Source organism: Cryptomeria japonica, chromosome 1 (genome assembly GCF_030272615.1).
Source record: "Cryptomeria japonica chromosome 1, Sugi_1.0, whole genome shotgun sequence".
Taxonomy (NCBI): domain Eukaryota; kingdom Viridiplantae; phylum Streptophyta; class Pinopsida; order Cupressales; family Cupressaceae; genus Cryptomeria; species Cryptomeria japonica.
The window spans coordinates 97,302,081-97,446,259 of record NC_081405.1 but is presented as its reverse complement, the minus strand read 5'-3'; the positions used below and the strand labels follow the sequence as shown (position 1 = coordinate 97,446,259).

Here is a 144,179-nt window from a genome sequence, read left to right as displayed (position 1 = left end):
TCATAAGTACCTTCTACCTTGCCAGACTTCAAAGCTTCATCAAATTCAGACTTTTCTTTCTTGCTTGCTCTAGCTCTACCGGATGGCTCAGCTTTTGTCCTAGGCTTCTTGGTCGGCTGGGCTCCACTGGATTGAGGCTTCCTTGCTACCCTAGAACTAGTAGTTGTCTTCTTCACCTCTTTCACTACTTCATTAGATTCTATTTATATATCCTTGGCAATGGCTGCAACATATTCCCTTTGTGGCTTCTCCTTCTTCCTCTTCTCAACTCCACTGGTTGACTTCGCTTGAGGCTTGGGTGGAGGGATAGGCTTTTGAACACCAAAGGTAGGTGCAAACTGGGTTTGCCTTGGCTTAGTTGGTTTTGGAGGAGTGGGGACAATTTTTGTCTTATACTTTACCAAGTCCTCCTCCTTCAGTATATTATGCTCCCTAGCCCTTTGAACAACTTCTTTGGCTATACCCATTTGTTCTGCAAGCTATTCAACCTCTTTTTTGACCTTCCTCTTCCTTGTAGGCTTAGTGAATTTCTTATGTAGGTCTAGATCCTTCTCCTTGTAGGTACCGAACCTCTCTTCCTTCTCATCTACCAATTTACTTAACAGATGTTGAGCATATGCATCAATTGTGTTTCCATCCACCTCATACCCCAGGGGCATGATCCAAATAGTTCTTGGTTCAATTGCCTCCAAGTGGCATTGATCTTTGTCTACTATGAACCAGATGGTATTTTCATACTTTTCAACAAAATCCTTTGAAATCCTTTCTCTGCTTTGCATCATTGTCTGAAATGATTTGAAGTAACACCACAAAGCAGATTTCTGAGCTACTGTATCACCTAATCCCTGCAAACCTTCCTTAATTTGGACTGTCACTGGTTTATCTTAAGCCTATTGTACTTTTCCTATACCAAGGATATCATTCAAAAAGTAAAGTGTTAAACAAACAATCAGACAACTAAACTTGAAAACATGTTTCTTATCTTGCTTGATCTTCTTTAAGTTGCCCATTAGCTCACTAAGAAGCACTCCACATAGATCATATCTCTTATCTTCCTTGAGCATCTGATAGGCTGCAAATATTGCAGTACCAGATATAGAATTATGTTTGCTAGACTGATACACCTTATATCCCATTACCATTGAGGAAAATCTCACATCATGTTCAATGATATCACTTATTGTCATCAACCGACTATCATGCTAGGACCCAGTAACCGCTATCACTATTGTGTTGTTGACATTTCTTAGATTGGGGATTTCACCGGTTTCACTCAAACAGGTTACCTCTTGAATGGATTTCTCTATGATCTTGTGAGGTCTATCTAGCCATATAAACTCATCGTGGATTTGACTCAAGACATACCTAACCCATTCAGGTTCATCGAACACCAGAAAATGAACAAACTGGATAAAACCCTTGTCTTGCAATGATCTAAATTTAGGCTTCAGATTCCTCATTCCATCTATCATATGCTTTGTGTACAGTGATATCATGTCTTAATTCCCAAGCTCTTCAATATAAAAATAAATATATGCCCTAATATCTTCATTGTGCAACACACCATACGACACAGAAGAAAATGCACCTTTTGGATCATCTTCGATGGATTTGAACAAATGTTTCTTAAACACTGGCCTTGCCCTTTTAGTAATTTCAACTACCAATGAAGTTTCTACACCAGATGATGATGCCATTTCAAAATTAGAGTTATAAATAGATATCTCGAACATGAATAAATACCTTTTCAAGTTCAACTGGATGCTAGGAATCATTGTCAGATCACTTCAAGCTATGTTTCGCTACTTAATCTCGGTCACCTTGCTCTCCTGCTCTTTCTCTTTGTTTGCAATGTGAAGAATGAATAATAGAAATGCCTTTTATCCTTAGAAAACCTAACTTTAAGTTGTAATAAATGCACAACCCTAAAGGCTTTTCCGGATACCTTGCATATTCAAGAATTCATCACTAGATACGCAGATAGACATGAAATCTTCTAGATATAAACTGCACAACTGATCTCCGAAAGGGGGTTTTAAGGATCTACATGAAAATCTTCCCCCTAAGGCCAAAATGCCTTAGTTACTAGATGAGGTTCCAACATCGAAATCGGGTGTGGAGCCATTATGAACATTTGAATCTTCCTTATTAACCCACATCTTCTTATGTTGCTTTGTGACTTATTCAACCTTCACTTTGTCTTTCTCATATGATCTGTTCTTGTCTACCAAAGCATTCTTGCTCACATTTTTGCTTCTGCAATATTTTGCAATGTGATCGGATTTCTTGCATGCATAGCAAACAACATTTCCTTGCATAGGCCTGAAGTTCATCTGATTTTGTCTCATCTTGCATTGGTTAGAAATGTGTCCAAACATTCCACAAGCATATCATCTCTTATTTTGGAAATTATTCATTACTGCTCTGCACATGTTTGACTTATGACCAAAGTTATTGCATTTAAAACATTGACCGGTAAAGGTAGGACCATTATTCATCACCCTATTTCTGCATTCTTTTTCCATATGATCAAATTTATTGCAAATAAAACAATTACCATTGAATTTATAAGCATTAGGTTGTCTTATCGGAGGTCTCATCTAACAGGGCTGAGGTAGCTTCAAGAATTTTTATTTGTACTCATTAGCAGTGGAAATTTCATCTCTCAGAATTATGATTTGCCTTTCAAGTTCTTGCATCATTCTTGGATTGCACCAATTCAAGTTTCAATTGATCATTCTCATAGTTCAATCTGCAACATTCATCATATCTATCCTTCAATGGCTGAGTCAAATTTTCCTCATTCTTCTTCCTGTCTTCAATCTCCTTTGTCAGCTTCATCACAATGGGTTGCATCTCATTCTTCAGGACTATATTCTCTCTAGAAAGCTTCTCACATTCATCTGTCTTGTCTTGTAGGGCTTGATTGTCAATGCTTTGTTCTCTTTCTCCTTGAGTTTATCCATCAGTTCCTTTCTCTTCTCTCTTTATGTGTTCACTTGTTCTTTCAGAGATTCAATGAAATTTTCAGTTGCTTTCAGACTTCTCCTCGGGCTACTCTTCTCTTTCATAGCTACATCAAGATCTTCAAGTGCCATAGTGAGTTGCTTTTGCAAACTGGAGTCCATTGATTCAATCTTCTGGATCTTCCTCAAGTTGTTAGGCTTCTTCCGAGGAACTAAGCTCTGATACCAATTGTTGGAATCAATGAACACTGGGAGGGGGAGGTGAATCGGTGTTCTACAATTCACAAAGTTATTAAACTGATTCTTTAACCATCAGATGGATATGAATGAAAGTAAAGTGCAAAAACATAAACCAATCAGCCACAAAACCATAACACCAAGATTTTTAAGTGGAAACCCCAGAAAGGGAAAAACCACTGTGGGATTTGAACCCACAATATTATTATACTTTGATCAGGAGTATGATAATATTAAAAAAAGGGGAATGCACTTGCATTCAGGCTCACTGCCCAAAGCTCACTACTCAAATACATAAAAGGGCTACAACTTGGAGGAAGGCTCATTTCCTTACAAATGATTACAATTGATTATAATGATGAATGAAGTGAAGAATAACATCTACTATTGCCAAATAGCAGTTATGGTTAAGCTCAAATTGACTTCTGTAATTGTTTTGTCTCTCTGCTATATTTTCCTGCTCTGTCATATACTGGAGCACCAAAACGTTCAATCACATTCACCAAACTTCACACATTCACTCATACAGACTTATCACACTCATCTCATCTCTCAAATTTCTCAACCAAATCGATCTTATATATCCGCACTGCCAAAATAAATCAATTCCTATGTCGGCTTCCAAAACCGCATAACACTCAACATGAAACATGTAACCAATAAGTCGGCTCAATCCATCCACAAATACATATGCGGACCCAAACAAAAAGATAATAAGATTCCCACAAGTTGGCCCAATCTCCTCAGACTTGAAACCAATCACCAAAATCAACCCAAAGATTCTGGACCACACGTTACACCAAAATAACTCTATCCTTCTTGAATTACCACATACCCGACCTTCAATCTCACTCATAAATCAACACCGGATATCATAATTAAAGAATAATTTGCCTTGAAACTCAAATCATCTACCTCTAATACCACAACTAAAATTATGCAACCCAAATCAAGATATGCACACTGTACTCATACTCTCTCGGTTATTGTATTCCACCTTCCAGACTTATGTCTCATGAACAATGCAAGTTCCGGTAAATCAAATTTATGTACACCGGATATGATTTCTAAATTGAGTTTCCATCAATGACGACTCCTAAGCATTTCCCACACATCAATCTTCACCGGATCAGTGTCTCTTGTTGTTGCACCAATAAGTTCACCCACAACATCATAGGATACACCTACAACCTCTAAAAAGACCAAACCCTCTTCCTCAAAATAGAAATTGTCTATGAAGAAAAGTAAGGAATCTATTTCTTCCTCTTCTTCAAAATAGAAAAAGCCAAAGGTTGACGTGTTAAGGGAGGAGTGCATGACCACAAGATATAAAGTGGATAAAACATGACAGACATCCCAAAAAAGGGCAGGAAAGGAGTCAATGAAGGAATGTGAGACTTCTAAGCCAAAGAGACAGTTCAAAAAATAGAGAAAAAAGGATAAAGGGGTTGAGGAGAAAAAGGATTTAAGGAGATGCTCTACCTGCTTTCATAAAAAGAATCTTTTGATAGAGCAAGAAGCCCCAATAGCAACTATCAATGTAGAAGACACTAACTCTAAGAGAGAATATATGTTTTTTAGAAGAAATAAAAATGAGGAAGTGGGGAAATTTGAAATAGAGACTGGAAGGGGAGAAGAATACTAGAAACTTGATCTAGATGATTCTAACCAAGAAAGGGAAGATGAGGATCCTTTTGATCCAAGGACAATTAGTTCTGAGGATCAAAGGATTATATTCCTTGTAGAAAAACATAGTGATGATGGTGAGAATGAGGAAGGACCCAACATTTCTATTGGTCCCAAGTATTGCATTGAAGGGAAAGAGAAAGTAGAGTTGCAATCATCTCTTGATAAAATACAATAATTGCATGTGTATAAGGAGAGAGAAATTAAATTGAAGGACAAGGTGCATGAACTAGAAACATAATTAACATTGTAGAAAAAAGATAGAGTATTGGTCAACATGACCATCATAAAGCTTCAAATGAAGGGATACACCCTTGTGAATGTCAAGGATACCCCTACACCAACAACCGCAATCACACTTGGTTATGCACCTTGGAAACAATAGATAAAGTTTACATGGCATAAGACACAAAGGGCAAGAGAGAAATAATTGATTTAGGAAGAGCATGAGGTAGAGCTGGTGAAGAAAAATGATCAAGTCAAGAAATTGATTGTTAAATTAACATCTAGATGGCTAATTTCGCCAACTAATTGTGAATTTATCACCCTCTTGCCCGAGTATATGCCTTATAATTGCAAGAAAAAATTATTTATTTTCAAATTATTTAGTTATTGAACGATTTTCCCATCGATATAATGTCACCAAGGTCATTCCTAAGGACTTATTCCCAAGTTGATACACACATGCAAGATCAATTATGTGAGTTTTATCTCCATAACTTGGTTGTACCCTATGATGCAACATGGAATCCTTTATATTGTGTAGGAGACCTGTAGCTTAAAGCACTTATATCATATCTCAGGAATGAGTAAGAGCGAGGAGAATTGAATCAATAATATCAAGAGAGGGAGAAAACACATCCATTGAAAATTAGGTTTGACTGTGAGGCACCAAATGATATTACAGATTAATGGTCCAAGATGATTGATAGGCCAAAGGTTTTTGCATAAAACTATGACCTCGGGAGATAAGATTACTAGAGATTCACAACTTTCATGAAAGAAATAGTAAAGGACAAGGCATTGGTACATATGCAACAGAGGTGGATGGAGTTACCTCAAGAACTTAAGCAAAGGGAACCACATTCCCTACATCATTTTATTGCTCTAGAGTTAAAAGCCAAAAGATATATAAGAGAAATAGAGTATAGAGGGATTGCATAGATACCCTACATCTAGTACCACGTTGGACAAGGCATCAAATGATAAATGTAGAGAAAGAAAGGGAGCACTAGGAAAGGATTGATAATAATAGAGGCTTCTACTCCCATCAAATTACATGAGTAACCCAGATTGTAGATTATAGGGTAGATGTTTTAGGACTTAATATTTGAGATTGGTTTGCTTGAGGAAAAGCAAAGGGTAAAGTTGGGGGGTGTGATAAGGTCTATTAATTTCATAGGTTTCTTGGTTGTAATGTTCTAAGTTCACTTGTTTTTGCTAGTCAACAAACTTTTGTTAGACTTGTTATATGGTTAATTGCCTTTAAAGATCGTATTATTGCTAACTATAACACATATGTATATGGTATATTGACATGAATATTTTATGCATTTTGATGAATGTTACATTGCTAAATGTCATGAATGGTATTTCATATGGATTATTTATATTGTTGCACTAACATGACATAGGAAATATGAAGTTAGTTGTAATCAATATGTTGTTGGCACCCCCTGTTTTATTTGCAATCAAAGACGATGGAGTAATGCCAACACACGCGAAGAAGTAATATGAGAGAAAGATTCATGATCAAGGAAGAGTCCTTATAGACTATGTTTCTTTAGAAGACATTGGAGAGTTATCGCATCATGGAAACTATGGGAGTTATGCTTCAGTACTCATCAGTTAATGGAAAGGTCACATCTCTATTCTTGTGTTATTGTTTAATAAAGGAGCTTGTTCTAGGATGGACTCTAATGAGTCTATCTAATGTCCTAGGTTTTATAGAATGATGTCTTCATTTTATACCACTTTCAGGCTATGATTAAGACTTCTTTATACTTTATATATTTAGAAGGATTACAATTAATGTTAATTATAATATGTATACATATGGCACAATGGTATACATATACTATGTGTTTGATAAATGCTCGGGACTAAATAATTGTGAATAATGTTTTTTTGTGAGTTATTACTCTCTAGTACTAACATGGCACAAGAGCACGAACTTGAATGAGGAAAGGAAGAATTATGTTGCAACAGTCATCCTTGGTCCAAGGAAGGGAATTCAATACTCATGCACGTGGACAAGCAGGAGTAGAATAGAGCCAGGAAGAAGAGTCTTTGCAGACTCTGCCTTCCATCCCATTACATGTGTTGTTTGAATCAATCTATATTTATGTGCCATCACTTCCAGAGTGATGGGAATAATTCATTTATGATATGTTGTAACCGTTTAATAAAGGAGTTCCTTTTGTAGCAAACTCTCGTAGTCAGTTTTGTTCCTTCTATTGAATAAGTCAGCTATATGAGCGATAGGTAGTTAGAAGTTAATGAATGATAGTTAATCTTTAACTTCCTCCTTAACTTTCTTAAATAGAGATTTGTTGTCTTATGTAAACAGTTGGTTGATGAGTAAGAAGAATAATTATTAAATTGGTTTCTAGTTTATTTTGTACTTAGTCATTACCAAATACCATGAGAATGAATAAAGTATCTTGATCTAAATTTTATACAACTAATTTGGTTTTATTCTACATTCATGATATGATGAGGAATTGTTGAATGTTTCAAAAGTAGTATTGTAATCTTGCAGGGGAACCACATTACTCAAGTAGGCCACTTGAGGTAACATGGAACTCTCCCTTTTATTTTCCAGTTGTTTGTTTACATGCATAATAAGAATAAACCACATTCATTCATAGTTTTTATTTTAAGTTTGATAATGATGAAGTTAATTTAGTTTGTTAACTTGGTTGCAACCATCTTTATCTACATAGTTGTTTAGTTTAAGTAGGATTTTTGCACTCGTAGCCACTACTGTGTTGCAATATAAGCATTTGTAGCCACTATTGGTCAGTTAGTTCTTATTGCCTCAATTTTATTTTCATTTGGTAATATATTTCCTTTATGCAACGATCAAAACTAGAACCCTTTACTTTCACATACAATGTGAGTGTCATCTTTGAGATACATCCCTAGTCGATAATTTAATGAGCCTTCATTTAAGTCAGCTGGTTACCCCTTCAACACCTCATTCAAGTTCAGTACATGATAAATTTTTTCAACTAATTGAACATAATGGAGACCGGTTAGACACGTGTAGTATGGATTTATTATTTTTAACTTGTTTTCTTAGAATAAGTCGCCTTAGTCTCAAAGAGATGTGACAAGTAGTTAAGAGTTGGTTGAAGCGAGTTAATGTTGTGCTTCCTCTCAACACTTTAAATTGAGATGTGTTATTATGGATAGGTGGTTAGAAATATTACTGTTAGAATGTAGCATCGTAAACTATACACCCTTGCTAGGGTGGTACAATTTCACGCTTGGTTTAGCACTCGCCTTAGTGTGTTTTGCATCCTGCATTTCTAATCTCCTTTAAGAATTTAATTAATTAATTTAATCTAATATAAATTCATATTTCATCACTACACACATTATAAAGTTGGGCCCTTTACCCTAAGTGTGCCCCTTTTCATTTTATTCCTTCAATAAATCATTTAATCATAAACCCTAATTATGTCCTATTTTGACCTTTAAGGCCCAATTTCACATATCAAGACATCTCGAAATCAGTTGTAACTTTTGGATTCGCTCTAATACCATCATATCTAACAATCCTGAAAATTTGGTGAAAAGTTGGTTAGACTGGGTGCACTTTGCACTTGGTCCCCAACATTTTTCCCAAAATTTTGGGAGCATAATTCTATGATATTATAATGCTTAACCCCAAGAAATTGGAGAGAAATTAAAATCCTAGGTCATCTTAAAGATGAATTTAAGATCTAGGGTTTCATACATAAGAGCTCTCTTTCTTCATTTGAAGGGGAATGGAAGATCTAGAGAAGTTTGGAGCGAAGTGATCACAAGGAGCCTTCTATGTAGCGAAAGAGAATATCTTTTGAAGTCTTCAACAATATTAAACAAAACTTATCAAGCATTAATCAAGCATTTTTCATCAATTGGGGGCTTTTGAAGATGTAGGAAAGCAATAGGAGATCATTGACTGAAGATTGGCTTGTACCTCTCCCTTGGGGTTGGCTATGGTTTCATGTTGTTTTCATGTCTTTGTATGAGCTTCATTATATTAATGTTATTTATATTCATGCTTTAGATCACTCTGCATCATTGATTTAGGGCATTTACTTTGTCAATTACAAGCATTTAGGGTTTACTCTTTAGGGTTGCTCTAGATTATTTGTATTCATCTTAGGATCTTGCAAACACACAAGAGTCTTGCACACACTATTTTACTATACAAATCGGCTATTTGTTGAGGTTTAATTCAACAAAATAGGGGTTTGACTAAGGCAAAACCCTACATAGCCACCCAAAACCCTATTTTCAGCTACAGGTACAAATTTGGGATTCGAGTGTCGTTGTAAATTTCAAGACCAACAAAGTACATAGACTCAGTTCCAGAGACCAGATCTTAGCAGAAACCCCTAGGATAGGGGCGTGGCGCCTTGGTCCTCCCATATTTTGGCAAGTTTTGGCAAAAGAGTAGTTTGCAGTCTTCAAATCCTAGTCTGTCAATCACAGCCTCTGGTCTGCAGAATTTGGACAGGGGAGTATCGCTCCTGTCCTAGACATTTTGGCTCAAATTCGGCACAGGTGCACCTCTGAATTTTTCTCTTAATCTATATTTTTCAGCAGTATATCAGTTATTCTCAGTTCTTCATTTCCAAATATGGGTTGCTTGTGTATACTTGTATTCTAGGTTAAATCATTCAAATCTACACTTTGCAATTCTCCTATCTCTCATTTACAACAAGGGAATAGAAACCCTAAGAGGTAATCCTTGACTCTCTCTTCCTCACAAGAAGTAGCTGAAGTGCATTACCTTCCTCAGCTCTTTTGTATTCCACGAGAGTGAGATTAGGGTTTGTTTGCTTAGTCTCACTTTTTCCCCTACACATCTTTGGTGAACCTGACGTGAATCCAATCTCATTTTCATTACATTGCATTGTTAGATCTAGACTTAGCATCTTTCGTTTGCTTTATAATCATAAAATCCCAAAAAAAGTGAAAAAAAGGAGATTTCCCTTTATGTTCTTGCATTATGTGTTTAAATTTCATTCAATTTCCATTTCAAAAATGTCAGATCTTTATTTTCAAGATGTTCATCCTTTTGATGATGTATGCAATTATGTTGATTATGAGTTTAGTGAAGATGAATTAGATGAAGCTCTAGATGATTTTTTGAACCCTAAGCCTTCTAAACCCTCATTTTGTCAAAAACTCATCAACCTTGTTACTATGCCATTTCATGGTGATGAGAAAGATAAGTTGATTGATTTATCTCATGAGTAAATTCTTATCAACTCCTCCACTAAATCTCACAACATGGTTGCCTACAACATTTCCCTTTACGAGGATATGTCTCCTTTTGAATCAAAAGATAAACCTTTCAATCGATATGACCATGCCTTATTGGATGATGCCCTTGATGACTTTATGTCTCTCTCCAAATATTCAAACAAAAACAATACATATAAAAGATTAATCAACATGACAAATGTGAATGAACATATCAAGCCTCTTTTTGTAGTCCAAGGTGCTTATCCTTCTTCAACTTCCCAACCAACCCCTTTTAACTGTTTAAGGTGGATATAGTCATGATTCCTTTAGTACTCCTAACAAACCTGTCATTACTACACAAGGAATAAATCCCACTAAGAGTCCTTATAGTTATGCTAAACAACTAACAAAGGAGATTCATCATGCAGTTGCCCACACTTATAACACAAGAAATAATAGGCAACCTAACCCTCCTTTGGTTATCCCTACTTCTCTTCCTGATCCTCAACCTATTCTTCCTCAAGCACCTCGCATTTCACAAACTCTTGGTAAGGAATGTGATCTTATTGAACAACTCAAAGCTACTCCTGCCAAGATATCCCTTTGGTATTTGATTCAAACTTCTTCAACCCATCATGGAATGTTACAAGATGCCTTGAAAACTTTGAATGTCCCACCTGCAGTGACATTCAATAATATGGCTTCCTTGATTGATTATATCACATCTCCTAAGGCTCAAATTGTGTTTACCCAAGATGAGTTACCCACTAGTGAGATCCAACATCAATATGATCCTTTAATGATTGTAGTTATCATAAATGATAGTGCAATAAGATGAACACTAGTGGACAATGGTTTTGGCCTATGTTTGTAGCATTAACTTGTTGCATAAAATCAATGTTGATACATCTCTCATTAAGCTTGATTCTCTCACTATCTGAGGCTTCGATAATGTTGCTAAATCTTCATTAGGTATCATCACCTTATCTGTTAAGGTAGGTCCTGTTACTTTGCCCACACCTATTCATGTCATGCTTGGAAATTTGACATATAATTTTTTATTAGGGAGACCTTGGATTCATAGCATGAAAGTTGTCCCCTCTACATTACATAAGAAAGTTAAATTCATTTACAACAATAAGACATATACCTTGCTAGGTGATACTAATCTTTGGGCTTGTCTACAAACATCAACATCCAAACCCTCTTCAACTGGTTCTTCCCCAACTATCTTAGATGATTATTCCAAAACTTCTACTCCTACTAGTGTGTCTATTTCCTCGAGTCTATCTTCCACCTCTAGTTCATCTCCCAATGATTCCTCAAATGAACCTAAGGTTCTTGAAGAAAAGCCTTCTCAACCTGATTCTACCACTGAAGATGTCTTCTCTCCTAAAAAGATTCTTGCAGAAGATGATTGGGGATCCCTTGACTTTAATCCTACCTTCATAGGAGAATATAAAATTCAACCTAAAGAACCCAAGGTTGAAAAGAAGAAAGAAGAAGAAGAACCTAAAAAGAAATCCACTTTACCCTAGCCATTGAGTAATGACTCTATGGTGACTTCTCATACTTCGTCTCCCTTGGTTTCTGACTTAGAGGATTTTGATCCTTTACTTTATGAAAACCCTCCTTCTCTTTCAGAAATGGCTAACCTTTATGGTCCTGGTTTTCACATCCTAGCTAAGTTTGGATATAATGGTAATGGATATGGTGCCCAAGAACAAGGGATAAAAGTTCCCTTGGAAAATAACTTTCGTGATACAACATTCAAGCTTGGCTATGATCCTTTTGAGCATACTAAAGCTTCTATGAGACCATATGTTAGTGTTAATGTCATCTCTACTTCCCTCTCAATAAAGTATCCAAAATATATTGACTATGATTCTTCTAGTGTCTTTGCTTTGGATGTTTTTTCCACTGACGGCCTTCCTCATTATCACCATAATCGCGGTTTTCCCTATTGTTTAAATAGAGAAGCTTACTTTGGGAAAGAAAGAAATAACGATGAGATAGTTAAAGAATCTCCTCAGTTGAAAGATGCTCCTCAACAAAGTAATATCCTCATAAGTGACACTATTGATATCAGGATGGATCCTTGTATTGAAGACAAAGTCATTAAGATAGGAAAATGTATTGATGAAGAGGAACAAAAATAATATTCTGAATTGTTACATGAATTCCTTTAAATCTTTGCTTGGATATATTCTAACATGCCCGACATTGATCCTAAGATTGTCACTCATAACATTGTCTTAGTTCCTGATGCTAAACCTGTGAAGCAAAAGATTTGAAAGATGAAACATAAAGCAGCATTGCTCGTTAAGGCTGAGATTGAAAAGTTATTGGATGCTAGATTCATCCGTCCTATCAATTATTCCCCATGGATTTCAAACATTGTGGTCATGGCTAAATTTGATAACAAGATTAGGATGTGTATGGATTTTCAAGATCTTAATAAAGCTTCTTTGAAGGATGATTTCCCTCTCCCAAATATCGATATGATAGTAGATTTTGTAGTAGACCATGCTTTATTATCCTTCATGGATGGTTTCTTAGGATATAATCAAATCTTCATTAATCCTCAAGATCAATTCAAAATTGCTTTCACCACCCCTTGGGGCACGTTTTGTTGGGTTATGATGCCTTTTGGATTGAAAAATGCAAATGCTACCTATCAACATGCTATGACCCTTATCTTCCATGATTACATGCATAAAATCTTAGAAAATTACATTGAAGACATCTTAGCTAAATCCATTTTTCGTATAGATCATGTTAAGATCCTTCGTCAAGTCTTTGAAAGAATTTGCAAGTATAACATGCGCTTGAATCCCCGAAAGTGTGTCTTGAGTGTTGATAGTGGAAAACTGTTAGGATTCATAGTTTCGCATCATGGAATTGAGGTGGATATGAAGAAGATAGATGCCATTGTTAACATTTCACCTCCTAAAAATATTTCCCAACTAAAAAGTTTACAAGGAAGCATTCAAGATATTCGTAGGTTTATTTCTCAACTTGTGGATCGTACCTTTCCTTTTACTTGGTTACTTAAAAATAATATCATCTTTCAATGGAATGAGGATTGTCGTCAAGCATTTGCAGATTTAAAAACAAATTTGGCCAATCCTCCTATTCTTCAACCTGTTGACCCTTCCAAACCCTTTCTACTATACACAGCTTCTTCCCTTCATGCTCTTCAAGCCTTATTGACACAATGTGATAAGAATGGTAGAGAATGTTCGGTTTGTTATATAAGTCGCACTCTACTTGATTAAGAAGTCTGATACTCTGGAATAGAAAGACAATGCCTTGCTTTAGTTTTTACAACCCAAAAATTAAGGCATTACCTTTTGAATGTTGAAGTTCATGTTATCATTAAATTTGACCCTCTAAAGCATCTTTTCTCCAAAACTGATCTTTCAGGATGCTTAGCCAAGTGGGTTATGATGTTGACTGAGTTTGACCTTAAGTTTGTCTCGCAGAAGGTAATAAAAGGTCAAGCGTTGACTGACCACTTGGTTGAGGCTCCTTCATCCTTCTCCCTACCTAACCCAGAGTCTTTTCTAAATGAATGCATTCTCTCTACTGAGGTTGATAAGATTTGGGAATTATATTAATGCATTGTCTTAATCTCTCCTAAAAAGAAACCTATCCCTTTGTCGTATCGTCTCAATTTCTTGTGTACCAATAATATTGCTAAATACAAGGCTCTTATAGTTGGAATTAAAGCAGTCCTAGTATTAAATATAAAACATCTACATATCTATGAAGATTCTCAATTAATCATAAGGCAAGTGACAGGAATTTATCAAGCTCAACAAGATAAATAATCACAATATAGAGATTTAGCTATATCTTTGTTGCAAAAGTTTGATTCTTATACCATGGAGCCTATTCCTCGAAAGGATAATCGACATGTTCATGCAATGGCATGTGTATCCTCTCTTGTGTCTTTAGGGGACCCCTTGGTAGATCTCAAATTCACTATTCACAACCTCACTGCCCTGGCTATTACCGACAATCCTAGTGATGCGACATATTGTTGAATTGTAGATTTTGATGAGTGGTCCTTGCATTTCACAATATATTTGAGTGATGATACTCACATTTCACAAGATATTTGAGTGGTGGTACTCTACAAACAATAATACCAGGGCTAGGATTCGCAAGTTGGCTGCTAGATACATTATCCTTTCTAATGTTTGTTTATGGTGAAAATGGATAACAACAATGTTGAAAGACTAAATAGATTCAACCACAAAACCCTAGGGTAACAACAACAAAGATCCACCATAACATATGAAGATTACCTAAGATAATGCAAATCAAATGAAATCACAAAGATTATACCATCACATGTCCAATAGGGTTTGGATCTCCATTCTTCCTATCTCCATTGATCTTGTTTGATATATTTGCTCTCAGATTTTGTGCACAAGAGCTCAACAAAGAACGGAAATGTGGTTGCAAGTAGGATCGCATATGAAAGTTCAAAAGCGCAATGTAGTCGAGTTGTAAGCGGGATGCATAGTTTGATTATGAAGGAAGCATCTCCTTATATAGAAGACACTATAAGAAATGGAAGGATAAGATTGAGAGGTGTAAAAGATAAATGGTCGACTATGATTAAAGGGTAGGTAAAGAAAATAAGAAAATAATAAGAGGGTAGGTAGTGTATGAATTAAGAGATGAATGACATGTGTCATAGATAGAAAAGGTTAATGAATTAATTAAATAAATAAATATTCATTTAATTAATAGAGGAAGTGGGATCAATTAAATAAATAAGATATTTATTTAATTTAGGAAAAGGATAATTTAAATAAATAAATGTATTTATTCAAATAAGAAATAAGGCTAGAAGAGGATAAATGAATTAATTAAATAAATAAAGATTTATTTAATTAATAGAAGAATCAGGTTAAAATAATTAAATAAATAAAGATATTTATTTAATTAGACTAGACAATTTTAGGTGTCTACATTCTGCCCCTCTTTGAGACAATGCACCTTGTTGCGTTGTTTCAAAGAAGATAATATGAACTGATACAAAGTTGCCCCAAGATGGGAATGATATGCCCCCTTGAGAGATTGGATGAAAATGTCTGAAAAGATCGCAAACAATCTCTCGATAAGAAAGAAAGGCTAGAATGGACTGACTAGATAGGATAAAGTGACAGAGTCACGGGATAAAGAAGACTGACTCAGGAAACGAGGGCTAGGGCTAGGGCAGTTTATAAGATAGACCACAAGGGCAAAACATCCTCATTGTCATCCACACATCCAAGAGATCAGAGTGCAGAGAGAGAATAGAGCAGCAACAGTTAGCAGGGATGGCATTGGTGCATAGATTCAATCGCGTTTGCCGATATCAGAGGCTAGCAGATGCAGGAGAGCTGGTAAGTACCACAAAACCTCCTTGTACTTTGTCACATTAATTGTTGTCATTAATGCATGTTAGGTAGTGCAATAAATGTGCTTTTAGGTAATGTCAAAAAATGTCAAAAACGTGTAGGCATGTCTGCGTTGGTTCCAGGCGCGTCTAGGTTAGCTAGGCGTGTCTGTGTTTGTGTCAGGCGCATCTATGCTGGGAAAAGCGTTTGTGCTAGATGCGAGCGCATCTACGTTGTGTAGGCACATTTGTGAAATGTGGACACGTCTGTGCAGGACAGGCGCATCTATGCAGACCATAGGCATGTCTGTGTATTTTAGGCGCGTCTGTGCAGAGCAGGCGCATTTGTGCAGTCTGTAAGTGCATTTATGTCATGAAGGCACGTTTATGTCTTCAAGGTCAAATCAACAATTATGTGATGAACATACGCTTTCGATTAGATAAGTTGCTGAGAGGATACACTCAAGCAGGTCCTCAAGGGAAGACTAGGATAGCAGATAGGGCTAGGATTGACAATTATGTGATAGAACATACATTGCCAATTATGAAACTATTCAAGAGGATACACTCAAGAAGAGGCCCTAGGATAGGATAGATCGAGGCACTTTGTGATGAATAGTGAGTACCAAGACATAGTACTTTGTGATGAACAGGGAGTACCAATAGGAGCAGCACTTCGTGATGAACAGGGAGTGCAAATATGAGCAGCACTTTGTGATGAATAGGGAGTGCAAAACACGTAGTACTTTGTGATGAACAGGGAGTACCACTAGGATCCATAGCAACACTTTGTGATGAACAGGGAATACCACTAGAATAGAAGCAACACTTTGTGATGAACAGTGAGTGTCACTAGGATAATAAGCAACATTTTGTGATGAACAGTGAATGCCACTTTGACTGACACAGTTGATTTGCTTGACTGCAAGAGTACCTACCTATGCTAGAGTCACGGGAGAGATTCCCATCGACTCAGAGGTTATGACCAAAGCTGATATTTGAGGACAGAGCCGACCAGAGCTGATATTTAAGGACAGAGTCACGATTGAGGTTATGGGTCTGCAATTTATTCTGTATGTGCCTAAGTTTCGAGCGAGCATGGGGTTGCAGACTACGCTTACTAAGAGATGGCACTCAGAGACTTGTACATTTCATTTGTCGATGGGTGAGATGACAGTCACCTTGGAGGATGTATACAAGATACTGAGGATACCGATTGATGGGGAGTTAGTTCCTTACGATCAAGATAGAGATAGGGATGCCCTGAGACGAGTGTTTCAGGATCCATGATTGGAGATGAGGGCTGGACATGTGGCATGGGACTGAATTGGCACTACCATCAGTACTGGCAGGAGTGATCAGTGGGTTCCTGTGTATCACTCTTGTACTATTTTGTATGATGATGTAGACACCTTCGGGTGATTGTAGCCATATGATTTTGACATCATTATATCACGACACTCATATATATATATATATATATATGAGATGATTCATCTTTGCGACAGCTATATGCATGTGTACCTATGTGATGAGATGTTTTTTATGTGATGCTTATGATATGGATGCAAATATGTACATGATGAAATGCAATATTTTTGTTCTTTTATGTTTTTAATGTGTTATGCCAATGGAAATGTGAATGTATGAAATTTATATGAATATGATAATGCAAATGATGAAATGCATGAGTAAAATGTAGAATGTGCTGACATGTGTTATGTCCAGGATGTGATGCAATTGTGATATCTATATGTATGTATGAAATGCTTAATATGTGGTAATGCAGGTGCAATTATATGAAATGCAAATGTTTTTGGTGTGTCATTATACTCAGTCATGTGATAGCAAGCTACACGGACTCAGGAAGGACGGTGGAAGTCAATCAAGAAAGGGGGATGGAAGACAGAAGATATGAAAGTGAAAGAGCTTCTTGTGCGTTATCATCATTGAGCTTTATTGTGGCAAGTAGGTTATGACAATCGAGGCATATGTTCGACCCAGAAAGTCATTTTACCCATTTGCATGGAGATAAGACAGTCACAAACAAGGAATGCCCCAGTTCACACTAGACTCTTAGTGTCCTCATATCCTTGGAAAAGTCATAGCATTACTAGGAGACAATCCATAGACAACAAAAGAAAAATAGGTGATGATACCCCATCCTCGCCTTTCTAGTCAAAGACATCCTGGAGATAAAATCTCTAGTCAGAGACATCTTGGAAAAGCTAAAAGACATGTCACCAAAAGATAAAATCAAAATAACACCAAGACTCGACACCAACATTCATTGTAGTCCTCAAGTTTAGTGTCTCTTGTCACTTGTATGAGTCTTATTTGATTGTGGTCACAATGTTTACTTTCACAAAAAGGATAGATAGCATTGAACCATAATGTTGTTTGAGTCTGTTGAAAGATTTGATTTGTTGAAGCCCATTGTTGCTACTGTGTCTTATCTGAAACTGACTGAATCCATGAAACTGATACTTTATTGCAGAGAAGACGAAACTTTATTGCGGATCTATGATGCAAATGTTGCTTTATTGTGGATTGTGCGCGGATAGATTGAAGAAAACTGGAAGAAACTGTACTCCTCGGAACATGTTATGCTCTCAGTTTCACACCCATCACTAGACGTAAGATTTTCCTTAGCCACAGATAGGAGCTGATTTATTATGGATGGAAAGGGGCGAAAAGGAATGTTTATTATGAATGGCTAACCAATCTTGGGTAGATCAATAACAAGCCATGATGGGAATGGGTAAGTTTATTATGAATGGATAGGTTGTGAGTGTGTGCAAAGTGAAGGATGAAATGGAATCCTAAAGGAGGGAGGAGCAATGTCTCTACACATGGCTCCGGTGACCCAGTTTTCACCATGGTACTTGCCCAGGGCGCCACCAAAGTGGTTTTCACCGTTGGACGAAAAATGTTTTTCTTTACTTTTTTTATTTTTCAATTTTTTTGTGTCACAAGGCGCTTGTTTGCCAAGTTTTCACCAAGTAACGAATTTGTATTTTTATGATTTTTTTGTATTTTTGTATTTTTTTGTATTTTTGAATCAGGATATTCTGAAGAGCTATGTGTTGAACTTGCGAAGGTGCATGCTATTGATAGGATCCTCCAAAGGTTCGCCCTCTAGGGTTGAGAGCTGATATGCACCGGATCCATAGGATGTTGTAATGATGTAAGGACCAAGCCAATTTGGTTCAAACTTGCCCTTCTTCTCTCTGTCTTGCTGATTTTTAGGATTTTCTCTGAGAACTAAGTCACCCACCTCAAATGTGCGAGGCTTTACCTTGTGATTGTAGCTACATTGTTCCTTGACTGAATGATGTGTTTCTCCCTTGATTGTCTTCCTTGATAAAGGAACTGAGATAGAATTACTAGTGTGTGGACTACATAGGCCTGTATGTGTGTCACCTAAAGAAGTTTGGGCATCTCTGATAACAAAGTCCTTCAAGGAAGTTCCATTAAAGGTCCATGATATATCGCCAAAAGGGAATAGATGTATGGAACAAGTGGATGAGTGATGAAGGCTTATGATTGTGAAAAGAAGTGAAAGTAGGATAGCATGATGAAGACTTAGGATCAACAAGTATGCTTTTTGACTTGAAATTTTAGAACTTTTGCCCCCAGTTATTTTGATATTAGGGGAGATCATCTCTTGTTCTTTTTCTTTCATAGGATTTTTATCCTTGACTTTGATTTTTGCAGAGTCCAATAGCTTTTGATTTTGATTTGGATTAAAGGACTTTTCTTTAGTTTTGACTTTTAGATTTTTCTTTTCAAAGCTTGATTTTTCATCCCCAATGAGTAAGGGCTTTTGTAATTCTTGTTGATCCAAGTCTAGGAGTGGAGTGGAAATGGAATGAGTGGATGATATGGTAAAGCTATGTGAGTTGTCAAGAGGGTTGGCGATATATTCAACAGATTCTTTGTTGGAACCACTCTTAGGGCTAATTATATCAAGAGATGCTTGCACCACTAGAGGAGATTTGCATTCAAACTTAGTAGCCACAACACTAGGTGGTTCACACCCAGTTCCTTGCAAATTATTTATAGATTGTTCCTGTTGATTGAATACCTTAGGAGATAGTGGGAGTTGATCAACATGAAAGATATACTCACCACATCCCATATCTTTAATCTTGAATTTTTCTTTGAGCTCTGCTTGCTTTGATGTAGAAGGTTTCAAGGATTCTGGATCCACATATGCTGATGAAGAAATAGCTTCTTGATTGACTGGGATTGTTATTTCTGATCGAGGTTGCAAATTGTTGCAATATATGAATGGATTTGGATCCGCTTTGATGGTCACTTCAACTCCATTGTGTGGAAACTTGATACATCGATGATATGTAGATGGGACTACGCTCATCTCATGAATCCAAGGACATCCTAGAAATATGTTGTATGTGAGATCCAGTTCTAGGACTTGACAAACCACATCTTGTGTAACTGGCCCAACTCTTAGAGGTAAGGTGACTGTGCCCTTGGATGAGCGCTCTTCATCACCATATGCCTTGATGGTAATTTTGTTTGTAGAATTCACAGCTTTATCTGAATATCCCAATTGTTTAATAGTGCTCAATGTACAAATGTTTAGACCTTCTCCTCCATCTATCAAGACTCATTTTATTCAATGTTTGTGTATGAAGGCTTCAATTTGTAAAGGTACATTATGTGGTTGGCTCACGAAGGCATCATCAGCTTCTGTGAATGTAAGGGAGTGTGGAACGGAAAGGTATCCCACCATGGCTTGAAATTGGTCCACGTTTAGATCAGTAGGGACAGAAGTGTCTCTTAAGATTTTGTCAAGAATGGCTTTATGTGCAGGGGATATGCGTAAGAGCTCAAGGATGGATATGAGCGTGGGTGTCTTCCCTAACTGTTCTACAAGGTCATACTCAGGTTTGGTTGATGAAGAAGTGGTGTTTTTAGCTAGAGCACCTTGCAAAGTGAATTTACCTTGATGAGTTGTAACATTACATTCAGAGGTAGGTTCGGAAGAAGATCCAATGCCTTTTAGGACAATCTTGGGTCTTTGGGTAGAATTTTTAGGTGTTTTCTCCTTGATGATAATGGTAGAGACATAATTGTCCATCGAAATGTGATTGAAAGTTGAATCATAGTTATAAGATGCTCTGGTATAGTTGGTTTGGTCATCTGTGGCTTTAGACTTTCCCTTGTCATGCTTTGGGAATGGTTCCTTAAACATCTCATGTTCTTGATTGGATGAGTGTCCTTCAATCTCCATGTCACCTCTATCAATGAGATCTTGTATGATGTTCTTCAGTCGATGGCAATTTCCTGTTTTATGTCCTTTGCTCTTATGAAATTCATAATATTCATCATCATTCCACCAATTTGGTTTAACCTTTGGCTCATATGGAGGAAAATCCAGAACTGTGATTATCTTGTTTGCCACTAGCTTCTTGAAAACTGACTCAAGTGGTTCTCCCAATTGACTGTACTTCCTTCATGATTTGGAAGTTGTTTGAGTATTCACTTGATTGTTTGTAGACTTGATCTCGAAAAAATGATTTTGGGTCGCGTTGTATTGGCATCAACAACACCATCATTGACTGTGTTCTTTTTTTTATTCCAAAATCTTGGCTTATCTTTTCCTTTAAAGTCATCTTTGTTTTCCTTGAATATCTTAATGACTCCTTGTTCAATTAGGACCTTCTCTGTTGCTAAGCCTTTTTCAATGATGTCTTTGAAGGTGGACAAACAATCTTTTCTTAGGTCATAACCAATGTCTTTGTTAACATTCTGAGTGAACATGTCTACCATTTGTTTCTGTGGAATTTCACAAGAGCATCTGTTGGCTAGATTTCTCCATCTTTGTAAAAATGATGAAAAAGATTCTCCATCCTTTTGCTTGGTGTTGCACAAGGTAGTGACTGATATGTATGTCTCTATGTTGTATGAGAAATGTTGGATAAATGTCTCTACTAGATCACCCCGTGACTTAATTCCAGGTGGAAGTTGGGAGAACCATTCCATGGCTTGATCACCTAAGCTCTGTGGGAATAATCTCATCAAATATGTCTCTTCTGCTGCTACCTCAATGCAAGCTGTGAAAAACTGTCTTATGTGTGCCTTAGGATCCCCTTTTCCTCTATACTTCTCAAACTTAGGTGTCTCGAAATGTGTAGGAAAAGGAGGCATTGGAATGCTCTTGTCAAATGGATAAGGACATATGTCTCTCATTGTGTAAGTTGGCTTCGGTGTATTTATGTCCTCCATTTTCTTTTGTAAATCCTTGATTTGTTGTTCCAAATTGTTCTTAGGTGGAGATCAACTTCTTGGACCATACCCCATGCCTAAACCACCAGGTGGAGGAGCATGTTGCATATACAGATGATATTGTTCATACACATGTTCATATGGAGGAGGTCTATAATGATGATGCATATACGGACCACTTGGTATAAAGTCATGTTGAGGAACAAAATATCTGCTTTGTCCATGTATACCATACTCTATAGGAATGTCATGAGTTTGGTCTAGTGTGTTGCCCCCAAATTTGACGGGGGGTTTCCTTGTGTCCAAATTTGGAGCATGCCTCTAGATATCCAATTGCTTTGGTGGTTGATCCTGAGCTTTGGCATATTTTTCTGCATAAGACTTACATAATAGTCTACGAAGGTGAGTATCATATGCTTGACCATGTGTGTATGGGACCTCGGGTTTTTGAAACAAAGATGATGGTGATTCAGGCGCCATAGGTGGTCCTCTATTGCCTCCACTATTAGGCCTCCTTTGATCCATGTTGGAGTGAGTTTGTTGCAAAGGTCGATTTTCTATTATTTGAGACATGTCGAAATCATGAGGGATCTTGGCTCCACTTTGTGCCATCACATGTAAGAAGTATTGTCTATCTCTCTTCATTATTTCCTCAACCAATCGATTGAAATGGGGATTCATAATGGTGTCTTCCACTTCTTCTGAATGTACGGAAAAGTTGTCCATATTGTCATTGTGTGCATCATTGTTGTTTGTAGTGTCCATGTTCTCAACATTTGGAATGTTTCTATAGCCATCCATGTCAGGTAATGTAGTATGATCAGAATTGAAAAAGATATCATTGTCATATTCATAGGAACTCATGTTTGCAGACTCTTGAGCCTCTTTAGCTTCTCTCCTAGATTTTTGGGAAAGGGTTTCAACCATGAACTAGGTATTGACCAAGATGTGCGAGACTAGATGAAAATGGAAAGAGTATGGAAGACCAAGAGTTGGATGAAATATAAATGAATCTGAAGTTTACTTGCAATGTCCAAAGTGTAAGACCAAATATGTATGTAGTAGAGTAGGTGTGACTTCCAAAGAGATGATAGTTTCTCTTGATGAGGTAAGTTGACCTTGACTCTAAGTAAGACCAAATGAGACCCAAAGGTGATAGACCTTGATGAGGGACCACTTAGCAAAATGTTGTTGTATGTAATGTGTTGACAAAGTATGATGAGGACAAGCAAGTGACCTTTTGACTCAAGTTTAGACAAATGTGAATGTAATGTAAGGTGTAAAGCAATGATGGACTTTGTGAGACCCAAAGATAGGTTGAATGCTAGATGGAAAACCCAGAGAGATAACCTATGAAGCTCAATAAGTCTGAAACTAATTGCTCTTGTTTGTTGGACTATAAATTTTTCCAATTTGTGAAGTTGTTTTGTTATGACCCAATCTGAAATTTTGACTATATTTATGTGACAAGAGGACACAATGTTGATGAAGACTCAATGTTTGCAAGTGTTTAGACTCAAAATGACACAAAGAAAAATGTCTTGTTTGATGTAGAATTGTTTTGCATACACTTGAAGACACAAAAGACACAATGTTTTGTTGTTTGGTCTTGAATGTTTGATTGTTCAAAATAGGACAAGCACAATTCTTATGGTTGGCCAGGACAATAGTTGTTGATCCCACATGGAGTTTCCCTCGATGCTACGCTATTCAGAGCAGATACTTAGATGCTTGACCCCACTGGCTCCACCCTTGGCACTCACTTCTCGGGGCAGCCAAGCATCAGTCCCCACGAAAACTCCCCTATGGCAAACTTTGTATCTCTACTAAGAACCGTATGTGTGTGGGCCGCTACCAGAGGTCCGACCTCCTGCCCCAACAACTAGAAGGATTTTGGCTTCTAAAACAAAAAGGTGCTAGTAAGGGCATCCGCTCGTGTGGCCATACATGCGGTACTTTCAGCTCTGTAAATACAGAAGGCTCCCAGCTGGTAGGGGTTATGCCCTACAACAGATCAAATAAATTTGATCAAACGGGTTTATGGGGAGACATAGTGTCGGTATGAACTAATCAGCACACATTATCCATAGTTTTCACCATGAATACAGTTGTTTATAGTGGTTCGAAAGAGGATGGTTTTTCCTCGCTACCACTTGGGTCGTTCTCTCCTCACTAGTAGTCCTAATGACCACACGGGGAGACAGGCCCTCTAAAGATGAAATAAAAAGAGCCTATTGCCCAAGACACAAAAGACAATGGTTCAATTTTAGTGTACCAATTGAAGTGTTTGCTAGTCTATGAAAATAAGGCACACAATAAAGATCAAAAACCCTTGCCAAAATTCTGCAACAAAGATTTGTTAGTAGTTTTGCAATAATACCCCTCCTGCAAGCACACAAGTTAGGTTAATTTTAGATCCAAAAGACTGTGAAATAGGGGCCTTCAACAATGCGGTTTTTTTGACCAATTCAAAGATCTGATTCATCATAAAAAAATACCACCTGTAAAATTTCAAGAAATTTCAAAAAATGTAAGAAAATCCAAAAAATTTGCTAATTTGCTCCAAAAATTAATTTTTTATGAAAAATCATAAAAAATTCATATAAAATGCAAAATCAATCCAAAAAATCTGAAATTTTTACTAGAGAGTCTTGATGGTCTTTCAAACCTGCATAAAAAAAATTCTGCAACAAATCCAAGTAGTTTGTGAGATATGAGTAAAATAATGCAAAACCTTAATTTTCAAAGATCCGATTTTTTAGGAATGATTTTGCATCAAGTTTAAAATCACAAAGAACATATCCTATGTATAATTTTGAGAGATTTCCAAAAATGTAAGACAATCCAAAAAATTCTCTAATTTGCTCTCAAAATTAATTTTTTATGAAAAATAATAAAAAAATTCATATAAAATGAAAACTTTATCCAAAAAATCTGAAATTTTTACTAAACACCTCTGATAATTTTCCTGACCTGAAAAAAAAATTTGATGCCAAAAGTCGAAGCCGTTTGTGAGATCTGATCAAAATAAAGAAAAAACCCTAATTTTTAAAGATCCAATTTTTAGGGAAACATTTTACATCAAAATTAAAATCACAAAGAACAGATAATGTGTATAAATCAGAGATCTTTTCAAAAATATAAGAAAATCTAAAAAAATTGCTAATTTGCTCTCAAAATTAATTTTTTATGAAAAATCATAAAAAAATCATGGAAAATGCAAATGTGCTCCAAAAAATTTGAATTTTGGATTGAGAGCTACTAATACTGTCCTCAACTTGCAAACAAAATTTGGTGCAAAAATTCTTAGCCGTTTGTGAGATCAGATCAAATCTCTCCAAGATCTTGATTCTGTGTCCAAAACCCTAGCTGCACAAGGTTATTCTCCAAATTGTTTTACAAAACAGCAATATAGGGTTAGAAAAACCTGTAAAAAACACAAATCTAACAAAAATCCATGTCCCATAGGGCATGCCAAAATGTTTATGGTGAAAATGGATAACAACATTGTTGAAAGACTAAATAGATTCAACCACAAAACCCTAGCCTAACAACAACAAAGATCCACCATAACATATGAAGATTACCTAAGACAATGCAAATCAAATGAAATCACAAAGATTATACAATCACATGTCCAATAGGGTTTGGATCTCCATTCTTCCTATCTCCATTGATCTTGCTTGATATATTTGCTCTCAGATTTTATGTGCACAAGAGCTCAACAAATAACGGAAATGTGGTTGCAAGTAGGATCGCATATGAAAGTTCAAAAGCGTAGTGTAGTCGAGTCGTAAGCGGGATGCATAGTTTGATTATGAAGGAAGCATCTCCTTATGTAGAAGACACTATAAGAAATGGAAGGATAAGATTGAGAGGTGTAAAAGATAAATGGTCATCTATGATTAAAGGGTAGGTAAAGAAAATAAGAAAATAATAAGAGGGTAGGTAGTGTATGAATTAAGAGATGAATGACATGTGTCATAGGTAGAAAAGGTTAATGAATTAATTAAATAAATAAAAATTCATTTAATTAATAGAGAAAGTGGGATCAATTAAATAAATAAGATATTTATTTAATTTAGTAAAAGGATAATTTAAATAAATAAATATATTTATTTAAATAAGAAATAAGGCTAGAAGAGGATAAATGAATTAATTAGATAAATAAAGATTTATTTAATTAATAGAAGAATTAGGTTAAAATAATTAAATAAATAAAGATGTTTATTTAATTAGTCTGGACAATTTTAGGTGTCTACAATGTTATTTACATAAAGGGTTATAATGGTCTTCTCCTTCAATGTCTTAACAAAGCTGAAATCCCTATTGCTCTTGAGGAAGCACATTCAGGTGCTTATGGGGGGCATTTTGGGGGTAGATTGTTAGTTCAAAGATTGCTCTGAATGGGATATTATTGGCAAACCATAGAAAATGAAGCCTTTGCATTTGTTAAGAAATGTCATCAGTGTTCGAAACATAGCAATTTGATCCATGCTCCTGCCCAAGAACTTCGATCTCAAGTGGCATCTTGGCCCTTTTCTAAATGGGGTTTGGATCTTGTTGGTAAAATAACTCGTCCCTCATCTCAAGGACATGCATTCATCATAACCACTACTGATTACTTTACGAAGTGGGTAGAAGTAGTTCCTCTTCGATCCAATACCATCGAAGTTATCGGTCAATTCATCTTAGATAACATAATTTCTTGATTTGGAATACCTTCCAGTTTGGTTTCAGATAATGGGACATCATTTTAAAAAAAATATGTGAAGAAGTTTCTCAAGAAATATCATATTCAACATTAATTTTCTACACCCTGCTATCCTCAATCAAATGGTCAAGTTGAATCTTCAAATAGAATAATCAAACAAATCCTTCGTAAGATTGTGAACAAGCATGGTAAGGATTGGCACACTCAGTTAATCTATGCTCTTTGGGCTTATCGAACAAGTGTACATATTGATACGGGTTGTACTCCTTAAAATCTTGTTTTTGGTGTTGATGCTATTATGCCTTTGGAGCTAGAAATCCAACCTCTAAGATTTTTTCTTAAGGGTATAATGGATGATGATTCTTATAGAGAACAAAGGCTCCAACAACTTGAGATGCTTGATGAATGATGTATAAATGCTCTTGAGCATATTCAAGCATATCATAAAACTCTACAACGAGGCTATAATGATAGTGTCATTAAAAGTTCCTTCTCAGTAGGTGATTTAGTAATTTATGAGAATCAACACAACGTGAATGCCTTACCTAAAGAAAAAGAAAAATTCAGCCCTAATTGGCGTGGACCGTACATCATTGTCTAAGTCTATGGATCGGGTGCTTACAAGATAGCAAATGTGGAAGGTACATATTTATATTTCATATGTGCTAGCATGTTATACAATTTCTTATGTGTTAAGTAGGATTATATCATATTATATTTAATTAGAGGTAAATAAATCACATTAGTCATAAAGTTCTTAAGCTTAACACATTTTCCTTCTACATCACCAAGGTAGCAGTTAATTAATATACTTAGTTATTTAATTAAATCACACATGTATGAATTTAATCATGAAGCATTAAGAAATCAATCACATGGAAATTAAATTAGACATACACGTTCATTACCAAATATGTTACTTTTAATCAAGGCAATGCATACATTGTTTCAATAATTAAAATAACATGTTTGAGATAAAACATAAGCATAAATAGATATATATCGATGAATGTCATAGCATGTATATCACTATACATCAAAAAGTGTCACAACATAGTGATCTCCTATCCCTACGACTAGCAACTGGAGGATGGTGACTACATGTCCCCTTCTGATCTGGTCGTGGGGGTGGACCCATGGGTGTGTATCATGATGTGGAACGTGAGTGACTCCGTGAGGAGCTCTGTGCTCCCTATCCATCATGATACTGTGATATGTAGTTGCCTCCGCTTGAGTCTTTGCTTGATCACGCTCTGTCCATTGTAGCCTCTCTAACAAGGTACTTTCCCTCTCTTGCCAGACCTCTAACTCCACCCGGAAGGGGGTGAATAGATCCTCATGCCGCCCAACACTCCTTTGAGGCCTATGCACTATTTGTGAGGAGTTAGGAATGTGTGAGGTAGTGATGATGTCTGTCACTGCATTCTGGATAAGGGGAGCGCCACTCCTGAACTCCAACTGTAGAGATAGAAAGAAGTTTTTCATTAGTACATTCTATATCATCAAATCTAAATAATTAAGATGCATAAATTGAGAATTCATCAAACACCTTACCTGGATCTCCCTCTTGCCAATAAGGGTCATGGAAGAAGACCTCTTATGACTGGGACCTGCTAGACTCTCTGTGCTCATAATGCCTTTGTATGGTGGGCACGGGACGGTGGGGACTGGAATCAGGACCCCTTATAGGGTCCTTCTCCCCTCGAGATGGAATACTCGGTGGATCTAGGGCAATGGTGTCATCTCTGGAGTGATGTGGAACTGCATCTGACTCGTCCTCCTCACCCTCCTCGCCCTCCTTGTCCTCCTCATCCTCCTCATCCTTTGCATCCTCCTCATCATCACCATCTTGATCTCCCTCTCATGCATCAGGATCATCTCCATCACCACCAGCCTCTTGCTCTCCTACATCATCGTCCTGATCATATGTGTCCTCCTCACCAAGGTCCTCAGATGTATCAGGGTCCTCCTCATCACCTGCATGTCTCCATGGTCCAGGTTTCCCTTTAGGGAAGTCTGTCGAAAAGATAGCTCTAGGGTATGTCCTACCCCACCATGTGATGTACCGCCACTACGCGCCCACATCATCTCTATAGTCGGTCGCAATATACCGATCCCACCCATTTGAATCTGTGATATCAATCTCATCACTGGTAGGTCTCGGAATGGCTCCTGTCCCAAGGGTCACACGTGAGTGCCAGATGTAGATAGGCACATCTATAGGGACACACTGCTCAAACTCAAACTATCGCCGGACTCAGTCGAAGTAGAATGGGACTATAGTATGGCTATACTATCCCTCTAGAAGATGGTTCCTCTACATACAAAACAACTGCCTATGTATACCTTCCCACATTTACATCCTAAGGTAAGGTCTCCATCTATTAACCTCTGATGTCAATTTGTCCAAGGTCCCTCTCCAATGCAACAAGTCTCTGAACCACCACTCACAAGTAAGAGGATATGCAAACACCCTAGGCTGCTCCGGAACTAAATCAATGGGAACCCTAGCAGGTCTAGTGCATGTGATATGCTTAAGAATCCAAACCCGTAGCAGTGTCCAGGTCATCAGGCTGCATCCCTATACAAAAACGTACTCTCCTAAGTCAAGATAAAGGTGGGATAACATGCTCCGCCCCCAGGAGAATACCCTCTGATGTCTCTCCATAGATCTCTCTGCATAAGTGACACCTTCGTGCATATGCGTGTCACGCCCATTAGGGCACACGACTAATGCAATTGTAGCAATCATCAACCATCTCACTAGTGGTACCTCACCGATGGGATGTAAAAGCCAACTGATCATAATGTGGCCTTTCGTCTCATCGGGCATCTCTCTCCCAATACAATATATTTTTTCCCTCCTATAGTCAGTAATAGTGCTATCAGCTAGGTACCTCACCATCACTCCTCTGATAGGCAGATGGAGTATGCGGTACACGTCCTCTAGAGTGATTGTCATCTCCTCCACAAGTATAAGAAAGGTGGAGGTATCTACATCCCATCTCTCCATAAAGGCCATCAACATCGAAGGGTGGAACTAGATGGTGGGCATGGTCATCACATACCATAGACCTACTACGTGTAACAACTCTTTGTCCTCTATTGTAAGCCTCAGAATCTGACTCTGGAGGCTCCAAAAGGTTTGACCGACATTGTGCTCTCGTATGTAGGGAAGAATCAACAAAACAAAATAATCCAATCATCAGTAATCACTCATCGATCATCATCATCTAAACATCATTCTATCAATCAGACGTCTGATCTCGTTCAATCCTCGGTGACTCTGAGCAGGGACCAGGGCGCCCTAGGAGACCATGGTGCCCGGACAGGGGGCATGCACATGATCTCGACGCTAACATCATCAACACAAAAATCAAAATAAAAAAGTCAACAAAGATTCAATGGAAGGTCAACTCACCTCGTCAAGCAGTCTGCTGGTCAACACAGCTTGGTGCAGGATCTCCATTTGCATGGGTTGCTCGGGTCAATGTCGAGGCATGATGGTTGACGTGTGGGATTCTCTGCAGTGAATAGTGCCAAAATTTAAAAAGTGACAAATTAAAGTGTTTCTTTCGTATTTATGAGGTATGCACCTTTTTCATTTTTATAATCTTAAGTTAAAAAAACCCTAATTTCGCTCTTTTCACTTAATCTATCATAACTTGAGCTCAGGAGCTCTGATTCTTGCACCATCGGTGGCATCGGGATTGTGAATTTGCTCTCTCGCTCCACATTTGTTCCATAAAGTGCTTTGATGTACAATCGAGCCTTCTTGTGAACATTTCACATCAAGGTCTCTATCATAATTCGTTGTGGTAAACATGATACCCTGTTTCACCTCACTAATAAGCAAGCCGAAACAGGGGGGCATATAGCTACCCATGAATTTCATCATCTTCCTTAGTAAGCATTAGGTGATTTTGTGGTCTAAAATGTGGTTTTGTAGGGTGCGGTTCCTAACTGTGTATTGTAGATACCATTGGGGGTTTCGTCCGACAACTTATGGATATATCCTTTTTAAAAATAATGTTTACTTTTTTGTACTTTAGCTTGCATATGCACGTAGTGTCATATGACCGCTAAAGTGGGGGCTAAATGTAGTGTCATAAATTGTACACCCTTGCTAGGGTGGTACAATTCCATGCTTGGTTTAGCACCCGCCTTAGTGTGTTTTGCATCATGTATTACTAATCTCTTTTAAGAATTTAATTAATTAATTTAATTAAATCTAAATTCATATTTCATCACTACACACATTATGAAGTTGGGCCCTTTACCCTAAGCGTGCCCCTTTTCATTTCATTCCTTTAATAAATCATTTAATCATAAACTCTTTTTATGTCCTATTTTGACCTTTAAGGCCCAATTTTGCATATCAAAACATCTTGAAATCGGTTGTAACTTTGGGGTTCGTTCTAATATCATCATATCTAACGACCCTGAAAATTTGGTGAAAAGTAGGTCGGACCAGGTGCACTTTGCACCTGGTCCCCGACATTTTTCTCGAAATTTTGGGAGCATAATTATATGATATTATAATGCTTAACCCCAAGAAATTGGTGGGAAATTCAAATCCTAGGTCAGCCTAAAGATGAAAATAAGATTGGGGTTTCATACATAAGAGATCTCTTTCTTCATTTGAAGGGGAATGGAATATCTAGAGAAGTTTGGAGCGAAGTGATCACAAGGAGCAAGCTAATGGGGTTCTAATGCCGATTCCAACTCAGTAACTCAAACCATAATACGTAGATATGTGAGATATGCTTTGAAAGTTGAAATTGAGGTAGGATTAAAACTGAATGAGGATGAAATATTAAAAAAGGGGCACAACTAAGATCAAGGGCTCAATTTATGGAATGTGGAGATTAAAAATGACTTAGGTCCAATTAAATTGTTAATTAAATGTCTAAAGAAGTCTTATAATGCATAAAGAAAAGGGGAATACTAAAATAGGTTCTAGGAGAGTGTGAAATTTGACACACTGATAAAGGTGTGCAATTTACGACACTATAGAATTTTCATCGGTGGAATTTGCCAAACTTTCCCCCTTCCTTATGTGTAGTGCCCTTCCCTGATTCATCCTTTATGATGCTTATGATAAATACTTATGGACTTGTTTGTGTCCTTAATACTCTTTGCTTCTTGTTTGACTCTTTATACTAATATACTCTTTCATATTAGTGGATTCATTATGATTACTGCGATGATGTTGATTCTATACTCTAGATTGATTATTATGTCAAGGTTTATGTTTGGTTAATTGGTCTTTATTCATTATCTATTAGATGGGGTTTATATTTATTAATTATGGTGGCTTGTCAGGTGCTAACCCTTATTTTGTGATTACATTAGATGTGGATGATGTTGATGTTATTTAGTATGTTATGTCTTTGCTACGATGTCTTACTATTGTGATGTGAAATGGATGATGTCACATCACTCATATATGAGCAGGGTGTGATGTCGTGATTCTCTTTTACCTGCTTGTATATCTTATGTTTATATATATGTTGTGTATAGACGTTTGGTGTTATGCATGATGCATGTACTAGGCATCGACTTCACCTGCTTTCACAGGTCTGAGCATGCCTTTAATCCCAATAGCAGTTGACCAAAGGTGACACTAAGGCCCTACCACATCTTAACCCTAGTTACTATCTTATGTGAGTTCCAATGTTCTTGGTCTAGAGTCGTCTTGCTAGGATTTGAGTGGTTTTATGTATGTTGTCGTTTATTTAATTTCGTTGATGGTTTTGATGTAGTTTATAGTTGTGGTAAATAATAAATAATTATAATATGTAACCCTTGGTGTGAATGATTAATTATGTGGGGATTTATTAAGTGGTTCTTGTTGGCAACAATGCAACAAACTGAGAGGGGGGGTGAATCAGTTAGCTCAAAAACTTACTACAACTTAAACCACAAAACGTATCTGATAATTAACAACTAAAGCATCAAAAAACACCACATCAATAACACACATAACACTGAGATTTTTGATGTGGAAAAACCAGTTAAGGGAAAAACCATAGTGGGAACCTACCCACGATGAGATAATACCTTGTTAAGAAAAAATGAAATATTACAATGGGGAATGCATATGCATTCAAGCGCACTGCCTAGAGTTCACTGCTCAAATAAGAAACCCAAAAAGGATAGAACCTTAAGGGAAGGCTCACTACCTTACAAGAAGTCTCATTGACTTACAAAAACATTTAGACAACAAGCCAGATTACATGAATTATGAAAATAGCATCTCTCCATATGCCCGAGTACATTTCCGATTAAGCACACAATCTACTCTGCAACTCTACTCCTTCACACTTCTGAAAGATCAAATCACTTGTTCGCACATCCAACTCGATCCACTCGTAGATACAACGCAGACACTCACAAACATACATCTTACATGATTATTACATTTATTTATACAAAGCCTCAACCTTAATTTTAAGGTTGGTTAAACCCTCAATACAAGTTACAAAATAATATCCTCACATGCTATAATAATACATGCAAACCAAAATAATGTCAGCTAAGACATAGTCTAGACCCAAATCAATACTGCAAACATGCAACACCTCCAAAAATTATGCCTCGATCATCCGCAATACGCTACAACCACCAAGAATGTCGCATAACACGAAGAACATCACCAAATTAGGAAAATCTTCAATAATAAAGACAACAATCAATGCGGACCACCAATATGCATAGCACACGATCTAGAAACATCCATACACCACATGAACCATAACTGCAACAACTACAATAACTTGCATTACTAGAATCATCATCATCTCTCTATCGAAGCACAAGAACACCAACATAACCGACTATCAAAATGAAAGATTAGCTTATGGATCTCCAAATCATGAACCACTCAAACCGAGGACACGTATCATCATCCATAACACATCCCACACATCCGCAACCAAATATATTATGATTCTGGAGCACAACATACGAATTCACCAAAACTGCCAATACTGAACAACTGAATAACCAGGCACAATACCGAATCACCTAACATGATCAAATCATCATGCAAACCTATGCAAAAGGGAATGAACCATCTATAGACAACATACAAAAAACCCTTTAAACTGCATTAGCTCATCTGTAACATACAGGCTAAACCAACTCAACCAATCTGACTGCAATACAAAAATACATATTGACTTCACATATGCAAGTGGACAATAAACAACCAACCGACAACATTGGCGCAACTGGAGTTGATAGTGTGGATGACAGTCTTGGCCTTCCATCCGAGTGAATTGCACCATCATGGGTGGTGGAAGGGGCAATGGATATAGGTGTTGACTTGCAAGGGCAAGAAGAACATGGAACATTCACCTTTCCTTCACCACCAATAGGTGTCATGTCGGAGGTGGTGCACTGCTATGCAGATTCTAGTCAATCTAACAGTGAAAATGATGTAGGTTTGACACAAGAAACACCAGAAGCTGGTAATGTCGAATGTAATGCCCTGCCAGGAAACCTCGAAGGGATAAAGCTAAAATACAAGAATATAGTGCAAATATATATATTTTTAAATTAAACACAACATAATGATACAATGAGTTATCAAAGTTCAGATTACACAATGGAAGACTTAAATAACCCTAAAGAGTTTCCCAACGCGATTACTTAATTCAACACTTAACACAACTCACACTAATTAATCCAATTAGGTTGATTAACTTAATGACAAGATAATACTCTAAACAAGGATAAATTTGTTCGGTAAGTTAAAATTATAGATAACATGATAAAGTTCATCCATTAAGGTTAAATATATAGATAATCATGATTAAGTTCATCCATTACAATTTAACCATACATTACGTTCAAACTTTCATTAAAACATAAGTCATGCAACTAATTTCATTACATACTTTAATTTATAATAAACTAACGAATACTTTCTATGCATACTTTAATTGCATTATCAACAACTGAATACATTCCATTAATCAAATCTACATTCTTCATGATCCAATTTACTGCATTTAATAAGATGACTACATACATACATTTAATATTAACTTCATCTAATCCACATTATACATTTTAACTATAATGTCATCCAAACATGCTAAATTATAAAAAAGGAAACATAAGAACATAAACACCACATAACACCGAAATGATATCCAAGTTCACCCCTAGTGGGCTACATCTTCGGGTCTGCTCAACTGCAAGACCCCCCTGATAAAATAATAGGGTTAAGAATACATAAGGTTCACATCATTTACATCCTGTCATCAAGGCGTACACAAACCAATAATACATACGACCACATCAGTCCAATAGATACGTGAATGATCCTTGAATAGGAAAGGATCCAACTGAACATGATAAAAAACAGATACAAATATCAACTGGAGCACCCACGAAACTAAGTCTTCGTGACCCATCATAAGCAACTCATGGTCTAACATGAATATTAGGTTCTCACGAGGGCATAAACAACCAGACGACTCCACAACAGTGCTCCTAACAAAGACAACTCAACCAACACACTAGCGAACATAAGGGACAAGTGTCATCACATGACTTGGTATGGCTACCATGGCAGGTCTCCATAGGTTTCGGCCCCATCTACTGGGTTACCCTGGCAACCTATTCCGAACCTCCGACCCATCCAAGTCCCATGTGGACCCAACACATCCTTTCGTGAAGACAAGGTTGATGATTTGCCATTTCAGGCCTTCTCATTGCATGTCGAGTCTGTACTAGCACTCATCCCATGCGTGAGGCACAATTATCTTACTTAGTGATTTCCAACAACTAAACTCTCTAATATGCTATTAGGTTATCACTTATTTAAACACACTTTCGATGGGTTACCCAACAACCACTTTGGGCGCTACCCCCAATCGAAAGCCACTTTCCCATATGACACTAGACCACAAACATACGAAACTCCTAAACCAAGGCATACGCCAGGACAAGATTATTGAGTTCAATACAGTAAGAATACACACGTGGTCAAACAAGTCTACATACAAGGTGCATTGACTGACGGTTCTCTGACTAGAGACACGACCAGCTATGGTCAACCACATACCAACATATCAAATCTTGCATAAAGGACATGACCGGATACAACACCATCACATGAAAACAGTCAAAACTCAATATCAAGGACATAAGTAGGTACCCCAAATCAACATACGACAATATCCAACAATCACAATCCAGGACTTGCCATTTCTTAAGCAAATGTGAATACATAAAATTAAACATGCATAGGCATAGATCGGAAAGGACAATCTTTTTCCATATTGTTTAAACATTAAAATTGATCCAATTTTCTAATTGGTCTAATTTGATTTCAATCTGTCTACCTTGTCTAGGTACATGTCGCTCATGGTTTACTAACTCACTAAAGCTTGTTTTGCATCATACAATAATTTAAATACTTCATCATGAGTTTTCAAACCAAATCACATTACTATAATTAAATAAATATTAATCAATTAAAATATGATATTCATTTTCCAAAATAAAACATCATTTTGTATTGGTTCGAAGACAATTTATCTAACTTTTTCCAATCCCCGAGATACACTCTCCAAAATATGGAAATATACATTAAAAGAAATTATAGTAGATAATCATTTCCTAATGAAATAAAATTCAATCTCAGAATTTTCCAAACTAAAATATTATTTTAATTCCCAAGAATTTAGCAAATAATATTATATTTTTTTATATTTTTTTTAATATTTTCCAAATAATATAAATATTATTTCATTCTCTGAAATTTACTAAATAACATAAATTAATTTTTACCTTCCAAAATTTATCAAAATCATATGTTAAATACTTCCAAAATGTCCTCATAACATATATTAATTTACTTAACAATTTATATTTAAAGAACTACAAATTTAATATAATTTAAAACATATTTTAAATTAATATTAAAATATAAATATATAAAAAAAAATTAACTTTATAATGATGCATTTTTATGCGGGCCAAAGCACACTGCAAAATAGAAATACGGGGAAGGGGGCTACTACCATATGGTAGCAGTTCGCTACCATTGGTAGCGCTGCTACCATACGGTAGCAGCTCGTTACCTTTGGTAGCAGCCAACTACCATCCCACATGGTGGGGTCTTCCTGCCACGTGGGGGGGGGGGGGGGGGGGGGCTAACAAGATATTTTATTTATTTATTTATTTTTCTCTTTTCTTTAAAAAAAAAAATTCCCAGTTCAAAATACAGTCTCAATTGAGACTTAAAACGGTTTTCCCGAAAACCATGGGTTTTCTAATATTTACATTTGCAGAATAACCAGACCCATAAAAGGGGAAATTTTTCCAATCAAACATCATATTGGCAAACTTAAATAAATTTACACCCATTTATCCAATCCATTCCACCAATCTTGCCCAAAACAAACTAATTTCCCCAGATTAAAACTTAAATCTGAGAACATTCTTGGAGTTTTATCAAAGTTTAAATGAGAACAACCAAAATTTTATTATGGAGATTGGGAAAGAAGCAAGAAGGGTTTGAGTTTGTGATTTCATTACAACTCTTCCATTTTTCCACAAAATATAAGAGCTTACCACAAACACAACCGGAAACTTCAAAATCCATAAAAATCTCTATTTAGCAAATAAACCAAAGAGGTAAACCAGAAACCTACCTTATTCATCAAGCCTGGAAAGATTTGAAGGAGAGCCCAACCTGCAAGCTCCAAAAATCCTTCTTCCCCCAATTGCCCAAAATTTTCTCCATCCAAAAATATTTTCCAAAAATACTCTCCAAAAATAATCCCCCAAAAACATTTTCCAAACCTAGGTTAAATGGAAAAAGTTTGACCAAAATTTCATTTTTTGGATTTAAAATACTTTCTTTCAATTAAAATAAAAAATCGTTCTTTTTAAACTATTTCAATATGTTAACTTGCTTTTCTTTAAAAAAAAATGATTTTCTCAGTAAATTAAAATTAACCTTTGTATTTCCAAAATGCCAAAGAGGTTAAATTATTTCTATTTCGAATAAAATTTAATCTTTCCTTCCAAAATGCATAAACTGAATAAATTTATCATTTAAAATTAACCATTTAATCGAACTTGCTACAAACATGAATAGAGCAATTCTAATTAATGATTAATCGCATAAAGGGGTCCTATTTAATTTAGTCCCTTAAATACTAATGCGTAAAAGAACACATTAAATCAAATTAAATACTTAGGATTAAATACTCAATTTTACCACATGCAAAGCACACAACCCAAGAAAGCCAACCAGATACACGACCCGCATACCCAACCAAAGGGGATACTGATGGACGACTGACGACGCTCACTTGAGCACAACTAGGGTAAAACGAGGGTCTTACGACCACCTAATCCAAACTCTAAGGACCAAAGAGGTACACTCAAACTTGTGAATCCAAGTAGAGACAAACCTCGTACCTATGCGGTACTGAACCTGCAATCTCCTGCAACCATGAACCACACATGCATACATCTATATATATCAAATGAAATTGTTAGCCCGAGATTAATAGCACGAATCAGGAGAACAATTTAAACTTACATAATAATCGATGCGAAAGCACATTAACAGGTACACAAAATAATCATAACATCTTAATATAACATTATAACATGGTAAACTAACCAAGGTCAAACCGAGATTAGAATCTGATTAGGGCAGGGGTACTACATCCTCCCCCCTAGGTTCCGACTTACTCCTGAAAGTCGTAAGGCTAGATGGAAAACATGCAGTACGCATTAGCCTTGAAACTCATTTAACAAATATCAATTTGCACATATGAATCTTTTCACAAATAATTGAAACATTATTTCTAAAACCTCTACGAATGTCATTATTCATCAGCAAGATACATCTAAATCCATACATTTCTTAAAACATACTAGGAACTATCTATAATCATAGCAGAGAAACAAGAATTTTCTTCCTTTCATCACACCAAATTAAAGCATTGAAAGAGGTAAACAACAATCACCATACTCATCTACCAAATATGACAATAAAATATGCCATCATGGTCAATTTCTTTTACCAATTCATCCCCTTCATAAAAATTTTATCACATAGAACTAGCTTCATATTTCAAATTCTACAACCAAGTTAACTTCATGAAATAAGAGCAACATTTATAATTCAATTGTTTACACTTGCCAGGCATATAAAAACTTTTCCAATGACTATGTCCCATAACATACTGACAAGATAACACGTTTTACTCCATGATTACACATAATAACCATCCACATAACTGGAATGTCCAACTCAAAAGGCCACATGTGAGCATGTCTAATGCTCGGTCATAGATAATATGCACGACCAACATCTCTGTGCCTAATCTCAGAACAAATAACATGATAATATATATCCAACATCTCACTCAAGAGCTTGATGGTGCTAGGGCACACCATAGCAGTGCTACCTTCCATAGAAGACCCTCGTGAACATCCCTTGTTGCGTAAGGTGGTTATCCTCCAAGAGATAGTCACCACACATAGGTAGGTAGTGGATCCTAGCTGCATCACAGCTTCACATACCCCCATCCTCAAGGTTCCTTGCGTCTACTTCCTTGTACACACTCAACCAAGACCGTCTCATATGTCCTTGGAGAGGAATTCACATTTCAACACAAGACCAACATACGAAAACAATAAGGATAAACCGGTTTGGCCACCAAAATACAGATGAATAAAGATAATAAATCATCAATTCCAACAATAAGGCAAGAAAATAATCCCCAATTTGCATCACCAAATCAAGTAAGCAAAAGATCACAAGATCGTGGCTAAACCTTCAAAGTCAAAATAGAATAAATTGTTGGTCCACAAATAAATAAATAAGAATATCATAATTACACATAACATCACTATGTGACTAGCATCTAGCCACTAACGAGGAAGGAAGGAACAATCATCTAGCTATCGTAATAGCTCATCATGTGGTGCGACCTAGTCACACATCCACATGGCATGGCAGTGTGCACCTCGACATCACCCCGCATCATGTCGTCACGTGGCATGGAAATACTCCAAGCGGAAAAGACACACAATGGACGTATCCCACATGGTAGTGTATCTCACGGAAAAAGGCACACGCAGGTCACATCCCGCATAATGATGTACCTCACAGGATACTCATTGTAAGCCAATGGTATACATGGCTAAGGTCCACCCACATGTCTACCAACGGCTACTGACTGGCAACTCATGTGGAGATAACCTACCTTTCATGAAGACGAGGCAAAGAGATCCTCCAAGATATATACACCTTCACTATGCTCAAGAACTGCCATCAATATGCTCAAATAAAAGAGAGGAATAGGTTGGCACACATAAACCTTATAAATTGGTTCATCAAAAAGGGAAAGTATTGAGTACACCTTTAATATAGTTTCATTATATAACTATATTTCTCCTCGAAATAGAGAAGCTAAAGTCGCTTCGCGCCAACATTACTCGTACGTTGATCCATACTATTCAAGGAACGGTGACTTCAAATACTACCCCTTAACATACTGAATTACCAACAACCCACGGTTTGGTACTCAGTAGGGTAACAAATAAACAACATCACATAAACAGTATGGTTTCCCATACTCATAAGTAAACATATCCTCCATGGTTGATTACTTCACCATCCCATGGGCACTTAAAGCAAGCACGAGTCTCTTACAATACACAACGAAAGCACTAGTACTGGTTTATACACATTTACGGGGAGTACTTTTCAGTACACTATCATCTACTAAAGGAAGGTTTTGATTATGCTTCCCAAATGAATAACTGAATAGAATTTATTCTAGGTACAAGTACTGAAATTCTTTACAATTCAAAATTACATAAGGAAGTAACGTCATTCCTATATCTTTCGCTAATACCACTAAGCATTCATATTCACATTACTAATCATGCAAATTTCTTTCAGAAGCTTAAGACTTCCATCTTTCAATATGAAACCAAAATGCAAAAATACAATTTCACATGCTTTATAAACATTATATTTAAATCAATGCATTCTTTAGTATCATTTCTAAAAATCTTATAATCTAGGCAAAGAGAAGGGAAAGAGAGTTTGATAGCCAGTCCCAATTTATACATATGCACAAAATCAACAGGATCACACAACATGCTAAAATTTATCACTATAAGTCTATAATCTTAATTGAACGGTTTTCATTTCACTGCCATTTAGAAGAATGCCAATAGGCCTAACATGACGTTCCAAATATTATGGTTGCAATTGAATGTCCTAGTTTTCCAAACAACAAAGATCAAGACATACAATCTTTTCGATAATACAAGACCTCTTGCGAACACTCACTACTCTTAATTAATACGAAACATATCACAAACTGCAACCTTTCATCGACAATCAAAATATGATAAGAAGCTAAATGAGGAGCTATCAACTACATAATACATATTAATGCATGCACATCAAACAAGCTCTTCTTTTGCACTTTTTTTCATGCTAAGTCGATAATATATATTCAAAAGCAAGTTCAATATAGCATTGTTAAAATAGGTCCTCAATTGAATCGGTATTATGAAACACATAAAACAATCTTTCATGGAACACATCAACACACTCTTAGCCAAAATGACATGTTCCCTTTTATACATCTTTATACAAACAAGACAGTCTCACATAACCGCTATTCGCATATTAATGCACATTACTAAAAATAGAAATTCCATTATGTTACTCCTACAACACACTTGGAGAATTCCTTTACAAACACATACAATTTTCCTCCCAATAACCATTATTATCTTTTAAACCCATAGCCCTCTTATTATCTAAATGCACAAAAGCATCATTAGGCTCACACAAGGGTTCAAGAAGTCGCAACCTTTCTCTCACAATAAGAAAACTTACATAAGAGATAAATACACATATAACAAGCATTTTAATTTCTACAGAGAAAGAGGAGGAAGGATGGTGAACATTCAATTCACTACATAATAAGCATTAGACATCTACCATACAAGTCCTTCAAGTGGACAACACTAAGCTAGATCAAAATCTTAAAACAAGTACATTTCCTACTTCCAGATTCAAGACAAGCACCGACCAACCCAAATGGATTAGTCTAAAGAGTACAACAATCCAAAAAGGGAGGTACATATGACTCTCTCTCAGAATAAGAGTAATCATAGACCAAGATATCTAATAAGAAACAAGGCACATATAATCACTCAAAAGCACCAACTTCAAGAAGGTGAAAGCAAGGTGTGAACACACACGTTACATACAATTAAGGTTTGTTCAAAAGAATACACAAAAAAGAACAAAGCACAAGTCCTTAAGATCTTCAAGATCCTATGCCTCAATCACAAGCATACAATAGGAGGGCAAGCATACAACACAAGGTTTGTACACCTCACACCAACTAAGGGCACAAGTGACACCAGAGATCCCAGTGTTTGCAACATGGGCTCTGATACCAAATGTAATGCCCCACTAGGAAACCCTGAAGGGATAAAGCTAAAATACAAGAATAGAGTGCAAATATTTATATAAAAAAAAGTAAACACAACATAATGATACAATGAGTTATCAAAGTTCAGATTACACAGTGGAAGACTTAAATAACCCTAAAGAGTTTCCCAACGCGATTACTTAATTCAACACTTAACACAACTCATGCTAATTAATCCAATTAAGCTGATTAACTTAATGACGATATAATACTCCAAACAATGATAAATTCGTTCGGTAAGTTAAAATTATAGATAACATGATAAAGTTCATCCATTAAGGTTAAATATATAGATAATCATGATTAAGTTCATCCATTACAATTAACCATACATTACGTTCAAACTTTCATTAAAACATAAGTCATGCAACTAATTTCATTACATCTTTAATTTCATAATAAACTAACGAATACTTTCCATGCATACTTTAATTGCATTATCAACAACTGAATACATTCCATTAATAAAATCTACATTCTTCATGATCTAATTTACTGCATTTAATAAGATGACTACATACATGCATTTAATATTAACTTCATCTAATCCACGTTATACATTTTAACCATAATGTCATCCAAACATGCTAAATTAAAAAAAGGAAACATAAGAACATAAACACCACATAACACCGAAATGATATCGGAGTTAACCCCTAGTGGGCTACATCTCTGGGTCTGCTCAACTGCAAGACCCCCCTGATAAAATAATAGGGTGAAGAATACATAAGGTTCACATCATTTACATCCTACCATCAAGGTGTACATAAACCAATAATACAGACGACCACATCGGTCCAATAGATATATGAATGATCCCTGAATAGGAAAGGATCCAATTGAACATGATAAGAAGCAGATACAAATATCAATTGGAGCACCTGCAAAACTAAGTCTTCGTGACCCATCATAAGCAACCCATGGTCTAACATGAATATCAGGTTCTCATGAGGGCATAAACAATAGGACGACTCCACAATAGTGCTCCTAACAAAGACAACTCAACCAACACACTAGCGAACATAAGGGACAAGTGTCATCACATAACTTGGTATGGCTACCATGGCAGGTCTCCATAGGTTTCGACCCCATCTATTGGGTTACCTTGGCAACCTATTCCGAACCTCCGACCCATCCAAGTCCCATGTGGACCCAACACATCCTTTCGTGAAGACAAGGTTGATGATTTGCTATTTCAGGCCTTCTCATTGCACGTCGAGTCTATACTAGCACTCATCCCATGCGTGAGGCACAGTTATCTTACTTAGTGATTTCCAATAACTAAACTCTCTAATATGCTATTAGGTTATCACTTATTTAGACACACTTTCGATGGGTTACCCAACAACCACTTTGGGCGCGGCCCCCAATCGAAAGCCACTTTCCCATATGACACTAGACCATAAACATACGAAACTCCTAAACCAAGGCATACACCATGACAAGATTACTGAGTTCAATACGGTAAGAATACCCACATGGTCAAACAAGTCTACATACAAGGTGCATTAACTGACGGTTCTCTGATTATAGACACGACCAACTATGGTCAACCACATACCAACATATCAACTCTCGCATAAAGGACATGACCGGAAACAACACCATCACATGAAAATAGTCAAAACTTGAGATCAAGGACATAAGCAGGTACCCCAAATTAACATACGACAATATCCAACAATCACAATCCAGGACTTGCCATTTCTTAAGCAAATGCGAATACAGAAAATTAAACATGCACAGGCATAGATCGGAAAGGACAATCTTTTTCCATATTGTTTAAACATTAAAATCGATCCAGTTTTCTAATTGGTCTAATTTGATTTCAATTTGTCTACCTTGTCTAGGTACACGTCACTCATGGTTTACTAACTCACTAAAGTTTGTTTTGCATCATACAATAATTTAAATACTTCATCATGAGTTTTCAAACCAAATCACATTACTATAATTAAATAAATATTAATCAACTAAAATATGATATTCATTTTTCAAAATAAAACATCATTTTGTATTTGTTCGAAGACAATTTATCTAACTTATCTTTTCCAATCCCGAGATACACTCTCCAAAATATGGAAATATACATTAAAAGAAATTATAGTAGATAATAATTTCCTAATGAAATAAAATTCAATCTCAGAATTTTCCTAACTAAAATATTATTTTAATTCCCAAGAATTTAACAAATAATATTATATTTTTTTAATATTTTCCAAATAATATAAATATTATTTCATTCTTTGAAATTTACTAAATAATGTAAATTAATTTTTACCTTCCAAATTGATCAAAATCACATGTTAAAGACTTCCAAAATGTCCTCATAACATATATTAATTTACTTAACAATTTATATTTAAAGAAATACAAATTTAATATAATTTAAAACATATTTATATATAAAAAAAATTAACTTTATAACGATCCATTGTTATGCGGGCCGAAGCACACCGCAAAATAGAAATATGGGGAAGGGAGCTGCTACCATATGGTAGCAGTCCGCTACCATACGGTAGCAGCTCGTTACCTTTGGTAGCATTCGGCTACCATCCCATGTGGGGGGGGGGTGTGTAACAAGATATTTTATTTAATATTTTTATATTTTTTTTTCTCTTTTCTTTAAAAAAAATAATTTCCCAGTTCAAAATACAGTCTCAACTGAGACTTAAAACAGTTTTCTAGAAAACCATGGGTTTTCTAATATTTACATTTGCAGAATAACCAGACCAAGAAATGGGGAAATTTTTCCAATCAAACATCATATTGGCAAACTTAAATAGATTTACACCCATTTATCCAATCCATTCCACCAATCTTTCCCAAAACAAACTAATTTCCCCAAATTAAAACTTAAATTTGAGAACATTCTTGGAGTTTTATCAAAGTTTAAATGAGAACAACCAAAATTTTATTCTCGAGGTTGGGAAAGAAGCAAGAAGGGTTTGAGTTTGTGATTTCATTACAACTCTTCCATTTTTCCACAAAATATAAGAGCTTATCACAAACACAACCAGAAACTTCAAAATCCATAAAAATCTCTATTTAGCAAATAAACCAAAGAGGTAAACCAGAAACCTACCTTATTCATCAAGCCTAGAGAGATTTGAAGGAGAGCCCAACCTGCAAGCTCCAAAAATCCTTCTTCCCCCAATTGCCCAAAATTTTCTCCATCCAAAAATATTTTTCCAAAAATAATCCCCCAAAAATATTTTCCAAACCTAGGTTAAATGGAAAAAGTTTGACCAAAATTTCATTTTTTGGATTTAAAATACTTTCTTTCAATTAAAATAAAAAATCGTTCTTTTTAAACTATTTCAATATGCTAACTTGCTTTTCTTTTAAAAAAAATGATTTTCTCAATAAATTAAAATCAACCTTTGTATTTCCAAAATGCCAAAGAGGTTAAATTATTTCTATTTCAAATAAAATTTAATCTTTCCTTCCAAAATGCATAAACTGAATAAATTTATCATTTAAAATTAACCATTTAATCGAACTTGCTACAAACACGAATAGAGCAATTCTAATTAATGATTAATCGCATAAAGGGGTCCTATTTAATTTAGTCCCTTAAATACTAATGCGTAAAAGAACACATTAAATCAAATTAAATATTTAGGATTAAATACTCAGTTTTACCACATGCAAAGCACACAACCCAAGAAAGCCAACCAGATACACGACCCGCATACCCAACCAAAGGGGATACTGACAGACAACTGACGATGCTCACTTGAACACGACTGGGGTAAAACAAGGGTTTTACAACCACCTAATCCAAACTCTAAGGACCAAAGAGGTACACTCAAACCCGTGAATCCAAGTGGAGACGAACCTCGTACCTATGCGGTATTGTACCTGCAATCTCCCGCAACCATGAACCACACATGCATACATCTATATATATTAAATGAAATTGTTAGCCCGAGATTAATAACATGAATCGGGAGAACAATTTAAACTTACATAAGAATCGATGCGAAAGCACATTAACAGGTACGCACAATAATCATGACATCTGACTATAACATTATAACATGGTAAACTAACCAAGGTCAACCCGAGATTAGAATCTGATTAGGGCTGGGGTACTACATGGAAGACGAAAGTCTATTGTCACAAGTAAGTGAGACGCCTAACTCCCAACAAGAGAACTCACACGATTCTTAAAGCTGCCAACTCACATTGTGAACACGAAACATGGCAAGGGGTGGTAATGACATCCACTTTAGCTGGGAAGGGTAGTTGTTGACTTATGATGAGTACATGGAATCTTTCATGGTGTAGGAGATGAAGAACATAGATGCCTTGGAGACAAAAGAAAGAAAGAAAGAGAAGATCAAAGCAAACAAGGTAGCAAGTTTATTGACAAAGGAAAAGGACAAAAAGGAGAAGGTGATTCTACGTAAGGAAAAGGAGAGACTGAAAGAACTAGAGAAGAAGGAAAATGATGAAAGACAACAATGAGAGAAGGCAAGGATGGAACATGAGATTGAGGAAAGCGCAATCGAGGATAAGAGGACTATTTTGGCAAGAAAGAGGATGTTAAACAGTGAATCCAGTCCATCCATGCCTTTGCCTGAATGACATCCCATAATGCATGATCTGATGAACACAATCTTGCCAAACTTTCCAACAGGGTTAAATTGTTCACCTACTTCCCCATCCCCTACCTTTTATGCTCCTTCAAACTATATTGCAGGGGTGCCAGCATATGGTGCCAACCTCGGATATTATAGCCCAATGCCAAGCGAACTGAGTTCTAGTGAAGCAACTGAAGGTGACGAGAACATGGTACCCATTGCAGCATCGAGGGCATCACTTGTAGGGCCAAGAACTTATTTGCCTCATTATTTCAACTAACTTCTAAAAAGACATATGTCATACTATTTTTTTGATTTCTGATTTACAATTACACATAAGAACTACAAATATATGTAAATAAGACATTGATTCAATATGGATTCTGTCATCTTTTAATATGACTTTCTCATTTACAAGTGTATACACATAAAAATGGCTATGAGCAATTAAATAAATATTTTATGTTTATTTAATATTTATTCTTCTATTAAATAGTTAATTTGAAAAGATTAATTTATTTAATTCATTTCATGTCTTTCTATTAATTAATTTAATTGAAATATTTTATTAATTAATTCATTTATCCTTTTCTTCTAATCAGTTCATTAAATATCTAATATTTAATTATTCCTTCAATCAATTAAATATCTAATATTTAATGGTTATTCTTTTATCCTATAGTCTCAAATATTAAATAATTTCTTCAATTATTTAATCCCTTTTCCGATTCACCTTCCATCTCCACTTCATCTTTCCTTTGCCAACTCATCCATCACGTGGCTAAATTAATTTAACAAAATTAAAATTAATAAAATATTTATTAGCCACTTATCTCCAACTTCCAAAATAAATGAAATATTGTGTACATGCACATATTTCCTAACCTTCTTCTATATTCTCTCTAACATCCCTATATCTTAGGAAGGAATTGAGTCCACTTGTACTCTCATACCTAAATCTTCTCCAACCATCCCTAGATTCCCTCAGTCAGCAACTCAGTCAAGGTGAGATGAGTGACATTTGTCTTTTCCTTCCCCCTTTCTCTCAACCTTCACCTTTGCTCACAGCCATCCAAATTTGCAGATCTGATTATGATCATTGATCCAGGACACATCATCTTATCCTCTCAAAAGTCTATAAAAGTAGGAGTTTGAGTTGAGAAAGAGTTAGTCTTCAAGTTAAAAATTTGAATAAACTTATGCATCCGTGAGTTTTATCTTGACGCAATTAGCAATTTAGCATTAATCATTTAGCTTAAAACCATTTGCATTGCATATCATAGTATCAATTAACAATCAGTTATCAGTCCATTCTTCATATGCCATCTTGGAAGCTATCAATGCTTGTTTGAGAGCACATCATCTGCAACCAAGAACAATGGAGTTAGGACACAATGAGACTTAAATCATGAAGGTAAAAATAATGTTTTTATTTTAATATTCACTTCATGTAGTTTCATTGGTTGAATTTGGATTTCCTGTAGCATTTTCTTTGTATTTTGTGAAACTAACATGTTGCAGGTAGTATTCTAATGATGAAATTCAAGTCGACACAACAAATAATGGGATGATTGAGCAATTTGTCAACAAATGCCTGTTTTTTTTTTGTTTCCAATTATGTGCATTTCATATGGTTTGTATGTTGCTGCAATTCACAACATGTAATGGGATGTTTGAGCAAAGGTGTCAACAACAACATGCTTCAATTTTCATCAATTAGAAGGATTCAAGCTTTCATTGCTTTGCAATTATGATGATTGCACAATTGAGATGGCTACCCCCAATCAAAATTTTGTGGCTGACCCAACATAATGCCACGTGTGCTATACCCATTCGTTGGAGTGGTAGAGCTTATGCCATTTCGGTCTGTCGACCAGAACGTGGCTGGGCCATCGTTAACCATTTAATATTTCCATCAGTTTCGAACGGGGTTGCTGCGTGGCATTCTCATACATGCCCACCCAATCCACCAACTCCTGAGTCCAGAGTTCCCGTCGCCACCTTCAAAGTTTCTTTGCAGTGACATTAACTACGCGTCACCTCACCTTTCATGCACCCGTCTCCTCCTGTGTTTCAACCACAACAACATTCAATTCAATTGCCTCAAACACATGGTTTTCTTCGTACAAGTATAGTTTTTAAATGATCTACTGCAACGAGAACACACAACCATTTGAAGACCTTAATACTTGTGAATTGTGATGCACAGACCATTCAATTTGAATGTTTCGGTGTAAATAATTCAATAGTACAAAAGTTTCAAATGACGACATGTCCTCATTGTTTAGGACTTTGACAATTGCAATTAGAAGATGAAGGACCCGTTGTGCATGCAACACATGGTTGATTGTGTAGATTGTACACTTTATTGTTCAATCTGCCTGGGTACTTGTTCAATTTGTGCAAGCTCTATGGGTTCTTGTTCCAATTGTTGACATCTTCGCCCAATCATCACATTACATGTGAATGGATTGGATAGCACAAAAGAACTTTCTGAGAGATTAGTTTGTGGACCTTTCAAGTTCTGGCCCTCGCCTCTAAATGTATTTTGATTTCTGCAAGTTCTGCCCTCCTCATATATGTACACATACAAAAGTTTGATTTGTGGTAGCCAACTCAACAGTCCACGTGGCCAATGGTCAAAGTTGGTCCCCCGAAGTTAGGGTGCGCACGTTCTGGCTCCTCCCCCCCATGCACATACATTCAGACATGTAGATACATACATGTAGTTACACACATGTATATCTCTAAATGTACATACTTACATGTACATACATATAGTGAAATACACGTACATACATATATGGAAATATATGTACATACATATACGTATACACATGTACACATAAATGTGTATACATGTACATACATATGTGTATACACATGTACACTAGAAATGTGTATACATGTACATACATACATGTATATACATGTAGATACATACATATATGTATATACATGTAGATACATACATATATACACATGTACTTATAGTGAAGGGTTTCATTTTCAGTTGTAAGTTATGTATAAACATATATGTACATACAAACATGTACATACACAATTGTACATACATATATGCATATACATGTACATACATATATGTATATACATGTCCATACAGACATGCACATACATACATGTGCATACATAATTGTTCATACATATATGTATGATATGTCAAACTTGTGTTGAAGGGTTTCAATTTCACAGTTTAAGGGACTCAATCTAATTTGTATACGTACACACCCACACACACACAAAAAAAAAAACACACACACATGGACATAAATTTATACATATATATATATATATATATATATATATATATATATATATATGAACAAGTGATAGTTAAGGAGAAAGGAACCATAGTTAATGCCACTGCAAGGAAGGGTGTACTGTATACCCTTAAACCAATACTTGTTGTGGCATACTGAAATGTGTTAAAGGGTTTCAATGTCACTGTTAATGTTTAAGGGTTCAAGGGTTCCTATTTCACAGTTAATGTATTCAATTTAACAGTTTACTTTCATTTGAAGATTATCCATTTGACATTTGTGGGCAACTCTATTTAGAAAGAAGTTCAACAATGAAAAATAAATATGAATTGGACCCTTCACAATAGATGACAACTATTTAAAGAAACACGAGAACTATTTATAAAACTAAGAAAGAAACATGACAACTATTTAAGTATGGAAGTTCACAAGTATTAAGAATCATGACAACTATTTATAAAACTAAGAAAGGAACAAGTTCAACAATGAAACCAAGTATTATATATACCATTTTTCAAGGCATTAAAGGAAATTGGCCGTTCATTGACTTAACAATACATAAATGAACATGGAAACTATTTAGCAAAGAAACAAATAAGTACAATTAATGAATCTAAACACGTTACATTGAAAGGTTTTGAAACCATTGAACCCTTTAAACCCCAAAACAATGCAGGCGAAATTGAAAACCATTATACATTTACAAATGCAATGTGATGCTCTAAATGGAAATGAAGAATGTATGAATATGAGGATGAAATTGTGAACCATTATACATTTACAAAATACTTTGCATTTGAAACCTAGAAAGCCTTCTACATGGTGGGGTTTATGTTTAAATGCATGGAAAGGAACAAGAAAACCCTAAATGAACAGTCCATTTAAAACGATGGGTGCATACATATTGTGGATGTGGAAACCATTAAACGCGAATGGTGTAAAAAAACTTTAGGAAGAGTGAAAAAGAAACCCTCAACCAGTTACATTGAAAGTGTTTGAAATCATTGAACCCTTTAAACGCTCAAAAAATGCAGGTGAAATTGAATACCCTTAAACCATTAAAGCAATGTGATGGTCGAAAAGGAAACCAAGAAACCAAAATATGAGGTAGATGTTGTGAACCATTATACATTTACAAAATACATTGAATTTGAAACCCCTAAAGTAGTAGTGGGTTTTATGTTTAAATGTAAGGATGGGAACAAAAAAACCCTAAATGAATAGTCCAATTTAAATGATGTGTGCAGATATATTGTGGATGTGGAAACCATTAAAGATCATTAGTGTAAAAAAAATATTCGTAGAGTGAAAAAGAAACCCTCAACCAGTTACATTGAAAGGGTTTGAAACCAATGAATCCTTTAAACCCTCAAACAATGCATGTAAAATTGAATACCCTTAAACCATTAAAGCAATGCTATGGTTGATAAGTAAAACAAGAAACCAAAATATGAAACCTATACACATTGACAGTAAAAAATAAACCATATGCAGAGTGAACCTAAAATCCTGAACCATTCAACCCTTCAAACCATTCAAACATTGAACCCAATCAATCATTAAACCATTCAAACCCTCAAACATTAACGACAAAATTTAAAACCCATTAACAGTGCTACTCGAAATCAAAATTTATAACCATTTTTTAGCAATGTGATGCTCGAGATAAAAAATATGCCACCAATATTAATAGTGACACACAAAATGAAAACCATTTGTATTGAGAAGTCACCATTAAAACTATAGTAGAGCTTGAACAGAGGATTATGATTCCCTTTGTACATGTATTTGTGTTCATGAACACATTATTTCGTGTTCAGAAACAAAAAGACTTGCACGCAAACGAAATAGTGGAGGACATAAAAATGGTGTCAAAAAATGGCAAAAGAAGAAAGGACAATAAAAAAATAAAAAAATAATGGAATTGGTTGGCCTTAGTGAGGACAAAACCTCACCTAGGTCGAATGGGGATGACGGCTTCCAGTTCCATGTCGATGGCATCCTGCCCTCAATGCCCGCCATACCTACAAACGACAAAAAAAACGGAAGTAGAAATAAAAGAAACAAAAAAACGGAACCCCCCCAAAACCAGAAAGCCATGCAATGCGGTGAGAAAGTCTTCCATGTACCTGTATGCAGGTGCACACGTTTTGATGCCATTCCAACTATGTTCAACGACATCGCGAGCAGGATGTGGAGCGAACAACAGGGAGGACTGGAGAGAGCACGACAAACATACTAACTTCAGCTCGCTTGAATTGCAAGGAGGCTGTCTAATTGAATGCTGCTGTGGTTGAAATGTAGGACGAGCTAGGTGCATGCAAGGTGAGGTGACGCGTAGTTAATGCCACTACAAGGAAACTTTGAAGGTGGCGACGAGAACTTTGGACAAAGGAGTTGGTGGATTGGTGGGCATGTACGAGAATGCCACACAACAACCCCATTCGAAACTGATGAACATATTAAATGGTTAATGGTGTGGGTCCAACCACGTTTTGATCGATGGACCGAAATGACATAATCTTGACCACTCCAATGAATGGGTATATCACACGTGACATTACGTCGAGTTAGTGCATAAGATTTTGATTTGGGGTAGCCAACTCAACAGTCCACATGACTAGTGGTCAAAGTTGGTCTCTAAATCCACATGACAACCCTGAAATTAGGGTGCGTACGTTCTGACTCCTCTCCCCTAATAAACAAACAAAATAAATAAAACAAATTAATGTGACACGTGTTAAATTTAAATACTAACCGATACAAAACTTTAAAAAAGCTGAGAATGCACTTATCGGAAGTGATAAGTAAACATGGAGTCCTAAACCACTCGTCTTCTCACCTATCATGGTAGGCCTATGTGATAAAATCTGCTGTAATTGTTAGCGAGAATATACGCAGAGTTGGGGTGAACGAGGATGGCTGTTACCGTTACCGTTAAACCTTACAAGTTTTTTTCGTCCTCCCGCCATTTGCTTACTGGCTGTTCTCGTTCGTTGTGTCATGGAAGGGTCGTTGCATCATGGCCGTTGCGGCGGAACATGGATGCTCCAAAGCCTACTGTTAGAAAAAAATTGCTCGTTAATGATGGGAAATACGAACCTATAGCGAAGCCCAAGGTCGATATAACGCAGCTGCTTGCGAAAACCTCTCATGCCCAACCTGTTTCTGGTAACTTTCCTTGTTGCTGTTTTTTTATATAAATTTCTGAGTGCTGAACAAACAGAAGATGATTTCGCCCGGCATAAAGATTTTCGAATGTTCGTTTTATTTAAAAAATTGTAAACCTAGCGGTAATTTGAGTTATTTATATAGGGGTAAACGTTTTTTTTTTCTGAATCCTTGAAATAAACATAAACATTCAGCAATGCAGTTTGAACTTTGATGAAAAAAGAACAATATCATAACCTAACCACCATACCCTATCAATATTGACTATTTGAAAAATATTTTAAATAGGAACTGCTTTCATATATTTAAAACAAATTGTATTACATTATAAATAAATCTATTATTTTAAGAACTATTAATCTTGATAAATTAGAACCCAGTTGATAAATAAACAGTAATAAACATGATAATTAAATGGGAGAAATTAGTTACTAAACTCTGATATTGATGATGTGAAAAAGGTTGCGATGATGTGTAGAATTGAATGTGCATTATTCTGACTTGTACCATCTGTCTGGTACATGTTTTGGAATTGAAATATACGCAGAAAACTTCAGAGTTGATCCTAAGGTCAGCGAGTCCAATCCCGGCTGCCGCGGAGTTGAACCCTGACACATGAATCTGAACTGTTCAAACACAGACTTCTCAAACCTGTTTTCTCCGATCTCTGGTATATAACCACTTGCAAGGACTCTAGCAGTTCTTGGAATTGAAATATTCACAGAAAACTTCAGAGTTGATCCTAAGGTCAGCATGTTCAATCCCGACTGCTGCGGATTCGATCCCTGACACATGAATCTGAACCGTTAAAACAGACCTCTCAAACCTGTTTTCTCTGATCTCTGGTATATAACCTCTTGCAAGGACTCCAGCAGTTATAAACATCAAGAAAAATTGTGGGATCACTAGGGTCAAGTTTGGCTAGGTTAAATACTTGGTTCAACTGGCTTTAGCGCTCTGAGTGAAAGATTGTAGACATCATACACAAGTGTGCAAATGACCTAAATATAGATGCTGTAGAATTATTGCAGGTTATGTATTTTCAGTATGCTGTGGTAATTTGGACAGATTCAATTTGATGCTGTTTCCCTCTTTGAAAGCCGAACGCTACTCTCTTGGATGAGTGCTATTGCTGAATGGTTCGATTTGTATTTGATTGCTGAAGGTTCTTTGCTCTCTTAGGAGAATTGATGTTAATTGTATTGATTTCCTCCATTGATTGATAAGTCCCTTTCAAAACTTGGAATGAATTCTCATTTAAAATTTATAGGTGGAAGGGTCACCACCTTTCATAAGAATTGAGTCACTACTTTTCATTGCTGCCCTTGAAAATATTATATTATTACTCAAATTGATCTCCCCTTTTTAATTTCCTCCTCAAATGAAAACTTCTTCCCTTTATATCCTCCAATATGAGGGAGAGCCACACCTCTTCATAATGGCCACAACATTTCACAATTACCACCCTTCGCAAGGGTCACGACCCTTCATCATTGCCGCCCCTTTGGAAGAGTCACTTCCTTATCTTCTACCCATTTATGCTTCCTTAATTTCTTTGCTCCCTTCTGTTGACGTGGGAAATCGTACAGCTATTCTTTCAGGTCAACACAAAATAGAATGGTAAGTATCCTATCCTCTCTTGAATAAGGAAATCCCCAATGCTGTTCTAAATGATCAATGGGGACAACCTCAAGGTTCCAACTGTAGGATAACTTAGCGGTTTGATGTGTTTTGCTGGTAACACAAGGGGGTTTAGGAATGCAACAAGTTGGTCTACATTTGACAATGCCTTGGATCTCAAATTGGGGAAAATAAAAGTCAAAAGAGACAGGGTTTAGGAATCTTACGTACAATGGTAGTAATGGCTGGGAGACAGGGTTTATGAATCTTAAGTACAATGGTCGTAATGGCTGGTGCTGCGGATAGACAGATTTCAAACAACTAATTCTTGTTTTGCCAAAGACACCCTCACAACTCAGCAAGAACAGTGCAAGCTCCTAGGAAATTAAAGGTTTTCAGACTAGGGACATTCATCCAGGCGCCCAATCTTGGCGCAGCCTGAAGTAAACCACCACAGTTGAACTAAGCACAATAATGAGGTTCAGACTAACCATACGCGGAGACCAATGGTATGAACCTGAAATCAAATCGGATACCTTCACACTTCACCATTAAAACCATTGAACTCTAACTAATCAAATGAAAAGAAACCATGCAAAGAGAGTATTTCAAAAATAACAAACACCATACTTCAATGTTTATATATATGTTTCAACTGCCCTTACAATAATTTCTTCCAACAATCCTATTCTACTCCTAATCTGCTAACTGCTAAAAATCTAACTTTCTCACCTTCTAACTCCTAAAAAATATAACCATTTACAAAAGAGAGGCATTGGCTTTTTATAGTCTTTACAATCAGATCAAGGGCCAGGATTGAATCCATCTAATGGCTGCAATTTGCCTTCTAGAAGTCTAGCAGCTTTAACCCATGCCTAGTAACTCCCATAACTTTCTAGCTGCCACTTCCAACCACTTTCTCAGCTACCTACAACTATTGGACATCAATATTACAAATCAGAAAAACCATAAAAAAATAAAAAATTACAAATCAGGTAGTTGGAAATAACTGACCTGTGACCTTGCATTAATGGGGGCCCACAGGTAGTTATTTTACAATAAAGCAATTAAGTTTTTTTACAAATAAACTGATATTTGGATTTTCCAGCTGTGCAAATCTGATTCTGAATATTTCTGGGTCAATATTCTAGTTTAGCATACTATGTGTTCTGCTGATGCCTCCAATCTTGCTGCTGAACTTCAACTTGTTGCTAGTGGTGGCGAAGGTCCTTATCCTCATGCTTTGCCCCCGACTCTGCAAAATAAAACGAGTTCGACCTGAATCAATTACCTTGAATATTAAATAATTGTAGCAAATATTAAATGCTTTCAAGGCGACATCGGGCTTCATTTTGGTGATGCCAAGATGCTTGATTTTAAAATAATACCTTTATTTTGTGCGCTTCCATTTTACTAGCCCCCAATTTTTTGGTATATTTTCAGTATTTTTGGGAGGTTGAGATACCGTTTTGGCCATTTTGTGATATCAAAGTCTGAACATTTTGTATTTTTGACCCGATATATATTTTTTTTCATTTAGCGTTTTCAAGATAGGTTTAGCGTTTTCAGGATAGGTCAAAAATAATAAATACGATTCCTTTTTAAAATGGTGCCCAAACTTGATATTTTCGTTTTGAGTTCCAAATACCGAAACACTTTATTCGGCATTACTTTCAGCCTTTCTAGGGTGTAATAACAAAAGTGTCTTGGCCTTTAGAAAACATACGGTCTCTATTTACACGCTTTAACTGGGGCCCTGACCCCCTACCTTGGCACTTTTATCAAGCAAAATGAGAGGTGATTTGAGGGGGGGCGATAACTTAAGTTAACACCGAAATTTTGCCTTGCTTTTTCTTTTGACTTGGCATTATAAGTTATTTTGGGCTTTTATTTGTCTTTTATAACAAAATACCCTTCAAAGTTTTATTTCACTTTCATCAATTTTACAATAGCATTCAACTAGTTGATATTTTGGCGACATTTTCACGGGGATGGAAGGCACGAATACAACAAGTGATGGCAGGAGACAAAAAATTGCCAAACTTCAGATTATTCGCTTTGATTTTGCCAGGGTTTATCTTGGCGATTTTAGAGGCGTGAGCAAGGGCACGATATCACTGTGATTTTTGACCTTTTAGAGCCTACCATTTCCGTCGAGCATTTTTCGATGATTGCAAGGGTATTGGCGAACTTATTGAAAGCTTGTATCTTGGCAACTGCCTGGGGATTCTATTCTATCAGGTTTTCTTCGATCTTTTTGAAGGTGTTTTCACCAAAGCTGTGGCAAGGAAATACAAACCCAAATTTTGTTCTTTTTGATTGTTTTGACTCATTATTTTGGCCCTACAAATTCATTCTGACCTTCCTCGGGTTGACAGAGGAATCGAGCTAAGATTTGCCTTTGGTACTTTGCTCGGCGTTGGAAGGCATGGATAGAATGCATCATTCCTTGCTTTAGAATGTTACCGAAATACTTTGGTGCCATTGATGACCTGCGCAGGGGTGAAGACAAACCGAATTGATCCTCTACAGGCCCCTCATGGGCAAGCTATCAAAAACGGGGGTCCCCATCAGGGATCGCTGTGCGAAGCACAACACCTTCTTTCTTCCTTCATCTCTTTTCTCCCCAAATTAAGTTCTCTTCTCTCCCTTTTATATCTCATGTTTGATGGAGTCACAACTTTTCATTTCATGCCCTTTGACCATTCATTAAACTTAACTAAATTTTAATTATATTAAATCTTATTTTTATTCTTATTATTTATTAATAAATTCTATTTCAACAAGGGGACATTATAGTGACAAGATGGGTCAATTAGTTGTCAGTAATTTAAAATTTGTGGGAATTGTTTGGTCGCTAGTCACCATAATTTGTGGGGTGTCTATAAGTTACCTTCCAATTATGAAATGGATTGTCATAACTTTAGGATCACACGAGGGGGAGAATATAGGTAGTACTGGAAAGAAAGGGGGATCATCTTTGAAATCAAAGACCAAAAACTGTCACCTCCCCTTCTCATAGGTTGGTCAAACAATGAAATAAAAGGTGTTTCTTAACACCATTATAAGTGTATTAATAAATATTTAAAAGTAAAGCTTAATTAAAAAAATCGCAGTAATAAATAAAAAATAAAAAAAATATATATTAAATTTAAATCTGGTGCCTAATTTTGGGCTGACTAGTGTTATAATAAATAATTAAATACAAAAAAAATAATTTCATGCTATTGGTCAGTCTGCTTTGGGATCTAGAGCCTATGTACTTGCAGGTATAAATACTTGTCTTGTAGGTTGGGGAATCATATGGAGATTTGGTATGATTTTTGAGCCTCTGCTCTGGCTGGTCAATTGGGATGAAAACCCTACCTGCCAACTCAGGTCAGGACGAAAACCCTAGTTTGGGGTCATACCTGGTCTCTTTACTTCTTTGAATTAATAAACAGGGCCCAACAATCTACATCTTGAGGTCTAACTTGTCCGCTTTTACCTTGCAGATTTGATTTGGGAATTTGGATGCCATTTGGGGGGGGGTGGCACAATCTCAACATAATATATTCAAGACGTGTTTGGAAGAGTGTGGATGCCCTTATTGAGCTATGTCTAAGGGTTTGCTGCTGTTAGTGGGGTAAAGAGGTGGCACCTTCCCCTTTAATAAGGCGATCTAGCACACCCAGTCACTCATCCTTCAAAGATGGTGGTTATTATTTTCAATTCTGCCGCTGGAGAGTCTAGGGCTGAGCATGGAGAGCTTGAGCACCATTCCAGGAGCATACAACCATTAACAAACCCTATGATGCCATTCTTTGTTGATGAATTGTCATTGAGTAGTCATTTTTTAGACCAGGACTTTTATAGCAGCGCTATATTGAGGCCTATGTTACTATTGTCATTTTATGACACCCTTGGTCCATCAGTAAGAACCGATCAGAGATATGTTCCATGGACCAGCGCTGCCCAGTTGATCAAGGAGAAAAGCAGTGAAATCATAGTTTGAAGTGTGTCTTGTCGGAAGTTCCTTGGCCCTCTCTTTCTCTAGCCCGGAAGTTCGGAACCTCGAGGTTCCGAGTTTCTTTGCCTTAGCTTCTTTCTTTCCTGCTTCGGAACTTCGGAACTCCAAGTTTCCGAAGTTCCCTTCCTTCCCTTAGCTTTTCTTCTGTTCTTGTACCCCGGAACTCCGGAACCCCCAGGTTCCGAATTTCCTTAGTCTTCAACCCCGGAACTCCGGAACCCCCAGGTTCCGAAGTTCCTTGTCCAACTACGGAGACCCCGGTCCCCAAAGTTCCCCAACTACGGAGACCTCGGTCTCTGATGTTCCCCAACTACGGAGACCCCAGTCTCCGAAGTTCCCAAGTTCCTTAGTCTTCTACCCCGGAACTCCGGAACCCCCAGGTTCCGAAGTTCCGTAGTCTTCAACCCCGGAACTCTGGAACCCCCAGGTTTCAAAGTTCCTTGTCCAACCACGGAGACCTCGGTCCCCGAAGTTCCCCAACCACGGAGAACCCGGTCCTCGAAGTTCCCCAACTACGGAGACCCCGGTCTCCGAAGTTCCCCAAGTTCCTTAGTCTTCTACCCCAGAACTCTGGAACCCCCAGGTTCAGGTTCCGAAGTTCCTTAGTCTTCAACCTCGGAACTTCGGAACCCTTCCTTGTCCAACTTCGGAGATCCCGGTCCCCGAAGTTCCCCAACTACGGAGACCCCGGTCTCCGAAGTTCCCCAACTACGGTGACCTCGGTCTCCGAAGTTTTCCAAACTACTTCTGACTTGCAACACTTCCGGATGGCGTGATCGACACTCAAGGCTTTAAATGCTCCGACAGTTTTGGTGACTTATGCCCTTTTTTTTGTGGAGCCACAGGGTGCATTCAATGTTTTTGGCAGGATTTCCATCAAGGGAGGTACGGGGCCATGCTGGGTGACTTATGTCATGACTGACTTTGGAAGGTCAGTCAGTCTATCTTCCTCAGAATTGCCTTTGGAGGTATGGCTAGGTTGCTTGCATGTACAAGCCAAGTGCATGCACTTCCAGACTGACATGCAGGGGTCATGATCACCATTGTAACCCATTTTTCTATATAATGGCTTTTAAGCCTCATTGTAAAGGGTTCTCTCCCTATTTGCCTGGAGTTTTCTTATGCTCTCCTCTTCTCTTGAAGACTTGTAATCTTTGCATTTCTGCAACTGTAAGATTGGCGTTTGGCCTTATGATTAATTGAAGAACACTATTCTTGCCTTCTTTCAACCTATATATGTTGTGTATGCTTTCTTACCTTCATCATAGGTGTATGTTGTGGCTCTTTCTCTTCATATATGCTGTGTTAACTGGTTTTCTGAGTGTGACTTGTGGGAATTCTTCTCCCCTCTTGGCATTCAATGGATTCTAACCTTCATCTATGCATTGGGGTTACTCATATAACTGAAAGTTGTGCATCTTCAAGGTGTTTTAGTTAATTACTTGTGTCATTTCGGTAGGGAGAGGAACTATCTCTTCTTGGTGCATCACCTCCCTTCGTTTTCAAGCAATTTCTCTCTTCTCTTTTCCTTTGCAAGTTGTTAGGGTAGGATTAGGAATTAGCTTTGAAGTGTTGAGCTGGTTCAACACCCGCACCTAGATAGAGAAGGAAGCCGGCCTTCTCTGGAGATTCAACCCCCTTGTGCAAGGTCCTACACTTCGGGGTTGTTTCCATGTTTCACAAGGTTGCTGAGTTGATAGCTCAGCAAGGGTGCAAGCTTTTGTGATAACAGTTACCAGAAATGAGAAACAGAAATCACAATAGCAACAGAAACATGGCGAGGAACGGAAATATTTCAAAGTTGCATATGATATATATATATATATATATATGCAACTTATATAGCAGAGATAACGAGATAATACATCCCCTTAAAATATGGATCATACTTATATAGCAGATACAGAGATAAAAATGCATGCAACTCATAAGAATACATCCCCTTTTCAAGTTTTCTGAGCTCAATAGCAAAGATAAAGAGAGTATCTTTGTCAGACTTTCAGATCAAGCAAACGAAGTATTTCTAGACCTCTCACCGCGTAATGGCATCTCTAGTTTCATAGTTAGAAAATCAATAGTTAACTTGCCTAATCTATAGTTCATATTTAGTAAAAGTAAAAGATCAAATCCAACTCCCAGGCAACGGTTTGGAAACATTTTGCACGCTTGGAAACAGACATTGGCAATGCAGAAACCTGTTGGCTGTTGAAACGAGAAACGACATTGTGCCGTCACGTTTCTGGTAACGTAGATTGAGGCCTCTGTATTTGGAATTTACCTCAACACAATGTGAATCAGAACTATTCTCTTTGTATTCTCTCTGTTGGACTGTCATTCTGATGTTTAAACCTAATTTTTATACTAGTAATTTACAATCAGAATTTCTTGTGTTTATGATGCCTGTATTTTACAATGAGTGTGATTTATTGTTTAAATCTCATTCTGCACATTGTTAGTTCATTGGAATTTACTTCTATGATTCATACTGAGTTATTGGGAGAATCTGACCCAATGATTGTAATGTCCCCATTTGGGATTTCCCTTAATTTAATCCTGAGACAACCATTCAGACTTAAAGTGAGAACTGGAATGTAAAATAGGCCCAAACTGAAGACATTTCGTTATGATATTTAATTTAAATTTTTGAGAATAATTCAGAAGAATAGAACTTATCTTGATAGCTTTCCTGATTGAAAGTCGTCCTTCTATATCATAAACTTCTGCTCTACTAAAAGAGATCCAAATCAAGAACAAGGATGTTACTGCCTGTAACTTAATAACAGTTCTGATCTGATCTGCTGCTCTTATTGAGTGCATTCTTATGCATTAAGAACATATATCTAAGATCTTCCTCCCCCAACGGAATGAATTCAATCTTCTTTAAATATCCTTTGCACGAAATGGTTGCAACTTAGGGTGAATAGTTATAACCTTTGTCAGTGATTATACTTCCTTAATATCGCACCTCTCCATAGCAAATCGATTTGACTTAATCTTGTTAGTTTAGTCGATATTTCAATCCCCTTGCTTAAAGTACACATCATTACCATCCAGCTCATTGTCTGCTCCTTAACTCGATATTACTTAATATGGCTGTAACATTTGTTTGCAGTATTAATATAAATCCGCTATCAATGTCAGGAGGTCTTCTGTGGCTATTTTCCTATTTAATTTTTTCCACTATTATTCATAAAGCGATGATTCCCCTGTCTGATTTTATTCTGCGTAACCTAAAAAGTGCCGAAGGTAGGTGCCCGACTGTAGCAGATCCGAAATATGGATACAGTTCATAAAACAATATTCGATACCTGGTTGACTGACTCTGAATGGCTTCTTATATCTTGCAATTGGAGTGATAAGTTATGTTGCAAAGACATAACTCTTACTTATCCGTAATCACCTCCTAAATGCACCGTTTCATGACTACTATGGTTATTGATTAGACTCGCCTTCTCCATCGATCTAATCTTATGCTAATCGCATCCTTCCATGTATAGTCGGTTATGTTATGACTACCACTTAATCTCTTGTAGATCGCCGCTTTTAATTTTCCTCATATATATACTCGGTTGTGATAATGCTTATCTGGCATTGACCACACGGATGGATGGGTAGTGGCTTTAGTATGGACGTATTATGTTGTAGAGAAAGATTCACATCGCTGGCAGTAATGTTCTACTCTCCACACGGTGATTGCCGTCATCTTTGACAGATTGTGTTGTTGCCATATGTATTCTTGCTTAATAACTATATCGACGCCTACCATTCCCCAATGAGGAGCCTTCGACGGTCTTCAGAGATATGACTATAAAGTTCACGATCTTCAGAGATATGACTATAAAGTTCATTGAGGGTTATGTAGTAAGATTTTCTAATAAGTCGATTATATTCAAGTCGTGGTCAACTGTTATATGACCGGCAGCGGTATTGAAGGTTTCTTATGCTTGTTAATCAATAAGTTTAGATATCTTTAATTATTTTAGTTATAATATTGATAATTTAATAATACAGTATTATTTTTTATTTTGTCAATAATTTAATATTGTAAAATTTATATTATTACTTGATAAATATGAAATTATATTAATATTTAATAAATATAAATTATATATTTAATCTTATTTATTATTATTATTATTATTAAGATTTTATTCTATTCTTTAATTTGGTTATATATATATATTTTATATTTTTAATTGTATTATTATTTATCATTAAATTCCATCATGTTCAGATGGGGACATCACAATGATTTAGAAGATTGCAAAAATAAAATAAAAATAAAAATCTTAGGGTTATTACAGTGGTATTAGAGTCATTGTTCTTGCCAGGCTATGGGAATTGATGTAACGTAGGTTCATGGATAGGAAGAAGAAAATATGAAGGAAGTTATTTGGAAAAACAGATAATTTCAATCCTCTTTGAGAGCTTCTATGACAGAGATAGCTCACATTTTAAGGGAGGTGAATCACTAATGGAGGGTTGGTAGATCCAATCAGCCTGATGCAGAAAGAAGCAACTTAGCTAATGATAGGGTTTCAAACTAAGTTTGCTGATTTGGGTACGGGTGTGGGTACAAGATATGGAATCCAGTTTACGAGTATGACCATTTTTTTACTTGGGTATTGGTACGGGTATATATATATGTTCAAGCATTCAATTGGTCTGTATAAGCATCCATATACATTTAAAAAAAAAATGGCCTGTGTAAGCATCCATACAATCTGTAGTTGGCATAAAATGCACAGCAGTAATCTGGCAAATATGAGATTAGTGTAAACAAGGCATAGGTTCATCTCATTGTTTGCATGACACTTAAAATCTTGCATGCAGGTTTTACAGTATAAAGCTTTTTCTAGGGTGCACATAATATGCAGAGTTTGTTGATACATAATATGCAGAGTTTGTTGATACCATTAAATACTTGACTTTTTGTTTTCAAAATTTAAGATTTTTAATTTGACTCTTAAAGATTGTTGCTATTACCAGGTACTCTACCGGCCATACATTCTAATTGTCAAACATGGCTGCCTCCAGCTCCAAAAGTGGAAAAACCTCGATCTATCTATAATGCAACCACCTTAGCATACTTGGGAGATTGTATTTATGAGGTGCATATCTGTTATTTATTTTTTTGTTTTATCACTATTTTTTTTTCTCTTGATGATAATTTGGTAATATGATACTGGATGTACGCATTGTGTTTCTAATTTGTATCTGGACTGAAATCAAATTTATAAGAGCATGAACAGTGAAAAAATTATCTTCTGCACTTGAACTTACAAGCAGACTCGTGCCTTCACAGATCTTGTGAATGCTTTGTTGGTTTTGATATATCACAGGTTAGTGTGTTTGTAGTGGTCAAATTCCCATTTGTTTTATATATGATTGATAACAGTGCAAATATATTTCAATGCAAGATCATATATCTTAACATTTGGAAGGTCAATATAATTTTGCACCATGAGAGCTTTAGATTTTTGTTGATTCTCTGTTCTAGTTTGGCCTTGGTTGAGTTATCTTTATATTATGTCAGTTTCTGATTTGAGCAATGTAGTTTCATGCTTTATTTAATAACTCCTGAATAAAATTTTTAATATCTTTGTAATACAGTTTGGTGCTGTGTCAGGGGACATTATCATGTCCAATTTTGTTAAAATAGAACTCTGGTTACTAAATTCATTTCTTTTTTAGTGGAAAACCTAATGCTTGACATTTCTAAAGCACAACTTGTATGAATGTATATTAAATTTTATTGATTTTTTTTCTACTGGTCAAGATTGATGATTCAAGTTTTTCTAGCTGAAATAATTTCTGTTGTAGGAAGTCTTTATACATTTTATGATTTTATCTTGATTTGTCATAAATTTACTTTATGGCATATTTATCATTAGTGCAAGAAGAACACAACAGCTTCAATGCTTTTGGTAAAAGCATTTGTGGTATTTGCCATTTTGTTGTTGGTCCACTAGGAATAGTTCACTGCCTGTTTAATCCAAAGGATATGAATAAGCAATGTAAAGTGGTAACCTGTACATAATATACAAGTTTCCCATCTAAAATTTTGATATTTTAAAGGAGGAAAAGTAGTATATAAATTATATAAATACCAAAAAGTTTAGGACCTGCTGTAGATCAGTGCAGAAGGTTTCAAAAATCAATTATCTAATTCTACAAGAAGCAAACAAGCTTGTGGTCCTGTTGACGTGTATTTTGTACACTATCAAACACAGAATAAAATACCCAAGGGTACCTTATCCTCTCTTGAGTAAAGTCTCTGAATGCTGAAGATATCGCAAAAAAAGGATCAATCAGGGTGACTTCAAGGTTCTTCGCTGTAGGATCTCTACGTGTGGATAAGCACCAGTGGTCGTTGTGAATGCTGTTTCTTCAAGGGGTCTTACGCACTTTAAAAGTTTGTCCGTGTTACTCTTTACTTAACTGCAGGAACAAGAATTTCCTAACACTAACAAATTTAAAAAAAAGATCAAAAGATAGGGTTTTCAAGAGATGAATTCTAATCTAATCCTAAGAATGACTCAATGTAGGCTAGACTTGGTAAGATTCTACCAATTTCAGTATTGCCAAGGAATTACAACTCCACTGGAATTGATGCGATCTTCTAAGGTGATTAGTGATTTTCAAATCATCAAGAATTATAGATACTATCATAAAGATACATATCAATATTTCAATAACGATTGAAGTTTCAAGCAATCTCAATATTTCCAGTTGACCACACAAGGTGTCCTTACAATCAGTAAGAAGCTAGTGGTTTGGAACGTGAATCTCACCAAAGATCAAGCACAACACTTAGTCCTTCAAACTTAAATACTACTTCGATTGAGAATGATTCAAGAAAGTAAACAACCATGAAGATAGCTACAAGAATTGTAATAAAACACCATAACTTCAATATTTTATTGATCTCAAAGCCAAAATAGACAACAATTGTTCGAAATTCTTTCTTCACTACTCATTCTTGCTACAAAATAACTTTCTTCTCTCCAAAGCTCTAACTATTATCTATCTCCTTAATATCTAATTTCTAATAACAAAATGAAAATGAGTGAGAGTATATATAGCATCCTCAATTACAATGAACGGCCCAGATCAAAAGAAGATCAATGGCTGAGATTCTGACACCTAAACCTGTTGTGACGTTTTCACACATCGCCCCATTGCAAATGGGGACCCTTGCTTTTTTGCTTTTTAGGGTTTGTTTTTTGGTCTTTTAGGGTTTTGTTAGTTAGCCTTTGCATTTTGAGTGCTGTAGGGGAGATCAATAGGATAGCAGGTCCTGCTAGAGTGAAGTCCTGATCCTGAAAATTTGGCTAAGTTTGAAGTCCTGATCCTGAAAATTTGGCTAAGTCTGAAAGTCCTGATCCTGAAATTTGACTAAGTCTGGAAACTGAAAAACCTCAAAAAACTAGATTTTGCAATATAACTCCTGGAGGTCTGAAACCACTCTCAAACATCCTGAAAGTATATATGGAATATAACTTAAAGTATAAGAAGGAAGAAAGATAGAAGGAAATGTCACTTATAAATGTTATATTCCATTAAAATTATCCTGATAGAGAGTTCAAAAAGTCAAATTTCGCTCTTGTCCTTCACTGAGGATCCAGAGCAAATTTCGCTCCTGTCCCTCTCCAAGGAACCAAGATGAAGCGCTCCTGTCCCTCACCAAGGGTCCAGGGCGAAAAGGCTTATTTGAGTCATTCCTGACCTTGTTTGGTCAAATTGAAACATCAAAGACACAATGAAGGACGAAATGAGCATGATAGAGCATCCAGACTTGACAATGAAATGATGAAGTTTTTTGCCTAGAAGGTCAAATTCACTCCTGTCCCTCACTGAAGGACCAGAGCGCTTTTCTTTATATGCACAATTTTAGACCTTTTTTGGACATTAACTTTTATTCATAGCATGAAGTAAGGTGAAATCTTCCCTAGCAAAGGAAATTTGAGATGAAAATTGTAGTGATTTGGCCTTGAGGACAAAAATCGCTCCTGTCCCTCACTGAAGGACCGGAGCTTGATTTTCAAATTTGCACTGTTCTTGCAGGATCAAGACAATTTTATGATTGGAAGAGATCAAGGAGGGCATGTTTTGTCCATTGAATATAATTTAAGCAGTCTACAAAGGAGTAAATCAACCCAAATGACAAAAAGTGCTCCCGTCCCTCACTGAAGGACCGTCCCACTTTTCCAAAAGTGCTCCCGTCCCTCACTGAAGGACCGTCCCTCTTTTCTAAAAATACAAATTTCTTGCAAAGGCAAGGCAAGTTGCGTGATTGAAATGAATGAAAGAGGGCAAGATTCATCCATTGGAGATAATTTCGAAGACTAGCAAAGCACAAGTGAGCTTATAATTGCAAAATCGCTCTTGTCCCTCACCAAGGGACCAGGGCGAAAAACACATTAACAAGCCTTCCTCCTCAAATTGGGACGAATCCAGGTCAAGGCACAAGATTGGAATGATATTTAAAAATGCTTCAAGGAGGAATGAAGTTACAAAGACCACAAAATTCGATGAAAATTGGCCAAGGCGCTCCTGTCCCTCACCAAGGGACCAGGGCGAAAATGTCCTAAGGAACACTCCTTCCAAAGATCGAATAGATTAAACTCAAAATTCCAAACAAGAATCCCATTTTGGACGTCCAGGAAGAGATTTTGAACGTGAAAGCAAGGAATACAAGGCCAAAATGAAAAGGCGCTCCTGTCCCTCTTCCAGGGACCAAAGCGAGGTTATTAACAAATTGATATTTTTACTATGCCTAAACGCTAATGTCCTTCAAATCACATTAAATGCCAATTTCGCTAAAACTCCAAAATATTTTAAAAATCAAATTGACATTTAATAAAAGTGCATAGCATTTAATAATTAATTTTGAGCCTTGGAAAATCGTTCTTTTATTATTAATTGAGGCATTTCGAAGTTAATTATAATTAAATTAAAATTAAAAGAGGAAGTGCTTGAGGTATTATTTTTATTCATTTTATCAAGTCGGCCTCTTCTTTTTTTAATTTTATTTATTTTTTTTGCCTTTATTTGCAAGGTCGGCCTCATGGGTAAGTGGAAGGTGAGCACTTTATATATTGGAGGTGTTTTTTCATTATTCGAATCATTCACTCATTGTTTCAAGTGCGATTTGGAGAAGCAAGGAAGGAGGTGCGAAATCTAGCTTGTGTGGAGCGAATTTCTACCAAGTGTGGAGACTAAGGAAGGCGAAATTCATCTTGAAGGCTATTGGAGAGGCGTATTTCTTGCTAGTTTGGAGGATAATTTCCAGATTTTTGAAGACATTTGAAGGCGAATTTCCAGATTTTTGAAGAGGAAGGTGGAGTTCTTTTCCAAGCTAAAGGAGGTGCATTTTATCCAAGGGAGAGTCTTGATCTACATTTTGCCTAGCGAATTCTCCTATTTTTGCATCATTTTTTTAGAATTAATTCCCAAGTGGAGGTATGGCGTAATCACCTTGGCACCATTTTTGAAGATTTAAATTTTGCTTTGAAAATCCTAAATTAGGAAATGATAACTCAAGATTTATCATGAGGTTTCCTAAATTAAAATCTTGAATCTTCCTTTTAAAGTTTAATTTTTAGATTTCAAGATATATTACTAATTTTGAAATGTTGTGTAGGTATCAAGGACGGTCTCCTCCAAGGACAATCAAGCAAGGACAAGGGCGACCTCCTCCAGTCTAGCATCGACAAGGACAACCTTCTTCGATCCAGCATCATCAAGATAAGGGCGACCTCTTCCAATCCAGCATTCCAAGGCGAGGTACATCATCATCCTGCAAATCAAGGACACAAGAAGTTAGAGCAAAGGGTTCGTTGAAGAAGCAGATAATTTCAGAAGAGTTAATTAAAGATAGCTTCTCAACAACATGAAATTGAATATCTACCAAGCTACAAGTGTCAGACGAGTTGGCATCCTAGTCATCACTCCTCCAGTCGGATTGGTCCACCTCAACAATGTCCAGATTCAATGTACCTAACTCATAGAAGGTGGCACAAACTTCGATGTACCTACCCCGGCTATCCATTGGTGGAATTTTCCAGAGAGGACATCTGTCCAAGCAATACAATTTTATCATTGGTCAAGCATTAAATGTTATGTAATGGTTGTAACAAACCCTAATTAGGGTTTTCATTATTGAATCTTGGCCATTGATCTCAAATTGATCTTAGCCGTCGAATTGTATTGTGGGCACTATATAAGCCCCGACTCTTCATTTTGTAAAAAGGAATAGTTAGGAATAGTTAGGAATAGTTGGAAGCAGTTAGAAGATAGAGAGAGAATAGCAATTAGAGTAGAGTAGAGAGAGAAGGCAAAGATTGTTGCCAAGATGTTGTTGTAAGAGACTTGTAACTTCATTGAAGAAATGGTGAAATTTATGGGTCGATTCGACAATTTGCATGGTCTTTATACTTCTCATATTTGATTTCATGTTATTAGATGAGTGGAAGAAATGTGCTTGATTGATGGTGAAATTCGTATATCCATACTACTAGCAGTTTGTTGATTGCAGACTTGCCTTGTGTAGTCAACTGGAATCATTCAGCTTAAGCTTAACTTCAATTGTCGCTTCTTCATTGATATGCATCAACTTGATGGCGTCTATGCCTGTAGTGATGATTTGAACATCATAAAGCTTTCCTTCGAAGATCGCACTAACCTTGTGGAGATGTTCCTGTGATGTCAAAACAAGACTTAGTTAGAATTTCATCGAAGATCAATCATTGTTCCTACATTCCTTAGTATTAGGATTAGATCCTCTCCTCGCCCTCGTCTTTTTCCTTTTTTTTAAAATCAAAGCTAGTAAGAGCCTGCGTTCCAGCAAATGTTCAAAGCAGATCAGAAGTTCAGGCATCGAATGTAAGTCCCCTTGTGATTCCAGCAAATCACATCATACCACAGAGAGCTTATCCACACGTAGAGACCCTACATACAAGAACCTTGGAGTCATCCTGATTGATCCTTTTCGCGACATCTTCAGCAATCAGAGGCTTTACTCAAGAGAGGATAAGGTACCTTTAGGTATTTTATTCTGTGTATGATTGTGTACAAAATACACGTCAACAAAACCCTAATTAGGGTTTGTTACAAAAAGTTCCCCTTTTAGATGAACATTATTAAATGCATAGCCAAATATTTAATTGGCACAAAAATCGAGGAAACATAGACCAATGATAATTAAGATGCCACATCATTCTATAACAACCGTTCTTCTAGAACCTTATTCCCCTTCCAATGTTCTTTCTTAGCAAATGCAACGAATCTGGACACAATTCCTTCAATCTCAGCAATAGGAATCTCGGGAAAATTCCTCATTCGCTCCTCCAAGTGGATAACTTGATCAAAGGCAGTGAGAAGAGCCGTTTTCCATCTAGGTTCGAGTTCTTTGATCTTCTCAATCAGGAGCATAGTAGTGAACATTAGATCCCATTGCTCATCTGTGATGACATTCTCATCTTTGCAAAAGATGACCTTGACTCTCTCTTCCAACTCTTGGAGGTCCACATCCGTCTCAACTTTGATCCTCCTGCCAAGAATGGTACACAACACTTCAAACACCTTATCCTGAATTGGATGGATGACACCTTCAACTTGATAGCATTTGGTGCCGATGTCCTCGAAAAGAACCTCTTTCATCTGGAGTAGAGTTGACCACTGAAGTAGGTTATGAGCTCCTCCATCCATTATCTTTTCTTGTGCTAGGATCTTCCTTGGTGTTTGCCTGATTACTTGCAGAACAGGAATGATAACATCTCTAGTGTGAGCGAAAGCGGCTACAGTTATCATTAGGTTGTGGACGATCTCAAGGACTTGGATAGCTCGGTGGATTGTCTTCATCATTCTTGTTGTAAATTCAACGGCTACTGTGTGGGATTTGTCAATCCAAGAGCTCATAAGCTGAACCAAGCTCTTGACTCTTTCTGCCTCGCCAACTGATTCAAAAGGAAGTGCTTGCACAGGAGATACTGCCGGATCCTGACGCCCCAAGGGCTGATTGAGATGACTAAAGTAGCCTCTCCAAGCACCGACTTCTCTCTCAAGCTTTCTATTCTTTTCCATTTCTTCTTTAAGTTTGTCCTTAAGTGCTTCAAATGAATCGGTTGCCTCATCCAGTGCCTGTTCAGTAGTGAGGGGACCAAGCTCAAATGTTTCTACATCATACTCATCTGCAAGGATTTCATCTTCATACTTGTCCACTACTGGCGTAGCTATCTGCAATTTCTTGGATCCTGTCTCGTCTCTGATCACCTTGGACATCTTGGTGGCCCTCTTCTTCTCCGTTACCTCTTGAGAATTTCCTATAAGACTCTCTAAGTCAATCACATCCTCTTCATCCTTAATCACAATCACCTTTGTCAATCTCTCTTTTAACCAATCTGGAATGGCGGATCTTGTCTCTCTAACTTGTATTTCCTTAGGTAACGCTTCATCTTCTTGGAGAGGAGATGTCGCCTCATCATCATTTTCCTGATCCTCCTGTAGCTCATCAATTTGTAGCGGTTGACTTGATGAATGCTGAGGTGCTTGTCCCTTCTCTAGTTTATCATTCTGTACCATGGATTCCATAGATTCATCAATCTCAGGTACTATCTTCTCTTGACCTTCAGCTTGACTTGCCTTCTTTCCATGTCGAGAAGATGTGCCTGATGGGCGATCTCGATTGGCCTCTTGCTTCTTCTTGGAGGGTTCTCTTTTCTCAGGTCTTTCTTTCCTCTTTGTGCCTCTGGGATGAGAATTATCCTCACTTGCGCTCGCTCCTCCTTCTTCAGGCCTTTCCTCCAAAGTAAAAGTCATTGGTATGTTCTGCTCTCTTAACTTCTGATGTTGTACATCCACCCATCTGCGAGTACATGACAAAACTGGAGCCATCAAAGCTCTCAAGTCCGAAATCTCAGGCTCGCTCCAATCTATCTTCACTTTCTTATCTTCTTTGTCATAGGATGACTGGAGATGTCTACCACTGTCCTGAGCTTGATCAGCTACTCTGTAAACTTTGCATTTCCTGATGAAATCTAAAGGTAATCTGGAATGCATCTTTCTTTTCACTTCTAAATCACTTGAGAGATTCATCCAAAAGTCCTCTACCTGAAACTCGTGTTTGTACTTCTTGCCAACTGTCTCCTCCATATAACCATGAGGATCGAAATTCTCCCTCGAGGCAAAGAACGTGAATGAATATAAAGCCAGTTCCTTCTCTGCATCTTCCGAGGCTTGAGTATTAGGACATACCTCAACTGAATTCCCCAATATGATGGGCGCGGGAACTCCATTTCCATGCTTGTGTCTGAATGCCTTTGCATAAGCTGCCAACTGTCTGGTCACCTCAAGTAGCACTATCCTGTCTGTCGGATACCTCGGCAACATGTAGGGAGGTGAAGGACACCCATGAATTCTGATATATGTAAACTTTTGAAACTGGATGAACCATGCACCATACTTCTTCACAAGTTCTTGTGCATCTAGAGATAGTCGATTGTGAATCCCACCTTGCAATATCCTAGTGATGTTCATCGTGAAGGTGTCATTGACTAACTTGTAGTCACCTCTAGGAGGATGATGCAAATGAACATAAGAGTCACAAACTCTCACTTCTCCGGGTCCTCTTCCGATCACTCCTCTGTGAGGTAGCCCTGCATATTCGAAACTCCTGATCAGGGCATATATGACATATGAGCTCATGTGGAATGATTTAGTAGGTCTTAGTCTTCTCAACTGCACATCCAGACAATGGCTAATAATTCTAGCCCAGTGAATCGTTCCTTTTCCTTGGACTATCACTTGGATGAAGAAGAACATCCACTTTTCAAAGTAGAAGGCTTGAGGAGCCCTTGTAACTCGATTGAGCAAAGTTATCAAATCTCTGTACTCCTCCTGGAAGTCGATCCTATGTGGTGTGTTGGGAATCTTGCTCAGGCGAGGACGACTTTTGAGCAACCAATTCTTATTGATGAGATTCAAGCAAGTGTCGGGATCATCTTCATACATTGACCTGGCTCCTTCTAGGCTTTTGTAAATCATATCTTTATGCTCTGGAAGATGAAGAGCTTCACTTATAGCCTCCTCTGAAAGGTAAGCCAAAGTGTTTCCTTCCTTGGATACGATCGACCTCGATTGTGAGTCATAATGGCGGGCACACTCGATCATCAGCTCATGACACTGGACTGCTGGAGGGAAACTGGCCGCCTTGATGATGCCACTTTCAATTATCCTCTTCGCGATAGGTGATGGCTTGCCAATGTAGGGGACCTCTCGAAACTTCTTCATACTGAAGTTTCCCAAGTTGGTATCTCCGATATTGCTCCATTTGGACACGATCTTGGTCTCCAATTCTTCGTTCTTCTGATCTTCCTTCATGAGAGCCGAACGACTAGTAGATGCTCCCACCTTTGGAGTTGCCATCTTGACACCAACATAACATTTCACAATTAGTAATATATCTTGAAGCGTAGAAATATAGAGTAGAAAGGAAGATTTAAGATTTTAATTAGGAAACTTCATGATAAATCTTGAGTTATCATTTCCTAATTAACTATGCCAAACTTAGAATTTTCAAAACAAAAAGTTCAAAATTCAAATCTTCAACAATGGTGTCAAGATGATTTCGCCATACCTCCTCTTGAGTATTAAACTCTAAGAAATGATGCAAAAATAGGTGAATTTCGCTAGGCAAAATGTAGATCAAAGTTCTCCCTGGATAAAATGTGCCTCCTTTAGCCTTCAAAAGAATCAATTCCACTTCCTTCTAGTCTTCAACACTTGAAATAAATTCGCTCCAAGCAAACCAGATTTCACACCTTCAATCAGCCTTCCAAATTCGCACTTGAAGCAATGATTGAATGATTTGAATTGTGAAAAAACACCTCCAATATATAGAGCGCTCACCCCTTTGCTCCCTCTAGGCCGACTTGGCAAAAAGAGGTTAAAAAAAAAAAAAAAAAATTCCAAAAAGGAGGGGCTGACTTGGTAAAATAAATAAAAATAAGACCTTAAGCACTCCATATTTAATTTTGAAAAAAAAAATTAATTTAAAATGCCTCCAGGATAGAAGTTCGATTTTTAAGGCTTAAAATTAATTTATTAAATGCCAAAATGTCTTTTATTAAATGCCAATTTAATTTTAATTTTCCAAATGACTCAAAATTAGTAATTTTGGCGATCATTCTAAGGAATATCAACGCTCAATAATGTAAAAAAGAAGGATATCCCCAACTTCGCCTTGGACCTTCAGTGAAGGTTAGGAGCGATTTTTCAATTTTGCCCTAGCATACCTCCCTTTTTTCATCCAAAACTTCATCTAGGCATTTAAATGGCATTTTTAACTGTGGTTTTGAGTTTGATTTCTTTTGATCTCTAGGAGGAAAGTGCTATTATGACTTTTCGCCCTGGACCCTTAGAGAGGGTCAGGAGCGATTTTTCACTTTTGCTCTTAATCCTTCATCTTTTAATTGTCAATTCTCCTTGTGGGATAAGCAACGATCTCCTTTACTCGTTCTATGCATGCTTGATTTGCTTTTGCAATGCAAAATAGGGGCTTCAAAGATTTTCGCTCTGGGTCTCCAGTGAGGGTCAGGAGCGACTTGGCAATTTAGGCTAGGATCATCAAGTTTTGGAGGTAAATCTTTGTTCATCACGTTTTGGAGGACTTTTCCACCCTAGCACAATCTTGCCTTAGCGTGATCTTGAAGGGAAGTTGTTGGTTTTGCAAATTTCGCCCTGGGCCTTCAGTGAGGGTCAGGGGCGATTTTGAGTCTTTTGCACAAATTCTTTATCATTCCAACTTCAAATTACTCTTAAGGCGTAGAAAATCATACTTCACTCCCTACTGAGTCTTGAGAACAAGAATATCATCTCGAAATGCAAGGAAAATGGGCATACTTGGAAATTTCGCCCTGGACCCTTAGAGAGGGTCAGGAGCGATTTTCCCTATTGTCATCAAAATTTGCACTCTTAGTAGCTCCATTCCACTTCAAGGCATTTCAAACACCGTTTCTACCTTGTGCCTAGGCTTAGCTTTGCTCAATTTTGGAGAAAAAGTTGGATATTAGGTTTTTCGCCCTAGGCCCTCAAAGAGGGTCAGGAGCGATTTTGCAAATTCAAGTTTATCCATCTTTTGTTAGCCCTCTAAATTATCTTCAACGGTCAAAACACCCCCTTCCTCACTCATTCAAGCAAGATTTTATCTTAATTCTTCAAAGAAAGGAGAGAAACTTAGAAATTCGCCCTGGACCTTCAGAGAGGGTCAGGAGCGACTTTTCAAACTTGGCTTGATTGCCTCCTTGTTGATTGTCCAAATTATATTCAATGGGTAAAACACACTTGCTTTCATCTATTCCAATCATAAAAATCACTTTGACCTAGCAAGAAATGTGCCTTTTGAAAATTTCGCTCTGGACCTTCAGAGAGGGTCAGGAGCGAATTTTGCCCTCTAGACCAAAATGCTTCACTTTTCATCATGAAATGTCTTTGCTAGGGAATATTTCATCTTGTTTCACGCTATGAATAAAAGTTCATGTCCAAGAAAGGTCTAAAAATGTGCATATAAAGAATTTCGCTCTGGACCTTCAGAGAGGGTCAGGAGCGAATTTACTCCCTTTGGGCAGAACTCCTTCAATTCATCATCTTCAATCAAGTCTGGACACTTTATCATGCTCATTTCATCCTCCACCCTGCCTTTGATATCTCAATTTGACCAAACAAGGTCAGGAATGACTCCAATAAGTTTTTTCGCCCTGGACCTTCAGAGAGGGTCAGGAGTGATTTTGAAGATTCCAACAAGATCCTTCATCACTTCAAGTTAAAACTCCTTCAGGTGGATGGAGAAAGTCATTCATTTTCCATTTATGCCCAATCACTTGGTCCTTTTTCACTACCAGATGAGGGAAATCAAAATTTCGCCCTGGGCCCTCAGAGAGGGTCAGGAGCGATTTTTCCCTTAGCCTTCAAAATTCATCATTTTGCATGCCTTCAAATCTTCAAAAGCACCAAGTCACGTCCAATCATCCCTCTTGGAGACCCTGCACAAAACAAATTAGAAAAGTCAGTGACAAATATGCCTTAAATAACATTTTTGCCCTAGGCCCTCAGCAAGGGTCAGGAGCGATTTCACCCTTTCTGGCTAAATTATTCAAAATTTAAGTCTCCAATCACTTCACAAAGCAGAGTTAGGTCATTCTCAAGGCGAGGAGCCAGTTAGCAAGCCTCCTCAAAACAAGGATTTGTGTTTTAGGATGAAGTCCGCCCTGGACCTTCAGAGAGGGTCAGGAGCGACTTCTCTATTTCAGGCATCATTTTGCTTTAAAAAATTCATCAAAACTCACCTAGGCAAGAACATAATTTCACCTTCAAAAATATGCTAATCACTTAGCCAAAATTGGATTTTACCCAAAAACCTTTATTGGACCTTAACCTGAGACCTATTTGACCCTCCTAAAAGATCTACCTTACTTCAATCGTCTCAACTCTCAGGAGGATGCCTAACAACTTTCAAAATTTGACTGGACTTAGCTTGAATGACGTCAAAAGAAACCCTTAAGGCTTAGCCCTAGCCCAGACAAACCACTCACTCACTCAAAACCCTAAAAGCAGAGAGAAGAACAAGCAAAACAAAAGCAAAAAAGAGGGGGTCCCCATTCTGATGGGGCGATGTGTGAAATGGTCACAACAGGTCCAAACAAGGAAATAAAGGCAGAATGTGAAGTAGCTGACTGTCTTTTTGGATCTCAGTGGCATATCAACCATAGCGATTTCCGAAGTAGCTTTCTTTAATGTAGGCTAGAGCTAGTAACTGATTTTCTTTTCATTTCTGAATCCACACGCATTTGATAAATTATGAGGTGATGTCAAAGAAATTCTGGACAGGAAAGAATAAGTCAATTGATCAGTTCAGAGAAGGTTCTAGAAATCAATTATCTAATTCTACAAGAATCAAACAAGCTTGTGTTCCAAACAGGGAGAAAGAGACAAAATGTGAAGTAGCTGACTGTCTTTTTGAATCTCAGCGACATATCAGCCATAGTGATTGCCAAAGTAGCTTTCTTTAGCTTAGGCTAGAGCAACTGACTTTCTTCTCATGTAAGAACTCCCCATGCATTTGATAATTTATGGGGTGATGTCAAAGAAGAAATTCTGGACAGGGAAGAATAAGTCAATTGATTCAAGTTTCTCCATCAAATCACAACAAATTAATTTGTAATCTTGAATAGGATACAATGTCTAGAATCCTGAGAAATTATCCTCCTTGTTTCGATCTTAACTATTTTTTTTATGATTTATCCAAATAGCCCTATATTTATAGTATATAAATCCTTGTTTTGTTACAGAAATTAGGGAAAGTGAGGTCAAGTGAGTGAAAATTTAGTTTAAATAATGTTAGAAATGCCATTGGCAACAACTAACCCAACTGATGAGGAACTAGTGTACAAACTTTACAAGAGGAATTTTGGTGTATCGTACCCATGTACCCACGTAATTTATTATTTTAAATTTAATAAATTATAAATATAATTTTATAATTGTTAATAAATTACAAATATTTAATATTTAAATTTAATGATATTTATCAATTACCTATATAATTATATGTAATAAATTATTATTATTAAATATAAATTATATAATATCTACTATAGACTATACTCTATAGTAAAACAACAAAATAAATTAATTTTAGATTTAGTTTTAAAAATTAATCAAATTTTATTAGGTTTACCTTTTATTATAAAATATAATATAAATTTAAAATTAGAATTTTTAATATATTCATAGTTTAACTAAAACATTAAGCGTTAGTCGAATTAAATCTGTAAAAAAATTAGTAAACTAGGGTTTTTCTTTTTCTTTTGAGTTTTAATGGTTTAGATTTTACATTTTTTATTTTTCAAAATGTAGAGAAAACCCTACCTGAATCAGTCGTGCGTCCCTGGGAACTGTCACACGTCCAACTCCCGAACCCTTAGCTTGCGTCCAATTGTCTCTGCATCACGTCTATTCTATATCATGTCCAAATGCCTCTTTGTTGCACAACGGGAATGAAAATTGAAAAAATGCTAGGTTGCCGGTTCGGGTTTGGGTTCGAAGAACCCGGTATGCCGGTACGGCAAAATTTTGAAAAGGGGTTTGGGTTCGTTTGGGTTCGTTAGTACAAAAACATGTAAATATTTTATATATATATATATATATATATATATATATATATATTTTGATATTTGTGAAGCCTATAAGCATGAATTAAACTATGCATGTCACATAGCATCATATAAACAACAAAACAAACATAAACTTGTAATCATAGCATCATGATCATACCATAATTGATAATAGCATCATATACATCAAGTTTAATACCAAAATGACAAAATATTCAAGTATCATTGTTTCAACTTTCAACAATATAAACTTAAAGTTTAATCATCAAATGGATCATCTAATTCATCATCCTCCTCCTCCTTCTCCTCCTCATTGACATTACATGAGCCAATGCCACTTGCACTTGCACTATAAGTTGGCTCAATTTCCGAGTCATCAAGTGTCAATGCAAGAAGCTGAGAAGCAGGAGCGTCCAAATCAGTATGCTCTGGCTCTATATCCCACATCTTTGTTTCCCCTTGTGTGTAGTCATGTTGTTTGTGTGAAAGAAGACGTAGGTTGGAATGCACATATACTAAATTCTCCGCTCTTTTTGATAGCAGCCTATTGTGCTTTACTGAGTGGATCAAAGAGTATGTGCTCTAATTTCTTTCTGAAGCAGATGAACTAGCAACCTATGAAGACAAAGTAAACAATTAAAGTTATACATTAATAAAAATAAAATTACTAGCAACCTATGAAGACAAAGTAAACTATAAATAAACTAAAACTTGTAAATTTAAAATTTTAATTAATTAAACTTACTTGTGATAAAACTTTTATAGTGAGGGGTTGTAGGTGTTGGAAGCATGTGCCATGGAAGTACCACCAGCTATGAGCATCTTTCTTGGATCTATGACGAAGTGCATCAACACTTAGACCATTCCCATTTGCGAATCATAGCATCATGATCATACCATAATTGATAATAGCATCATATACATCAAGTTTAATACCAAAATGACAAAATATTCAAGTATCATTGTTTCAACTTTCAACAATATAAACTTAAAGTTTAATCATCAAATGGATCATCTAATTCATCATCCTTCTCCTCCTTCTCCTCCTCATTGACATTACATGAGCCAATGCCACTTGCACTTGCACTATAAGTTGGCTCAATTTCCGAGTCATCAAGTGGCAATGCAAGAAGCTGAGAAGCAGGAGCGTCCAAATCAGTATGCTCTGGCTCTATATCCCACATCTTTGTTTCCCCTTGTGTGTAGTCATGTTGTTTGTGTGAAAGAAGACGTAGGTTGGAATGCACATATACTAAATTCTCCGCTCTTTTTGATAGCAGCCTATTGTGCTTTACTGAGTGGATCAAAGAGTATGTGCTCTAATTTCTTTCTGAAGCAGATGAACTAGCAACCTATGAAGACAAAGTAAACAATTAAAGTTATACATTAATAAAAATAAAATTACTAGCAACCTATGAAGACAAAGTAAACTATAAATAAACTAAAACTTGTAAATTTAAAATTTTAATTAATTAAACTTACTTGTGATAAAACTTTTATAGTGAGGGGTTGTAGGTGTTGGAAGCATGTGCCATGGAAGTACCACCAGCTATGAGCATCTTTCTTGGATCTATGATGAAGTGCATCAACACTTAGACCATTCCCATTTGCGAATTCTATGAACTCATTTGTAACAACATCTCGCAAATCATCATCGGGATATAGTCTAAGAAATGCTGCCTTGTACCCATCAGATACTTCTAGATCTCTCCATGGTGGAATCCTTCCTGGTTTATCAAGAAATTGATTGCTATAGTACTTAGGTGTCAAGGCATAGGCAAGAAGGTGCAAAGGAGTGGTCATCTTATTCCACCTCTCTACAATAATTACTTCTAGTTCTTTGAAGAATTTCTCCTGAGGATCATTCTCTTTTTCATTTATAGTGACCTTTATTTTTTCAAGCATTGAATCAATGCCATCATAAATCTCACCTATGCAAGGCCTATCCATGTCTGTATAGCGAATCATGCTCATGATGGGCTCAGTGATACTTAGGAGATATGTAACAAGATCCCACCATTTCTCATTCAATATTCTATCCCTAATTTTTTCTGCCCTCTCAGTGCTACTTTGCTTCCATACAGTCCAATTGGTGCTGATCACCATATTGCATAGTGCCACTTTAACTTTCACAAGTCGTCTTAAGACGATTGTGTTTGATGCAAAACGGGTCTCAGCAACCTATAACACAAATTAATGCCAAAAGATTAAAAAATAAAGCCAAATTTTAAAGAATAATACACAATATAGCTTACACAATGATATTATTAACATTGAAAATTCAAAAAAATCAGAAAATGTAAAATTAAATTACTATTTCACTTACCTTTAATAGCTCCAAATTCGAATAGGTTCTAAAATTCCCTTGAGACGTGGTGGTTTGTGATGAACATTTGGATGTCCTCAGCCTCTGCATACACATCTCTGATCCATTTTATTTTTTGCCCAATCCTTTGTAGCATAAGATTGAGTGAATGTACCGCACAAGGTGTCCTAAAGATGTGATCATAGCGTTGCTCAACCAACAAACCAGCAACTCTACAATTTTTTGCATTGTCCGTTATGACTTGGACAACATTGCGGGGTCCCACAGACTCAATGGCAGAGATGAGAATTTCTGCAATAAATTGGCCATCTTTTATTTGGCCCTCACAATCCACAGCTCTCAAAAACATTGCCCCTTTAGGGGACACCTATGACATTGATCAAGGGACGGTTTTTAGCATCTTTCCACCCATCTGAAACAATTGTTACCCCTGTCTCAACCCATGAATCCCTTATGGGTTTCAATGCATCTTCAACCCTCTTCACCTCTTTCTCCAATAATGTTCCATGTACCTTCTCATAACCGGGGCCCTTATACCCTCGTGGTGCCTCATTAACACTTTTTATCATTTTTTTCCAATATGGGGAGCGAACAACATTGAATGACAACCCATTTGCATAAATGCACCTTACTATATCTTGATCAGCGTTGTCTCTACTCTCATTTTGGAATGCGGTTTCTAAAGGCCCCTTTGTTCTTTTATGTGTCAAGGGTGGTTCACTTTGAGGTTCATTTGTGGCAAAGAAGGGGTGGTCTTCTACTACAATACTGGGATTAGAAGGGCCTTGCATTCCCTTTGTTTTCTTTGATGCGGTTTGGTTCAATCTACGGGCTTCCCTCTCTTTTGCCGCCTCATGCTCCCTAATATATTTCATCACTGTCTCATCTGGTATAGGTTTACCATTTTTTCTAGGGCATTTTTTGATGCCTCTTCCTTTTATTCCACACAAATGGCCTACCACCCGATAATATGAACTATTACGTTCAATATCACATCCATGGCATTTCCAACGGAATCCCCCACCTCCCGGAAGTTGTTTTATAATGTCCACATATTTCCATAAGGGAGAATTTGGATCATTTCTTTGTTTTGCAATTATTTGTTCATTGCCAATGGAGGAAGATGTAGATGCCATTCTAGTTCCTATGGCAAGAAATAAAATAAACATATTCAAAAACAAAAACTAAATAATGAAAAAAAATTCAAGTTTCATGTTTGACAATTTGTGAAACAAAAATAGTTGGAAAAAAATGTTTAAAAACCTACCTCTTGCAGCCAATGGAAGCTTGAAAATGTATGGAAATGATGCTGCAACACTTGTTGAAGCTTCTAAAATCAGTCTTCAACTCCTCTTTGATCTTGGAAGCCAAATTTTGTTCACCCTTTCTTCAACCTGCTCTCATAAAATTTTGTTTGCAACACAAATGAGGTGAAATGAGTCAATAAAATGTTTTAGAAGTGGTTTTTAGGTTATAACTTTTACTTTTTACAAGGCGGAATTGAAAAAAAAAAAAATTTGCTTTGTTTTTTGACTTTATGGGCCACCTAGCTGCCTGGGTTCGACTGGGTCCGCTCGGGTTCGACTGGGTTCGACCCCAGGTTCGACCCCAGGTTCAACTGGGTTCGACCCACTCTGGGTTTTTCGAACCCTGGTCAAACCCAGGTCGAACCGGACCCGTACCATGGACCCGGTCGAACCCGAACCCGGACCCGTACTAGGGCGTCCCAAGGGCGAACCCGGTAACCTAGAAAAAATGCAATGTTTTAGGGTTTTTTTTTCTATTTTAGGCTTTTAAAAAAGTCAAGTCAAAGTACTGCACCCCTGGAATTGCCTTGGGATCAGCCTGGAATCACCATGTTAGTGTCGAATTCAACAGGAAATGGTAGGACAGACGCAGGTATATTTTGGAGTTAAAAAACCAGATTCTTGGTCGAATCCATAGATGTTTCATAACTGGATCTGATTTTAGGACTTTCGTATTTGGAATCAGCAGGTAAATCCTATGATTCAGCTACCTAGGATATAAGGAAATAAATTGAATTTCATTGGATAATGCTGATGGGGTCCCATCTTCTCACCCACATGTGAAAAGGATTTCCCAATATGTATGCAAAATGGGTCACATGTCTATAATATTCTTTATTGAAGTCATGAGTCTTGTTCAGTGTTAGCTTCAGTGGCACAATTCCGCACTATAAAATTTTGAGAAGTATCAGAACAGTTTCTGACTCTTAAGCAGACTGAAAAGCAGAATGAATTCTTCTTGAGCTCTCTTAGAAACTCTATAAATCTCTTTACAAGAATTTTTTCCTTTAGAAGGAGCAACAATAACTGAGTTTGCTACAACTTTAGATCTGTTTGAGATTTGAGATTGTTTGAGATTTTATTAATTGATGGAGTTTGGGAACATCAGATTATCATATTCCACTATTTAAGTTATAATATTTAACGCTTTTGTTTGTCCTTGAATTCCATATGTATTTCTGTCGAGTGTGTGGATTTTCTGTGCTGGAATTATTGGGTTTTGAAATTCTATCAGTCTAAAGCAATTCATTTTGTCACAAGTCATGCAGTCTTTGTGAATAAAGAAATATTTTATTGTCAAGTATTATACATATATTTTGTAGAAGTTGACCTGGGCCTGCATTAGTCATGATTTAACTCTACGACAGACTATAGGAAGAAAGAACGAAATTGTATTAATGTACACAGATTATATTCTTTTGTTTAAGGAGACTATAGAGGTTATCCTTACATAAGGTTAGTTATATGGTAAAGCATGCCTTGAAGACTAATCTTACTGCATCTTTCATCTTTCACGTTGGATCATTGTGCCACTGTTCCATAATTATAATACTCTTTAGTGTAATCTGTTCCTGCTGTTTGTTTAGATATTATCAGATCTATATCATAGTTCAATTTTTCTTGATGGTTGTTAACATGTCAACAAAATTTATTCCTATATCCTTTATTTGCATTGAATATTATGGTGCTAGTTGGGGGGGAAATTTTATGTTGACAAGAAACATTATGATGTTTAGCTGACAATAATATATTTTATGTTCCTGGTTCATAAGCATGCCATAATTCAAGTAATGTTGATATTGTTCTCTGAGTGGAATGATTAAATAAATTTTCACCATGACCATGTACCATCAGGATTCAATATAGTATATCCACTTGGAAGTTCTTAAACATTGAGTGTAGAGAGATCTGCACTTTTGATTCCCGTTTCTACACTCAATGTTTATATACTATTTATAGAAAGAATTATGATTGACATTCTGATACAAAATCTACATCTCTCTATATCAATGCCAAATAGGTTTTATCTCAAGCTCTCCTTAATAAATAGTTTTGGAAACAAAATGAAAAAACACATTCCAAAACATGGGATATTATTCAAAAATATAGTTAGTCCTAACTCCTAAGATTTATTGGTTTTCACATCAATACTTTTCACCTTTATGGTAATGCCAAATAGAAACCAATTCAAGTTTTCTTTGATAAATAGTTCTATAAAGATATTCCAAAACATGAGAGCTGTTTGGTCCATAGATCAAACAGTTGGTAAGTTTGTGCCGAGGCTTTGGGTTCTTCCCATGTAGGTCCAGGGTTCAACTCTCGACGGTTGGGTTTACCTGGTGGCTGGGTTGTGTGAGGCCTCTCAGTCATCCATCGAGGTATTCTCGCCTCAGCTCACCCCCTCCATACCCCAAAACTTTGCAAAAAAGTAAGATCGAGGCAAGTGGGTCGCTGGGTTATCTCATGATATCAAAAAAATAAAAAACCATAATACCAATACAGATGACTAACTTTTGATTAAAAAGGTACAAGGTAAACTGAATTGTTGCTACAAAGTAGACGGAGCAGCTGCGCCGCCTTACCTATTTAAAGTTTGAAAATAGGTCGAGGGCGTTATGCCCCCGATCGAGAGGGTGAAACCTGCAATCTTGTGAAACATGGGACTACTCTCAGGCTGTGGGTATCCTATTGTGAGAGCAGACCTCCAGATTATAGGTCGGCATAATAAATCTTGGAGCAGCTAAGAATTTGTTTGGCCTTCAAAGCTAGAGCAGTCTTCAAGGGAGACAGGTTCATATAATTTGATCATTGTCTTTCACAGTCCTAAATAATGAATAAGAGTACTATTGTATTCAAGAAATCATTAGCAAGAAAAGATAAATGGTGCCATGAGAAGATTTTGATAGAAGAAATATTATCAAACATTCACAATGACTTGAATGACAAAAACTACCTTCCATCTTGCTAATCTATACAATTACATGAATGACAATTGACCTGATTTGTTGCCATCAGGTCAATCAAAACTGGATTTCAGAGGTCAACTGAGTACATGAGAAATCTTTATTGCATATTGTCATGATAATCCTATTTGTGCAGAACACATTAAAGGTAGGTTACTATTTTATTACTGTCCTTGTGTGGTGCATTCTACACCATCTATGGGTTTTGGACACTCACACACGATGGAATGAATGAATTAGAAAATAACACTAAAGAGTCCATGCAATTGTTACTGAAACAAACAAATAACATGGATGGACAAGGCATTTTTAAAAATGAACATACATGCACTGTAACATGTAGTCCTACTACAATTTTGTAGCAAGACCTATCTCATACAATACCACTGGACAATAACAATTTCATATTACTAAGCTGGAGCCAGGTACCCAACTGGTCATTATTTTTCTGCACAGGCATCTAGAGAAAATTAAGGATGAAGTTAGAAGGAATTAGAAGAACAAGTAGATATGGCTCACTAGCACCTAAGATAAATCGTCTGTTTCTGCAGTAGTGTTTACAAGGAATAGGATGAATGGCTTCTTAAATATTTGTATTGACTACAGTGAGTAAGACAAGAGGGCCATCAAAACTAGTTTCAGTTCCATGTAACAATGAGCTCTTTGCTGAGTTAAATGGTGCAGACATGCTCATAAAGATTGATTTGAGATATCCCCAGATGAAGATTGAGAGAATGTGGTCAATTTAAGTCTGTCTTTGGATTCATCATGTTTACCAAGAGTAGATACATTGAACCTTAATCTTCAACCTGTAACGTCCCCTAATGGGACCCTCTTATACTCTGACCTAGAATCACAATTTTAGTGCATAGTAAATACAATAAAGGGACACTATTGTCAACTAAAGCTTGGTCTAGAACCTGCACAACAGGTTAGTCAACATTTCCATTATGCTATGATAGATCATATATTCAACATTCTTTATATATTGCCCAGTTTATATGAAGGATTTAACAACCCTTTCTCTCCCTACACCTGTCCCCATTATGGAGCTCAAGGAGAATCACACAAGGCGCCTTGAGTCTATCCCTCTCCAACAAGCCCAAGAGCACCAAGGACCTCGTCAACTTGGCCTCTTGGCCTCTTGGCTCACACTCAGGGTTGGCGTACTTGCTGAAGCCTAGTGCTCTTGCTTCCTTGTATTCTCCCTCCATAATTGGATGGTGAGATTGAAAGGTATTACAGACTCCATCATATAATTTACTTAATCGTCATATGAACAGTTAGTGATAGAAAGGCATTATTACACTGTCATTACTATCTTATATCATCCATCGGGAAGTATAAAGATGAAAGATAAATATATTTGTACAGCCATAACCCAGATTCGTTATGCTATGTGTAACACGGTCGAACTGCTGTATGCCTCAATTTATTATCAATATCAAACCCGATTCCTTCTTCAAGGACTGTACAAACTGATGTATATAATGGCTGTATGGTCTAAATCGTGTTTTACTCAGATTGGACCCTTGTCCGTTTTTCCTCCTATGATGGGATATCTTCCTTCAATGCTTCTATTTGCATCGGCTGAGACTGCGATCTTTTTTAGACTGTTCTTTTTATTCTCAAATGATTGATTCCCTTCCTTTATATCTTTCAATGTGAGGGAGAGGTCACACCTCTTCATCATGTATGCCCTTTGGCAAGAGACACACCCTTTCACCATTAGCACCCTTTGAAAGGGTGCAACTCTTCATTATTTCTGCCCTTTGAAAAGGACACAACCTTTCACAATCAGATCTGCACTTATTATTTAAATCAGATCTGCACTTTTGATTCCCAAATTATCCTCCCTTCAAATGAGTTCTCCTCTCCTTTTTATACCTCGTATTTGGGTGAGTCACAACTTATCATTTTATGCCTATTGACCATTCATTAATTTTAATCAAAGTTTAATTATATTTAATTATATTCTTCTATATTTTAATTTAATTTTTATTTTTATTCATTTGTATTTTAATTTTATTATTATTATTCATTATTAAATTATATTTCAAAGTGGGGACATTACACAACCTTTCGTTGACGAGGGTTATTTGTTTTTGTAAACTGTTTGGTTATAATTTTGATAGAAGTATAGTGTTGTTGCAGTTTTTCCTTGAATAATGCAATATGGTTTAGCTCATAGAAGCAAATCTATTTCTCAAAATTTCTTGGCAAACCAAGAGATAAAATATTTCCAATTCTCAGGATAGAATCAGGAGAAAAAAACTGGGAAAATATTGGGAATCCAAAGAATTTAAAAATGTAGAAAAAAAGAAAAAAGAGCAATAACTGATGATTATTTCATTTAAAGACATCCTAATTACAAAGAGAGTCAGAGAGTGAAACTGTGGAAGTAAATGACACTGTAGATCTGAATTTTGAAAATTTGGATTTTTGATATTTTTCTCTTTAATTTTGAGATTGTTGATAACAGTGCACACTGCAAAGTGCATTACTATATAGTTTGACTAAAAATTTCATATTCTTAAAATCAATTGCAAACTGCAAAATTCAAATGTCAAGCTACAACTTATAAATGTTTTTGCTCCAATATTTTTTTTTTTCTATTAAATATATATGATCAAAGCCATAATGACATCTCATATGGAGCTGTTACAACCAGCAGCAAAAAAGGGGGCATACATGATCACTACCAACTTATCATATATGCTACCAGCCCCAGCAAACTACATAGAGTATCAACTGTTTAATTACAAAAGAGGATTATAATGTAGGAAAGTAACCTATGATGAGAATCAGATTCATATTATGTCTCCTTGCCTCCTTGGGACCCAAGCCAGCCAACCCTTGGGTCCTTCCATCCACCTGAGCATGCGATTCTCTTCAATCTGCTGTTTGTAAGGGTGCTGAACAACTTCAGCTACTGGTATAGCCTCAGGAACACCACTTGGTACAGCACCTTGTGCATCACCTGGAACATCACCAGGCATATCATCTGGATCATCACCTGGTATATCCCCTGGAACAGCTGCCATTGGGACTGCCCATATTGCCTTCTGTCGTTCCTGCCTCTCCTTCTGCCTCTGCTCTTCCAGCTCTGCCATGAAGTTATGCAAAGCTATCTCGAACGGAGTCATCTCTTCTGATATCCGGGACCATGTGTATCCATGTGAGACCTTCCAGTAACCAAGATGCCCCATGCCACTCTTAAAGAGATCCTCTAGCTTCTTTTTCTTCAATCTGATCACAACTGTTGCCTGCACATTTATTTTGTGAAATATGAGTCTCCTGAGAGACTCAGTAAGATTTCTGGTACTATACCCAAAAACATTATCATTACGAAACTTCCAAATATGCCACAGTATTAAAGCAGAGAGAAGGGCAAACAAACTATTGAAAACTTTCTTAAGACCTTTAATATGACCAGTAATAATCTCATAAATGGATACATCTGTATTGCTGGAAAAACCAAACATCTTCCATATCTCTTTAGCAAAATAGCATTCAAAGAACACATGCCTAACAGACTCAGGGAGCTTGCAAAATGGATCATTAAATGGATCATTCCAAGCCTAAGATGGATCTTGAAAGAGTACATAATTTTGTAATCCTTCTCACCAAGTTAGAAAGTGAAAAAGACTACATCCGGTTCAAGGACTGGATATTAATTCTGGTGGGTGAGACCTCAAGCAACTTAGATGACTTTGTTTCACTTGCAAATACCATATGAACCTTCTATGTGTTATATATCCTTGGCAGAAACCACACCCTTAAACCCTAAAAAATAAGCCAAAACTCAGAAAAAATCAGAGCAGAATGGTAAAAAATTGCGAGCAAAATAAGTAAAAAATTGCAGTCCACAGGGATATATAGGGTAAAAACAAAAATATTGGATTTTTCTTGTGAGCTTCTTGATCAAAATATCATTTGACCAGTATTTATTGAAATATTGTGAATTTCTCAGTGCCTGCAGTGAGAAATGATATCTCAGAGATTTTGGCGGGAACTGCTTCTGTGGTTTAAACTTAAATAGTTTACTTTCCTGTTTACTTCAGTTTTATGATTAAAAACAAATCAGTTCCAGATTTTGATGCCAGTTTCTTTTTTTAATTTTTGCTGTAGTTTTTCCATTTATTACCATTTTTAAGAGTAGGAATGGATTTATCAAAGCTACTTTCTTGGCCACATTCTTGAAATCGGTAGCATTCTCTGTCGAGGGAGCCTTTGCTGGTTCAACGGGCAAATTAAAGGATAGCATGAACCAGATGAACAATGGTATCATGACGATGATAATTGTTATGATTCTAGGTTGTATTTAGGGTGAAACCTTAAAGATTTTGTTTATTTGTATTAGAAAATATGATAACAATGAGTCATATGAGTCATATGTCAAAGACATATCAATGGGTCATCGGAATGCCATAGGTGTTACATGGGATCTTGTCAGAGGTCATAATGGGGAAATTTCATGGAATATAGTCATAGCAGTTTAAAAAAGAAATGAGAGAATTATAAAACATCTTATAGATGTCATGGGAAGTCCCAAAATTATTAAGGTATTTATAAAACATCTCAGGTGTCATGGGCGATTAATTGAGACTTACAAAGCATGTTAGGTGTCCTAGGGAGTTTCAAAGAATCGTCATAATTAGTAATCAGGAAGTCATAAGAATGTTAACTATAAGTATAAACTATTCTACATGGAAGAAACAAATCATAAAAATGGCTTTAAGCCTAAGAGTCTGGAATGTATTGATTGTTTTTGTGGTCTGGGTATTCTTTATGTGGATAGTCTGAGGAAAGAATGTCTCTGACCAAGTGCAGCACTCATGAGAGTATTCATTATTTTTGCATGCTTTCTGCGAAATGCTAAGGGGCCAGAGATGGTGCCTATATCTTCTCATGAAAGTATTCTTTATTTTGTATGCTTTCTGTAAAATGCTATTTGAACTCTTTTCAGTTGGTGTGTATTTCCAAAAAATTCTTTCAGTTCTAAGAAGAGTAAACTATTGAATTTCTATTTCAGATTTTTAAATCTCTGCTATTGTATTCCTGTTTCTTATTTTTAGTTGATAAAAGTTGTACTAGATGTTTTTGTTAATGAGCATTTATGTGCACTATTACGTATAGGACAATTTGGGGCATAGATCAGAGGCCCCTGTGTGGTCTATAATATTGGAAAAATGAGATTTAGATACATTTATTTTTTCAAAGATCGAATTTGAGTTTTCTTATACATAATAATCTACATGAATCCTTTTGAGTGGCTAAATGATGACACGTAAACATAGAATTGATAGTGATGTTAAAGTAACTTCTGATTTACTTTTGACATTCTATTTTGCTGTTTTTTAATTTTGAGGACAAATTGCTATACTGTGATTGGTAGAAGACATCTGTGCTTTGAGAAAGCATTCTGTCTGGTTACCAATGAAGTGTGATGTTTTGAAACGGTGAAAATCTGGAACTTGTTGAATCTAATATGCTAATCTGGGCTGTTTGGCTCTCATTGCTTCTTTGTAAATTATGTATGCCAAAAACATGTTTGAATTTTTTTTTTAGGTATCTGTAATTCTCTAATTTAAAACTTGTACTCTCTCAAAAATGGTAGAATCAGATGGCTGAATTAATGGCAAACGCCTGTGAGGTTCTTATGAATTGCTTATTTTGTTAAAGGTATGCAGCTATATGTGCTCCGCCACTTCTTTTTTCCTCCTCTAAATATAAATGAGTACAATCGCCGTGTAATGGCTTTGGTGTGCTGTGAAGCTCAGGTATGCAGTACTACATGAACAAACAAATAGATTGACTGTACTTTTCTTACTAAACATAGTGTTTGTCAAGAAATTTTTATATACTCTACATGTTCTGCATCATTTTCTGTTTGAAGGCTTTTGAGTTATAATGGTACATTCTTTAAGCTGTTTTGGTCTGCTTTCCTATGACCAGAGTTGTAATGTGACTGGCATTGTGACTACAGTGTCCCCTGTAAAACATTTAAAAAGTTATGCTTCTCTATATGTTAAACATAATATATTCCACCCTTTTCTTAAAGCAATTAGCTTTTTAGTTTTACTTGCCTTGAACAAGTTTATAGTATATGCATGAGATTGATTCTAAATTTTCTTGCTCTTGATTTCCTTCCAGAGGTCCATGCCATATGGGTTGAAAGTTGAAACTTTAATGTCTAGAGGACTTACAATTTAAGTAGAAACTCTAGGATTTGACATCAAATACTTAATTACTGTGAGCATCATTGATATAAGGTAACTATGAAGTATTTGAGCATCATTGATACTGGGTGAACTAAATGTTATGAACAATTATGGTTTGCCATGGGCCATGGCAGCCTTATTCTTTATTAAAACCATACTGCTATTCAACTTGGTAATCTGCAACTCCATGCTATGAGGGAGGGTTGCATTATGTAGATTTGGGTTAAGTATATTTTATCCTAGCTTACACTTTTTCACTGCTATTAATTCCTTTTGGGCAAAGTTGCATGTACACGGATACGGATATGGCCATTTTTTAAGACCCTCAATATGGATACGGATGGATACGACTGTTTGCCTCATATGGGTAAACGATTAAATGCAGACAGTAAATGCACAGAACATGATGGAAATATATTAAATAACCAGTCTCTGTATTAATTCAAGAGTCCATGTACATCAAGTGCTTATAACATTACATCAGACACAACTATCATGATGATACTAAGAAGGAACGGTATGCAATATATAATATCCTAAGGGGTGCGACCAACCGTCGCGTCCAACTGCCCTTCGGGACGAATAACTAACTGATTGCCGTAACTCATTATTACCGACGACAACATAAACAAAATATGACAACATAACATAATGATTATTCCCGGCAACAACAACATTCATAAAAAACACGTACACATATATTCAACAAAATTTTTCTAAGTTATTAGAGGAGATTTTTCATTGCTTCAAAAGTAATATAGACAAATAATTGCTACAAAAATAGTTATAAGTTGATTTAAGTTTTTAACAATTTACACTATGCAAAACTAGTAGAGTTGCGTTGGAAGATAATCCAAAAAAATAGGTTGCTGAAATAAAAAAACATTTCATTTGTTTTTCTCATTTGGTTAGGTTTTGTCTATACCAAATTTTTTAAATAAATTGCATGAATGAAGTTTATTTAAATTAAATTTAAGAAGATTTACGTCAAATTTTGAAAAAATCAAATAACATACTATTTGGCTTGGTTGGAAATCAAGGTTTTTTGGGCATGTGTGGGTACAACATCTGACGTGTATCCAGGCTGTATCTGATACATATCCGTTTCGGATACGAGGATACACACGCAGGAGTTTCCAGCTACTCTGCTTTTGGGCATATTATGTGAGGTTATGGATGCCATAAAAGTTTATGAGTGCTTCTGTTCTTTTTGCATAGTGTTTCTTGTCTATGATGTTCAACTGTCCTTTTCATTGATTTCCATCATTAATTTATTAGTAAACTATTTTTCATGCTTTTTTGATGTAAGAGATTTTAGTTTGTGACAAATAAATGAAGAAAAAATTAATCTCTACAAACAATAATTATAGACCTTTGTTTTTTAGGATATTTTTAATTCATGCTTTTTTGATATAAGGAATTTATGTTACATGATGTTTTGGGGATGATAGGGAACGACAGGATGCCTTAGTAGTACTGCAATTTTTTTTCCCTAGAAGCAAATAGGGATGAAACAATCAACTTGCCACTCCTCCCTCATACATTTGTCCGTCACTTATCAATTTCACGATTTCATGATTGAAACGATGAAGTGATCTACCTCCTACCAAGTGCTTCCTTTTCCCAACTCCCTCGATGTAGATATATAACAGGTGTTTTTTAATAGCATAGGGTGTGATCTGGTCATCCTGGCTTAGCTGCTATGCTGTACTAACCGGGGAAGACTTGGGTGGCGGTTCCGAGGTCTCAGTGCTTCCTGGCAGTGATCCCAGTGTATTGGATTTTCTGGAGATCTGCAACAGGGAGTTACCCAACATTATGAACAAATAATGAGCAGGATGCATCCATCCAGTTTAGTGTCATAATCCCCAGGGCTATTGCGAAATCAATCAACTTAAGTTGGTTTGAATGTTAGTTCCACAGATTGGATTCTAGAGATCACACCCACTTGGTTGCAGTTGTACATTCTCTCTCTCTATATGTAATGTCCCTGATATATGTATGATCTAATTATTGGACAGTTACCACTAGACTGCAATAATTCAACAGCTCACAGCTACAAACACTTGAACAAGATGGTCTCAGTTTATATGATTCGTAGAAAATGTTAATTTTCTGATTACAATGAGGGATCAAACTGAAATCACACACAATGATAGCTACGACACTCAAACAGAAAATAACAATCTGATTTTATTCGATCTCACCATAGATCTGATTTCGTACACCAAATGAGCAGGTTTAGAGTTGTGCGCCCAGATAAAACGAGGATTAAATTGTCACTCACCGACTTGAGTGTATCTTGGTGATCTGGGATGTGAATGAGATCTTCATTCGCGGCAACAGTCCCAGATTTTGCTTCCTCAGAGATTGGACAGGTTGCTACAGTTCAAATAGTGCTGGGAAATGATATTTGCTATCTGTAATCTTCCACAAGTGTGCCCACATCAGACTGTAATTTTCACGAATAACAGCCCGCAGTAGGGTATTAATGTGGGTCGATCAGAACCTATTCAGCAAATATAGACACTTAGCTTAAACTAACTTGCTTTAAAACTCATGTGCTGTACTGGGATCAGTTTGGCGACTCTAGGGTTAGCTGGTACCAATCATCAAGGGTTCCTTTCCTCACTTTCATTACTTCCTTTGACTGGTGCCTACCTGCATATAATTATAATAATGCACAAATCTATTCTTTTGAGTGGCAAATGGATTTAGGCAACTCTGAATTTTGACTGAGGGCAAATTGTAGGGATTGATTCCAGCACCCAGCAAACCTTGAAAATTCGATGCAAATCTCATATCTGTCCTGCTTGCAATTCCTGTGTAGAATTGCCAATAAAGAGGTAAGCCATTGTGTCTGGACCTCTTTGAATAGGCGAGCTAAGAGGGCTTTCATCTTCCTAATTCACATGTTCACAGCCAAGGGATTTCGTCCTTGATGCAAACTTCAGTTGTAAGTCAAAGCTCAATCAGACAAATGAAATTCCATGATAAAAAGAAAATTAATATCTGGCCTTCATTATACCTACATTTTAGGATGTATGGTGTAGTCAGTAAATAATTCTATTAGTTTTATTGTTAGTTGGCAAAGTTAGTTCTTGGTTGTAAGGAGTTGAGAGTTGCTGATGGTTGGTAGTCCTCAACAACCATTGGCCATTTTTTATATATTTCTATTGTAAACATGATTGGGGGATTGCATGTATGAAATTTCTTGAACTAATTTTGTAAACATTTGATGGATGAAATGAATAGAAAAATCTTTGTGACTGTTGTGAATTCTTGTTGGTTTCTGCATTCATTATATTGTTTACTTTGTGATATTCACTCAAGTAGAATCAGATAGTAAACATTTGGCACTATTGCCTTTAAGTTAAGTTGCCGGGTTCGGGTTTGAGAACCCGGTTCGTTGGTTCGACATAATTTTGAAAAAGGGTTTGCTTTTGTTAGTACACAAATAATGTAAAAATTATATATAAATATATAATATTATTATATATTATATAATACATATGATTATTATATTATATTTTATAATAAAGTAATAATATTATAATATTAATATACAATAATATTAATTAATTTTTTTTTGGATCAATTTAATATTATTAATTTATTATATAATATAATATATATTATATTATATAATAAATTAATAATATTATATATATATTAATATACAATATTATTATTATATTATATAATTTAATTTAAAGACCATGGTGCATTTGTATATTTTAATAATGACGGCCAACTTAAATAGTTGATTCCTTATATTAAATAATAATAATAACCAACCTGTATAAATGGATGAATGATGACTTCTGTAGTGGTGAAAATGAACTTAGACAATTAAAAATTTCCCGACGGATGACTTTATTTTTTTCAACGGATGACTTTTCAAATATACGGATCCGTTGGCGAACCAGACCAGTACCACAGACTTAGTGCGAACTGGACCCGGATCCGGCTGCCCAACCAACGACCCTAGCAACTTAGCCTATAAGTATCATGGTAGAATACAAAGCAAGGACAGACAAAATGGCAATTTAATGTAGTAGTATGCAGAGGAACAAATACAAGTGAACAAAGAAAGGGAAGACAATCTTAAACAAGTTCTTGCGAACTTTTGGGACATTTCCATCAAGGAGCACATTTAAAGGGAAGCCATCAATCCATCAGGATGTGAGTAAACAACGAAGTCAACAATCTTTCTAATTGATTTCCAAGATTCCTTGCACACCACTTTATTATTCTTCAAGACCTTTGTGAAGAGAATTAACAAAAACAATGTTGACAATGAATAAAATAACGATACGAGGAAAAGAACCGAAGGGAAGAAGAGGAACGTTGATGGGCAAAAACTCTCAAAATTAACAGGAAATGGACTAGAGGATCCCACACGATATTGCAAGACGTCTGAAACAATATGGTTAGCGAGTGGTTAGAATGATAGAGACTATTGGTTGAACACATTTCTAGCAACCCTACAAGGCACAGCAATAGATTGGTACATAGAACTTGTGGCAAACATCATAGCCACATGGGATGCATTGAAAAAAGCATTTAAGGAAGAATTTAAAATTCTTAGGGATGAGAATGAAATTGTATTAGAAATCTACAATATAAAACGAGGGAAACATGGAAATGTGAGAGCCTATAATTGTAGGCTTAAGGAACTTTTGATGAAATTAGAAAACCAACTTGCAAACAGATGGAAGAAGAGGTGGTTTTATGGAAGGGCTGATTCCTTCACAAAGGAAGAAGATGAAAGTTGTACCACTATTCTCTTATGCTGATGCTGTTGAGGATGCGGTAGCTTCAGTCGAATTTCATAAGGATGACTGAGTTACCATAATTGTCTAATTGGCCATTGGCCTTAGACAATTACGTATGCCAGCTATTAATGAAAACGATATTAAATGTTGATATGTGCCGTTTAATAAATATGCAATTATTAATGATTACTAGACAAGTGTTGCAACCGATTATGTTTGAATCAGTTCAACTAATTAAGGTTTGTCAATAACGATTAGGTGTTGTTCAGAATATTATCATCAACTCTAAGGAAGTCCGATATATTACAGATCGTGACATATAGAAATATATTACAGATCGTGACATATAGAAACATATTGCATATCGTGGCATATACATACACCAGATCGTGTGATATACAATAAGTGCAGATCTAAATACAGTAGGTCATACTCTTCAGTGAATATGGAGGTCACACAGCAGATCGGTGACATAGACAACAAGCAGATTGAATTCTACGAACTGATCTGTGGTACACACACACATCATATTTGAAGGATTTAGTTTGATATCAGATTGTGATCAAGGCAAAATTAAATTTTTAAATTACCTGCTTATCCAAATCTGATCAAAACTTAACAGATGCTTATAATTAGGCTATGAACATAGAAAGTGAAGATAGAACATCTAGAGAAGCTGAAGACCGAAGAAGGCAACAACACAAAAGATAGTAGTGGTAACGAATTCAAAATTGTCCATGCCCTTGAAAGAATTAAAGGTTGAAAGGAAGATACCAAAGAAAATAAGGAATTATGGTGTATTGAATGTAAAATTAAAGGGCATATTATAAAAATGCCCTAAGAAATTGTTTTGTGATATCTACCAAATCATGGGACAATCTATTAAGGAATGCCCATATAACCTAAAAACAAGAAGCACACAAATGCTCTTCACAAAAGGGGAACAATTGACCCCACTAAATACACAACCACAACCACAGACTCGGGACAACAACAATAATGCATCCCTTGGTGGGTATTGTAATAGGAGAGGGAACAATAATCAGTTTAACGATAACAATGGGATGAGAAGTAGAATTTAGTGCGATGCCAAAGGAAGACCCATGATTAAATTTTGCAAATGCAATGAATGGGGACATTTACCAAAGAATGTCAAAATGATCAGAACAAGGTTGGAATGCTATGCAAGCTGTGTGGAGTAGGTGATCATGAAGACCCAAATTGTCCAAAACAAAAAGGCAGCATCAACATGATAGATTTAGAAGTACAAAATGAGGCAGTATTGGATATCATTTGAGCACAAAAAAGGCCACATATCTAGACCCTCATATGGAGAAAGAAAGGCTCTAAGAAGAAAAAGAAAAAGTGGAGCAAGCCATGGCAAAGGAACGAAGGAGTTCCATTGAAACAACTAACTCTACACGGGCAAAATCTGAAACAAAATATTGTATGATAGGTTTTACAAATTAATATTCTTATAAGAATGAGAAATCTCCTACAAGGTATATCACAAGTAAGAGTGGCAATCAGCAATACAACATGGACAACCAAAATAAAAGACAAGAATGTACAAGTCCAAACATGATAATATAACTACCACCACATGGAAAGCAAGTCATTGACCCAATGTTGCTGATAGTAAATGGGGAAGAAACCAACTATTGTTCATGTGTAGATCTTGGGGAAAATCTTTGACGACTATGATGGTTGACAGAGCATCAAGGGTAAACGTGTTGCTAGAAGACACATGGAAATGCTTGGGGAAACCAACTCTTTGGTCACCGACCTTCCAATTAGAAGAAGTAGATCAGAATGGAATTAAACCTTTAGGAATACTAATGGCACAAAAGATAAAGCTCGGGACTCAACAATTCTTGCTAAATTTTGTGGTTATTCCCTTAGAGAAGAAGACTTATGATGCATTATTAGGGAGGGGATTTCTGATAGTACCCAAGGTAGATCATAATAAAAAGAGGAAAACCCTTTTGTTAGAGAACAAGGAAAGAAAATACATTGACTTGAGGAACCAGGTAGTAAGCGAGGGGGTTGATTCTTTGGATTTAGAGTTGGAGGGAGGAGGAATATGAGAGAATAGAGGTTTTATGGAGCCGAATGATGAAGGGATACTTGACCTCTAACATTCTTCAGAAGACGAAACAAATTCCTTAAATGAACTCTTTTGTTGGCAACTACAAGATAATATTCGAGCCAAATTGTGATATGCTATAGATTGAGAAAGTGAAGAGGAAGAAAATGATTAGGCAACAACAAGCCACATGTTCCCTCTAGAATATGAGGAGTACAAAGATGCAGTTGCTAAACTAGACGATATGCCAACACATAACTTTGAATGAGACTAGATAATAAAGTACGAGGAACCAATGATGAGAAACTAAATCTAGAAGAGGAGGGTAGCTCCTAGATGATCATGGTAGGAGACAATTGGGACCTAGTGCTGAAAGTTGCCATGTTCAAAATTTTATGGAGCACAATGACTCCTTCGCATGGACATACAAAGATATGAAGGGAATTCCTTTCATATGAGGAACACAACTCTTATGGAAACGATAGTATAGAAGAACAAAAACTTTTTTGTGAAAGTTCAAGAGGAAATACAAAAGATGCTGGAGGTAGGTATAATATTCAAGGTAGAGACTAGTGCTTGGGTCTCTCCAATAGTCGTATCATTGGAAAAAGAGTTTGAATACATCTAGATATGTGTACACTTTAGAAGTGCTATTGCAGTCACTATTAAAGATCCATTGCCAACTCCTTTCACTGATTCAATCTTTGAGGAAGTTGTAGGTAATGAAATCTCTTCCTTTATGGACGACTTCTCTAGGCATAATCAAATAAGTATAGGAAAGGAAAACAAGTTGAAAATCACATTTGTGGTAGAAGATGGAGTTTATGCATGTAATCGGGTGTCGTTTGGATGATGTAATGCTCCAGCTATGTTCCAAAGAATGATTCTTCATATCTTTGACAATATGTCGGTGGGGAATTTCGAAGCATTTCTTGACGATTGGTCAATCTACAATGACTAGGAAACCCTCTAGGTGGCTCTTGTTGAATGTATGGAATGATGTAGATCTGCATATTTGGCCCTAAACACTAAGAAATGCCGATTTATTGTATCACAAGGTAAATTACTTGGACACAGTCTGTAAAGTGAGATTAAATACCAGCCTAGATACATGGGAGATCATCCATACTTTTCCAACTACAAGAATCAGAGAAACGGGAATCCCCAGAAATCGCCGAGTTTGGGCGATTTCCGAGTCGAGTCGGTCTTGGTGAGTCTAGGGGGCTCGGACTCAGACTCGATCGAGTCTAGGGCCCAAAATCGCCCAAACTCGGACTCGGCGATTTTGGTCGAGTTTGGCCATTCCCGACTCCCAAACCTAGCTGATGACATGTAATATAGAGGCTGAGGCTTAGATAGACCCTGTCTTTAGTGACAACGACATTGATTGGATCTACTAGGCAGATACAGAGGCTGAGGCTGTAGCCATGGCAGAGGAGGAGCAGAGAGCACGAGCAGAGACAACATAGCCAAAGGCAGACAATGACACAGATATTTACCTAATGTTGGTGAGGGTGGCATGGTGTCACGGGGAGAGGCTATGGCTGTCGAATCATTCAGGACCTACCTTAGACGCCTTCGTAGGGGGGATGCAGGCTCCTCCGAGGCATAGGCTTGTATTTGTTTTTACTTTTGATATTTGTATGGAACATTTCATCATATGATGTGTAGTGTCCTAAAATTGCACCCCTTGCAATTTTGACCGCATTTTGGGCCCTCACCTTATCGGTTTCATCCCCATGCTTGATTGGGACCCGTTTATGCCTCCCCTATGCAACCAAACCTCATTTTTTTCATCTTGTACCTTGCATAGCTCTTGATCCTAGCCCAAATTAGGGTAGGACCAAGGCGCCACGCCCTGGTCCTCCCTAATCAAGACCTATTTTGGCCCCTAGGTCCTATCTCAAGTTTGAGCAGGAAATTACTTCCCCATGTCGGCATATGTCGGAAAATTAAACAATTGACGACAAGCAAGTATATAAGGAGGTTTTCCCTCTCATTTGCAATCAATCAATCATAAGGTGAGAGCAGAACAAGGTGGAGAAGGCAAGGAGACTACATTCAAGCATTCAAGCATCCAAGCATTCATCATCTAGCATTCTTGAATGCTGCATATTCTTCATCTGTCCATTGGAGCAACATTACATCATTCATTTGCAAGCATGTGTGTGTGTTAGGGTTTTGTCATGTTCATGCCATTTCATACAACATATGTGATTACATCTAAAAAGCAAAGCATTATCATCATCATCTATTGCAGATCTTAAGGTATACCTTTCCATCATTTATTTCAAGCATTTGCAATATTTCTTTCAAGGTTGATTCCAAACCGGGGTTTGACTTAGGCAAAACCCTATTCCCAACCCCTTTCTTCTTCTTTCTGTATGTAGGAAGCAGGTGCGCAGCTGTACTTCTGGAATTAAGCTTTATTTGTAGAGACGGGAAAACCCTTTTCGATGTGCAAAAAGTTCGGAGGACCGATAGGAGGGCGACCTGGTCCGGACACACGGTCCCTGCAACTTTTGGTAGATTTCGCAGAGCAGCTCTGAATCATCTCAAACTTCTCAGATCCAAGTGCACGACTGAATCCCAAATCTGTAGCTCACTGTTTCTGCCTATTTTGTCTTCAATTCCAACACTTTACTTATTCAACTTACAAAAAAGGGTCAAACACATTCCAAACATCAATCAATCTACTTAGTATTTAGTCCTTGCATCATTTAGGATTGGATCTAGTAGATTCATCCACTCTTTTGAATGTAAAGTTCTCCAAGTGAAAATTGACTTAGTGAATTCTCCTTTCCAAGTGGTGAATTTGCTAAGCCTCCAATTTTCCACTTTACATGATAACATGGATTTTTTATTCCATGAGTTTTGTAATATTGTATACATTTGACAATATTTATATATCTATGTTTGTTATTTCCTTCAGCTACAATTTGCGTTTATGCTTATTTGATTGATGTATACTTGTGTATTTAATCAAGTTAGCTTCTATTTGATGATGTTATTGTGTCTTTAAGGTGTATTTAATTAAGGGTGCATGAAACAAGTTTTAAATCTTTAAAAATCTCTAAATTTCTGGAGTTTTTCACTTTGCCGAGTCCAACTGAGTTTGAGCTGAGTTTTTTTGCCAAGTTCGAGTCCCGAGTCGAGTCGGCCTTGCCGAGTCCGAGTTCTGTTTCTATGACAAGAATAGATACCTTCCAAATAGATTGCTTCCAATAGTCTTCAAAAGAGATATATTACAAATTTGATGGAAAACTCTTGGCATCTTGAATTCCATGGATAAGAAAGACCTAATGCAAAGCACAATAATGAAATCTAGAGGAATTCAGCTGCAATATAAAAGGGTTTGATACACAATGTCACGTGATAGTGTTAATGCCAATGTGAGAAAATCCACCAATCTAGGAATATTGACCATTTAGGCAACAACTTTTCTTTAATCCTAAGGAGAGAAGCGAGGAGAAACTTGCATATGAATAGATAGATGGCAATTTCTGCAAACTAGGGACTTAAAGTGGAGATACCAAGCAATGTGTATTTGGGAAGGCATTATCAATTGAAGCCTGTTTCGCATCTGCAACAACATTTTGACAACTAGGTTTATCAAGAACATTGATATCAAACTCTTGTGCAATAAGTTTGCCTAATAACTCTTCCGTTTGCAACTTGTTTATTCATCAAGAAATGAAAGGGAAAGTGACTAGCATGAACAAATATCTTATAACTAGTTATATAGTGGTGGAATTATTGATGGCATATACAATTGCTAAGAACTCTTTTTCTATGACTATATAATTTAATTTTGTAATGGTTAATTTTTTTAATTTAATAAATGGCATAACAAAGCATACTTTCCTTTTGTCCTACACAACTCCCGTGGATGTATTTGAAGCATTTGTATGAAAATGAAAAGGCAATTTGCAATTTGGTCATTGTAACATAGGTGTGGTTACGACTTTATCCTTGATTTTCTCAAAGGCTTGTTTACTCTTGTTAGTCCAGCACAGTTTGGTATCCTTACCTAGAAAAACCAAAAGTGGTGAGAGATCCTACTAAAATTTTGGATAAACCTTCGATAATATTATGCATTGCCAAAAACACTTGGTACATCCTTTTGACATTGTAGAATAGGAAGGTGTTTAATAATCTGCACTTTCTTAGGATCTACCTCTATGCATTTTGAGGAGATGTAATGTGCTAATACTTTTCCTTCAGTCATCAAAACATGACACTTTTTGTGCCTAAAGGAAAGATTAGTATCTTCACATTGAAGGACTTTTTCAAGATTATCCTTTGCTTCTTCATAAATGTTGACATATACTATAAAACCATCCACATATGCCTTAACACAATCTGCAAAAAAATGTAAGACAATTTTTTGAAAAGTTGTAGGAATGTTACATAAATCAAAATGAAGAATCGTAGAAGTAAATGTTCCCTAAGGACAATTGAAGGTTGTTTTGTCTTAGTTTAGAAGAGCAATCTGAATTTTATTACATCCTTTGGGTCCATCCAAGAAATATAAGAACTTCTTCCTTGTAAGACTATCTAGTACTTACTCAATAGAAGGCAAAGGAAAATGAACTTTTCTTGTTGCTTTATTAAGCGCTCCCTAATCTACACAAATATGCCATTTGCCCCCTTTCTTAGGCACAACTACAAGCGGTGAAATTCATTTGCTATTTGAGATGGGATAAACAAAAAACACCTTGAATAGTTTTTGTAATTCATATTTAATAATTTGCCTTAAAATGATTAATCAATGCTTTGGTTGTCTCATTGGACAACTTTTTTTTTTCCATATATATATGATGAGTATGAGTGTTAGGATGAGTGCCCTACATATCTTGATATTTTTGTGCAAAAGCAATTTTGTGTATAGATCATGGATAATAAATTTGCTATTTGTGTTGGATTGTGTATTCATGTTAAATGTTTTTCTACGTAAGATTTCTATTGCATGTGATTTGGATGGTGTGGACAATTCTATAGTTAATACTTGTGATGCAGATGTCGTAGATGATTTAGACATTGTGTGAGAAGTTGATGCAATGAACGAATTATTGGACAAGAATGGGCTATACAAATAGTCATGTAGTAATAATCGACAAAAGGTCATTAAATTTTGTAATGATCTCAAGTTAGCAAAGAAAATTTCCAAATGGAGAATTATCTATACACAAATGGAAATTTAATAACTATAGAACATCATTAAATGAGTATACATTTTGAAGACTATTAAAAATTATAGTATTTTCTAACAAATCCTTTAAAACAAGGTTTTGATCAATAGTTAGAACAAGTAGTTGCTTTTCTATGTCACTATCAACCCATAATGCATGCTTTGTAGCCAACAAAGGCCAACTTGGTGGGTATAATGTTAATTGTTTCTTTTGGGCACCATTGGAATAACCATGTTACTTGAGCGGCAACTGATGAAGACATTTGTAGTGGCTAGCCAAGGATCTCCAAGGATCAATGATTACCCTCCCCAATTTAGCTTTGTGTTGCAAAATCATAAAATCAATAGCGTGTTCCCATGAATCAATAGAAATAGTGACATCTTAAATAATACCCTAAGGATTAACTAGTGAATACTGAGCCATTTGAAGTATTGTTGGTGTAAGGCTTACTCCTTGTAAACACGATTTCTCCTTAGTTTCATTAGTAATGACATTCTAGGCACCACCTAAGTCAATGTGTGTATTTGGAATGGAAACTTTACCAATATATACTTGCTTCATTGGACTTCTAGGATCCGAATGTTTGAGCATTCCTGGCATGAAGTTATCAAGTTGGGTAACGACTTGGATGGTTTTTTGATCTTGTTTCTTATTCTTTTTTTGCTTACAATTCCAAGGTTGTTTGTGTAGATTGGGATGTTTTTCGATCACATGCAAACAGGGAACCTTAACACACTAGTTTCCTAAGTCATTAACAAGATCAAATTCTAGTTTGGGTGCTTCCTTTTGAAAATGAAACTTTTTTTGGATACGGGGGTGGCAATAGTTGCTCAAGCATCTTAGAAGAACTAGGTTGAGGATTTTCAAATTTTTTAAAGGGTTGTTGCAATTCAGTGATTATTAGTGTACTAGATCCCTTAAGTGTTTTGCTATACCTAAGTGGTAACTCATTAATATCAAGTATATTTGCAAGATAGGTTGGATCTTTTGCAACCTCATTATTGTAAGTAGGTCTTAGCCACTTTATTAGTGGGTTTGGTGATGGTTGTGGACATTGTAGCAGCACTTGGTGGTTGAGTTGAAGTGGAAGATTGATTACTTGGTATGGATGGTATAGGTGATAAGAGTTGCTTTTTGGTGGTTGATATGGAGCTAGTGTAGATAAATTGATGCTGGTGTTTTTGACCATCCTTACACCACCATCATTGTTGCCATGGTTGAAATGAGGTTTGTTGTGGGTATTGGTTTGGTCATTGTTAATAATGTGGAGGTTGTTGCCATGTACCTGTTGTCATTTCTATGACATCCTTGGTCCATCAGTGAGAACCAATCAGAGATGTTCCATGGACCAACGTTGCCCCAGTTGATCAAGGACAAGGCCAATGGTCATGAAGGGTTAAGTGTTGTCTTGTCGGGAGCCAAGTTCCCAAGCCTTTTGAAACCCAGAACCTCGGAATCCTGAAATTCCCAAGTTCCCAAGCCTTTTGAAACCCAGAACCCTGGAATCCTGAAATTCCCAAGTTCCCAAGCCTTTTGAAACTCAGAACCTTGGAATCCTGAAATTCCCAAGTTCCCAAGCCTTTTGAAACCCGGAATCTCGAAATTCCCATGTTCCCAAGCCTTTTGAAACCCGAAATTCCGAGATTCCCAAGTTCCCAAGCCTTTTGAAACCTGGAACCTCGGAATCCCAAAATTCCCAAGTTCCCAAGATTTTTGAAACTTGGAACCTTAGAATCCCAAAATTCCCAAGTTCACAAGCCTTTTGAAACCTGGAACCTTGGAATCCCAAAATTCCCAAGTTACCAAGCCTTTTGAAACCCGGAACCCCGGAATATCCCGAAATTCCCAAGTTCCCAAGCCTTTTGAAGCTCGGAACACCGGAATCCCAAAATTCCCAAGTTCCCAACTCCTCTTGCAGCAGGGCCCAACTTCCGACTTGCGACACTTCCAGATGATGTGATCAACACTCAAGGCTCTTAATGCTCCACCAACCCCTGCGACTTGTCTACTTTCTTTCATGGAGCTATAGGGGCACATTTAATGCTTTTTGCAGGATTGCCATCAAATGGAGTACAGGGCCATGTTTATCTATGGTTACTTGATGGCCTTCATGTCAGGCCTGTATGCTCTGACTTTGGAATGTTAGGCCTGTATGCTCTGACTTTGGAATGTCAGGCAATGCACCTTCTAGAAATTTTTGTCTTCTTGGGATTGCCTTGTGAGGGTATGGCAAAGTTGCTTGCATGCACAACCATGTTAGGTTTGTGCACTTCCTTGCCTTTCTTGACTGACTTTCCGTTATGCATGCCAGGGTCAAGGTTTCCCCTCTTTGACCATTGGTTCTCCTCTGCGACCAGTTTGCTATATATAGGGTGTTAAGCCTCATTGTAAGGGGTTCTCTCCCTACTGGCTCGAGTTATTCTTTGCTCTCTCATTTCTCTTGAAGGCTTTTATATTTCTTATATTTTTACAACTATAAGTTTGACCATTGGCCTTAGAATGAATTGAAATTATCATTCTTGCCTCCCTTCAACTTATGCATGTTGTGTATGTTTCTTTACCTTCATTATAAGTGTATGTTTTGTGGCTTTCTCTCGTGTATATGCTGTGTTAACTTGTTTTTGGGTGTGACTTGTGGGAAGCCTTTTCCCCTTTTGACATTCAACAAATTCTAACCTCCATACATTCATTTGGGGTCATTCATGCAATTGAAGTTTGTGCATCTCCTGGGTATTTCAATTGATTCTTTGTGTCATTTTTGGGTGGAGAGAGAAACATCTCTTATCTTGGTGCATCACCTCCTTTCATTTTAGCATTTTTCTTCTTCCCATTTCCTTTGCAAGCTGTTAGGATAGGTTAGAAGTAGAATTTGTACTGTTGAGTTGGTTCAACACCTGCACTTGGATTGAGAAGGAAGCCAACCTTCTGTGGAGATTCAACTCCATTGTGCAAGGTCCCACACTTCGGGGTTGTTTCCATGTTTCACAAGGATGCTGAGTTGATAGGTCAGCAAGGGTGCAAACTTTTGTGACAACAATACCATACCATCCAAGTGGAGAAGTATACCGAAAAAGAGTACATTGGCCTCTAGGTCTCATGGAATTATAAGATGTATTCAAATCACTCAGCAAAGTTGGGGGTATTGCTTGTAGTTGCCAAGGTCTCCTTTGAGCCATGAAATCTATGGGTGTTTAATGTAATTCATGTCTGCCACTTCTATAGGCTTCAATACATTCATCCCTAACTCTTAAAAAAAACATTGCAATGGATTCCAATGTTTTTTGAGCTTGCCTTGATCTTTGAAGATTGAATAAGAATCTTTCTAGAAAACCTCTTCTTGTCTGTTCTTCTTGTTTAGATGTTTGGAAAATTTACTCACAAACTTCTTTTGTTCTGCAGTAGTTGTGATATTTAGCCAAAAATTGTTCTTTCATCTTGTTCCATGTGCGGATGGTGTGTCACCCAAGTCCCATGAACCACTGCAGTGCTGTATCTTTATTTGTGATTAAAAACAACAACACTTTTGGAGCATCACTTTGATAATCCTAGTTGTGACATAATACATCAAAATGAAACAAACACATATGAGGATTCTCAACAACAAAACCATAAAACATTGGTAAATCTGAATAAGGAATATTTTTCATGGGGGCTTCACCATCAAGAAGATCAACAGGTACTCAAACGTTATTGTCTCGTTATCAGCCAAGGCTCTATTGGCTTCATTGTTGTTGTTTGCTCCTTGTTCTTCAGCCATATGGTCTTCAAGTGCCCAAGGTGTCCAATGAATAGTGAGATGAAGAAGATCATGGCTTGTATTGCCTTGGTTGCTTTTTGAGCAGCATCCTTACATAATCCATATGGAATTTAAATGCTTCTAAAAAATCAAGAGCTACAAGATCAAGTGGCTTTTGTGATGGATGAAGCAAAGATTCGGGCTTGTTCGATTCACCTTCAAATGGTTGAGTATTATATATTGATGTCAAACTTTGGATTATATTCAATTGTTTGTTAACTTATTGATTCCAATGGAACTCCAGCTAGCTTAATTATGTCTTCAAATCAGGTTTAACTTGGTTCTTCTCCACCTATTTACTGACAGGTCGTGGCTTAATCATGAGTAATATTTCCTCACTTGGATCCACTACTCACAAGAGGCTGTTTAGTAATAAATCTACCTTGATCATCTCTAGCTTGACTTGTGCATCTATATGATTAAAATTTTAAACAACACAAATCAAGAGTAGTTCTTTTAAATTGAGTTTTGAGGCTTTCATATTGTTGACAACCCATTTTGTTGTCTCTCATTTTGCCTTATTTTTTCCTAAATGTTTGCATTTTGCTTTTGATTAGCCCAAGTTTATAACTAATCTAAGATTATAAATGGGCTAGTCATGCTTAGAATACGCCTTTGGTTGTGTTGCTTCCCCTTTTCATGTTTAGTCAACTTCCCAAGTTGAAATATCCAAAATTGGCTGTGTGAAAGTTGTCGAATTGTCGGAGTTTCGAGGGCAGCCATCCTTGCATGTCTTTCCTATCATTCTCGAAACCCCACCTTGAAGCCTTGTGAAATTGTGTAAGTGTTGAATGCATTGGGTTTTCAAATTGTCAAGGTTTCCTTTCCATTCGTACCTTTTCCTTAGGTCGCCCAATTTTCGGGGTGCGAAACATATAGTGGCTAGCCTTGTGAAATTGTCTAAGTGTTGAATGCATCGGGTTTTCAAATTGTCAAGGTTTCCTTTACGTTCGTACCTTTTCCTTAGATCCCCCAAATTTTTGGGGTGCGAAAAATATAGTGGCTAAGTGTTGTTTGTTGGGTTTTTGGACCGATGGGGTCTTCCTTGCTCTTGTACCATTCATCCGTCTTGTTGATGTGTTTTTTATGACAGCGTCTAACACAGAATAAAGTTGCTTAACGGTCACTTCACTCTCTCTTGATCAAAGTACGATTGCATGCTAAGATTGCAAGAAGTTCAAACAATCGACTCCAAGGTTCCTTCAATGCGTGGACGTGACTCGGTTGGCTGATGTGATTGCTGGTAATCCAAGGGGCCTTACGTTTGCATCATTCTTTCAATTCTTTGTTGTGGCTGGAACTCCATCATCAGACATGGCAATTCTGCGATGCTGTTGCTTCGAACGGACTAAAATGAATTGAAAGTAAAGGGGAAAGGGTTTAGAAGGATGTAAATCTATTCCTAAGGGCCATGATATCAACAGTTACTGCTTTGGTGGACAAATTCCAAACAAACCAAGCTCTGCTTCGCCAAGTTAAACTACAACTCCGCAAGGACCGGTGCAATCTTCTGAGGATGTTGAAGAATTTTCCTATTGAGAAAGTGCATTTGGATACCCAACACGGCGCAATCCAAATGACCATTCACAATCGAACTTAGCACAAATATGGGGGTTTAGGCTAACTTTACACTGCAACTTACAATTAGTAAGATGCAAAAAGTATGAACCATGGAAATTCATCAAACACCATTACATTCTCTATTGAAATCCAAGCACTTTATCTAACAACTGAGAAAATAAAATTTTACTCTAAGCGAGGAAGGTGAAACCATGCAAGTTTTGAAAAAATAACTTAAGTGGACACCATTAGAGAACAATGTTTCACTATTATTTTCTAAAAAACTTCTCACAACAATTTCATACAAGGCTCCCTCCTTTTACAAATGAGGGGGTCACCCCTTTATATAGGTCTCAAGCCATGATTACATGCAAACCCTAATTAGGGTTTTCCCTAAAAGATTCTCCACTCAAGATGCAACAAGGTGGGAATCTCCAGTTAATAACCCATCATGCCCATATACAATTAATTCAAAGTACCCAAAATAGCATCCATTGCGCATTAAATGCACCACCTCCTTCAAATTCGCCCAACATGCGTTGAATATTCATCCATGCAAAAATCACCCCATTATGTCATAAATGCTCCATCATTTCCACATGCGGAGGCTGCATACAAAAGGAATCTGCCATAAATTCAACATGCAATGATCGGGACGCCATTTGGTCAAATATTTCGGTAATGAATGCGCCAGTCTACTGCCACGTGTTCAATAGATCCTCGCCATTCAAGTGGACCCCACCGTCGTATATCCGCTCCTGCATATCTGGAATTGTTAGAGAGGAAAATTCGATTCAGGAAGAATTTTCTTGAAGTCTCCTCAACTTTCCTTGCCTTAGAAATTTTATCTTCAATTCGTCCTTGGATGTGATTTCTTGTTGTGGAGGAATTCTCCTTTGGAAAGAAATTTGTTCCTTACCCTGAGGAAGGAAATTCTTCATACCTTAGCCAATTTTCATGATTTCCAAGAACTATGTCCTGAAGGAAGAAATTTCACACACATAATCAATTTTTCACCTTTCTTGGAATTTCTTCTTCTTGGGTGCAATTCTTCCCCGATGAAGGAATTCATCTTTTTGTGCACTGTCCATGAGAAGATCAATTTAGCGCACTCCTGTGTTCTTGGGCGGCATTTTACACTTGGAGGGGAATTCTTTCAATTTCGTGGATTCCTTGCATCCCTCTATCTAGCGCTCCTCTCACTTGGGCGCTAAAATGCCTTGGTCAAGGACTCTTGCAATTTGCCTGTTTCTCCATGCACTCTTCATTCTGGCACCCTCCACAAGGCTGGGGCGGAAATTCCTCCTGAGGAAGGAATTCATTGTTTTGTGAATTGTCCATGTCTTCTTTTCAACATCCCTATTTTTTAGGGATCCTCCTAAAATTTAGGAGCCAGGTTCATTGGATGGAGAATCCTGCCACGATTCCGAATCTATAACAATTTCCTCATTCTAGCGAGATTCGGTGTCTAAAATTAGCAAATTCAAAAATTTGCCCGAGGGGAATTTTATTTTCTATTCCTCCTTGACCCCTTGGATTCCATGCCTTAGGCAAAAGTTTCAACTTATTAACTTGGGCGTCGAATTCACTGTGCCTTGGAATTTTTTCATTTTCCAAGCCTTCCATGGAATGTCCAGTTTGGCGCCTAAGTACACATTTGGGCAGATTTTTCATCTGGCCAAGGATTCATGGAATTTTCCTTCTATCCATGGGAATCCCATTTTGGCGCCCTTCCTCATGTCCTGGCGCAAATCACACTTAGCCAAGGATTCATGGATTTTTCCGTCTGTCCTTGCCTGACCCATTTTGGCGCCCAACTGCATACTTGGGCGGAATTTTGCTTATGCCATGGATTCATGGAATTTTCCATCTGTCCTTGCATGGCCCATTTTGGCGCCCAATTGCATACTTGGGCGGAATTTTGCTTATGCCATGGATTCATGGAATTTTCCATCTGTCCTTGCCTGCCTCAGTTTGGCGCCCAATCATTTCCTTGGGCGGAATTCTTCATACATGGAGGATTTTGATGCTTTTCACAAGTTCCAGGCTCTTCGCCAGGATATATATATGAAATATAACATTTAAGTATAAGAAGCCACTTATACTTTAAGTTATATTTCATATATATTGTTAGGATGTTTGAGAGTGGTTTCAGGTCCATAGGAATCATAATGCAAATTCTGGATTTTGGAAGATCTTTCAAGTTTTCAGACTTAGTCAAATTTCAGGCCATTTTCGGATCAGGATGACATTGGTGGATTGATGTGAATTAATGGACTTGGATGATTTTGCATGCTCCCCTCTTCTAGAATAGGATTTCCAAACTTAACCATTTTTTGATCCAACTTGTCTGCCTTCTGACTCTTTCGGATTTAGAAATGGTCTTCAGGAACGTTCAGTCTTCAGTGTGTTCGGTGATATTCAGCTTTCAGTGTTTTCCTGTGAAGATCCTACCAAAAATAGATTTTCCCAAATAGTAAGTGTTTCAAAATGTCAAGATTTGGGCAAAATAGGACAGAAAAGAACTTACTAAAAATAGAAACTTACTAAAAATGGAAATTACTAAAAATAGTAAGTTTGACTTTTGGCAAAATGACGACATTCTGGGACTCAGTAAAATCCCTAAAAAATAGGAACTTTCTAAAAATAGAAAGTTGCTCTGTTTTGGCTCAAATTTTATTGGGAGGTTCCTTGAGGGGTCCTGATTCCAGTCGCATGTTCAGTTTTTCCAAAGCCCTATCAGAAACCCCTAAAATCTAGGACAAAAGGCAAAAACCCTAAAAAAGGACAAAACATGCCCTAGACTTCACCAAACTCGCTCAAACGAAAAGCAGATTAAACCCAAATGACCCTCGAACACCTGCAAAGCAGAGAGACTGACGAGACTACTGTGAAAAGACCCCAAAAACGCAAGCCAAAAGATCGGGAGGGCCTAAAAAGAAGGGGGTCCCCATTTGCAATGGGGCGATGTGTGAAAACGTCACAACACGTCTCTTTGATCTCCAAAGTCCTTGTTAATGGCTAATGGTAGGATACAATTGGGACTTAGCCATTGAAAGGTATATAGGCATTGCAATGATCTAGGTTCATCCCAAACATGTTATACACCTTTGCAGATTGAATGATTAAAGGCAGAATCAATGTAAGTTGAGTGTCTCCTTGTGTATGGTATGTTTTTTTTGGATATTTGTATTTTATTTGGTCAACTAGATGTCTGAAAAATGCTCGCAAAGACATTGTAAGGTATATTTCAACATATTAAAAGAAGTGTATGGTTATACTCATGAGTCGTTAAGAAGTCCCACTCAATATTTTTCAACCATTTGTTGTTTTTTCGAATGTATATCTAGAACCTAGCTTGCTTGTACATTTTGAAAGGCGTAGTCTTTTTGTGATATCTTGATTAAAGTATTACCTTGGTTCCTGTTATTGCATGTTTGGATGAATTCAAAGACTATGCTGCCTAGCTAGATCAAGGCACCGGTCTACTAATGGCTCCATCTCCCCATCACCCAATACACTTAAAACAAGACAATTGCTAATCATTCTCTTTTAGGTATGGTTTTATTACTCATGCTTCCATTTATGAGCACATAACTGTAATAGGGGTTTGTTGACGTGTATTTTGTACACAATCATACACAGAATAAAATACCGACAGGCATCTTATCCTCTCTTGAGAAAATAGTCTCTAACTGCTGAAGATCTGCAAAAAGGATCAGTTAGATGGACTCCAAGGTTCTTTTAGTGGGGTCTCCACGTGTGGACAAGCTTTTTAGTGGTATGATGTGATTTGCTGTTTCCTCCAAGGCGTCTTACGAATTCCAAAGGCTCGAAGATTTTACTAATCTAAAAGGAACTTTCAAAAAAGGCAAAAGGACAGGGTTTAAGGAAGTCTAATCTAGCCTAACCCTATGAACGACTTAGCATGAATGAGATTTGGCAAGACTCAACCAACTTCAATTTTGCTATAAGATAACAACTCAATTGAAATTAGTGCGATCTTCTAAGGTAATAATGGTGTTCAATGCATCAAAGACCAAGGACACTACTATGAAGGTACATATCCTAGATACGAAAATGCTTGAAGGTTAAGGACGCAAAGTGTTTTCCATTCGACCACGCAAGGCGTTCCTACAATCAGCAAGAAGCTAGTGGTTTGGATTGCGAATCCCACCAAATATCAAATCTCACACTTAGTCTTTCAAATTAACAAACTACTTTGATTGAGCGTGATTCAAGTACATCCAACAACCATGAAGATAACTTAAGAAATTTGCAACAAAACACCATAACTTCAATATTTTATTGATTTCCAAGTCATCATATACAACAATTGCTTGAATTTCTCTCTTCAAGACTCAATCTTGCTACAAAATAAAACTGCTTCTAATTCTAATCTCTCTATTACATCAACTATTATCTCTTACACTATTCACTATTTTTCTATTACCAAATGAAATGAAAAATGGGGGTATAAATAGCATCCCCAGTTACAATGAAAGGTCCAGATTGAAAATAAATCAATGGACAAGATCATGACACCTAAACCCTAATTAGGGTTTGTTACAAATGACCTCCTTTTTACTGAACAACATTAAATACATAGCCAAATATTAAATTTGGCACAAAAATCTAGGAGGTATCAACCAATGAGAAATAAGATGTCATGTCATCTGTAACAACCTTTCATCTAGAATCTTATTCCCTTTCCAATTCTCTTTCTTAGCATATGCAATGAATTTTGTCACGATTCCTTCGATTTCTGTGCTTGGAATCTCGGGAAGATTCTTGATACTCTCTTCCGAGTGGATAACCTGATCAAATGCATCTAGAAGAGCTGCGTCCCAAGTAGGTTCAAGTTCCTTTGTTCTATCAATCAGGAGCATGGTGGCATACATCTGATCATACTGCTCATCTGTAACATCTGCGTCCTTGCGAAAGATGATCGTGATTCTATCCTCAAACTCTTGTAAATCCACATCAGTCTCGACCTCGATCCTTCTGCCAAGAATGGTACGAAGTACCTCAAATACTCTATCCTGGATCGGATTGATCACCTCCTCAACTTGACCACATCTAACACTGATGTCCTCGAAGAGAACACTCTTTATATGGAGTAAGGTTGACCACTGAAACAAACTGTGAGAATCACCTTCTAAGATCCTCTCTTGCGCTAAAATTCTTCTGGATGTGTGTCTTATAACTTTCAAGACAGGGATGACAACGTCCTTGGTATGGGCAAACGCAGCTACTGTTGCCATCAATCTGTGAATAATCTCAAGAACTTGGATAGCCTGATGGGTGATCTTCGACATCCTTGTAACAAACTCAATGGCCACCGTGTGAGATCGATCCATCCAACTACATGTACGCTGGACCAGGTTCCTGAATCTTTCTGCTTCATTGATCGATTGAAGGGGCAATGCCTGCAATGGTGATCTAACTGGATCCTGACGTCCCAAAGGTTCATTGATGTGACTGAAATATGTCCTCCATGCACCGACCTCTCTCTCTAGCTTTCTATTCTTTTCTACTTCTTCTCTAAGCTTGTCCTTCAATGCCTCAAATGTGTCGGTGGCATCATCTAAAGTCTGCTCTGCTGTGGATGGTCCTAACTCAATAGTCTGTATATGATAGTCTTCTGCTAGGATCTCACCCTCATATTTGTCTGCTGCCGGTGTAGCTATCTGCAGTTTTCTAGATCCAGTCTCATCTCGAATCATCTTGGACATCTTTGTAGCCTTCTTCTTCTCTGTTGTCATATGTGAACGTCCCACAAGGCTCTCTAAATCAATTGCACTGTCCTCGTCCTCAATTACGATCACCTTAGTCAATCTTTCCTTCAACCAATCTGGGATATTCGATCTTGTCTCTTGAACTTGAATTTCTTTATGTACTATTTCTTCTTGTCTGGGAGGAGATGTTACTTCGTTATCTTCTTCTAAATCATAGTCTTGGAGAGATCCATCGGATGAAACATGCTGTGCCTGTCCTTCCTCCTGTCTATCATTCTGTACCATCGATTCCATGGACTCTTCCACTCGAACTGTTCCATCCTCTGGTCTGGAAGAAGTACCTGGTGTTTGATCTTTGTTGGCACCTTGCTTTTTCTTGGAAGACTCTTTCTTTTCTGATCTTTCCTTTCTCTTCGAACCTCTCGAATGGAGATTGCCCTCACTGGCACATCGAAGGTTACCTTCACCTGAATTCCTAGGATTAGGATTGCCTTCACTAACACTGGCTCCACCTTCGGCTGGTTTCTCTTCCAAAGTAAAAGACATAGCTATGCCCTGTTCTCTCAACTTCTGATGCTGAACATCTACCCATCTGCGAGTACAAGACAAGACTGGTGCCATCAAATCGTCGAAATCCACGGCCTCGGGCTCATTCCAATTCAAACTTATTGTTTTGCTTTCTCTATCATATGAAGATTGGATGTGCCTGCCGTTGTCCTGAGCTTGGTCGGCCACTCTGTAAATCTTACATTTCCTGATGAAATCCAAAGGCAATCTAGAATGTATCTTTCGTTTCACTTCGAGATCATCTAGGAGATTCATCATAAAATCTTCAATCTGGTGCTCATGTCTAAATCTTCTACCGACCGTCTCCTCTAAATGTCCATGTGGATCAAAACTATTCCTCCAAGCAAAAGATGAAAAAGGATAGAAGGCTAACTCCTTCTCTGCGTCATCCATGGCTGAGACATTGGGACATACCTCAACTGAATTACCCAAAATAATAGGTACCTGAACTCCATTCTGATGTCTGTGTCTGAATGCCTTCACATATGCTGCCAACTGCCTTGTTACTTCAAGTAACACAATTCTGTCTGTCGGGTACCTCGGCAACATGTATGGAGGTAAAGGACATCCATGCACTCTAATGTAAGTGAACTTGGGAAACTGAATGAACCAAGCACCGTACCTCTTGATGAATTCCTGGGCATCCTGAGATAATCTGTTGTGAACCCCTCCTTGCAACGTCCTGGTGATGTTCATCGTGAAAGTATCATTGATTAACTTGTAGTTCTTCCCTGGTGGATGATGCAAGTAGGTATAGGATTCACAAGCTCTGACCTCGCCGGGTCCTCTTCCAATCACTCCTCTGTGAGGTAGTCCTGCGTACTCAACGCTCCTGATTAAGGCATAGATGACGTACGAACTCATGTGGAAGGACTTAGTAGCCCTGAGTCTCCTCAACTGTACGTCTAAGCAATGGCTAATTATCCTAGCCCAATGTATCGTACCCTTTCCTTGAACAATCACCTGGATGAAGTAAAACATCCATTTCTCAAAATAGAAGGCATGAGGTGCTCCTGTAACTCTGTTGAGCATAGTAATCAAATCTCTGTACTCCTCTTGGAAATCAATCCTGTGTGGTGTGTTCGGTACTTTGCTCAGACGGGGACGACTCTTGAGTAGCCAGTTCTTGTTGATTATGCTTAGGCAAGCATCTGGATCATCATCGTACACTGATCTGGCTCCTTCAATGCTCTTGTATATCATGTCCCTATGCTCTGGAAGATGGAAGGCCTCACTTATGGCTTCCTCTGAAAGGTACGCCAAAGTGTTTCCCTCATTGGACACAATTGTCCTGGACTGTGGGTTGTAATGACGGGCACACTCGATCATCAACTCGTGGCACTGAATAGCTGGAGGAAAACCGGCCGCCTTAATGATACCACTCCCTATTATTCTTCGGGCGACAGGTGATGGCTTGCCAATGTAAGGGACCTCTCGGAACTTCTTCGTGCTAAAGTTCCCCAAGTTTGTATCTCCAATGTTGCTCCACTTGGACATGATCTTGGTCTCCACTTCTTCGGTCTTCTGATCTTCTTTCATGAGAGCCGAGCGGCTGGTTGATGCTCCCGCCTTTGGGGTCGCCATACCTACACAACATTTCATTATAAGAAATAGATTTTGCAATAAATAGCGTAAATAAGAGAGAAAAGTTTTTTAGGAAACCTCATGATAAGTCTCTAGAGTTATCATTTCCTAAAAACAACGATTGAGCCAAGAGATTCAAAAATTCAAAATTTCAAAATTTGAAATATGACGATGAATGAATAAAGCAATAATAATAAATCGCCATACCTCGATAGAGAGCTAACTCTAGAATGCAAAAACAAAATTTGCCTAGGCAAAATTGAGGTATAAAGTAATCTTCAATATGATCTCCTCAAAATTGACTTCGCCACCTCTGGAAAGAACGTGATCTTCAATTATCGCCTTTGACGTGGTCTCAAATGGATCTCCAAGTTCGCACAAACAAATCTCCAAGTCCTTAGCAAATTCGCCTCAATGTATCCTCAAGTTCGCACTTGGTGTGGTCTTCAAATTCGCACCACCCTTGGTCTTCAACGTAATTCGCACTCTATACTTGATGATATACTTCGCATCACCTTTGGTTTGGATTCGCACCACCCTTTGATAACTAAGCGCCACCTTTGGATGAATGAAACTCGCACCACCTTGGATAATATTCGCACTATCTTTGAACACACTTAGCACTTTCCTTCGTCTTCCTCAATTCGCATGTAGAAAGGTAAAATAATGATGTAGAAATGATAGTTTTTACCCCCCTTTATATATAGCGCGCTCATCCTTCACCCCTTTGGCCGACTTGATAAAAAAATAAAACCATTTTTTAAATGATTTGCAATAAAATAACAAGGCCGACTTGCCTAATTGAGCGCTCAAATCGATTTTTAATTATTTAATTCATTAATTAATTAAATGCCTTTTATTTTAATTAATAAATTTCGATCTTTTTAAATCAAGGCAAAATAATTAATTAATGCAAAACGCCATATTAAATGCCAATTAAATTTAAATCTTATCGAATTTTGGCTTTAAAATGAATTTAAAAAGGTTTATTTGGCGCCAAGAATTTTGAAAATGAAGTGGACGTACCTCATCGCCCTGGTCCCTTGGAGAGGGACAGGAGCGATTCACCATTTTTGTCATGATTCTTGCGTTTTCAACGTTCAACTCCTTCATTTCCACGTTCCAAATCGATCATCTGGTTGGGTTCTTCGAATTAGATTGCCTTGCATGTGCGCATAAGTGTCTTTAGATGTATCATCGCCCTTGTCCCTTGGAGAGGGACAGGAGCGATCCTAAGGTTTTTGCTTAAAATTCTCCATTTTGATACGAGCCTTTCCTTGTATCATCTTCCAAATGCCATTTAAAACCTTATGCATCCTTGTCTTAACGTGATTTTCAAAGAATATCATGTGTTTTGCCTAACATCGCCCTTGTCCCTTGGAGAGGGACAGGAGCGATCTCCATGTCTTCACGTTCATCTTGTATCTTTGACCTTCGAACCTCCATTGTAAGGCGAATAATATCATTGCTTGTCCATTCCACGCACGTCCCACTTGCTTTTGCAAGGTACCTTTGATGTTATAAGGATCATCGCCCTTGTCCCTTGGAGAGGGACAGGAGCGATCCATGTTTTTTCTCCATTTTGAGCTCAAGTTGGTAACGCTTAACCTTGGTTCATTGTTTATTGCCTTCGAAATAACGTCCTTTACCTCGTCCATCCTCGCCTTGCCTTGACTTTGAAGGAGTATGAGTGTTTTTGATGAAATCGCTTTGGTCCTTGTCCAAAGGACAGGAGCGATATGGACTCCTTAGCTTGATTGGTAATGTTTGGACGTTCAAAACTCTTGCATGTCATCCTCAAAAGACGTCTTGAACCCTTTACAACCTTGTGAAGCCTTGACTCAACGTAATTCTTGCATGGATTGATCAATATACTCAACATCGCTCTGGTCCCTTCCTGAGGGACAGGAGCGAAGTTCAACATTGTGAGCTTGTTCTTGTTTATTTCAACTTACAATTATCTTCAACGCGTGTAATGACGTCCTTTCGATCCTTGGGGTCGCTTGATATTTGCTTGTCTTTTGAAATCGATGCCTTAATGGAAATATCGCTCTGGTCCCTTCCCATGGGACAGGAGCGATCTGGGGTCTTAGAGTGCAAATCCTTCCAAAGTGACGACCTTGATGCTTGTGTTCGATTGAAAATGCCTTGAAACGTCCCTCACCACCTTGTCCTGACTTGTGTCGACCTTGAACTTTGGAGGAACGACCTTGAACTTGCGTAGGAAGTATCATCACCATTGTATCGCCCTGGTCCCTTGGAGAGGGACAGGAGCGATCCTCCCCTTGTGGTCTTCATTTCACTTTGCCAGGTTCCAAGTTTATATTCAACGGACTCGTCCTTCTTCACTCTATTCGTTCATGCCTTGACATTGTTTGTAACTTTGCAAGAAAAGCAATTATATCAAAAATCGCTCTGGTCCCTTCCTGAGGGACAGGAGCGAACTAGGCATTTAACACTGTTATGGACGTCCCAAAAATCTTCAATTTATATTCAACGCATTTATCTCATGTTTTCCCTTGTTTTTGAACGTAAACTTGCCTTGACCTTTGTCTGGATTTTGCATAATGAAGGAAATCGCTCTGGTCCCTGGGAGAGGGACGAGAGCCACAAGGTACCTCGCCCTGGTCCCTTGGAGAGGGACAGGAGCGATTTGGTCAATATAGGCCATTCTCCTTCGTTTCTGCATCTCAAATTATATTCATTTGGCAAAGCATCTTCCCTTGGACGTCCTCAAATCATTAAGTTTTCAAAATCTTGCAAGGACAAGGCGAAATTTGAATTGTAGCTCCGGTCCTTCACTGAGGGACAGGAGCGATTTTCCTCCTGGAGGCATTTCTGTGCTCATAAAAATCTTCAATTTATATTCAACGGAAAGATCTCGTCGTTCTCCATCACTTCCCACTCGAAATTTGTCTGGACTCTGCAAGGACGATGAGATATTCGAAAATGAGCTCCCGTCCTTCACTGAGGGACAGGAGCGATTTTGCTCCTACAGGCCAAAATAACAAGATTTTTCACATTTTAACACTTCACGAGGCGAAAACAAATCAATCCCAATGCCCAGGATCAAAATTCAAAAAAGTCAAAATTTGGTCAAAATATTCAATCGGACAAAAATTCACATTGACGGTCAACACTTAGACAAATTTAAGCTCTGCATTAACATTCCAATTGAAAATTAGACCATTTTGACGAATTTATTGCATTCAAAATTTGCATCCTAGAAAAGGAAGCTCAAAAGCTCTCAAAAACGATTGGATTTTGGCTTGAAAAGGCAAAATTTAAAACCCTAAGGCTTAGCCCTAAATCCAGACAATCAACTAACTAACAAAACCCTAAAAAACGAAAGCGAAAACGAGCGAAAAACAAGCAAAAAGAGGGGGTCCCCATTTGCGATGGGGCGATGTGTGAAATGGTCACAACAGGGTTATTACCAATATCTTACATACTCTTCTTGATAAGCATTTTTTGTTACACAAAAGTGCATAGCCTTGCATATCCAAACCAGCACATAGGTATATTGTGACACCAGTATTTGGATGCTTTGTGCAAGGGGTATGGTTTATAGCAAGGAAAATGTTCGATCATAGTACTATTAGTTAGTTTAGCATCTAAGGGACACCCACCTTGGTCTTGCAGAGCTAGAAGTGAAGGTGGTCTTACCCACCACAACAGTTGGTCTAAAGTTGCCCAACTTGAATATAGCTTTGTAGTAATCTTCACAGGTTTGACACCCCTGGGACTTGGGGGATTACTAGGCCTTAGAGATTTGGGGTCCACAACTCAGATCACCAACATACATATTTATTCTGAAGACGTGCAATTCCTTCCAAATTTTAATTACTTTGTCATCAGCATTTTGCAGCCTTCATGAGCATGGCTGGCATATTTACCCACAAATCTTCTTTTCAATCATTACAATTGCATCAATACACAGTATGATATAGTGATATATGTTCTAAGAGCTCTGATAAGATGGCAAGCATTGCGGACATGACATTATGTGTCATGTGGAATAATAGCAGGTGTTTGTTACATAAGCCACCTTGCACTAAATGAGGCTTGAAATCATAAGGGTACTTCTTGATACCTGAGGAACCCCACATGATCTGGTTTTAAATGCATTGGTATCCATGGATGAAGTAAATGTGGCTGTGACTTCCAGGTTATGCAGATTTTAGCTTATGAAAAATGATGAGAGTGTATGTGTTGTCTAATTATACAATGGTTTTATGGCTAGAGAGAAGATTTTCACTCATTTGGGTTGCCAATTAAGGTTTTGACTCACTTGAGGATTCAATCCTTGTAGAGAGGAGCCTTATCATTTGTAGGAACCCTAGGAACTCTTCAATCCCTTATCGTTTAAGGCTAAAATGTTGCCTTGATGTCTTTTACTCATGTAGAAATAGTCAAGGAACAGAGTCTCTATAGAGCTACTTACCGTGTCATTAGGTTTTGAAAGGACCTAAAGGAATTGAGTTTGAGGGCCTTTATTGGATTCTTGAGATAGCCACACAACTTTCCCTATATGCATGATCTAGAAGAAAGAAATAGTAATTCTGTGTTTGAGGGTCATAATCATGCAAGCAGTTCTGCATAACATGCTCATTCTTCAGCTGTACTATTTTCCCTTTATAAGTTTCAGGTACCAGAAATGGCTCCTAATATAACTACTTCATTACATTTGTAGGGGCTTAATGCTTCTTTTTACCAATATTTAGGTTCTCTATCTAGTCTTGGGCTGCCCTTTGGTGCTTTATTTTCAACTTTATGCCTTCTGGTATTTCTAATCATCAGATGGCTATAATTGAAAACTGAATAGACTTTTGGTCTTTAGTATATCATCTTCTGTGGCTTTTTTCATAATTTGATCCTTATTTTTCATTGCTTGTGAAGTGCAAACAATTAATTATGCATTTTGTTTTGCAGGATGCATTGCTCAATAAACTACTTGAGGGTGAATTCTTGTCAGAAGAAGAAAGGTTGAGAATCTCACCGTCATGCTTACTTACTAGTTGTAGTCTTTTTTATTTGTTATTTTAAAAGGAACTAGTTATGCCACCTATGGTCAGTTTTATCTTTTGCTAGTGTTATGTGTCACTAATATGTCTATCTTCCCATTTTTAGTGTTAACTAGTTTTTGTAAATAGATGACTATATTTCATATCTTCAGCTGATGAGATCTTAATTCCTAGAAAGAGATGCCATTCTTTCCTCAAAAATTTTCTTACGAGTGTCTTTTGACCTGCTGGAATGTATGTATAGTGTTTTTTCGGTTTCATAAATTTTAACTTTCAGCAGGAGGAGTGCATTTTAGGTGCATGTTGGTTTGTTGTAAAAGCTATGAAACTTGCAATCATCTAAAAAAGATTGAGAATTTATAAACATCAACCTTTAATTTTATACAAGCAAAGCATATGTAGTATGCTGCCCTGTTTTGCCTTGGATTTCCTTTTGTTTTGAAAAGTGTTTTGCAATAGTTTTTAATTGACAAATAAAGTGCAGATAATATAAGTAATTGCAGCAAACTAATAACTCATAAATTTGACAAAACTCAGAAATACATAAGGCTGAAAATTCCAGATTTTATTTCTGATTTGAATATACAATATTTTTGAAAACTATGAGTAACCCAGATCATTAAATTACATTACATATCTATTTCAAAGTTCAAACATACCTAGAAAAAAGGTAGCAATGATATAGCTTGAGCTGTTCACAAAATATGCAATTGAGATGAGCCAAAAGTGGATGCCAATCTCCAAAAACTCCACCAAAACTCACGTAGAGGACAAGCAAGATAAAACAGATCCAAATCACCTCCAAACAGAAGCTCTTAACTTCTCAAACCCTAACCCCCCAACAAATAAAGAATATGGCCAACCTCAAAGACGTATGACTAGCATATGAGAGTACGACTAGCCTCAAAGAAACATGAACAACAAGAAGCTCAAATATCAACTATCAAATATCAAACTCAGCATGAGAAATGAGCTCGACAAAATTGCTTTTATAGCTCTCCTAGGAAAATCGACCCTCTTCACTTTTTGCTTTTAATTTAATGAAAGTCACTTTTTGATCTTCCAATGTAGCGTCCAAATATAAAAAGGCCCCATTCATTTAAAATAAATCATCTTTCACTTTATAATTGACCCCTATAGTCTCTTTTTTAAATAATTTAAAGTAACAATAGAGTTAAATCTTTAATTTAACTTTATTTTTTAATAGTTCATCATTATTTCATTTAAAACCACTGGACTCTATAAAATGCAGAGTTAATCATCAAAACTGAATCCACTGACAATACTAAAAATATTAACCTTGATAGTTGGCCTAGTTGGTACTCGAAATTGACTTACTACGTATTGGAAGACTAACCCAAAATCACCCCAGAAAAGGGTATTATGCTCATAATAACGATGGAAGCTCAACTAAACATTAAATATTGCCAAACCATCGGACAAACTATCTCTAAATTTTAAAGTTCCCTAACCCGAACTCATTAGCTAAGTTCCATTGAGTTTCGAGGATGGGGACAACAGGGGACGACGAGATGCATTTCTAGTATGGAGGTACTTTTGGGTCATTGTTTAGGGGATGACAGGGTACGATTGTTAAAAGAATAGTGGGATTTTTAAAAATATAGAGAAATTTCAAATATGCATATCATAACAATGATAAAGCATTCATCATAAACATCGTAGAAGCTTAATGCATATCATTAGACTTGAATTGAGATTTCACATGTATTGACAAACATTTTACCAAAATTCAAATGCTTTCATTCATCATTGCCAATAAATATGTCATAAACATCCATAATAGATGCAAGAGAGAATGAAGAAAATATATGGCTGTCCATATTCAACACATGGTAGGCCTAAGAGTCTAAATCAAAATCGAACTTGAGTCCGAGTCACTGCTAGTATGAGGGGCTGCCTCAGGAGTCATGCGATCCCGTAGCCGCGTTGCACTATGAACAACCACTAACTTCTTCGACCGTCTAGAGGTAAGCTGGTTCCTCTTTACTAATTGGATGAAGGTATATGTGGATCAATTCCTCTTTGCAATAGAGGAATTGACAACCTATGAAAAAAGACAAACGGCAAGTACTCTTAGGTTTGGCACATCCCTACCATGCCACGTCCACCATCCAATAGGGTTGATTTGAGATAATGTAGCTCTATCTGACCTTGCCTCTTGCTTGTTAAAGGTTGGACCTTAAAGTTTAGTAGATTCATCTTCACTATACATTTTTGCAAGGGCCTTAAAGAAGCCATATTTCACCTCTTCATCACTAGATGGAGCCACTCTCCTAGGTCTCGGTGCATGCCATTTGGGATTGAAAGCATAGGTTGCCATATGTAGTGTTGTGTTCATAATGTTCCACCGTTGCATCCCAATGGGCCTAAGATGCTCCTCATAAAATCCCAAAGTAGGGTCCCTGCTATGAATATTTTGCTTGATCTGCCCAAGCATGGTATCAAAGGTCTCATGAATCTCTCCAAGGGTAGGCGAGTTAGTATCAACATATCTAATCACTCGCACAATAGGTTCACTAAAGGAGCAAATATATTTGCAAGTGCAAACAAGTTACAAGTTAGAAGCATATTAATCATTAAATTAAATTATTAAATGAACATTTTAAAATTAAACAATAAAATTAGCAATGCCAATTTTCTTACCTCATTGTGGACCACCAGTTATCATCAAGGGTTTTTTGCTTCACACTTCTTCCCTTCGGTGTGCTTGCCTCATGCCATCTAACCCTCTTTGCATTGACCACCATGGATTGTAGACCCTCCTTGATCTCAAGCATCCTTTCTAACAAAATAAAGTAGCTAGCATATCTAGTCTCCATGGGCTTGAAAAATTTCTCCTTCAAAAATGTCCTAAACAATGCAAGTGATGTGTGATGGTTGCAAATGAACATTTGCACATCTCTAGCCTTTGATTCACCCAATCAATTTTCCCAATGTCCTTCAAGGTATTGTTCAATGTATGCACACATGGGGTCCAAAAAATGTGCTTATAAGCACTCTTCACCATTAGTTCAGCTAACTTACACACATTGGCTGAATCAGTCACTACCTGCACAACATTAGAGGCTCCAACCTCTTCTATGGCCTCTCTCAAACTCTGAAATTGGAAGGCTGCATCCTTCCTTTTCCCCGAGTTAAAAAATAATATATTCTATATTTATCAAAACTAAATATATTCTATATTATTATTGTTAATTAAAAGCTATTTAATTAGAATCTATTATTAATAGTTTATTTAAAATATAATATATATTTTAATGTAGAATAGAATATGTGTAGTTAAACATAAATATATTAATATTATAATAAATCTATTATTTTATATTCTATTTAAAAAATAATAATTAAAAAGTTTAATACTTCATTTCAAAATAATTAGATCAAAGTTATTTAATGAAAAGCTATTGTTAGTTGTTTATTTAAAATACAATATATGAGACGGAGAATGATCTTTGCAGATCACACAACAAGGGTTTACTCACAAAATCTATTGCTAAGTAACTTGCAAGCCATATGTTGGTTGAAATTTTTGTACACCAGGGTGATGTGCAAAATTGTGGTTTCAGCCACACTGTGTGAGTATGATACTCTCCTAATTTAGGGAAGCTCCCCCTATCTACAAACTAAACTAATCTAATATGGGTGAGAGTCCGTGAGACAACTGTCTTTGTTCTTCTTTCAAGAAAAACTATATTCTTTTCTCTTGACAGAAAAGTGATAGCAATTGGAAATAAATAACAACAAATATAGAAATGAGACTTTTTTGTAGGATTTTTGGAACATAAAGGGAAGCAAAGTTTCCATGAAAGCACAAAGACCTCCGTCACTTCCTCGGGACAGGAAAACAGAAAGAAAGTTCAGTCTTCAACTATCTATTTTCCTATCAACCTTTTTAGACGATTTTCTGGTAACCAAGCACAACATGTAGCAACTCAAAGTCTAACTACATGATGCACCTCTTATGCACAAACATAGAAAATAAAAACAACACAAAGTCTGCAAGTTACCCCGTTTGCTTGAGCTTTCTACACTAGCTTCAAATGTGATAAACAACTCAAAGTCTGCAAGACCAAGTCTGAAAACCAAACCTATATCTCCAAATGCAATTAGCATCTCAAAGTCTGCAAGATTGAATTTAAATCCCTCTAGAACAATAGAACAAAAATCACAATCAATTCCAGAAAATGTCGTCACATAACAACTTGAATTGGCACAAAGTCTTAACACAACTTGCCTCTTTTATTGAAAGCAATCTGATTTACATCTAAGCTCAAAGTCTTAGAGTGCACATACAAATTGGCAGAATTTTGTTGCATTGCCAAAAGATATCAATTACAATAGAACCCCTCAAGTATTTATAGGAGAGGGGCCTTGAGAAAAAGGTGGGAGGATCCCAACTAACTTGATAAATTCTCTCAACCACCATGACTTATTCCAACTACTAACTAAGACTGATTCAAAATTACAATTCCTATTCTAAATTGTCTTGTAATCAGCTTATTTGTAATTACAAAAGTGCAAGTGATAAACTTGCAATTACAAAATTGTTTTTTTACAAGTAAACTTGTCAAAACAAAATTACAAATACATAATTGAAACTATTCTCTGTGTCTGAAGACACGACTCTAACTACATCATCCTCTGTTTTGAAAATCTTCATGCTGCTTCAGGATGCTAGAACTTGAAGTATTCGGGATTGGTGAAGACATCTCGAACCGGAACGAGAATTTGCATCCTTAATGATTTTTGTGTCTTTCGCCAACGAACTTCAATCTTATCTTCTTGCTTGGGGTAGTACTAGCTTTTCAGTAGGGAAGTTCTTTGCCAGGCTGAAGTAAGAAGCCTATTTCTGTCTTGAAAGCATTCTATGCTCTCAATCATTCACATCACTTATTTATCTCCTTGTGTAGCTCCGTCATGTTATTGTTCTCTCTTTGTATTATCCTCCAATCTTGGAATCTGCTTGCAAAATAAGGCCCATGCCTTAATTTACTGATTTGGTAGGTCGTGTGTGCAAACATGATGACATGGGTGAGACAAAGGGACTGCAAAAATGGGCTTACAAGTGAATTTCGGGTTTTGAGGACCGGATTACATTTGTGGAAAAACAAGAGCATTGACTTGCAATTGTGGAGAACAAACATGCAACTTCATATGTGTAATGGGTAACTACAAGTTTGCACTTGTAATTGGACCCTAGAGACTCATTTTCCAGTGTTTTTTAGTGCATTTTGGACCAATTTCGGGTTCTAGAAGGCTGGCTGCAAGTGAAGACACAATTGCAATCGGGTTTTAAAATTCCGACTGCAAGTAGACTTTAAATGGGAAAAAATGGATGTAAGTGTGATAAATGACAAAAATTGGATTTTGGCATGAGGGAAATGATGGGAATAAAGCTTATGACCAAGGATAATAAGTGTGGATGACCATGAATGGAAATTTTGAAGGACATTTTCATTTTGACCATATGTAGAATGGGAAGAACTTTCACTTGTAATTAGGTTTATAAAACCCGATTTTGAATGGAGAGGCCTCATAACAACTATTACTACTGCAAGTTTGGCAAAAAGAGTGTTAAGTCTTTTCTACCAAAGGGGAAAAACCAGCATTTCCAACTTACTTGCAATCGGATTTTAGAAACCCGAATGCAAGTAGATGAAAAGAATAGAAAGAGGAAAAACAATGCAATCTCCAAATTGCATTCAAGATTTTAGCAAAATGGGAAGAACTTTCACAAACCCGAATTGAAAACAAGGGCAAACACAAACAAAGCATGATCAAGATGCCCTTGAAAGAAATGAATAAACTCTGAAAGAACCAATCAGCTCTATAAATAGAAGATGAAGAAAAAAACGTTGGAAACCTTGCTGAATCCGAATTAAAACCGAACACAAACTTCTTGCACCAAAATCGGGATGAAAAGAGGGAAGAAAGATGTATTCAAACCCCACGCAAGAAAGAGGAGGAAATACGCCCAACTATAGAGGAAAAACGTGGCCAAGAGAAAGCCATAAACGCCTAGCAAGGAGGAAAAATGTGGCTCTATAACCAGCACATGTGGAGAAAAAACGTCCCACGCTTCCTTCATTCAACGCCCTTCATCTAGAAAATCGGATTCAAAGCCATAAAAATCGGGTTCTTGAGAGCAAGAATGCAAGTCGGGTTCTTCATTTGCAAATACAAGTAGCAAATGCCTTAAAAAAGATGCAATCCGGTTTTAGAAACCCCATTGCAAGTTTTAATTACTTCACTTTTCTCTTGTTTAGGCAAATTCGGGTTTGAAAGGAAGAAGAGCAAAAAGAAATAACAAAACAACGTGTAATAGGGAAATAAAATCCCTATTACAAGTTTTAAAAACATAAAGTAGGAACTTTTATCAGTTTTTACAAGTTCTCATTAAACTTATAATTTTAAATTCACTTGTAATTTGTCCAAAAGGGGAAATGGGAAATAAAAAGTAAGTTACAAGTCTTTTATAAAGTTCACTTGTAATTGCTTGAAAAAACCCCTACAACACAAAAACAAAAGAAAACTCCTAACTTGCAAAAGAAGGAAAATTTCCCACTTGCACTCAGGTGGAAAAAACCCGAATTTGAAGGAAAGACATAGCAAATGAACTCGGAATGCGATGAAATTTGAAACATGGATCAAGGATGAACCAAAGATTAGTCCAGTTCAGAAAGGAGCAAAAATTTTGTCTCGAAAAGCATGCCTTATGAGTAAAATCTCCAACTTGCAGTGACTGCTCTGAAATCCGAAATTGCACAGAAAGCTAAGAAAATGAAGGCCAAAACTCACCTAAACTTGGACAATGATGGCAAAGACAACCCCCAATGGTTTGACACTAACAAATGTGAGTTCTGCACTTCGTAAAACGTGCCTTGGAGACAAAAATGATGCATTTTAAGCAAAAATTTGTAAGGGTTGTCATATTTTTGAAAATCCGAAAATGAGGACAATACCATAAATGACAATCATTGAACTATCATTGATGAAATATGAAGTATACAATGAGATGCCTTGTTTATAAAGAGAAGGTTGGGACATAGGATTAGACAAGATTGTGACATGTGTTTTTATCCTATGTGATGAGACTACCTCAATCAAATATTAAATGACCTAGGTAACTAGAATTAAATACAAGTCATAAAGATAAGATATGATAGGATCTTATTTAGACAACTAAGACCTCTAGAAAAACGCCTAGGACTTGAGTAAACTTAACATGTGAATAAGTCCCCCATTATGCACTAGCTAGCTACAAGACCTTATTCACACCAATAGCCCCCCTTAAGTGCAACTTAGGGAGAAGCAGATTATTATGCAAAGATGCAAGATTATTATGGGTCTTAGCTACTAGGCCATGTTAGATATCCATTTACAATGCAGTCTTTCACAAACAGAGAAAAGCAGAAAACCCATTGGGAAAAACACTCCTCTCCAAAAGAGAGAAAAGATACAAACAAGGATGATGTATGGGGGATTCAATGATACCCCCCAAGGACTACATCGATCATGAAAATACAATCAATGATCCCCCCATAAGAGGGAAAGAGAGAGACTATGTAGCCCCTCCACAATGTATAGTATCCTACAAAAATGGTGAGTGCTTGAAGAAAAAACACTGTCCAATGCCTACAAACAACATTTCTCCCATTGGGAAGAAGATAGACCAAGTACAAATGGACTTTTTACATCCATTTGACAGACTTTCCAGCCAAATTGAGCTGCTACGGCCAGAACTAAATGGATGGTGCTCATCTTGGTTGTAGGAGCGAAGGTCTCCTCATAGTCAATACCTTCTCTTTGTATGGTTCCTTCGCCCAACTACCCCATTCCATTGTGGAGTATAGGGTGTTGTGTATTGCCTCTTGTCTCTTGATTCTATGTTTAGCACAAAAGTTATTGAATTACTTTGGATATAATTCACTTATGTTATCAGAGAGTTATGATGTCATGTCTTGACTCTTTCTCTACTAATGATTTGAACTTTTGAAATTTTTTAAACACATCTGATTTTTGCTTCAAGAAAAACACCCAATTTTTACTACTGAAATCATCAACAAACAAACGAAAATACTTGGCACCCGTGACTAATGCCATATTCATTGTTTCACAAATGTTTGTATGGACCAGCTGTAAGACTCGAGGTTCTCCAAGCCTGTCTGTTTGAAAAAGGATTTTTGCGTTGCTTCCTTACTTGGCAAACTTTGGAAACACCTTGTATTTGTTGTTGGATGTTTGGCATTCCCTCTACCAAATTCTCTCGTGCAAATTGAGAGGGGTAGGTTAAGTTGAGGTGCCCATACTACTAATGCATCCCCCTGAACATGTCTAGTATCAACAAGTCGTTACAAACCATGATTTTGGATACCAATAGCAATGATTTTCTTGGATTCCTTGTCAGCTATAAAGCATTTGTGTTTGCTAAATATGACATCCACATTGAGACAATGGCACATAATTTGACTCAGAGCAAATTGAGCTCCATTCGCAAAACATAGTACACATTGAAAAAATGGAGATTTTTCTCTCAAAAAATCTTCACATTTTCGCTGACAACAACTTGTACTCACAACCATCGAACTTCATTGAATTCGAGCAAGCTGTGTACTCTGTGAACCAATCTTTCTTGTGGTTGAAATGTCAAGATGCTCCAAAGTTGTTGTACCAAGTAGAAGACTTTAATTGATTTGTTGTTTGTTTGGTTGTGAAATCATAAAAGGTTGACATGAGACTTTGATGGAGGCCCTCCCGGGTTGGATTTCTTTTCATTTAACCTCTTTTTGTGGTGCTTCTTCATGTAGCCCAATTCACCACAATAGTGACGTGATATTTTTCAGATTATTTGAAGTATCTTCGTTATTTTAGGCCATTTTTCTTTGCCCTTGGCTTTGGCCACAAATGCTTGTTTCCACACTCTGTGTATTACTACAAATTCCAAGCTGTTTCTTTCATTTGATTTTCTGCAAGAGCTTATTGCACAACTCTTCGAACTTGAGGTCAACATTGGTAGATGTTATATTGAGTGTTTCAATAAAATGCTCACAGGCCCGTGGTAAGCTTTTTAGCGTAATGACCACCATATCTTCTTCCATCTCATGACCTATGGTTGACAATTGATCACAGATGTCTTTGATCATCATCAAATGCTCCTAGAAAGATATCTTCTCATCCATCATGATTGAGAAAATCATATTTTTCAGGAAGAAGGCCCGACCTTTATGTAATGTCTCGTGCAAATCTCGTAGGTGCTTCCAAATTTCTGTAGAGGTTTTGCTTAGTTGAACCTCAGAAAGCATTTCATTTGCTACTCCATTCTCTCAACTATTTGTGAGATTTCTTCTAAGATGGTGAATTCTTTCCCAATTTGGAAAAGTGAAATTTTTTGCTGAAAGACTATTTGATCATTTTCTCAAAGGTATGTAAATAGAATTATATTCTTTGTTCTCTGATAGCTAATGGGAAGTGTAGACGACAGATTTGTTGTGAATAAATAAATAATGCTTTGTTTTGTTTAAACAATTGCAATGTAATAAACTATAGTTCTCGAAGGGGTAGTTCGTAGTTGCCAACGGTTGGCACACTTAACCAACCGTCGAGTGATATATATATCTCATATTGTATCGTGAGCGAAAATGGTAATGATTGCACTCATTACATGTTTTGGAATGCAAGATATATCGTTATGCTATATGTTGTTGTGAATTTTGTATTGTTTGCATGCCTGTTACATTTTCTGTTTACTTCCAATAGTTAAAGCATCCGGGAAACGAACCCGGGTCACCCACGTGACAGGTGGGAATATTCACCACTATACTACGAGGAATACTCATCCGCTGTAAGATGTCATATTTGTTGGACGCACTAACAAGGAAGGGTGAACCGTTCATATGGGGAATGGAGCAAGAGATGGCATTCAAGGAACTAAAGTCCAAGTTGGTAAGTGCACCTATCCTGGTGTACCCTGACTAGGACAAGGATTTCACGTACATGTAGATGCTTCCAACTACACCATCGGCGCCACGCTGGCATAGGCAAGTATGGGAGGGCTAGGCCACCCCATTTTTTTCACCAGTTGCCTACTCTCCAAGGCCGAACAAAATTGGCATGGTATACTCGGTGTAGAAGTTTTGACACTACCTTCTGGCGACATCGTTCACTTTCTACGTAGATTACCAGGCACTGATGTACCTAGTGAGCAAACCAATCATCCAAGGGAGGGTGAGTAGGTGGTTACTCTTGCTGCAGGAGTTCACCTTCACCATTGTGGTACAGCCTAGAAGAAGCCACGTCATAACAAACCAACTCTCAAGGATTAGGTTCGGGGAGCCTCTAGAAGGGATGAATGAAGATTTTGTTGACACCCACTTGTTTCAGATTGCTGTGTTACCACCTTGGAATGGAAGCATCGACAAGTACCTATCTACTTCCACACTTCCAAGGGACATGCCACCAAGCCAATGGAGGAAGTTGGCTCTCAAAAGTAAAACCTTTCAACTCATCAATGGGTTGCTATATAAGATGGGACTCGACTAGGTCCTATGGAGATGTGTGATGGAGGAGGAGATCCCAAGAGTGTTAAAGGAGGCACATGAAAGGTTAGCTGGAGGCCACATGGGTTTGAATGTCATTGCACGAAAGGTGCTAATGGCAGGGTTGTGGTGGCCAACCCTACACACAGACGCTTGAGAATGGGTGCTTGGTTGTGATACATGCTAGAGGGCTGGCAAGCCATTGAAGAGGGACTTCATGTCTCTATTCCATTCGTGGCCACAGGAATTGTTTGAAAGATGGGTCTCGACTTTGTTCGTCCATTGAAAGTAAGTAATATGCACTTGTGTCGATACATTGTAGTGGTGATAGAATACCATAGGAAGTAGGTGGAGGCAAGGGCACTGCCAGACAACACCGCAATCAACACAACAAGATTTCTCTATGAATAGATTGTTACGCGGTTTGGCATCCTCATTGAGATCACAAGTGATTGGGGGGTACAGTTTGTGAATCATGTCATTTGGGCAATGATGGCGGAGTTTAAGATATTCCATAATCTGTCGAGCTCGTACTACCCCCAGGCCAACGGACAAGCAGAGTCTACAAACAAGGTACTAGTGTTGATCATATACAAGTCATGTGGAGTGGAGCAAGAGGATTGAGAAGAAAGACTCTCGACTGTACTATGGGCATACCGCACTACGTATAGAGAACAACGGGACACACTCCGTTCTAGCTAATGTACGGACAGGAAGTAGTGGTGCCAACTGAGTACACTATACCGAGCCTAAGGATTGCAATGGAAAGCCGTCTAGGTGATGCAAAGAGCTTGAATGAACATCTTGTAAATCTGACTAAGGTAGATGAATGGATGATGATAGCACAGTGGGCCACGAAGGTGGCCCAACGGCGACAAAAGTTTTGGCACGACAAGCTTCTTCGGAGAATGAACTTCCGGCTAGGACATTTGGTGCTAAAATATAACAGCCGTAACGAAACTCGGGAAGTTCAAAGTTCGTTGGTTGGGGCCGTATAAAGTCAAGGAAGTCAACTTGAATGAGGCAATAAAATTATCAACTCTTGGTGACAACCCCATCCGGGATCCTGTGAATGGATCAAAATTGAAAATATACAGAACAAGGGAGAGACAATTGTGGCAATCAATCTGTTGGGGTATGCAACCCGGGAAGATTGGACAATTGAACGAAGTAAGGAACTTGAAGAAGACCCTATAATCACTGGAGAATCGTATAGACCTGATGTGGAGTGGGTTGAACTGATGACAACACTAGAAGAAAGGTTGGTGAGGAAGCACGTGGAAGGCATTGTGATGCAGAGAGTCTTGGAGCCTATTTGTTACACCTTCTTGAGTGACTTGTCCTACTCAACCCTACAACTACTCAAGTCCTTCCCATGGCACTTGGTAGGGGTTATGATAATGAGACCTCCAAGGTCTGAACCTTCTTGACTTGCCTCCTAGGTATAGCCAATGGTTTCTGGACAATCAACTCCACCACTTGAGGTTGCCATCTCAGTTTCCCACACACTCCTCTCTTGGGCTCCAACCACTCCTGCAAGGATCTTAACACACAAACACTTCCTATGGTTTCCCAATGCATCTACAAGGTGTCTTCAATGTGTTTTGAGGTTTAAGGTTCACCAAATCCATCGCCTTGGCTTCCTAACCCTTCTAGGTCTCTACCGGCACCTGAATAGGCCTGATTGCATTAGCCCTCCCTAGGCGGTTTTTGGGTCTTAATTTGCAAAAGTCCCAAACAAGCCTAGAAATAAATCATGGATCTGAGTACCCTTTTGGAAGTTGCAGACAATACTGGAAAAGTGCATATGGGTTATCCGTACAAGTGGGGTTTCCAATGCTGCACTATTTTGAAGGGTTTTAGGCCTAATCGGTGACTTGGCAAGATGGGTCTAAAACTCTTCACCAGTCAAATCTCCTGCTCCAAACAATTTGGGAACCTTCAAGGGCACTCAGAGGGCTTTCCATTCATGTGCCACTTGGTCCTGCACCAATCCCCAGGTGCTCATAAATCACACTTTTCTTGCTGTCCCAACTCACCTACTCCCAGCGGTGAGCCTAGGGCTTCATTGTTTCTCCTCCTCCTAGACCTGCAACACCACACACCCTATTCTAAAGCTATGTACAGACCCTAACCTAGCATTCTTAGTGATTTCAACAGGTGCCATCAAAGAATGCCTAGGTTAGAGCCATTTTCTTGCTCTTAAAGCCTACTTGCAAGGGTTTTGCTCCTAGTTGCAAAGAATGGAAGAAATCTCTACAACTTAGGACAATCAAACCTGCAAATCAACCTTAAAGAAGACAAATACAATGAATACTTAGAATTGCAATGGATTTACGCCATCTAGTCCATACTGGACCGTACAAACAATGAAAACAAGACAAAAACTGTCCAAAACCGATGGAAACAAGGTTGCTTCACAAACCAAAAACTTGCTCTTGCATTTCCAATCCTCCAACTCGTACTATGAAGTGAAATTTGGCTTATATCCACTTGTTTCAGTCGGTTCAACCAATTTCCTAACGCCTATAACCAAAAATGCAACTTTTGCAAGAAATTGCAAAATGTTACTCAACAACTTTTGACAACTTTTTGCTCCAGGATGCAATTTTGCATTCTAATGCATTCTAAGACTCTTGAAGGTCCTCAAACACCGTAGAAGACCTAAACACAACTCAATTGACCCCTAATACATGAATACATTCATCTGGAGTACTTTACCTGTGAACTACCTAAGCATCTCACTTCTCAGGCTGTCAGCATCCTGAGCACAATTGACTCAAACCAAAACTTGGACAACTCAATCATGGCTCTACTGAGTCCTCAATGGTTGGTCCATTATTACATCACAAATATAGCACACAAACTTAAAAGAAAACAAAGCTTTCATTCTTGGAGTGTTAGGTGCCCTGCACCACATTGCCATTTCCCGAATCCACAAACATGTTACAAATGCTTACTTCGACACACCGACGCTATGGACGAGACTGGGGGGATACTGGAGACCAAAGGCGATGTATGAGGGACCACGTTTAGGACATTTGGCTTATGAAGTCGATGAAGAAGCGGAGAAGAAACAAAAAGAGGAAGCTACGAAGGAGCATGTAGATGAAGAGGAGGTGGAGGAAGAAATTGACCTTGCTGAATATGGTGAGATACTCGGGCAACGCCTAAAAATGGTGATCAAGGCAAAAGATTACTTTCTTGCCGAGATACGACACGGTGAAAAGGAACCTACATCTAACTTGTTGTGGTGAGTTATTCCCAATCCAGCCAGTCCACCACAAATCAACGGGGAAGTAGTGACATGGTACCAATAGTACGGTGGTCGGTACATTGATAGTCGTTACAAAGGGATTGGATTGGCACCCTTGTTCCATAAGATTTTTGACTTGGAATATATGGGTACGTGTTGTGAGTAGGAATGCTACAAGCGCCCACCATTCACTTGTTGGTGGCGATACAACTCAGAAATTGAAATGAGATCTTGAGACGAACCCAAGGGAATGAAACGACAACTTGATGACGACGGGCCCATGCAAACCAAAAGACATAAAGGTGACGAAAAAATTAAACAAAGAAAGAGTTGTTACCAAATGTTGAAAAATAGATGATTCAAAGGGAAACAAACTAGAAGACAAAGAAACATTGAAATAAGTCTACGGAAAAAAGCAAAAAAAGCTAAAAGGTTAGAAAATTGGAGATGAAAAGAAAACAAAGTATTTTTCATTGGTAAACTTAGAAAATTGATGGAAGAAAAAGTAAAATTTATAAAGTGGCAAGAAAACATAGAGGGAAGAGAAAAAATAAAAAGCGGTTAGTAGGGCAAAATAAATAAAATAAAAAGAAAGTTATTTTTTAGAAAGTTAATAAAGTTCGTTATTAAAACCCTAACCTTGGAGAAAAGTCATAAATATCCTCCAAAAGACCTTTTGAACTCAAAGGAAGTTGACAGTCAACAGAAGGGAAGATTTTGTGCAGGGAAAAGGTTGTACGAAAGTCATAGAGGGAAGGAAGGTGATTGTACGCTACCGTATGGCATGGAGTTTGAGGCAGGAGCCGTACAGGGATCACTGTACGGACAAGAGCGGTTGGTGGAAACACCATACGGAGGACATATGCTGTACGAGTAGAATCCATACATGGAAGGTAAGCTCTCAAGCAAGGCAAATGCTATCAGTAGAAGTCCGTATGAAGGGAAACACGAACAATATGAGGGGTTGTGTCAAGCCATACATCGTACGAAGGTAGAAGGGTTCGTATGAGCACAAAGTATATTCGTATGGAGTTGGCAATTGGTGGCAGAGAAACCCATATGATAGCGATTGGCATGAAGACCGTACGGAAGTGGGGGAGATACCGTTTGTAAAAGCAAAACCATATGGAGGTGCCAGTGAAGGAACCATATCGACAAGACAAACGACAAAGTCAAGGAAAAATCTGCATGAAGGTAGAAACTAACGCAGTGAGGAAAAGCCAGAAGGGGTTGTACGTAGGGAGGAAAAGCTAGTAGGGGTCGTATGCAGAAAAAGTGACCCGTGGGGACAAGTATGGGGAACTGTGGCAAAAAGTGGATGGATAGTTATGACAGTTATTTTGGAGGAGATAAAATTAAAAACGACAAAGGGAAAATGTCGTATCAGGCAACCATGGCGACAACAGTAGGGGGGGGGTAGCGGTACCAAGAAGACTCGACCAAGAGTCCATTGTGTCGAAGGGGTAACTGTTGAAAATCTCACGTTCAAGAGTATTAGCGGCATTGAGTGCCACACCTGGTGGGACAAAACCCTAGAGAACCACCCCTTGAAAGGTTTTCTCAGAAAGGCCGAGGTGGCCAATGCTATCTAGATGCCGGTTTTCAATTTCAGGGAATTTGAGCATGTTCTCAAAACCCTCATGGCCGGTTATGAGTGCCACTTCTTTAAGTCGATTGCCTAGTTCCAAGGGTACACAATCATGGTATCTTTCAAGTCTGCCGAATTTTAGATAGTGTTCGACATCCCTAATAGAGGGGAAAAGGTGGCTAAACTAGGGAAGAAGATGACAAAGGAAAGGAAGAAGTGGTTGTTGGAGTTGGTGTTCTGTAGGAACTTGTCAGTAGAGGAGTGGGGGAATCTATGGAGTAAAAGTAGCTGAGGGGTCAAGAAGACCTTTATTAGTTCCCTTGAATGGCGGTGTTTGATGGACCTAGTGAAGAGCTATCTCACAGGAGCTAATAAAGCTTTTGATATTGCAGTATGGATAATTGCTCTCATGAATGGGATCAGGAACAACAGGGTATACAATTGGTGCATGTACTCTTGGACTGGATAGAGGAATTCCTCACCCTCCAACATACAACATTTTATATGTGTTATCACGATAATTAAACTCTTTTTGGATGCCCTATGCACATAGGTACGCATCGATGGATGGGGAAGGTTCCAACCCCTTAGCCAAGTGGAACATAACAAGCCGCCAATGTTTTACTGGATGCACCTCGATACACTCACAACCAACGACTACCCTCAGTGCAGAAAGAAGAGACGACTAGAGTGGCAGGACTTGTAGGATGTTGAGCCTAGTGTCGAAGAGGAAGACGTCGAGGACGAGGGAAGCCCCGATGAAGAGGAGGTCAACATTGTTGATGTGGCATCCACGAAGAGTGAGAGCGAAGATAATTCGTTTTGAATGGCGGTGCATGAAGTGAGGCATGAAGATGAGAGGGAGATTCACTCTGAGGGCGAGGCATTGGAGGACTCCGAGGGGCTTTGGTGGCTGCATCACATTCGCACCAGTCATGCTTTCCCCTACAGCACGTTTGGTGGCAGCAAACCAAGTGCGTATCTCCACACCACTCTGCGAAGCAACTCTTGTGGGTATTTTGTTACAACCTACTAGACCTCAAGAAAGGGCTGCCACATTAGTCGTAGGTGGCCATGTACCCAAGAATGCCGTTGCAACCAAAGGGATGGTACGTGAGAATGTTGCACCCGAAGGGGACACACTTGTGGCCGAAGGGATGATAGGTGTTGTTGTGGCCAAAGGGGTAGCAGGGGATGTCGATGCTAGGCTTGATAGTTTCTTGAGTAGATTTGATATGGGTACTACAACCATCCCACCACTGTCACAAAGCCTTACTCGAGGCATCCATGTGGAGAAACATGCAAAAGGGCCCTCGAAAGCACAAGAGGGCGATGCTACACAAAAGGATAGATAGGCCAGGGAAGTGATCAAGATCGAGGAGGAGAGTGTACATCTTGGTGGTGAGGTGAATGTGTATAGACAGGTGGTGAAGGCAGTAGTTGATGCATCTAACGGACGGGCAACACATGAAGGACATCTTCGGGTTTCAAAATCTGACCCACAGGATGCCCTTGGTACCATTCAGAGGTACCTCGCAGAGATTGATGAGATTGCTACGGTCACTCGGGAGGTGGCTGAATTGGCAGAGTGGGTTGACATAGGCCTAGTACCAGTTGAGGCCGAAAGACTCATGTTTACGAGGAGCAAATGCGAAGCGGAGTTTGGGCAGCACTTTAGAGCCCAAGGGTGGCCAAATATTGAGACACCTGAAATGGTGGAGTCATGGTGCCGACCGCATGTTGGGGAAGGATTGAGTGGGGTGGTATGGAGAGCACATTTCGTGCTATTTTTTATGAGTTGCAAAAGACAACCCACTCGACATGGGAGGTAGAGGCAGGCAGATTGGCCGCAATGGAAGAGATGATACCACAGGAACGCCTTGCCAGAGCAGAGAGGGAGTGGAGAGTGGTGTTAGAGACAGAATTAGAGTAGCAACAGGTGGCCACTGCGAAGCGAGATACACAGCTGAGAGAGGCAGAGGCCTGTCTAGCTGCATTGTTTGGGTAGTTGGAGACCACACGGAAGGATCTCATGGAGGCAGTTCAATTGGTGAAGGTAGCTCGGGAGTGCTAGAAGATTGCCAAGAGAGACATTTGGATTCGGGCTGGTCAGGTGCAATACCTCTGCCAACAACTTTCCACCTTTCAGGGTGCACCCTGACTGACCTCTTCAGCTATTCGAAGAACGTCCCCTCTTCTCAGTAGTTCTAGTTGACTAGCCCCATTTTGTTTCCATCGTAGATCGTAGATGTGCCACGAATAAATAAATAATACTTTGTTTTGTTTAAAAAATGGCAATGTAATGAACTATATTTCTCGAAGGGGTAGTTGGTAGTTGCTGGCGGTTGGCACTCTTAACCAACCACCGAGTGGTATATATATCTCATGTTGTATTGGGAGCGATAATGGTAATGGTTGTACTCATTACATGTTTTGGAATACAAGATATATCGTTCTGCTATACGCTACTTTGAATTCTGTATTGTTCGCGTTCTTGTTACATTTTCTGTTTACTTCCAGTATTTAAAGCACATATCTCGTAGGGAGTAAATAGAAGCAAGGATGGAGATCCTTTTTGAGTGTGTCAATACTCAACTTCATGAAGGCTAGTTGATGTAAGAAGATAAATCCTTTGGAGTAAATTTTATTTAACTTTACCTAATTTTAAGCCATCCAATTCCTGATTTAATGACTTGTATTAGTTTAACATGTTTGTCTTGGATGGACATGATACTTTGTAAATTGTTAATGAATTCATGATGCCATGCAGCAATTTCTAAGCTAAGAGAATCAAATACTATGAGTATGAATTAAAGCTATTTCTATAATGCTCAGTTCATTAGATTTAAAACAATTTCTTTGGAAATAATGCTTCTTGGTCCATAATTAATTAATTGATGCCCTTTGAAACTAAAATTGCACAAATTAACTTTTGCTTGCAAGCTGGACTTAAATGCACTTCTAAATTATTGTATTGTATGAAATATCATTTTGAAATCATACTGCAAATTTATTTTGTTTTGAAATTATGAGCTCTGCAGTGTCTTAATTTTTCTTTATTTGATTTGTTTTCTTTGTAGAGATATCATACGTTGGGGCAAGAACAGAGAATCTGGTAAAACACGAACAGTAAGGCGTGCTGGAGCAGCAGTGTATAACAGGGCATCATCTCTAGAAACTCTTGTGAGTCTTTTCACAGTAATTTTAATCTAAATGAACTATGTACTGTTAATTTTGTTTTTATTTTCATTGGTTACTTTTATACTTGTGGACTTATTTCATCTTCTTAAAGGAAAATATTTACTGTGATAAAAGTGCCTTGCGGTTAGTAACTCATACTGTCTAGAAGTAAAATTGTCAACTGGTTCAATTAATATGCATTTTATCTGCAATTTTTTTTGCTGTAGTTTTCCCTTGTTATTTTTCATCAGTTATTCATGGTTTTCAGCATCCTCGTTCCATTAGAATTCTGATTCTCTGTAATGTTCCCACCATGGTCATCACGATACTAATACTTCACACTGTTTATCAATTTCGTGAAGTCTCTGAGAAGAGACAGAATTGTAGAAGAAGTGGATCGAAGTTAAATACACAATCGATAAGACTAATATATATATGTATAATAAGGGACAATATTCAGCAATCATATAACAGCAGCTATGTAGTAGGGAATACAGATTACAATTACATACTAATCCTCAAAATAGCGATGGAAGATAGATTAACCGTGTTAATACTGTAGAGGCAGCAAATAAAATGAATTAGTGTCAAGACAATGAGCACGATAATCATTATCATGGGTATACAGAAAACATGGATTAAGATACCAAATGACATCGATTATAAACACAATGATTACCACCCAGGGTAGATTGAATAAGACAAGTTATAATAATAAAGAAAGCAACCAATTTGATAATCAGCGATCACGATTTAATCACAGAAAGGTGCATTTAAAAGTGGTTATGAAAGAAAACGAGTATGGAGGGGCATGAGTCATGTCTTATCACTCCAAAACACAAAGTATAAAAAGGCAACCATTTCCACTTCATTAGGGGAGAATTAGGGAAGTATGGGAAGAGTTGGAAAAAGCACAACGTTGCTGTTGGAGGGATTGAGATTAAGATCAGTCCTTAGGTAAGTAACAAAGACGTGAGAATACACACCGCATCAGTACATACATTAAGAGGACAAGAATCAGACAGAACTTCAAAATACATTTCACACTTCATTCTCAAGCCTGGAATCAGATATTGTAGTTATTCAGAAGACACAGAATTAGAACATCATCAAACTGTCCAGAATCCTATTATAATTGCAGCCAACCCGGCCTGCGCAAGTTATTTATAATGAGAGATTAATCACAGCACAGCATCATTCCAGAGGAACAATATATTTGAATACTTTGGTATATGTAAAAGATATATCTTTTCAGACTGTATACAATTAACTTATAACAGATTTAACATTCAGAGCATTTTGGAGACAATTTCATCTGGTCATTATCATTAACCAGCCAGTAAGGGAAAGTGTCTGTTGCGGATATTACACCAGCCAGTAAGGGAAAGTGTCTGTTGCGGATATTACATTCTCAGGTCTCTATACCTAGCAGGCTAGCAGTGTTACTCTTGAAAAACACAGGATTAATCATAACTGATTATGACATGCCATCCTTCCGATTCTGTTTCCACAAATTTCCAAAATTTGAATTTAGATTTTTTCCATACATAGCTATCTTTTTTCTTTCACCCATTTTTACACTCGTAGAAGAAAACACAGTAAGGACAGACTGATATTTTTTCGTTTAGAGTAATGTTCTTGGGTGTTATTATATGTTTATATTGAAAAATGTGCTTCGATGTTGATTTGGTTTATTGCCTTATATTGAGCACACAAATGAGAGTAAGATGGAGAAAGGGAATAAAATATCAATTGTTGTGATTCTCATAGCCTGAACAAAGTAATAAATAACAAAAGTTATATGTGCAAGCATTTGCACTAATTATGTATTGTGGAAGATTGAAGTCTCTAATATGAGCTTCTCTTGTAATGGTTCTAGAACTAACAATATTTTTATTTTTCCCATGTGTAGGTTGGATATCTCTATTTAACTAATGGAAATCGCTTGGATGCATTAATGAGAAGCATGGGGTTTTGCACAGATATTGTTGCATAATTGATACATGGACATTTGAACCTAGCGAACAAATTGTTAGTTCTGGTTACTTTTGCTATGTTCATCAATTGAGTATAAGATACATATTAATTCATTTTTTCTTATTCTAAATATAATATATGTTTTTAATTCCATAGTTTGAAGAAGGATCTCAGATAATATACTACAAGCGTTAGGATGGGACGTTTTTTGTGAAAATGAGATGATATCCACTTGTTAATTGTTCAAATAGATGTTGGAATATAATATTGAACTTTAAATTTTATTTTGATGTTCAAATTAGTGCCTCCACATCTTAATAAACATTTTAGAAAAAAAATAAAATGTGCATTTTATAGTATATTCATGTATTAGCATCCTGAGAATCACCCAGCCAATACTGAGAGGGGAGGTGGGGGGAGAGGAATCAGTATTGGAGATTTTTGCAAACTTAATAACTCATGAAAATACTCAAAACAGATATATAGAAATGGAGACAAAACCTAAAAACCAGAACACAAGATTTTCTCGTGAAAAACCCTTTCGGGTAAAAAACCACGGTATCAAAAGACATTCATTAGCTCCAAATGGGCACCAACCCTATTTACAAGATGATAAATAAAGGAGAGCACCAACTCTCAGTGGGCACCAACCCAATGGGCAACAACCTGCAATACAGATGAGAGTTCCAACTCTCAGAAAACTCTTATTTTAAAACACCTGAAGCACCGACTCCAGAGAAACGAGGCAGCAACCTCAATTACAAATAATTATTAAAAGGAAATTGAAAGCCTCAGCACAGAAACAAATTTTTCTTGAATATTCAACAGCTCGATCAACATATAGACATAGCAGTTCTCAGAAGATATGATCTCAAAACTCCTTAATGAACATAGAAAAAATTCTATCCCAACACCCAGCTCTCTCACATAACCTTTGATATCTCACCTTAAAACTTACACACCAAAATATAACTCTCAACTACAAGACTTCAGTCAGATGTCTACAAGAACCCGACACCTATCCCCCTTTAAAAAAAAAAAAAAAGAATTTATATACTGCATAATCAACACTGTTCCTGGTTTGACCAAACAAAGATTTAGGATCTGGGAGAATCGAAAATCATTTTGAACCTCGAAACCAACTACAGCCGCACTATATCTTCAGAACCTTTTACGATGCTGTTTTTGACCATGTCCTCTGTACAGACTCACTAATGCTGCAGCCTTCCACACCTCTACTTATTCATGCTCAGAAAACAAACTGCTGTAGTTCTTCAACAAAAATATATACTCTTGTGTTAGTCGCTGTTAAGAAGAATATAAAATTATATCGCAACACACTGCGAAGAAAAATCTTCACAGCCAACTGAAGCTCTACGTATATAAAGCACACAGGCACCACGCACAGAACTTAAAATCGTTACCAGCACAAAACAATCATTCTTTTCAGATCACTGGCTTAAAGATTTCCCACTACCTCTGCAGAAACTCATACAGCCATCACAAAAAGGATGTTTTTTTATTTAAAAAAAAAACGTTCAACCTTACTGCCAAAAAAAACGTCTCCACGATCCAGCGCACTCACTTAAGGAAACTCCACGAGCCTGCCAGAGATGTAATTCTGCTTCATATATTTTCAAACTTCCATGTCGTGCTCTGCCAGAAAACTTATTTCTATTTGCCACGAAGGCACTCTTCGGAAAAAGCTGTATTTCAAAAATACGAATAAATTTTTAGAGCTGCATTCAATACATTAAAAACAGAAAGAAATGATTATCCATGATATCTTCAAAAAATCGTGGCCTTGCTGGACACACCTCCCAGCCACGTAAGAAAAGACTCAACCCCAAAACAGCATCCACAAAGTTTGAAAACGTAGGCCAAGATAAAGTTCTTCTGACGCCAATAAAAGCACATGCAGCTCGAAAATTAAAAGCAATTCTCCTCTTACTTCAGCACACTATATCCAAAAACTGAGCAAGTAAATTAAGTTTTCTGAAAAAAAAAAAAGTTACAAAAGAATACGTATGCCCAGCCAATAAAACATATGTGTAATTTGATGCCAAATAAATAAAGTCTGAAATCATTATCGGACTTGAAAGAAGTCAAAAGGATTCCAAGGAGGCATTGACTTCTTTTTAAAAAAAAATTCAGTGATGATGTGTCATATTGAACTGACATGGCAACTAAGTAAGTAGCTACCAAGGATAACAAGCAAGCTCACATACTGCTGATGTAGACACACAAGCAGGTCAAGCTGGTCAAGCAGCTCAAGCACGTCAAGCAGCTCAAGCAAAATTTAAGTAGCTCGAAAAGCACTTCAAACTCAGTCCAAAATTACTTTGAATAATCCTCTAGCTTGAATAACATAGGCTTGACAAAAACCACTTGACATCAATGACAAAAT

General features: G+C 37.3%; 1 protein-coding gene across 2 annotated transcripts; it reads left to right on the top strand.

Moving 5' to 3' along the window:
* Positions 1-52,890: 52,890 nt before the first annotated feature.
* LOC131041942 (uncharacterized) lies at positions 52,891-141,925 on the top strand. Of its 2 annotated transcripts, XM_057975214.2 has the most exons (6): positions 52,893-53,269; positions 63,888-64,009; positions 90,360-90,449; positions 121,124-121,176; positions 139,696-139,798; positions 141,708-141,925. In XM_057975214.2, exons 1-6 carry the CDS (start codon positions 53,017-53,019, stop codon positions 141,789-141,791), a joined length of 705 nt encoding a protein of 234 aa, XP_057831197.2. In that variant the 5' UTR covers positions 52,893-53,016; the 3' UTR covers positions 141,792-141,925. The 2 variants fall into 2 exon arrangements, with proteins under 2 accessions (XP_057831198.2, XP_057831197.2); XM_057975215.2 differs by lacking the exon at positions 90,360-90,449 and having other exon boundaries at positions 52,891-53,269.
* The last annotated feature ends 2,254 nt before the right edge of the window (positions 141,926-144,179 follow it).

Bases quoted from the DNA above. Each gene is read 5' to 3' on its own strand.
- LOC131041942 (XM_057975214.2), top strand. From the start codon at position 53,017: ATGGCTGTTACCGTTACCGTTAAACCTTACAAGTTTTTTTCGTCCTCC. The intron at 64,010-90,359 runs GTGCATATCTGT...AAAGGTATGCAG, and splicing joins TGGGAGATTGTATTTATGAG to CTATATGTGCTCCGCCACTT. The intron at 90,450-121,123 runs GTATGCAGTACT...TTTGTTTTGCAG, and splicing joins TGGTGTGCTGTGAAGCTCAG to GATGCATTGCTCAATAAACT.